The 144,179-nt window shown below is 38.6% G+C and overlaps 1 protein-coding gene and 1 non-coding gene across 7 annotated transcripts; one reads left to right on the top strand and one right to left on the bottom strand.

The window, feature by feature from the left end:
- Positions 1-43,223: 43,223 nt before the first annotated feature.
- On the bottom strand, positions 43,224-115,709 carry GPBP1 (GC-rich promoter binding protein 1). 6 transcript variants are annotated; one of them, XM_059916401.1, is made up of 15 exons: positions 115,379-115,709; positions 113,174-114,140; positions 92,063-92,182; positions 84,488-84,551; positions 81,921-82,040; positions 69,657-69,780; positions 69,297-69,520; positions 67,713-67,779; positions 66,584-66,643; positions 58,929-59,113; positions 58,171-58,311; positions 56,616-56,783; positions 55,949-56,136; positions 51,273-51,375; positions 43,224-44,205 (listed from the first exon to the last, which is right to left on the bottom strand). In XM_059916401.1, the coding sequence occupies exons 5-15, from the start codon at positions 81,981-81,983 to the stop codon at positions 44,047-44,049; spliced, it is 1,482 nt and encodes a 493-aa protein (XP_059772384.1). In that variant the 5' UTR covers positions 81,984-82,040; positions 84,488-84,551; positions 92,063-92,182; positions 113,174-114,140; positions 115,379-115,709; the 3' UTR covers positions 43,224-44,046. The 6 variants fall into 6 exon arrangements, with proteins under 6 accessions (XP_059772384.1, XP_059772385.1, XP_059772388.1 ...); XM_059916402.1 differs by lacking the exons at positions 84,488-84,551; positions 92,063-92,182 and adding an exon at positions 114,700-114,743; XM_059916405.1 differs by lacking the exon at positions 84,488-84,551.
- On the top strand, positions 105,153-105,225 carry TRNAV-CAC (transfer RNA valine (anticodon CAC)). The gene has a single exon. It is a non-coding gene; the product is annotated as a tRNA-Val (tRNA).
- Positions 115,710-144,179: the final 28,470 nt, after the last annotated feature.

The following is a 144,179-nucleotide window of genomic DNA, read 5'->3' as shown; positions in this document are numbered from 1 at the left end:
CAGCAAGGGAAGAGACCATTTGGGGACCATTCAGGAATTCTCACAGCATCTTCAGCCTGGTCCCCTCCTTCACCACCATCCATGTCCACGAGGAATTCTAACTGGTCCTGCTTATTGGAACTTGGAAACACAAATACTTCAGAGACTTTAGGAAACGTTACCAGAAAAATAGGAATCATCCAATGAGTATTGAGTGCCCTCTATGTGCCCAGCTAATGTGGTCTGCTCTCTAGAATCTTTAAAAAATGTCTGTCCCATCAGCAGCAAAAAGGAAATTCTGACACATGTCACAACATGGGTGACCCTTGAAAACACTATGCCAAGTGAGGTAAGCCAGACACAAAAGGACAAATACTGTAGGCTTCCACTCATATGACTATCCAGTGTAGTCAAATTCAGAGACAGAAAATAGAATGGGAGTTACCAGGGATCTAAGGGCAAGGGAAATGGGGAGTTGTTGTTTAATGTATACAGAGTTTCAGTTTCGCAAGATGGAAAGATTTCTGAAGATTGGTTGCACAATGATGTGAAGGCACTTAACTCTACTGAACCGTACATTTAGAAATGGTTAAAATGGAAAATCTTATGTGGTTTTTACCACAATAAATAAATAACAATAATACTGAAGTAAAATAGCAATAAATGGGGGTGGGGAGAAACGTTTGTCACTAACTATCCTCCTTATCCTCTAAGAGGGCCAGAACAGATGCTCCAGAATCCCGTAGATACTCGGGCGCAGCATGCTTCACACACTTCTAAGCCCCAATCTGAATCCTGATAATCACGTGAAGTCAGCCAACATCCTAACATACAGTTGATGAAAACTTCTCTTCATCAATTGTAACTTGCTTCTCCAATAAATCTTTTTAAGAGTAGTCAAATTCAGAGACAGAAAATAGATATGTACATTTAAAACCATGTCCTTTCCCTCTTTGGGCCAAATTTCTGCAGGAAGTTCTAATGAAGCTTGTAACACCTGAAAGCCTGAGGGTTGAGGGAATGGGAATTGATACTTTTCCAAATTGTTAATCAGGCCGCAAAGAAGCTGTGATTGAAGAAAGTGTGGTGCTATATTGAGAAACCCCCCTGCCCCTGGCAAGGCAGATTCCACACAGGAACAGAGCAGCAAGGGCACCTTGGGTTGAGAGGGATGGGGCCAGGGAAAGAGGGAGAGAGGCCACTGATTGGACTGGGTGCCACGAGAATCTGGCCCCTCCCAAAAGTTGCCCCAATGGCCAGGAAAGGGCTCCCAAATCTCAAAATTTGTGTGACCAATGGCCACCTGCAGCTTCCCGTTCTCAGATAAGCAGAAACAAACATGGTAAACAACACAAGATTCAGATACTCTTTTGTGGTGTTCAAAACAATTGCCCAAATTTTACACTAATTTCCTTTCGTAGGAACATTCCATAGGAGCAGAGTGGGCTATGCTTTCATACTGCTTACAGGGCCTTGAATATTTCAAACCTGCCTTCCTCGCCAACTTGGGTTCTTTGGCCAGTACCACTTTTATGAGGGTTATTTTGTTTGTTCCCTTTTAACTTACAGTGGTGTTTCTGAACTATGTTCCAAATAAATAAACAATAAATAAAATGTGTATAGATAAATAGGTAGATAGATAGACATAGAGATATATAAAGGCAATATTTTTCTTTTAGATATATAAAAATTAGAAAATGCTAAATACATGTGTATATATAGCTTTATCTTAGTTGTCTAAGATGAAGAATTTTTTTTGCATTTTAATGCTTCTGAAATCAGCCTGTACTTAGTAATTGACACGTGGCACTTAATTTTTTTCCTGAAAAGCTATTATTAAATCAATGGTGTGGCCACAGGAGTCTCAAAGCAATGAAATACTGTATCATGTAACCATATGAGAGGTCACATGAGCTGACCTCCAGGCAGCTAGGACTCTAGGCACCAGGCATTCATGAAAACTGTGAGCCCACAGGGCACTTCTTGGTGATCCTGGGCAGGGCAAATCATATCTCCAAGGCAGGTTGTCCCACCAACACTTGTCTCTTAAATTATGGCTGGTCTGGAATATTGATTTGATCTTAAAATACCAACAGATATTTTTCATTTTATTGGATACTGAACATGTATACCTTACACACTCATTTCCCACGGTGCTTTTTCTGAAAGAAAGATATTTTGCATAAAATGTAGAGGTTTGTGGCTCTCAAACTGTGTCTAAATCAAACACGTAAAAGTTCGAAATTCTCCAAAGTAAAAATGAAAATTTTCTGTCTTTGATTTGTAAGAAACAGAGATAGGTTGTCCAAGACAAAATAATTCATGAATTTTAAAGTAGTCTAGTTCATATTGACCTGAATATTATAAAACATACAAATGAAGTTCATCTTCCTTTTGCTACAACATTCCTAATGCAAATGGAATTTCCAAATTAGACTGTAATTTTAAAATATGTAAGAATGGACTCTATACTGCTTTTGATATGAGAATCTGACTCAGCAACATCAGTATAAAATTTGGCAGACATGGAAAAATGGTCATAAACACTGCTCTCATACAGACTTAAAATTCTAATGCATTTGTTTACAAAGATAGAACAAACAATCCTAAAATTTGTGTGGAACCACAAAAGTCCAAATACCCAAAGCAATCTTGGGAAAGAAAAACAAAGCAAGAGGCATCATGATTTCTGATTTCAAACTATATTACAAAGCTATAGTAATCAAAACAGTATGGTGTTGGCATAAAAACAGACACACAGATCAATGGAACAGGATAGAGAGAACAGAAATAAACCCATGCACATATGGTCACTAAATTTACAATAAAGAATCCAAGAATACACAATGGGGAAAGGACAGTCTCTTCAACAAATGGTGTTGAGAAAACTGGACAGCCACATGCAAATGGATAAAACTGGACCACTGCCTTACATCATATACAAAAATTAACTCAAAATGGATTAAAGACTTGCATGTAAGACTTAAAACCAAAAACTCCTAGAAAAGAACATAGACATAAGCTCCTTGACATGTGTGTTGGCAATGGTCTTTGGATTTGACAAAAGCAAAAATAAACAAGTGGTACTACAAGAAAGTAAAAAGCTTCTGCACAGCAAAGGAAACCATCAACAAAATGAACAGGCAACCTATTGAATGGGAGAAAATACTTGCAAATAATATATTTGATAAATATACAAAGAACTCATAAACTCAATAGCAAAAATTCAAGCAATCCAATTAAAAAAATAGACAAAAGATATAAATAGACATTTTTCCAAAGACGACATACAAATAGACAACAAGTACACGAAAACATGCTCAGTATCACTAATTATCAGGGAAATGCAAATCAAAACCACAATGAGATATCACCTCATACCTATTAGAATGGCTATCATTAAAAAGACAAGAAATAACAAGTGTTGGCAAGAAAATGGAACCCTTGTGCACTGTTGGTGGGAATGTAATTTGGTGCGGCTACCATGGAAAACAGTATGGAGGTTTCTCAAAAAATTAAAAATATAACTACCATATCATCCAGCAATTCCACCTCTGGGTATTTATCTGAAAACACTAATTCAAAAAGATCTATGCATCCCCATGTTCATAGCAGCATGATTCACAATAATCAAGACATGGAAATAACCTAAATGTCCATCGATGGATAAACAGATAAAGAAGATATTTTATATATATGTATGTATGTGTATATATATATATATATATATATATATATATATATATATAGGAATATTATTCCATCATAAAAAAGAATGAAATCCTGACATTTGTGACAACATGGATGGACCTTGAAGGCATTATGCTAAGTTAAATAAGTCAGGTAGAAAAAGACAAATATCATATGATCTCTAATATGTGTAACCTTAAAAAAAGATGGAGCCCATGGAAATAGAGAACAGATTGTCAGTTGCCTGAGGTGAGAGGTTGGGGGTGAACAAAATGGGTGAAGGATGTCAAAAGGTACAAGTTTCCAGTTATAAAATGAATAAATCATGAGGATGTAATATATAGCATGGTGACTATAGTTAATAATACTGTATTACAGATTTGAAAGTAGCTAGGAGAGTGGATCTTGAAAATTCACATCACAAGAAAAAAAAATTGTAACTATGTATGACAATGGATGTTAACTGGACTTCTGTGGTGATCATTTTGCAAATATACAAATATTGAATCATTACATTGTACACCTGAAATTAATATAATATTATGTTGGGACTTCCCTGGTGGTCCAGTGGTAAAGAATCTGCCTTCCAATGCAGGGTTTTATCCCTGGATGGGGAACTAAGATCCCACGTGCTGCAGGGCAACTAAGCCCACACGCCACAACTAGAGAGAAGCCTGAGCACTGCAACGAAAGGTCCCGTGTGCCGCAACTAAGACCCAACGCAGCTAAGCAAATAAATAAAATAAATAAATGAAATATTTTAAAATTCTTAAAATATATATAATGTCAATTATACTTCAAAAAAATACTTCTCTCAGTAAAAAATGCGAAATAAAATTTTGCTTAATCTTAATATAGTTCATTTTTTATTCTTAAAATTTTCATTTATCTAATTTTGTCCCATTATAAAAACTTTTTAAATTTGATTATTTCTTGCAGGAATTTATTCATATTGATTCCATATTTGCTGTCTACTATAATTCACATGCAAATTTTATTTAATAAGTTCTTTAGGTGCTTTTACAGTTCACTATAATTTGAAAAGTATCCTTTAGTCAAATGAGTTCAGAAACCCCACCTCAATATGAACTGTACAGTCTCTTGTTGATAGAACAGGCAGCCTCAGTATTTACAGTTATTTGTTAACATCAGGCATTGTAAAGGGTCATCCTGGTGGCAAGATGTTGGGAGTACCCACGTCTATTTGAGGACTTTTCTGTTGAAAGCAACTAGTAGCTATGTGACACCAGATACCAAGAATCCTAAAAATGGAAGGTAAGTTGAAACCCTAACAAAAACTTTTTTTAATGGAGGAGGAAGATCATATTACCATGTTGGTTTTCAATATTTCATGACAGGTCAGTGGTTTACAATAGGATATGAAGTGTTCTGATGATGTTGGGTGGTAGGTTGGAGAGTACACTTGAGAAGGGTTTGGAAAAGTGTTATAATTTGGAAAGGAGATTCTCCCATATAAACTTTAGTCAAATTTGAATGCTTTGAGCTGGTCCTATTTCCAGAAGGCCAGTAGCTCTTGTGAACCCCATAGATCATCCTATGAGATCTTGAGCTGTACAAATCACCCTCTTCGGTATTTTTAGAGAGGGGTATACATGGGCGTGTGTGTACATGATGCTCACGTATGAGGGAAGTAGTTGTAGTACAGTAGCATCAACTTATGATTTCTGACATCCACTTTGTAAGGAAGGGGAGCCAGATGGGGAAACTGGAACTCCATGAGTCTAAGAAAGATGGTTACCGAACGGTGATCACCAAATCCCAGAAGGTCCACAGAGGCCACCTGGATGGGGTGAGGGGGATCAGAGGAAAGGATGAGGGGGCAGCATTCCTAGGAGGAAGCCAACCCCACTTCCACCAGAGCAGCACCATGCCCCCATGCTTTACATACAGGCCTCCACCTAAAATTTCACTTTGAGGAAAGGTTTCAGCTTCTAGAATTTGAAAACCACTAGACTAACTCTAGGTCCCTTTCCCGCTTAAACATCCTGAGATCCCATTAGAGCTGGTTCATTATTCATTTGATGATTTAGCTGGCTAATCCCCCCCAAATTGGGGTCCCAGATATAATCCAGGCACAGCACTAAGAAATAAAAACCAATAAGACACAGCCTCTGTTCTCAAGAAATTTATGGTCCAACGGGATCCAACAACATATAAACCAAAAAAAACTTCTGTCCAGTACTCTAATAAAAGGACTTATAAGTTGAAATGGAAGCAAAAGGAAGGAAGTCTTTCTCTGTGAGGAGGAAAAGGAGGAGATTCAGGAAAGGTCTTCAGGTGGGGCTAGGTTGTTATAAACAACAAGAAGGAATTCTAGCTAGCTCAAGCAGAAATGGGATGTAGTGCATCTTGGAGCTAGGAAGAGGTCGAGAGTAGCTCACCAGATGGAGATCAGAACTGCAGGAGGCGGAGCCTGGGGATGAGACCCAGGGACTCAGAAACACGGCTTCCAGGGTTCACTCACTGAAAAGCAGGCCCTCTGTACTACAGAAAAAATATACAGTCATCCCTCTGTTACCCGCGGGGGATTGGTTCCAGGACTCCGGCGGGTATCAAAATGCTCAGATGCTCAAGTCCCTGACAGTCAGCCCTCCCTCTGTCTCTGCGGATGCAGAACCTCAGATACAGAGGGTTTACTGTATATGGGTGCCTGCAGTCCCAGCTTAGCGGCCAGAGGGGAGAAAGCACCACCCCCCTCTGCTTAGTGCTTCTCTATCAATTACAAGGAAGGATCCTTTTTGCCTCTAAGTTATGTGCCGCTGTGCTGGGGGATGCAGTACAATGACTGGCCATGTCAGGGTCATGAGTACCTTGCCCATCCCCCCACCCATCATCAAAGGGAGATGGGAAAGCCTCTGAGCAGAACAGTCAGCACTGCAGGAGGCTTAAAACAATCCAGGCAAAGGAATCCACTGTGTGAAGGATGGCTGTCTCACCCTCCTACCAGCCCTCTTTCTATCACACCTATTATACCATCCAGGTCACCTAGAGCCATTTCTGTGAGTGACGCTTCCAAAGGAGGGAACCGCAGGCCCAGACATCATTAGCCATCAGTTTTCTAAGGCTACCATAACAAAGTTCCACAAACTGGGTGGCTTTATTATTTTTTTAAGGTTGTTTTTATTTTTATGTTTTATTTATTTTTAAATTTTTATTTATTTATTTTTTGGCTGGGTTGGGCCTTTGTTGCTGTGTGCGGGCTTTCTCCAGTCGTGGTGAGCAGGGGCTACTCTTTGTTGCAGTGAACGGGCTTCTCATTGCAGTGGATTCTCTTGTTGTGGAGCACGGGTTCTAGGTGTGTGGGCTCAGTAGTTGCGGCTCGCGGGCTCTAGAGCTCAGGCTCTGTAGTTGTGGCACATGGGCTTAGTTGCTCCATGGCATGTGGGATCTTCCCGGACCAGGGCTGGAACCCGTGTCCCCTGCATTGGCAGGCGGATTCTTAATCATTGCGCCACCAGGGAAACCCTGGGTGGCTTTAAACAACAGAAATTTGTGGTCTCGCAGTTCTGGAGGCTCGAAGTCCAAGGTGTCAGAAGGGCCATGCTCCCTCTGAAACCTCTGGGGGAATCCTAGCTTCTGGTGGTTTGCCAGCAATCTTTGGCACTCCTTGGCTTGTAGATGCATCACTCCAACCCTCCGTCTTCACAGGGCATCCTCCCTGTGTGTCTGTGTCTTCACATGGCCGTCTTCTTGTAAGGACACCAGTCATATTGGATTAGGAGCCCAGCCTACTCCAGTATGACCTCATCTGAACTAATTCCATCTGCAAGGACCCTATAATCAGATAAGGTCACATTCTGAGTTATTGGGGGTCAAGACTTCAACATATCTTTTGCGGGGGACACAATTCAAACCATAACCACCATCTACCTAACCAGACACTGGACTTTAGGGCAAAAACTCTGAAAGGAAAACCTTAAGCCTTTCCTATTTTGGGTGCACCCAAAAACATCTCTTGCCATAAGGTCCAAGACAGTAGACTGAGGTATAATCCAACCAGGGAAACAGAGTTCAGTCCTTACAAGAGTGAAAAAATGTTAAAAATACATAATGCAAAAAGCTCATATTAACATGAAACTCCAAGTTAGAATTCATGGTCTGTGCCTGCAAAGTCCACAGATTTGACTGCCACATAAAATCAGTATTCTGCAATTTTCCTCATTATACAAGACCATACAGTAATTTATGGAAATATAAAATTGGAAACTCAGTCCTTAAACCATATGTTTTAATAAGTAGCAGCTAATCAGCCATCGTGTTTGCATGTCTGCTATTTTGGGACTGTTTCAACCTCTCCCAGGGACTGTAAATGTCCTTATTTGCAGCAAACTGCACCCAAAGTAGTAGCAAAATATAAGCCACAGCTCTGCAATTATGTTACTGTGAGAATGTGCTCTCAGCGGGTGAGAAAGTGAACCCAGGCAAGGCTTAGGAAAGATACCTAGAAATGAAGTTAGCACTTGGGAGAGACCAGGTGAGGGACTGCAGCCTCTGTGTAGACATCACTTAGCTCTAATGCAAAGAATTTAGCTTTGTCTAAACATTGAGCTACATGATGAGATCAGCTGTCTCCTAGCCTGGGACTGCCCTTGTTACAACCTTGGCTGAAAGGTCAGCTTTACTTACTTCTTACTAAGAGAGAGAAAGAAGCATGGAAAGGATGAGGAAAGCGGGGGAGGGCAAGGTGCCTCTCCTTGTTTGTAAGAGCTCTGAGTGAATCAACTGACCTTTTATTTTTCTGAAATGAGGAACAGTGAACTATCAAGTGACTTTTGCTGCCCTGACAAATGATAATGCTTATTAAGCAAAGAAGGTCTAGTCACCCAAAGTAGTATAATTTGGAAGCTTTCACCCTATGCACTCACAGGGGTCATAGCACCCTAAATTCCACAAGTTAGCATTTGGGGGAAAGAGCTGCACCTTTTCCTGGGGTCCTGCTTTAAAATGCAAAAGTTCAGGACTTCCCTGGTGGTGCAGTGGTTAAGAATACGCCTGCCAATGCAGGGGACACGGGTTCAAGCCCTGGTCTGGGAAGATCCCACATGCCGCGGAGCAACTAAGCCCGGGCGCCACAACTACTGAGCCTGCGCTCTAGAGCCCACGAGCCACAACTACTGAGCCCTCATGCCACAACTACTGAAGCCCGCACTCCTAGAGCCCATACTCCACAACAAAGAGAAGCCACCGCAATGAGAAGCCCGCGTACCGCAACGAAGAGTAGCCCCCGCTCGCCACAACTAGAGAAAGCCCGTGCGCAGCAACGAAGACCCAATGCAGCCACAATTAAATAAATAAATAAATGTACTTAAAGAAAAAAATGCAAAAGTTCAGGCTTCAAGACACAACTCAAGCACAATCTCTTCGAAGTAACTATTTGGAATTCCACTCCAAGCCCCCACCCCTCAACCCACTGGCTAAGTTGGGCTAAACAGCCCCTTCTTGTTCCCATAGCCCCTGGTAAGAGAGGGTGACACACATCCTCTTTACACTTTTCCACTGTGACTTTTTACTGTCCCCTTTCACTGTCACAATTTGGATGAAGAAATACACAGTCAACTTACTCATTCTTGTCCCCTGCCTGCCCTGCCACAGTGCCCTGGCATCTCCCATTAGAATGAAAAGACAGAGTGTGTTGCATTTCCTTCTTTACTGCCAGTGGCTAGAGATACCTGGCACTTTAAGAAATGCCAAAACACAAAAACAACAACAATAACTCTGAATTTATTCAGTCTGTGAGTATTATATACACAGGCTCCACATGGGTCATAGCACTGAGCTAGTTGGGGAGAGAGACTAAGGAGGATAAGTTATAGTCTCCACCTTCAAGCGATGTATTGATATAATCTAGTTAAAGAATGAAGTAAACTAAGGGATTCTCAACGGGTGGTCCCCAAACCAGCAGCATCTGATGGAACCTCTGAGATATGCAAATTCTCAGGCTCCAGCCCAGACCCACTAAACCAAAAACTTTGGGGGAGGAGGGCAGGGGTGTGTCATAACAAGCTCTCCTTGTTAGCACCTCTGATGGCTCAGAGGATAGCTGGGCAAAAGGTGGAATGTAGACCCTGCCAAAAGGTGGCTCCACTGAACTGTCCAGTGCTTGGTGTAGGTATCTATCCTGCAAGCTGCAATCTAGAAATAAGTGCAAACTGCATATAAACCTGCTCGCATTTGCAGTGGAACTGCAAGTCATTTGGGTGCGCACAGAGTCTCAAGTCCTGCGATTAAATCAACAGGATCCTGGGTTGCACCTCCAGGCACCTAGCAGAAGCAAAAGAAAACTGGAGAAAGATATCATTCTGGGCCTCAAATTGTTTTTACGAATAATGTTTTCAAATACAGTGTCCAGCATACAATCAAATATAACCAGGCCTCAAGAATGCAGGACCAAGAGACAACTAATGAGAACATACTGTACAGCTCAGGGAACTCTACTCCATGCTCTGCGGTGACCTAAATGGGAAGGAAATCCAAAGAAAGTGGGGATATATGTATATGTATAGCTGATTCATTTTGCTGTACACTAGAAACTAACACAGCATTGTAAAGCAACTATACTCCAATAACAACTAATTTTTACAAATGCAGGACAATATGAACAACCAGCACAAAATGACAACAGAAATGAACACACGGGCAGTCCAGATGATGAAACTGCCAGACACAGACTCTAAAACTACTATGATTACCGTGCTCAGAGAGAGAAACACATAACTAAACAGTTTCAGCAAGGAATTGGAAAAGAGAAAAAGTGACATTGCAGATTTAAAAAGGAAACAAGTTGAAATTCAGGAACTTAAAAACACAGTAACCAAAATTAAAAACAATATACTGGTTTACCAGCAGATTAGAGGAAGCTGAATAAAGAATGAGTGGACTGGACGATATGTCAGAAGAAAACAGAATTAAACAAAAATAGTAAAAGGAATGGGATACAGAAAGGAGTGCGGAAGAGACAAAAAATCACAGTGAGAAGATCAAGCCTGTGTTTAGCTGGGGACCCAGAAAAAGGGGAGCGAGAAAGGGCCAGAAGCAGATAGGATGTCCTATTCTGTCAGGTGGAGTGAATCTCTCTCATGGGCTCCTGGAACAGACCCTATGATCAACCACTAAGTGACAGACACTGTGCCCGGGGAAGGGGAGGGGGTGGGATAGAGAGCAACCAATCGCATTTATCCATTTCAAATAAATACTTTTTCAACCATTACAATTTAAATATTTCAATTATTTAAATAATTCCCTCATGCTTACTTTAAATAACAAATTCAACACCAGTGGTTGGTTATCACATTATCCAAAAAGGAAACACTCTAGTTTGGAAGACAGGTTCTGAAGGGGTTGATTTGAACGTGGGTTAGCAGCTGAATGAGTACATCTAAGGCTGTGCCCGAGGGAAAAGACAGAAGAGGGGCCGTCAGCGCAGTCTGACACCCAGGACTCAGGGCTGGACCCCAGTCAGGGCCTCTGGGCAGAAGCTGAAGGAAGTGCTTTCAGGAAAGGCACAACAGACTGCTCTGTACACATGGATGGCGGATAGCTCAGAGTTGGCGATGGAGCAGGCCCCAGTTCATCAAGGAACACAACTTGACATCTCCTCAGGCAGGACTTCAAAGAAGTCAGTAGTCAGTCAGCAACTCGGAAACAGCAAACAAAGAGCTCAGGGTACAGCCCTCTGCAGCAGGGGCAGTGGCCATTGTGAAGCAAGTGCCCTCCTGCATTTGCAGCGGACACTCAACCCTGGGAATTGTGAATTGGTACCATTCACGTGGCTCCTTTATAACTCGAGAGCAGGTGAGGCGAGCAATGCACAGGTGAGGTCCTCAGGAATCACCACGGAAAAAGGAGATCCCCGAGAATTAGCTTGCTGTGGTTTATCTACTCTGGTGTATTGACTCTGTTAGGTGTACAGAGAGCCAGAGACCAATTGTTCATCTGACCAACTTTCCTTCCAAGGACTGAATGGAACATTTCAATACAGAAATACTGTACAGCCTTTATTTTGTGCTCACGTCAAAACACTTCCTGTGAGAAGGCAACTGGTAAACAGAACAGAAGCCAGTGGAGAAAGAGTATTCACAATGTAAACAGAAATTTCTCACCCAGTTTTTTGGTTGTATTTTAGGGAAAATCCAATGCAAACCTGAGGCCAAGTTCTGATGGAATACAGTAAGATGGTCATGTTAGAGTGTTTCGGTTATAGATTTCAGCTTCAGGCTGATGACTTGATAAGAATGACTCAGTTGTTTGAAACATCTCACTAATATGTTCCACCTTCAGAACATGTCAAAACCTCAAATGTCACCAGAAATAAGATGATCTATGCTAATTAAAAGAAATAGTGTTCTTAGTCTAAGGGAAAATTTGGGATCGCTAGGGAAAAGGTACACGGATTAAATGAGTGTTTGCTGTTTTTTAGTTTTGACAAAACAGTTTATTTTAGATCTAAACATCCCCCTGCTGTACTGTGAGCCTAAAAATTGATGTATATTTTAACTGGAAAGAGAAACTAACCAGAAATAAAGAAGATAAACACATTGGCTCAACAGATTCTCAGTTTCCAAGCAAAGCTCCAGGCAAACTGTAAAAAAAGGCAGGAAAAGCAAAGGCCTGAAATGTTGCGGTTCCAGTGCACCTAAATGAGTCTGTGTGAGAAAAGGAATGTCTTGCTGTCTAGTGAGGACAACACGAGGCACGTGTCTCTGCCCTTACTCCCAGCTCGGCTCCCTTCCCAGGGACACGAACAGCCTCCAGCGTAAGGAGGTGGCTGCCAGTTGAAACTGATCACACGGGGCTCGTACGTTAATAGGAAGAGCGATGTTCCAGTCTGAGAACCCACTTCATCATCACAGCAGCTCCACGAGGCACCACCGTCTTACCCGTATTCTATCTAGAGGTGAGGGCACCGAGGCACAGAGTGGGCTCCCTGTCACGCTCACTCGGTGGTCAGCCCAGGACGGCAGGCTGCCAGCCAAGCCCTCCAACAGTGCTTCCCAAAGCGTGGTCCACACACCTGTCCCAGGTGGAGGACTGTTTGTTATGGTTCCATTTCAGATAGCAACTGAATGTAAGTCTTCTGAGAATTTTATAGAAATGTGCCACAGAGTAATATTATTATTGTTAAAATCGAATCATTTTTTAAATGGGGCTTGTACTGGGGGTTTTTTATTTATTTATTTATTTATTTATTTATTTATTTATTTATTTATTTATTTATTTATTTATTTATGGCTGCGTTGGGTCTTTGTTGCTGCGCACGGGCTTTCTCTAGTTGCAGCGAGCGGGGGCTACTCTTCGTTGCGGTGCGCAGGCTTCTCATTGCGGTGGCTTCTCTTGTTGCAGAGCACAGGCTCTAGGCTTGCAGGCTCAGTAGTTGCGGCACATGGGCTTAGTTGCTCCTCAGCATGTAGGATCTTCCCAGACCAGGGCTCGCACCTGTGTCCCCCTGCATTGGCAGGCGGATTCTTAACCACTGTGCCACCAGGGAAGCCCAGTACTGGGTTTTTTGTTTTTTTTTTTTTTAATATCACTGGGTTTTTAATATCACTTTTCGCAAAGGTAAAAATTCCTTGTTACACAAGTATCAGTCTGTGGTAGACTGGGAAAGATAAATATCATATGATATCATTTATATGTGGCATCTGAAAAAAGGCTACAGAGGAACTTATCTACAAAACAGAAATAGAGTTACAGATGTAGAAAATGAACTTACGGTTACTGGGGGGTAAGGGGGGGAGGAATAAATTGGAAGATTGGGATTGACACATACACACTATATATAAAATACATAACTAATAAGAACCTACTGTATAGCACAGGGAACTCCACTCAATACTCTGTAATGGCCTATGTATGTGGGAAAAGAATCTAAAAAAGAGTGGATGTATGTATATGTATAACAGATTCACTTTGCTGTACACCTAAAACTAACACAACATTGTAAATCAATTATACCCTGATAAAAATTTTTTAAAAATAAAGATAAATATCTATTTGCTTTAAAAAAAAAAAAAAAAAGCAGGTTCTTCACCACATAGAGTGTGAGGAAGACTGGACCCAAAGCTCAGGGACCCTTCAAGTTCAGTGCTGATGAGCAGGACCTGGCTTCCCATCTGTCTCCAGCAGGGGTCGCTGTTAGTGGCAGAGCTCGTGTCCTGTGAAGAGGCCACCTGCCCACTGAGAATGACCACAGAGAAGACATGGGAGCCAGGGATGTTGGGGGTGCACGGGTTCAAGGCTGGCCATCTCCTAAGTTCTCTTTGGTGATCCCAGAACTCTCCTGCTGCAGTAGGTATGTAATTTTAGGAAGAAATTGTGTTTCAGTGTCCTGCAGAGATCCGTAAAAATGTTAGCGCTGTAAGTGACCCTAAACAAGGTCGTCTAATGCCTCTCCTTTCCCTTGGGGAATGAAACTATGAGGGGACAGGGCACCATGTTCCTCAGGAACAATAGCAGTCGCTGTGGCACCTGCAAGCCCATTTCCTTGGTTCCTCTGATCCCAAAATGCCTCTCCCAATAAATATGTTTGTGTTCCCTCCTCCTTGTAAAACAGGACACAAATGCACCAATCCCTCTCCTCAGTCTAGAAAGAAAGAAAGGAGCGTGGAAAAGGACCCTCAACATCTAAAGAAAGAAAGGAGTAACTGGAAGCCCCAGATGGGTAGATGAAAGCCCCCCTGCCCCACGGGGGAGGGATGAGGAGGACAGTACAGGACACACTGGGGTCAGTGTCCCTCAGATTCACGGGTTTGTTTTCTTGGAAAGCCTATCCCAAATAAACCAGGATGGAGCTTTTGTATCTCCAAAGCCATAAAACCTAACATTTACAGAGAAAGTAAACAACTGAAATGGGGAAGGCTTCAGCTGAGGTACTTTGGACCACAGGGTACATATTTTGGAAGATGAACAACATGCGTGTGAAGGGAGCTTTGGAGAGGAGGCAGCTGAGGCCAAGCATATAAAGACGTGGGTTGTTATGGTTCATGGAAAGTGAAAGAGAAAACCCAGAGAGGTCATTCACCATGGACAAACTAAAATCCAAACTAGTCTGTTGCTACCTTTAAGAGATGCAGCCTGAAAGGAAAAATCCCAACGCTTCTCTGCTCAATAGAATTCGTGATAGCAATAATGGCAATGTTAACATTAAGGTTTTATGGGTTTTTATAATTTACAAAGTCACATTATCTCATTTGATCCTAATCTTCATCCCGAGCAATAACCAGTAGAGTTTTTATAATCCCCTTTGGAAAGTAATAATGAGCAAAGATGAAGAAACTCAAGACACCTTGCCAAGATCACACTGAAGAGTCAGTGGCAGAGTAGCTTCTGGCACTAGAACTTCAGATTCTCTCTCCAGAGCTCTTCATGCATCAGCTACTTGATTCAATGTCACTCATTTCTCGGTTCATGTGTCCTAGGGGGTTTCATTTTGTCAGCTACTTACCAGGTCAGTGAGACTTAGAAAGTAAAATAATGATATTAATGTAACCTAACCAAGTGTCTATTACTATACGAATTGGAACAGTGGTTTGTGTGTGTGTGTGTTTGGCATAGTCGGTATAATCTTCCTAGCCATTTTTTAACTGGATCTGAATTGCAAATGGACTCATAAAGACCTTTACATCAACACATTTTTACTAAGTTTTTGATGAATAAGCGAATGAGTGAATGAATGAATGAATGTCAGTTAGAAGGAATACTTGCTATGTTCTAGCCTGGATGTTCACACCCCGGGGAGCTGACCAGAATCACCTGTAGTGGGTTGAGTTCCCCTTCTCCCTCACCCCCACCACCCAAATACACATGCCAGGGGCCCAGCCCCAGAGACTATCATTCTGTGGGAGAGGACAAGGGCCTGGGGATCTACATGCTTCAAGTCAGAGTCAGAGGTATGCTTCTGATTAAGAGCCACTATCTAGGCCAATGCCTTCATTTTATAAATGAGGAAATAGAGGTTACATGACCTGTCAACATCACACAGCTCATGGGGGTGCAACACCATAGCCCACCCCTCCAGTTTATGCTGGAACCACCATTAGAAGCACTTATGAGAAAACATCACATGGTACCAAGGCCTCTATGAGTCCCAGATGAAGACCTCCACTCTCTTGCCAAAAACAACTACACCTGGCCACTTGAACAATCAGAATGCAGCACACCCCTTTTTTTCCTCCAGTTTGGATGAACTATGGAAAGTTCTAGTTAAGAAGATATCTTGGGTAATAATTCCCAGACTTAGCAGAGAAAACAGACTTAGGTGATTCAGAACAAAATATCTAGCCAAACGCAATTTAGCCTTTGACTAAACAGAATGTCCCTCAGGACAGTGCAGCACCTCCTGCTTGCCGCTGTGAACACACAGTGGACCTGGTCTCCTGGAGTCCCGTCACCTGTGAGGTCTTAGCAGACACTGTACTAACTGAGACACCCACGGGTGGAGACCAGCCCCTCATCCCTCAAGATACAGGAAATGTACTAGTCAAGCTGATTCTTTCCAGAAGAGGTGATGTGCCCTTGAGGATCAACTCTAGGAGTTTTTGGGAAAGGAACCAGGAGTTTCCTGAAAGGAAACAATTGAGTGTAGTGTGTGAATGTACTTCATGGGAAGATATGCGGATACTGAGATGATGTGGTGGGAAATGTTGAAAAGATTGAAACTGTAAGTCAGATGAGAGCAGCTCTGACATCAGGGCTGCCCTTTATAGAAGACAGTTAACAAACACATCACATTTTTCAAGAAAACAATTTTTGTGTTTTTTTTTTTGCCCCACTGAATTTGTGCAGCCCATCCTCTGAACGGTGATTTGCTGCCCCCTAGTGTTCATTTTCTTTTATTAAAAGTTTCACAAATTAGTCTTTTTTCCTTTCCCTCCCAGTCTCTCCAAAGAAAATCATCCCTTGACTGTCAGTGCAATAGCCAAATTAAATGATGACAAAGTTAACTTAAAGACAAGAGCCCTCTTATCACACACATGACAGTTGCTCAGCACAGAAACATGCTCTGTTTGCCTCTCCTCCTGTCGCCACTCACCAACCTGAGTCATCACAGATGGGAAGGAATCCAAGGACCCACACGACAAAGCCAGAACTACAAAGTCACCAGCATGTCACTCTGACTCGGTCTCTTTAAGGAGAGTGTAATTCTCTCCCTGAGGGAAGGCATCAGCCACCCCAGTGGTTCCCAAACCAAGCTGGGCATCTCAGGAACAGTGTTTAAAATACCGAGTCCTGCAAGGGATTAATCTCCAAAATATACAAAGAGCTCATGCAGCTCTATGTCAAAAAAATCAACCCAATCAAACAGTGGACAGATCTAAATAGACATTTCTCCAAAGAAGACATACAGATGGCCAAAAAGCACATGAAAAGATGCTCAACATCACTAATTATCAGAGAAATGCAAATCAAAACTGCAATGAGGTGTCACCTCACACCGGTCAGAATGGCCATCATCAAAAAGTCAATAAACAATAAATGTTAAAGAGGGTGTGGAGAAAAGGGAACTCTCCTACACTGTTGGTGAAAATGTAAATTGGTACAGCCACTACGGAGAACAGTACGGAGGTTCCTTAAAAAACTAAAAATAGAGTTATCATATGATCCAGCAATACCACTCCTGGGCATATGTCCAGAGAAAAACACAATTCGAAAAGATACATGCACCCCAATGTTCACTGCAGCACTATTGACAATAGCCAAGACATGGAAGAAGTCTAAATGTGCATCGACAGATGAATGGATAAAGAAGATGTGGTACATACATATAATGGAATATTGCTCAGCCATAGAGAAGAATGAAATAATGCCATTTGCAGCATCATGGATGGACCTAGAGATTATCATACTAAGTGAAGTAAGTCAGACAGAGAAAGACAAATTATCATATCATATCACTCATATGTGGAATCTAATTTTAAAAAATGATACAAATGAACTTATTTACAAAACAGAAACAGACTTTACAGATAACAACAACAAACTTATGGTTACCAAAGGGGAAATGTTGGGGGGGGAGGATAAATCAGGAGCTTGGGATTAACATACACACACTACTGCATATAAGATAGATAACCAACAAGAACCTACTGTACAGCACAGGGAACTCTACTCAATATTCTGTAATAACCTATGTGAGAAAAGACTCTGAAAAAGAATGAATATATGTATATGTATAACTGAATCACTTTGCCGTATACCTGAAACTAACACAACATTGTATATCAATATACTCCAATAAAATTTTTAAAAATAAAAAATAAAAGGAAAATAAAATAAAATACCGAGTCCTGGGGCTTGGCCACAGGTCTTCTGAGTAAGTAGGGCTGGGACAGCTGTATTTTTTAAAACTCCCCAACTATCAATAACTCCACTACACTTTCTGGTTTGAGAAACACTGAACCACTACATGAGCAAGAACTGATGTGTACAGAACAGGCCTAAGAGAGAGGATATAAAAATCTAAGTCAAGTTTTGATGGCAGAGAAGGGTAAGGAAGCCTACTGGAGTTTGGGACTTTGTCTGGGGCCAAGAAGGGGCCACATAGGGTAACACTTGGATTTGGGAGATGGCACCCAGGTGAAAGGAACGCCCTTATGGGAGGGGTGGAGGGCTCTGAAGAAAGAGGACTCATGCTGCCTGTCTGCCCCAAGCTGGTCCAGGCCCCAAGGCGCACACCCCTCACAGTTTGCTCTTCCGTCTTCTCCTCCACAGCTTGGCATCACCAAGTCCTGTTAGTTCTTCCTCATCCATCTCTCTGAAATGTGACTCTTCTGTGTCTACAGCTGCCACTTTAATTCTGGTATCAAGGCAGGAGCTAGGGTCAAAAGAGGAGCTTATTCTAAAGCTTTTCCCTTACAAAGCCATTTACTTAAAGATATTCTGCTGTTTCTGAGTATTTCAAAAGATACTTCCCACAGACTTACACTGGACTCCTCTTCCAATAAACCTTCACAAAGTGATGACATAAAGACACCTGGTTTACTATGGCCAACCGAGCACCCATATTACCTCCTCAACCCTTCTGCAACTTTGCTAAAGTAATAGGAGAGGCATATGAGAGGTATAAACCAGCAAGGACAAAGTTACAGGGGAGGACATGACAGCAGATGTCCTGCTGGAGGGAAGAAAGTACAGAAACACAAGAAAATTTTCAAGAACTGAAAAGACCGCCTCACTGACCAGCAGAATTAAGTGAAAGAGATCCACACAAAGTAATATCTCAGAAAATTCCACGGACCTAAAGATAAATAAAGCTTCTGGAAAGAATTAAAGCAGGTCGTATACTGAGGATCATAAATCAGAACGCCATCAAACTTCTCAGTTACAACGAGAGAATGGGAGGCAATGGAGAAATTCTGCAGGAAAATGATTACCAACCTGGAAATACATATCCCACCAAAGTATATATCAAGAATTAAGACATGTTCAGACCTGTAAGGAACTCAAAATAGTAACCACGCACGCTGTCTTGAGAAGTTCCTGGAAGATGTGCTCCAGCAAATGAGGGATTAAACCAAGAAAAGGAAAACGTGTGGTAGAAGAGAAACTGAGGCCTATTAACAATTTTAAGTGCTGATTTGAGCAAAAACCTATTCAAATTGGGCAGCGCCAAACCAGAAGTGGTTAGGAGCACTCTGCCAACAAGAGCCAGGAGGAGACTGACACGGAGAAGGTGCAGAAGCAAAGCAAGATTATTGACTGGCTATAGCTGAAAGCCTGGTCAGCTGTTTGTGAGGAGTTGTCCTTAGGTTTCAATTTCTTAACCTTGAGGCATTTACAGGCTTAGGTTTTGGTTTGTTCACGTAGGCTCCAAGGCATTAGAGCCCCTCCGTCTGGTGGACTCCTTGATACTTAAGTTAACACATGGGACCCAGACACAAGGAGATTCCACAGGGTAGGGGGCGAAGGCAAGTTGGAGGGTGAGAGCTCTGTACAGGTTCAGAGCACAGGCAGTTCCGTTTAGAGCAAGAAGACAGAGAGTGGAAAAAGATATGCAGTACATTTGGTAATTTGGAAAATGTCATTGGCATTTGACAAATCTGATGATATGCATGGAAAAATCAGTGACAAGGGCATTAAAAAAAAGCTAAGCCAATGAAAAAGTGAAGCAATGAACTCCAGGAAAACCAAATATTTTATAAAAAAGGAAAAAAAATTACTCCAGTATTTAGCTCAGCAGTAAGAATACTGTCTATCAAAACAATGTGATTATTATGTTTATATCAGGAGGTGGGGGAAGGGAGTAGGATGGGGAGTACAAGAGCAAACTTTCATCTGACATGTTATCAAGCCAGTAGCTAAATTCTCAGGCTGATAAGTGGAGACATAGGACTTAGTATGTGGACTCTGAGAGACACAGATAGGAAGGAGACTTTTCTTTGAATTCCTATTGGAAGCTTTTGAATTTTGAACTATGTGAATGTATTGCCTTTCTGGAATTATTATATTTGTTAAAAGACTCATCACATGGAATCTCTCTGGCAGGATATTCAATGAACTAATTACAGTGGTTGCCACTAGCGAAGGGATTTGTACTTTTTTTTTTTTTGGAGGAGATCTGTACTTTTTAAATCTGTACTTTGTTACTGTATTATTAAAAAGATACATATTTTTCCCCAAGGCAAAAGAAATAAGAGTTGAAAATGATGGCTTCTGGAGAGTAGGATTGGAGAGAATGAAGGGGTTGAAAGGGTAGGGATATTTTATATCATTTTGTGTTTTTATTATATACAAAAAGGTTTTTATATTAATTTTTGGTATTATATTTTAAACAGTGTACATGTTATTCTACATGTAAATTAAAATTAATTTTTTAAAATGAAAACTATGGCATTGTTTCTTGAACACCAAGTTTAAACACTGTATATTCTGCACCTTTAGGCAGGCAAAGGTGATTCTGAGCCTCTCTTCCTATAGCCAGGGTGTTTCTAAATCATGGAAAGCTCTTTGGGCCCCTCTGCTGGTAAGAGATACACTTGTAAAAGAGTATTAAAGTCTTAGCTAAGAACCTCAGGTAAGCTAACAAATTCATTAACTGAATGGTTTCGTTTCCATTAAAAATCCCATTAAGCTTTCTGAGTATGTTCCACATTCACTGGTGATGTCATAGAAGGAAAAGTTTCATACTTTTCTGTGAATTCCAAAAACCTTTTTTCCCCTCAGCCAATATTTTCACATACTCGAATAAAATCTTATTTTCTGATACTCAGAGATGCTTTCCTCTTGTGCTAGAACAGTAAAGAGAACAGCAAATTGTAAACTTATGAATTTTTCAACCTTGTCAGGTAAGTTCCAGATGCCAAGTGGACAGAAACAAGCTGTCTGAAGACTTGTTAGTCTTTGCTTTTTGAGGCAACTTTCTCCACCTCCTGCCTCAGGTGGGATGTCTCCCTGGAGAGAGCCCAGACAGGTGAAAATCTACCTGGTCTCACCCACATATCTGTAGGACATAGACAGTTAAAGAATGCCTTTACAGAATACCTTTACCTCTTTATTTTTGAATACCTAAGTAATACATGCTTGCTTTAAAAGTTAGACAATATTTTTTTCATTGGCAAGATTCTTTTAAAGGAAATTCCAGATCTATTTTAAAACTTTTTTTTAAATTTTATACCCTATGGATCCATCAATTTCACTATTTGGTGACTCTCCTATAGAAACAGGAACACATGTACAAGGCCACAAGAGTGGCCACTGTGACACTGTAATAGCTAAAAAATGGGAACAATCTAACTGCCCATCAGCAGGGGAATAGCTAAACAGATGGTTGATTACTTATGCTATGGCATCTTATTCAGCAATTTAGAAGAATAAGATAGTTTACATGTACTAACATGGATTTTTTTTTTAAACACTGTTGACTTAAATAGTGTATTGTAGAAAGAGCCACACAGCATGGTATCATGTATTTTTAATACTATAAATTCTCTCCCTGTACATATATAACCATGTAAATACACAGAAAATATCAGGAAGGCCACATACGAAACACATAACAAGGGAATGGGAAGGGAGGAGGGCCAGGAGTGTTATTCAAAAGGGGCAACTTAAAAAATATGGATTCATTAATTACTTGAGTAATTAAAAAGTAATGTAAAGATAATCATCTCTCCATCCTCATCCAATCCCACCTCCCCAGAAGTAATCAACCTTAAGAGTCCTTCCATAACTTTCTCTATTTTCATGCAAAGATATACAAATATACATGCACATACAATGTTTTCTTTTTTTAATTTTCTAAAATAGGATCAGACTATACATAATATTCTACAATTTTCTTTTTTCACTTAGTAATATTTCAAAGACACCTTTTCAGGCAATATATAGATATATTTCATTCTTTCTTAATAGTTTCACTATAATCCATAGTATGAATGCATCATAATTTATTCAAAATTCCCTTATTTATGAACATTTCAGTTTTTTCTAGTGATTTCTTGCTACCGTATCGCTTAAGTATATGACATATACACATGTATCATTTAAATATAATATGGCAGTAAAAATACAGATGTATATATAGAAATATAAACTCATATGAAATAGAAAAAGAAAGAACCAGAACTATTTATCTCTGCACCCTGGCACTCACACACCCACCAGCAATACACGAGGGTTCCCATTTCCCCCACACATGCTCACCAGTTTAGATGTTATCAATCTGCTACCAAATATAAGATTTGGAAGAGCATCTAAAGCAAGATCCTCTACTACAACCTCCTTGCTTTACAAGTGCAGAAGCTAAGACCTAAAGACATTACATTATTTACCCAAATCACACAGCACCTAAATAAATGAACTGGAAACTAGATCCCAAGTCACTTGCCTGGCATTCACTCCGCCTTCACCTAGTAACAGCTCCCTGATCTGGCAGAGGGTGGTGGGCAGAATACTACCCACCCCGCCGCCACCAAAGATATTCATGTTCTAATCCCCAAAACCGTAAATGTGTTACCTCACATGGCAAAGGGACTTTTCTGGTGTGATTAAGTTAAGGATTTTGAGATGGGAAGATGATCCTGGATTTATCTGGGCTGGAGTGATACGATTGCTGGCTGTGAAGACAGAAGAGGGCCATAAACCAAGGAATGCATGTGGCCTCTAGAAGCTGGAAAAGGCAAGAAATGGATTCTCCCCTAGAACCTCTGGAAGGAATGCAGCCCTGCTGATACCCTGATTTTAGCTCAGTGAAACCCATTTCATAATTCTGACCTCCAGAACTGTAAGATAATAAATTGGTGTTGTTTTAAGCCACTTCGTTTACGCTAATTTGTTACAGCAGCAAAAGAAACTAGCATGGGGAAAGCACCGGCTTCCTACTCTGTAGTTTGGATGGGGAATACAGAAAAATCAGCCAAGGACATATGACCCAGGCTTGGGTAGTCAGCATATGCCATGCCCCAGGCCTATGTGACTCATGGATCGGCAGGTCAACAATATTGGCCTATGAAAGTCAGACCCAAAATTTGTATTGGAACTGTTTGCTAAACAGAATTTCTATTTTTCACTGGACTTTACCTGAAAGCATAGAAGTTTGGCATTTCCCAGGACTACCATGAGGGGAAAGCCAGCCTGAGAACAAAATAACACAGAGATGGACAGAGCTAAGAGATGGATAGAAACAGCTCCCTCCTCAATGCTGTTTACACGCTTGATCAATCTGAGTCTGAAGACAATTTCAGTCTGTTTTTCATCATTAGTAGCCTAAAACAAATTCTGCCTAATTCACCAAATTCCCAGTCATATTCTTTTGTCATTATGGTTCTTTCTGAAGATAATTTTAAGTTATATTTTTAAGGCAACTGATATACTAGAAAACTATACAAAACCATAGAGCTAACTAAAGGCACAAGATTAATAATTACCTGATAAAGCATTAGCCAAGATCCCAGGCTAGTGGGTTCCTTTCCTTAAGTACAATAAGGAGCATCACGTTTCAGTTAAAAGCAGAATGAATTTAAGTTTGACATGGGAAAAAAAGACCTATGGCCTTCATAGGTTGTAAGATATAAACATATTCTAAGGGACTTCCCTGGTGGTGCAGTGGTTGAGAGTCCCACCTGCCAATGCAGGGGACACTGGTTTGATCCCTGGTCTGGGAATATCCCACATGCCACAGAGCAACTATGCCCATGCACCACAACTACTGAGCCTGTGCTCTAGAGCCCGTGTGCCACAACTACTGAGCCTGCATGCCACAACTACTGAAGCCCACATGCCTACAGCCTGTGCTCTGCAACAAGAGAAGCCACCGCAATGAGAAGCCCACGCACCGCAATGAAGAATAGCCCCCGCTCGCCGCAACTAGAGAAAGCCCACACGCAGCAACAAAGACCCAATGCAGCCAAAAATAAAAAATAAATAAAATAAATAATTTTTTTAAAGAGCCTATTATTAATATTTTTAAAAAACATATTCTAAAATTACAGTGTTTTCCAGAAATCTTTGGGAATATGCAAGCCACTTGGGGACAAATACCAGGAGGAATAGTAAGTACCTCTGGCCTTTTGCTCTGACCCTTGGAAAGAAAATGCATGTTCTGTTGGTTGCAGATATAAGCCTAGTTGTCTAGAGCAGAGGTAGCCACTTGGTTTTGTAAATAAAGTTTTACTGGAAAATATCCACACTCACTTGTTTACATATTGTCTATGGCTGCTTTCCCACTACAAAAGTAGAGTTGAGTAGCTGCCCACAAAGCCAAAAACATTTACATTTCTCTGGACCTTCAGAGAAAACATTTGCCAACCTTTGAACTAGAGAGTTGCCTTATTCTGGGTCAGGCTGGGGAATAATGGCTCCATGAGAAGCATGGTTAAAGGTATGAAAGCAATCTAAATGTCCATCAAAAGATGAATGAATAAAGAAGCTGTGGTATGTATATACAATGGAATACTACTCAGCCAGAAAAAAGAATGGAAGTTTGCTCTTTGCAACAGCATGGATGGACATGGAGGGTATTATGCTAAGTAAAATAAGTCAGAGAAAGACAAATACTGTATGTTATCACTTATATGTGGAACCTAAATTATAAAACAAATTAATGAATATAACAAAATAGAAAAAAGAAGAAGAAGGATTAAACCAGTCTACCAGGAGGGTTAGACTTCACATCAAACCAAACACTCCCTAATGCAGTAGTGCCTGTTACGTGCAGGCATGGGGCTAGGTGCTGGGAGTATAAAGATGAAGAGCATCCAGGCCCTGACCTCTAGGAGCTTTCTGCCTCTGGGGAAACAGATACATAAACAAACAGAGCACAGCACATATGGGATTTGTGCATTTAAACAAAGGTGCATTTAAACAAAACAATAAGCAGAGAATGCTTGGCACAGTGCCTAATACATAGTAAGCAATTAATAGATGTAGCTCTTAACTTTTAACAATTTTTACTGTAATTCCCCAAATGCTTTGAGAGCCACCTAACCCTAGCGGAGGTCAGAGGTATTTCACCAGATTAGGCACTGAAGCAATGGAGCAAGGAGACACAGCATGACTCCGGGCATGCGGGATTAGGCTGTGAGTGTGAAAAATATCTATTTCGTCAGAGTGCAGTGAGTAATTTCGAAGTCTTGGGCTTAGCAGTTGCAGAACGGAAGAATCTCTTAAAGCATCTGAGACTCAATCGTGAAATCGTGAAAGATTCCTCGTGTTGCTAACATACAAAGAGCAAAAGGAAGAAGAGAAAGACAGGTTCAAGGAAGAGTTTGTTTTAGGATAAAAAAGCACTAAAAGGCTTGTAGGCACAGCGGAGGGAAAAGAAGGGAGGGAAAAGGAGACCAAAAGCCCAGGCCTTGGGAAGTAGGTGTCTTCCTTGGAGAAAGCAAAGAAGAAGGGTGTTGCTTTGAAAACTGGCCCCGTACACTGAGGGTAAGGAGAGACGGAAGCAAGAGGCAGGCCCCTCATTCCAGATGGGCAGGTGGCAGGTTTAATAAGCAGGGAACTTACATACCAGGCTTGTCTTGGGCGCCACAAGATGGAGCAGACCTGCGCACAGGCCACCAGAACCTTAAAATGTATATAAAGGCTTTAATGGGGTTCAGTCACGTATACGGACCATCCGGATGGTCTCAGCCACCCGTCGTACTCTCAAGGCTGCGTCCTTGGGGCAGCTCCTAGTGCGAGGAAGGCAAGCGGGATGCATATTCCAAGGACAGAGGAGAAGGGAGGGGCCTCCAGTTGCCCGGGTCCAGCGCAAGGGTCAACCCGCAGTCACGTCCTCTCCATGACCTCCTCCAACACTCCACCCCTCAGACAGGCTTTTACAACCTTACACCCGCCCTCTTCCGTAGCAATCAATCCTTCAGCAGGGGGTCCGTCAGCATGGAGGCAGCTGTCAGGCAGCTGGGCCGGCAGCTCTCGGGCTACACTGGAGGCAGATCCCACAGCAGCAATAGAGGCACAAGCAAGAGAAAACACAGATCAAGATAACGATTTTGAAATAAGTAATTTTTTCCACCAAGAGCTCCATGATCTGAAGCACTGATCACTTAGTCCACAGGGCTGGGGGTCAGATCAACCAGGGCAATCACTTGTGTCCTCATGTGATTGAATAAAGACGATACCTTAGCAGACCCATCAGGTATGAACACATAACACTTCATGTGGATAATGGCACAGGTGTCTCCTTGTGAGGCCGTCATAGTGTCCAAGGCCATTCTGTTTTGAAGGACAGCTTTTCTCATTAGAGGCATTTCAGGGTTCAGTAAAAACAGGCTTTGATAGCTACAATTTAAGACTTGCTGCGAGAGTTTAGTAAGAGCTTCTGTGTGTGCTTTCACGCCCTCCAGGCCAATGGAGCAGCCAAATGATGGAACCAGTGGAAAACAGAACACCACCTGGCCTGAAGGAGAGGGAGGCTGGCGGTGTTAGGGGTCTGAGCCGGTTGTGTCGATCATACGTGCTGTCCGGAGGAAGAGGCGGTGTCTGACGTGAGATATGCTGGGGGTGGGCAGAGTTAGGGTTCAAAGCAAAGCTTTCCCAACTCTAGTGTTAATTACCTTACCATTTCCCATAATGTTCTTCATGTGGTTAGCAATCACCTCCGGCCTCTGACACTTTAACTCAAAACGTAGTCTTCTCTCTTCAGCCACTTGCCAGCATTTGACGCCATCGTCCACCTCCCTCCCCTGCTCCAGCATACCCTTCTAGTCTTCTTGCCTTCCTGCCCTGCCTGTTCACTCGCTTCATGTCCCCTGCACCTGGCCTTCCTCTGCTGGGCTACCCCTCTGCACATGCTCCTCTCCCAGCTCAGTCCTGTCGACACAGATCCTTGTTCATTTCTTGCTGATTTTAAATGAAATACTGACTTAAAGAAAATATATAATTTACATGTCATTATGACAAGAAAAATGACAACAACCTGGTTTATAAGTGTCACCCTTTTAAAGATTAAGGTTAGTCACTGGGACTTCCCTGGCGGTCCAGTGGTTAAGACCCCACACTTCCACTGCAGAGGGCACAGGTTCAATCCCTGGTCAGGGAACTAAGATTCCGCATGCCAAGCAGTGCACCAAAAAAAAAAAAAAAAGATTAGCCACTGAACAAGAAAAATAGAAATGCCTAAAACCTAACAGTTCTCTGTGTGAAATGTGTGAAACACATTTGAGAGGTTTTCTCCAATTAACAATTCTAAAAATGTGCAAGTTATGAAACTAAAAGAAACTTTTCTAAACTATCAATAATGAAAGATAAATTTCAGTTAATGACATTAGGGGGAAGAGTAGATTCTCTTTCTATTCCACTTTAAAAAATAAGAAAATGGTGTCATATGAAAAAGAGATCAGAGAAAATGCAGCCAAAAACTGTACTGGAAAAAAGTATTATAGAGGTATGTCTGTGAACTAATTTTATTTTATTTTATTTTATTTTTTAACGTTTTTATTGGAGTATAATTGCTTTACAATGGTGTGTTAGTTTCTGCTTTATAACGAAGTGAATCAGTTATACATACACATATATCCCCATATCTCTTCCCTCTTGCATCTCCCTCCCTCCCACCCTCCCTATCCCACCCTTCTAGCTGGTCACAAAGCACCGAGCTGATCTCCCTGTGCTATGCGACTGCTTCCCACTAGCTATCTATTTTACATTTGGTAGTGTATATATGTCCATATATACACTACCACTCTCTCACTTTGTCCCAGCTTACCCTTCCCCCTCCCCATGTCCTCAAGTCCATTTTCTAGTAGGTCTGCATCTTTATTCCCGTCTTGCCCCTAGGTTCATCATGACCATTTTTTTCTTTTTTTAGATTCCATATATATGTGTTAGCATATGGTATTTGTTTTTCTCTTTCTAACTTACTTCACTCTGTATGACAGACTCTAGGTCCATCCACCTCACTACAAACAACTCAATTTCGTTCCTTTTTATGGCTGAGTAATATTCCATTGTATATATGTGCCACACCTTCTTTATCCATTCATCTGTCGATGGACACTTAGGTTGCTTCCATGTCCTGGCTATTGTAAATAGAGCTGCAATGAACATCATGGTACATGACTCTTTTTGAATTCTCATTTTCTCAGGGTATATGCCCAGTAGTGGGATTGCTGGGTCGTATGGTAGTTCTATTTTTAGTTTTTTAAGGAACCTCCATACTGTTCTCCATTGTGGCTGTATCAATTTACATTCCCACCAACAGTGTATGAGGGTTCCCTTTTCTCCACACCCTCTCCAGCATTTATTGTTTGTAGATTTTTTGATGATGGTTATTCTGACCAGTGTGAGATGATATCTCATTGTAGTTTTGATTTGCATTTCTCTAATGATTAATGATGTTGAGCATTCTTTCATGTGTTTGTTGGCACAATCTGTATATCTTCTTTGGAGAAATGTCTATTTAGGTCTTCCACCCATTTTTGGATTGGGTTGTTTGTTTTTTTGATATGGAGCTGCATGAGCTGCTTGTAAATTTTGGAGATTAATCCTTTGTCAGTTGCTTCATTTGCAAATATTTTCTCCCATTCTGAGGGTTGTCATTTCGTCTTGTTTATGGTTTCCTTTGCTGTGCAAAAGCTTTTAAGTTTCATTAGGACCCATTTGTCTATTTTTGTTTTTATTTCCATTTCTCTAGGAGGTGGGTCAAAAAGGATCTTGCTATGATTTATTTCATAGAGTGTTCTGCCTATGTTTTCCTCTAAGAGTTCTGTAGTGTCTGGCCTTACATTTAGGTCTCTAATCCATTTTGAGTTTATTTTTGTGTATGGTGTTAGGGAGTGTTCTAATTTCATTCTTTTACATGTAGCTGTCCAGTTTTCCCAGCACCGCTTATTGAAGAGGCTGTCTCTTCTCCATTGTATATTCTTGCCTCCTTTGTCAAAGATTAGGTGACCATATGTGCGTGGGTTTATCTCTGGGCTTTCTATCCTGTTCCATTGATCTATATTTCTGTTTTTGTGCCAGTACCATACTGTCTTGATCACTGTAGCTTTGTAGTATAGTCTGAAGTCAGGGAGCCTGATTCCTCCAGCTCCGTTTTTCTTTCTCAAGATTGCTTTGGCTATTCGGGGTCTTTTGTGTTTCCATACAAATTGTGAAATTTTTTGTTCTAGTTCTATGAAAAATGCCAGTGGTAGTTTGATAGGGATTGCATTGAATCTGTAGATTGCTTTGGGTAGTAAAGTCATTTTGTGAACTAATTTTAAAATGCTATTTTTCTGGATTTTGTGAGTTTGTAGCACTTGTCATCTTTTTAAAATTTATAATTTGTTGTGATTTGTTCTCATTCTAAATAGTCTCTTCTGTAATTTTTAATTTTTCTTAAAGGAAGTCCCCCAAACTGCATAAGATTTAGATTCCACAAAACCTGAATCACCCCAACTAAGCTGGGATGGTATATTAGTTTTGTACAGGCAAATTACCACACACTTAGAGGCTTAAACAACACAAATTTATTACCTTACAATTGTGTAGATCAGAAGTCCGACATGGGTCTCACTGGGCTAAAATCAGTAGCGGGGCTGTATTCTTTCTGAAGGCTCTAGGGGAGAATCTGCTTCCTTGACTTTTCCAGCTTCTGAAGGCTGTCTGCCGTTCTTGGCTTGTGAGCCCTTCCTCCATCTTCAAAGCCAGTAATGACGGTCAAGTCCTTCTCACATCCCATCACTCTGACCTTCAGTATTCACAGCGCCCTGACTTACTCTCCTGCCTCCCTCTTTCACCTTTAAGGACCTCTGTGACTCCATTGGGCCAACCTGGATAATCCAAGATAGTCTCGCTATTTTAAGGTCAGTTGATTAACAATTGTAATTTCATCCGCAGTCTTAATTCCCTGTTACTATGTAAGGTAACAAATTCACAGGTTCCTGGTCTCAGGACGTGGGCATCTTTGGGAGTTATTCTTCTGCCTTCCACAGAGGGTGTAAGCCTGGACCACTGTGCACCGGGCTTCTCCACACCCATACCCACACCCAAAGGCTGAAGCTATCAACAGAAGGGAGAATAAGGGTAAACCTCAGGAGATAGGCAAGGTGTGTACAGAAGAGAGGGAGAAGGAGAGGAGACAGGGGGAGAAAGAGAGAGAGGGAACACTCATAAGCCCTGGTAACATCGAGTTCCTGACTCCACCCCCTGTTCTTCCTTGCCCTTCTGCTTGAGCAAGCTAGAGTTCAGTTTCTGTCACTTGCCACCAGCAGAATCCTGATTAATAGTTCAGTCATTTATTGAGAGTCTACTATATGGCAAGCACTGTGAAACGCTTCACATGTACTTGGGCTTTTTTAATCCTCACAACCACCCGGCAAAATATTAGTTTTTTTTGCATTTAAAAAATGAATAAGCTAAGGTTCTATGAGCTGAAGTTCCTTGCCCCAGGTCACACACCAAAGTTCAAACCTCAGTCTGTCCAAAGATTTAAACAGACTTCATAGATAGAATTTGGAGCTCCTCTTCTGTGGGCCTTTTCCTTCTGGAATTCCCCCCTAACTTTCTGTCCTGTGGTTATTCAGCCAGAAAAACTACAGGTTTTCTATTGGGGTTTTAGCTGTTCCTAACTAGGGCCTGACTCAAGACAGAAGCCATGAAAACAGGAAACTCAGACAGTGCCATTCATTTCTCCAGAGTCAAACTCCCTCCAGATTTTGCTGGCTGGTCTCTCTCCAGTGCCCCTCTTCTGCCTTCCAAATCTGTATGACTAGACATTGCCATTTGAACATCTCAAATCCAGCATCCAGGGCTGAATTCTTATTCCCAAGGTACAATGTTCCTTCTGTATTTCTTATCTTAATGGCTGACACAACCATCTAAGCCAAACACAAGGCAGGTATCTTTGACTTCTTCACTCCCTTACCTACCAAATCCTATTGACTCTCACTCCTTAACACTTCAATTTCATTCCCATTGAATTGAATTGCCTGAGCTCACTTCTTTTCCATTCTTTGCCAGTATTATTGTAACATCCCAAACTCACTCCCCATTCTTCAGTTTACCCCCTTCCCATCTTTTCTTTACACTGTGGCCAAAGTGATCTTTCTGAAATATACATATCTGTTCATATGACTCCTCTGCTTAAAACCCTTTAGCAGTTCATTGCCTCCAGGAAAACATGCCAGACATTTAGTTGGATTGTCAAGATCTCTGCCTGCCACTTTAGCCTTTAGATATTCCTCCACACACAGTCCTCCGATACTGTCCACACACTAACCCCTCTGTTGAAACACCCTTTCCTCCACCATCCAGCTAACACCTAATTATTCCTCAAAAAAGGATCAGAATTTTACCTCTGCAGAGAATTTTCTGACATGCCTTTATGAAGAGCTTCATGAAGGATGAGACTCCCTTTTCAATATCTGTGTTCCCAGAGCCTAGGACAATGGCTGATATGTACTCGATTCTCCATAAATATTTGTTGAACAAAAAATGAAACAAAATGTTTAAATAATAGAAGGTAGTCATATTGTAAATATACTTTGTGGATGCTTCTACCCTAGACTTTTCCCTGTCTAGATAAAGAATTTTAGTTCTTCCAAACTTTCAACACTTTGGTGAACCTCCACCAAAAAAAAAAAAAAGAAAAAAATCTCCAGCTTCATCATACTGCATTCAACCTGAAGTGAACAGCCCTAAAGCAAGTGTATTACTCTTGGTTCTTTCCACTACACTGACCATCAGCGTGATTGAGTGACCTGAAAGTTTTTTTTAATAGTTTGGGTAGGGGCTTCCCTGGTGGCGCAGTGGTTGAGAGTCTGCCTGCCAATGCAGGGGACACGGGTTCGGGCCCTGGTCTGGGAGGATCCCGCATGCCGCGGAGCGGCTGGGCCCATAAGCCACAATTACTGAGCCTGCGCGTCTGGAGCCTGTGCTCCGCAACAAGAGAGGCCACGACAGTGAGAGGCCTGCGCACCGCGATGAGGAGTGGCCCCCGCTTGCCACAGCTAGAGAGGGCCCTCGCACAGAGACGAAGACCCAACACCGCCATAAATAAAAAATAAAATAATTTGGGTAGCAAAAGGAACTCAATACACCTAAGGCATGTCATCAGAATTGCCAAATTTCTTAATAATAACTGGGAAGAGCACCCACATTTTCCATTTACGTAAGAGTTCCCTGTGAATGTGGTCACCCTCGCTCTTTTGGTTAGAAGTATGCTAGTGAGAAACTATTCAGTAATGAATATTATCATTTCAACCTGTATCAACATGAAATGGCACGTAGGAATGGAATACATGCAAAGAATTTGTTTGACATTAGCAAGATAATTTGGAGTGGAAGAAAAGTCTTATTAATACAGAGAAGCAGCAACCCAAACACAAATTGGGCTCAAGATTAAAAAATAATGCATGCAGTATTTTTCCTAAGCTGCTTTGTAGTATTGTGCCACTTGAGGGCACCAAAGATTTTAAAACATTTTCACGTTTTCTGATGAAATAAAAAGTTCTCAAATTTTTTCAATGAACATTTATTGAATTTACTGTTAATATATTTTATGGACAAGGAGCCGTAATAACGATACAAAGATAAACAAAACATGATCACTGGCCTTGGTGAGCAAGCTCAAGGTCTGGTGGGAGTGGCCTTAGCACTACAACGGAGAATGTAATTTTTTGAATTAATTATTGGCATTAGGTATAAGCATATCTAATCTATCCTTGACAGTGGTTCTCTAAGTAGGGTCCAGACTCCTGAGATGCATCTGAGCCCCTTTCGGGGTTTGGGGAGGGCAGAACTACTTTCATTATAATACTAAGATGTTTTTGCTTTTGTAATTTTCATTTCCTGGTGCATGTACAGTGGAGTTTTCTAGAAGCTAAGTGACATGTGATAATGTTATTGCTCTGCTAACTAATGGAATGTGTGTTCGCATATTGTAATTTTTTTTTTTTTTTTTTTTTAGAAATCTCTAAGGTGTAGTTGGTTTAGGGTATGAATTCATGCATTTTCTGAGATTAACTAAGTTTGTTCTCTATTCTCCTACTGGGCTCTTGCTAACTATCTTCAGTTATACTTACTGTGATCTCTGCAAACTCATTATCCAATAACATGGTTTTGAAGCCCACAAGTTTTTCTTGTACCTCTATGGAAACAACACTACTAAGTATACCTTGATATTTTTATATTAATATTGAATATAAAATTCAATATTTTTAAATTCCTGAAACTTTTAGATTTTTTTACCTAAAATATTATTTCATAACAATATTTTTATATGAAAATTAACTATATGTTATGTTTCTTACATTTAAGAATAGATGGCTTAAAATAGGGAGATTGAAAGACTGGTTTTTTTCAGTGCACAGTTGTGCCAGGGAGGCTCAAGAGGGAGGGGATATGCGGATATATGCATGCATAAGGCTGATTCACTTTGTTGTACAACAGAAACTAACACAGTATTGTGAAGCAATTATACTCCAATAAAGATCTATTCAAAAAAAAAAGAAAAGATGTTGAAAGAGCTGAAACCGACACCCAAGTGTTTTCTATCTCACTGAAGGGAGGAATTTACTCCAAAGAAACTGGGTAGGGACTTCCCTGGTGGCACAGTGGTTAAGAATCTGCCTCCCAATGCAAGGGACACAGGTTCAAGCCCTGGGCCAGGAAGATCCCACATGCTGCAGAGCAACTAAGCCCATGTGCCAGAACTACTGAGCCTGTGCTCTAGAGCCCGCGAGCCACAACTACTGAGCCCGTGTGCCACAACTACTGAAGCCTGCGCACCCTAGAGCCTGTGCTCTGCAACAAGAGAAGCCACCGCAGTGAGAAGCCCATGCACCACAACGAAAAGTAGCCCCCGTTCGCCGCAACTAGCGAAAGCCCATGTGCAGCAACGAAGACCCAACGCAGCCAAAAATAAATAAATAAGAAAGTATGAGGCAAATAAATTATACAGAATATCTAAGGGAGAAGCAGTTGAAGTTATTTATGACCTTGTAATAAGTCACAATGAAAAATGACACTTTAAAAAGCATGAGTTAACAAATTTCATCTATGTAAGAGCATACAATCTAAGTCAAAAGGGCCATTTCAGTTATCTAGGTCAAGATTTTCCCAAATACAAAAAGTCCTTTATAACATCTATCAAAATTGGTCACCCAGCTCCTGCTTGACTATTGCCACTGCTCACCCCCCCCTCAAGCAAACCACTTTGTAAGAACTCTAATTGCAAGATTTTTCATTCAGTGAGCTGAAATCTCCATCGTTCCTCCAACATTCTTCGCTTGGCCCTTAAGGTAGCCTGACATAGTGGAAAGCACACTAAATTAGGAAATTAGAAGACCCCATTCATAATTTCCACTGTACCCACATGCTAGCAGGGTGACTTTGGGCAAATTACTAACCTCCTAGGATTTCAGCTTGTAAAAATAAAAAGTACTAATCCTTTCAACTACACTCCAGTCATTGGTGCAAGGATCAGTGAAGAATATATTTAAAACTACTTGGTAAACATAAAAATGTTTATTCATGTGGCACATTTTTTAGAAAAATTCCCTGGTCTGGGGAGATCCCACATGCCACGGAGCAACTAAGCCCATGCGCCACAACTACTGAGCCTGTGCTCCAGAGCCCATGTGCCACACCTACTGAAGCCCGCTAGCCTAGAGCCCGTGCTCCGCAACAAGAGAAGCCACCACAATGAGAAGCCTGCGCACTGCAATGAAGAGCAGCCCCCGCTCGCCGCGACTAGAGAAAACCCACACGCAGCAACAAAGACCCAACGCAGCCAAAAATAAATAAAATTTTAAAAAGACTTATTTTAAATAATCTTTGATAGCAGCACTTCTTGGCCTTAGAGGACACCGCATAGCAAGTTGTGAAATGTTTCCTTCCTCTCAATTGTGAAACAAACCACGGAAAAGTACATACAACATATGAAGAATTTGAACATGCTTTAAATGTAAATTTAATGTATTTTTGGAAATACCTAAAGCACCTATTCAAAGATTTTTTTTTTAAACAAATTTTCAGGTACTAAGAATGTACCTAGGTATCTATACAAAGAATCTAAGACTTATGTACCCTGGACTTAGTTATGTATAGATATAAATACAGATATTTAGGTAAAAAGGTCATGTCTCTTGAGGAAGGGCCACGTCTTTATATGCTGAGCCTCCTCATTCACTAACACTACATTTTGTTTATGGTAATTGCCAAATAATTATGCAATTACTTGCTTTTTAGTACGAGTTACTTTGGACAAGAGAAAAAAAGGTTATTTATTAAAAGAGAAAAATTACTTATTAGAACCTCATTTTTGTGGGGTCATTACCTAACAAGGTATTATTGATGGACTGCCTTGGGGAACTTCTCTTGTACAGGCCAGATCCTTGTTCAACCTAACCCCCAACGTGCCAGTTATAGTTTCCTCTTCTATTGCTAACATGTACCCCTCAACCTAGATGACTCTTTACCTACTCACACCTGCATGAGGCATTTGCAAGTTTTCCCTCCTACCTGTAAGAAATCATACATATGAACCTTGATGTTAAAGGATTTTTAAAGCTCCAGCTTATACTGAACCCCATAAGGTTTCCTGAACTCGATAGTCTACACAGGCCTAAAATTTGCCTAAAATTCCCTTCTGCCTTCTGTGTGCCTTATTATTCGTTAAAACTGAGCTACGACATCCTCTGGAAAGCCTCCCCTGAACCCTCTTACCCTGCCCTTAAGTAACCCTACACACTGCACATACTTGAAAACTCATTTGCAATGTTTATCCTACAGCGCTGTGATCAATTTCAGCACAGGGGTTATCTTTATATTCTTTGTACTTTCAGCACAGGGCCTGGCCTAGCAGGCCCTCATTTTACTGACTTTACTATTTGTTTTAACTTGGGAGGTTGCAGATATAAGAAATATTTACTACTAAAGAAGTCACTGATCAAATGTAAATGTAAACTGGAGGCTTCCCTGGTGGCGCAGTGGTTGAGGGTCTGCCTGCCAATGCGGGGGACACGGGTTCGGGCCCTGGTCTGGGAGGACCCCACATGCCATAGAGCAACTGGGTCCGTGAGCCACAATTACTGAGCCTGCGCGTCTGGAGCCTGTGCTCCGCAACAAGAGAGGCCGCGATAGTGAGAGGCCCGCGCACCGCGATGAAGAGTGGCCCCCGCTTGCCGCAACTGGAGAAAGCCCTCGCACAGAAACGAAGACCCAACACAGCCATAAATAAAAATTAATTAATTTAAAAAAAAAAGAACTCTAGGAGGTGGGACTTCCTTTAAAAAAAAAAATGTAAATGTAAACTAACAGAGTTTGTACCTCCACAGTTTTTCACTCTCCATTCTGGATCAGATCCCCTTATTATCTAGGTTGGATGACAGAGCAGGTTAACTGAACCTGGAGCCAGTTAAGACTCTGTTTAGCCCTGCCTCTAGTGAGGTATGGTAGGGTTTCTCAGTCTTTGCTGCAGCAACTTATTCCTTATTCTTTTCTATGGATTTAGAGCCCATGTGGTACCTGTGGAATGGCTTAACTACATCGTTTTGCAGCTTCACTAGCTGAGGAAGTTTCCTATCTCTAGTTTCCGGGTTCAGATTCAATACACTGATTTTACCTTTTTCCCCCATCACAGACATGAGACCTTTCTCTCACTCCAACCTCAGGAATAATTTTGGTACTGTCCTCTGTGCCAAATTGTTGGCCTGAATATGCACTACTCAGAGATTAACTGAGCTACTATCTGGGCAGTCTTACAAGCATCCATCCACCAGACTCCAAATGCAGGCACCAAAAATCTGATGGGAACCTGATGTCTTGTAATAGTAACTTCCAATACCAAACCTTGGACCCTGACTTGTTTCAAAGCTCTTGTTCCAATTTATTTCCTGTTGCTGGTACAGAGATGCTTCTGATTCTCGACTCATGTCTAACAAAGAGGATAACATACTCTTCACCACAAACTCCCCCATCGCTTCAGAGAAAAGCTCTAATTTCTACCAAAGGCTTTGCCTAAAGGCTCTTCCTTTAAAATAACTGATTCATATTACTGTCGACAAAATCAAGAATGAAAAAGACATTTTTTTATGTTTATAAACACACAAAGTACAGAATGCTGGCAGAGTAACGGAAGTCAAGAAAGAAATTACTGCACTTTTAGGGGATAAAAAAGTTTGTCCTTCTAAAACTCTCCATGTTTTACTAAAGTTTTCCCACTTTCTCAGTAGAAGTCTCTATTTGTATTGCATTGATAAATCTGCATTTCCTTCAGTGTGATTCAGGATTCAGTGTATTTTATCTGGATAAATACTACAATCATCTTTACAAAAACAGGAAAAATATTTTCTTAAAAGTATTTTGCAAGACTGAAAAATCATCCAGGTAATGGTGCAAAGATCAAATACCACAACCCAACTTTTACTTTACTTAAGTTTCCAAAGGTCTGGTCCTTAAGACTTAGAAGAGGGATCAGCAAACTACTGTCCCTAGATAGCTAGTTTTATTCGAACACAGAACACATCCAATCATTTACATACTGCCTATGGTTGCTTTCATGCTATAATGGCAGATTTGACTAGCTGCAACAGATTATATGGCCTAAATATTTACCATATGCCCTTTATAGAAAGTCTGCCAACACGCAATTTTAAAAAAATCTCCCAGAAGGAAATTACAGACATCTTAATAGGTGGCATGAAGCCTCTATGCCTCTCTTTGGGCATAAAGATGGTCCCTATATGCCTTACTTCTCAGTACCCAGGTTTTATCCATTCTGCCAAATGACTCACTCTATAACTCACTTCACCAAAATAATAAATGCTAAACATTGTCAGGACATTAAGTTCAAATTTGAGGGGAAATACTAACTCCAAATAAAATACTTTTTCACCTCACCAAATTAACTTCTTATAAAGCAACTACTACTATTACAGTATCCAGACTAACCGAAGAAAAACATCAGTTAATTGCTAGTTTGCCCATTTCTCCAGTCTTTAAAGAAAACCACATTAAAGATGCATTAAGGCTGAATTTGACAACAAATTCCTTACTGAAAAGGCACTCTCATATCTAAAATGTCATTACAAGGGAACCCTCCTACACTGCTGGTGGGAATGTCAATCGGTACAACCACTACGGAGGACAGTATGGAGGTTCCTTTAAAAACGAGAGTTACCACATGATCCAGGAATCCCACTCCTGGGCATATATCCAAAGAAAAACATAATTCAAAAAGATACATGTACCCCAATGTTCACTGCAGCACTATTTACAATAGCCAGGACATAGAAGCAACCTAAATGTCTATCGACAAAGGAATGGATAAAGATGTGGTAGGGACTTCCCTGGTGGCGCAGTGGATAAGAATCCACCTGCCAACGCAGGGAACACGGGTTCCATACCTGGTGCGGGAAGATCCCACATGCCGCAGAGCAACTAAGCCCGTGCGCCACAACTACTGAGCCCAAGCGCCACAACTACTGAAGCCCACAAGCCTAGAGCCTGTACTCCACAACGAGAAGCCACTGCATGGAGAAGCCCGTGCACCATAATGAAAAGTTGCCCCCGCTCGCCGCAACTAGAGAAAGCCCGCGTGCAGCAACGAAGACCCAACACAGCCAAAAATAAATAAACAATTAAATCTTAAAGAAAAAAAAAGACGTGGTATATATATACAATGGAATTATTACTCAGCCATAAAAAAGGATGAAATAATGCCATCTGCAGCAACATGGATGGACCTAGAGACAGTCATACTGAGTTAAGTCAAAGACAAATATCATATGATACTGCTTATATGTGGAATCTAAAAAAATGGTGCAAATGAACCTATTTGCAAAACAGAAATAAGAGTCACAGATGTAGAAAACAAACTTATGGTTACCAAGGAGGAAGGGCGGGGGGGGGGAGGGGTGTTGGGAGGGATAAACTGGGAGATTGGGATTGACATATACACACTATATATAAAATAGATAATAAAAACCTGCTGTATATGTATAGCACAGGGAACTCTACTCAATACTCTGTAATAACCTATATGGGAATAGAATCTAAAGAACAGTAGATATACGTATAACTGATTCACTTTGCTATACAGCAGAAACACATTGTTTATCAACAATACTCCAATAAAAATTAATTTAAAAAAAGAAAATGTCATTACAGAATCACAAACCTCTTAACACAAAAGTTGATACCTAAATCTAATTTTCTCAAGTCATCAATGTCTCCCAGACCTAATGAGCTTATTCCATGATCTAGTGTCCATTTAAGAAGGGTAAGCAGCTTTTAAAAAGTCATATTCCTCTCATCACCATCTCCAGCCCATTATCTGTTCATCTTTAGCATCCCAGAAAAAGGAAGAAACCTCGACAGAAATGGAGTTAGCAAGTCAAACTCCAGCTTTGAATTGTTATTTCCACAAATCACATGAAATGATGTCATTGTTGGAGGCAAATCTATTTTTAAAAGTTTGAAAGCACTGAAGCCCATCTTTGTAATTAGTTCACAAGAATATGATTTACCACTAAAGTTTGATTACATTTCAGAAAACTGATTTTACTTAATCTTTAAGGTGAGGTTTACCAAATTATCAAGCTTAGTTCATAACTGAGCATAATGTCAAACAAGTGAAGCAGAGATGAAACAGTTCAGTTTTAGTTCACTGTGAGAACTCAACCAGATGTTTCACACCATACACAACCATTTAAAAGTTTCTGCCTGTTTAATCTAACATAATTTTTTAAAATATGTACTACATGCTACTTGGAGTTTCTGTTGAATAACATGGTGTTAACAGTAGTGATTAAACAGCTAAAATTTATGGAACACCTACTATGTACTCAGGATTTACACCAAGTGTTAGTGATTCTCTTCATCCTTACAGTAACTCTATGGAATAAACATCTCAAGAAGCTATCTGGATTAAGATCACAGCTCACATAAAAGGCAAAACCAGAATTCAATCCAGGTGTAACTACTTCCACCATACTGCATGTCAATACATTAGAATCGGGCTTCCCTGCTGGCACAGTGGCTGAGAATCCACCTGCCAATGCAGGAGACACGGGTTCGAGCCCTGGTCCGGGAAGATCCCACATGCCGTGGAGCAACTAAGCCCGTGCGCCACAACTACTGAGCCTGTGCTCTAGAACCCATGAGCCACAACTACTGAGCCTGCGTGCTGCAACTACCTAAGCCCACGCGCCAAGAGCCCGTGCTCCGCAACGAGAAGTCACAGCAAGGAGAAGCCCACACACCACAACGAAGAGTAGCCCCCTCTCTCCACAACTAGATAAAGCCCACGAGCAGCAACGAAGACTCAACACGGCCAAAAATAAATAAAATAAATAAATTTATAAAAAAAAAAAATTAGAATCACCATTTTTTAAAGCTAATGACATCAATGTGCAAATTTGGAAACTACTACAACATGGGGTCTTATGTATACCAAGAGTTAGGACATGGCTGCATTAAACATGCTACAGTAATGTCCTAACACACCTAATGATTTGACACATTACAAATTTCAATCACTGTTTCAGATTAGGTTTCTACAAAACAAATATTACAAATGGATAAGGTAGAGTGAAACGTACAGGATAAGTTAAATGTCAGCAAATGATTAACTGCACAAGTTATGCCTCACAAGTACACAAGAGAACTTCAATTACAAAACCTTTTAAAGTAGGTGATGACTGAATTACACATATTCTCAAGCCCTTAACTACTAACTTTTCAGATCCATGTGTTAGATAGCACCCAGAATTATATATTAAAATAATCAAAGCTCTCTTGGGAGCTCCATCATTTTTCTAAATTCTAGCATTCAGCCCTAAGGCAAGGAAATTAACATTAAATAACAAAGTAGGATTGAAACTTCACTGCAGCACTTGGAGGTTTTAGGGATTTTACTATTGCTTGAAATGCCCTGCTCACTCATTCCTCAACAGCGAAGTAAGGATTATAACCTCCAGAAACACGACTGTGCAAAAGAAAAACTCACAATATCCACCTCTCACAATTGGTGATACTCTACTATTTAAAAGCCTAGCAATATATCTCTAAGTTTATAAGCCAAAATAAAAATCTCACTTTGAAGAAAAATTTCACAAGTGCCTTTTCTAATCCAAGTATCTGAATTCTAATAAAAGCACATTTTAATAAAACATCTTTTACAAACTTTTTGAGTAAAAGATTATGGATCATCCCAGTATAATGTGATGTCAGGTTAAGGTTAATTATGTTTTGGGGGGGGGGGGGTCAATAAGTTATTTAGGACATTATTCTTATTTAAACTTATTCCTAAATAAGTTTAAAATGTTTATATAATCATATTCTAACAACATTACATATAAACATTAGCAAAAGGAACTAAAAATGTTTAGATACCAAGCCCGTCAACATACTGAACTGTAATTAAGGTAAACCTATTATTATCAAATCGATCTGATTATTTTTAGATTAACACTTCTACATTTCAACTTTAATAAAAATATATTTATGGAAATAAAAGTTATTCTAACCCTTAATATAAAACAAGATATAATTTTGGAAATGCTATTTTAAACCCATTACCATAAGAATTTTGCTCATTTCAATTAAAAAAAAAAAAAAAAAGGCTGGGAAGACAGGAGAGTAGTAGTAAAAAGGAAGGATCACAAAGGAGGAAACACTAAAAAGCTTTTCAGCGTGACATGTATTCACTACCTTAACTGCAGCAATGGTTTCACAAGTCAAAGGTTATCAAATTATATGCTTTAAATATGTAGTTTATGCCAATTTATACCACAATAAAGTGGTTGTAAAAAAGAACGTGCTGCAGAGAAACTGAGTTTGAAGCAATCAAAAGTAGTACATTTTTTTTTCAGGCCTCCATGTCCTGGGTTTGGCAATTTCACACTAGATGTACAATTTAACTAGTTTCTATACTACTTGTGGGCTCCCTTTCAAACAATACAGTTCAAACTCTACCAGCTGCCTGTATTTCAACAGCAACTTAAAATTATGCTAAGCTTTAACCATTCTATCAAAATACATTTGTATGGCTCCGCCCACTCAGTAGCCAAACTGGTTAAGCCTATAATGTAACACATAATCACACTGTTGTATCTTGCCACACTAAACACATTCAATATAACAATGTGAATGCACAATAAACAACTGCTGATAAAGAGTTAAGGCAAAAAAAAAAAAAAAATCTGAATAGAAAGCAGAAAATGCCAGAAAATTAAAAATTCCAGAATCTTTTCTGAAAGCTATTTAGAAAACACATTAGATTTCAAATGTAAACCACATTTCTCAGATCCCTTCTAGCTTGTGTTAGCAAATACAATTTGCATCTGATAGATTTTATTAACCCATAAACGAAATAGTGAAATCTAAGAGTCCCAAAAACATTCAATATATGATACTGACAGGCTTTGTGAAAGCATACTTTCAGGTTCTCTTGTGGCTAATGCTACATTTTACTTTAAGTGATTGGACTGACTTGTGGCATATTATATAATAAAAGCTGATTTTAAATGATAACTTTAAGATATATTTAATACTTTGTTACCACTCTAAGCCACCCTCCATAAGTTTTGTGGGGTTGAAATTGTGTTTTGTTTAAATTTCCCCAACATCACCAGTCTCAATGTGAACCAAAAAAATCTGGCTTCTGGTGGAAGCTGGGGAACTTGAGTAGGATTACTGAAATGGAAACAGCAAAAACACTGAAGCCTTCTGAGAAAACACAATTTAAAAATCTTGAGGATTACCTCAATCAGACATAAAACCTAAAACATTTTTGCTCTAAGATTATGCTCTTTACAATCAGAATGTATTTAAACATGGGAGTGGGATGGAGAAAGCTAAAGCAAATGTGGATAAACAAAATCAGAAAAATCAAAAATACAAAAAAAAAAAAAGAGCAAAATTACTCTTCCAGTGAGCAGTAAACAGAAATGATTCTAAAATTAATGTGCAAATGAAAAATAAAGTGGTTAACATTCATTTAATAAACTTGTTAAGCAGTTGATAGTAAAAAAGCTATTTTCCATAGCTTTCTTTCTCTAAACTCAAAAGGTAATCACCATCTTTAATAAAGTTTAACTTTGTTTTAATAAGTGAATAAACCACATTATGTTTACAGACCAATACCTTTAACACTACAGAGAACGACAATATTCTGAAAATCCAGTTTATTTTTCATGTTGTGGACAGATCCAGTCAGTGTGATCAGTTTTTCTGCATGTGTAATAATTTATCAAAATAAGTTTTCCCACAAGATTCTTTTCCATCAACTCTGAAAATCCTGGTCTGACAACATACCCAAATAAAGCTCTTGAAAATCACCTCTTAAAATTTGGAAGAAAATGTGGCAAGTCTTTCCTGTAACATTTACTGAACTACAAATGGCTAAAGAGCAATTTATGTTTTAAAAGGTGACTAGTACAATAGTTGAGTTCAGGAAATTAATGTTTTAGTGCACTTTGCTCCAGTTTTAGCCAACATGCTACATTGTCCTTTTTTGCAGGGGGTGAGGGGTGAGGGTGGGGGGAGCCGCACAAAGTGGACTTGAGGATTTCCACTGTACGAAAAAGATACGACTCTGCAAGCAAAACAGTGTAAGCTGCCTTTTTTCTTAAGACCTGGACATTTTAAGACAGAAGCTTTGCAAAACATTACACAATTTTTTTATTATTAAATGAGAAAATCTCATTTGTTACATCGTCACATTGCTAGTCAGAGAAATGCTGCAGTGATGAAGAAAGTCAATGTTGGATCAACCAAAGTCCTCATTTCTACAACATTCATTTAACAAAGAAATAATGTTCAACACAGCCCAACACAACATTCTTGGTTTTCTTCATATTGAAGTTCCCCAAAAAAATCATCTTCTAATGGGGTATTTTACTACATAAATTATAGTTCTTCATTTTTACAATTCACCCCAAACTGTATGAGAGATGTATCACACTAAAATTTCTAAAGCTGTTAGGAAATCCTTCACACATCGTCGTCATCTGATGTGTCACTGCTACTTGTCTCTGTGTCATCATTCTCAATAGTGGGTTTGAAAGTGCTGTTTTTCCAGGGTCCAAACTTGAAGTCACAGATCAGGCCATTTTTCAAAATACCATTTTTCCTCAGACCGTTCTTCTGTAACTAAAATGTCAACAAAAATAAAGTGAATAAATAAACTATCCTCCAAGAGTTACTACAAATTAAGAATGCTCTAATAATCAAATGTACCCATGAATGCAATAAAGGTAATAAAACTCCATAGATTATGATATCATTTTTGAAAAACTAGTTAGATATAGGTAATTGATCCAACCAATATAACAAAGTATTTCCTATGAATAAATCACTACCTTTGGGAGAACTGCATTTATCACTTACCAAACCACTATTAAAAATATATATATATGGTGTATAGTACTAGTCTAGTGAAAAGATTTTGGATCCAGACAGGGTAGGTGTGAATTCTAAGTCTGTCACTTGTTAAGGAATTAACCTTCCCAAATTTTCATTTCCTTAATGAAAACTGTAATAAATATCTTCAGGTGCTACCTACAAAATAATCAGCAACCATTAAGCTACAGCTGTTATTTTTATTATTCTGACCTAACTGGGCTATTAACATACCCCACAATCTGCTTTATCCATAATCTGCAGAATAACCAGAATACAAAGTACTCCAGTAAGTAAGGAGTATTCAAATAAGGTAAGTACAAGGTAACAAAATCAAACAGAGGCCTTTGCTTAACCACAGAGATTAAGATATTGAAAAAAATAATAAGTTATTTCTGAAAATCAGAACTGATGGGTTAGTATGGTAAGTATGGTATAAGTAAGAAAAATGTCTGAGACTCTGGTAATTTTTATCAAAATGAGAAATACAAATTTCTGTAAGACCAAATCCAGTTATATAATAAGTTAATATTTGGAACTATCTATAGGTGTCATAGTCTAGAGGGCTTTTTTAAGTCATAAGGATTAGGATAAGATCCAAACCCAAGGGGAAACTTAGATCATAGCTAATTTTGCTACAGACCTTGATAACTAGAAATAACAAGTCTAGAGTCTTATTAGCTCTCAGTTTTCCTTTTCCCCTCCCTATTTAGCTACCTCCCTTTACTTTGAACAAATGACCTCACCACCATCTTCACTAAGGAAAACAAAAGCCATGTTCTCAGTGTTCTCAGTCTCTGGCGTTCTCAGCCACTGTGATGGTTACAAATACGCCTCATCTCTCTTTTAAAGGTACACCTTTCTAATCCCTCAAAGTTCTATCCTTGTTTCACATGATTTATCACCCAGTGCCACCTAATCTTTCCACAGCTTAAAATCAACTGTGGACAATTATGATAAAAACCAAATCTGATCTTTATCTCTGATTTCTCTAAATGCCTGCACCCTCCCCCCACCCCGGGGTTGGGGGAAATACACACACACATGTCTATTTTACATATACATGTATATATGTAAAATGCATAGAATTACACATATACATACATGTGTGTGTGTGTGTGTGTATGTGTATATATATATATATATATATATATATATATATATATATATATATACACACACACACAGTCTCCTAAAACCAGCTCCTCCTTCTCCATTCCTGTCTATAATAATGATATAATTATCAGTTCATAGGTTGAAATTTCAAAATCCTGCTGATTCTATTTCAGATCTCAGTCTCATCAAGACCACGTTTTACTGTCATTTCTCTACTTCAGGCCCTCATTTACCCCTTCCCTAATTATTACAATATATCCCCAACTAACCATCCTGATCCTAGTCTTCCCAATTACACTTCCAATATACACCTTACACTATACCTGTACTTCCACATACCTAAAACTACCTCAAAAGGTTTCCTATAATAAAACACAATCTATACTCCTGACATGGCAAACAAAAACCTTAATATGACCACAATGTGTTTTTTCAACCTTATATCACAGTTATAGGCACAGGCTATGAAGTTAGCCAGACTTGGGCTCAAATTCCAACTCCACTAATGATACACTGTACGGACCTAGAGAAAGTTACCCAACCACTATGAGCCTACTTAAGTTTTGTCATCTACACAGCAGGACTAATGGTATTACCTACTTCATACAAATACTACAAAAATGCGCTTAGCACAATTTCCTAGAGGGCATTAAGAGTTCACATGACGTTACTCACAATTACGGAGGCCACGTTAATTTATCAAACTAGGGCACTTTTGAGAATGAGTAAACATGTGCCATTAATAAATACAGTGGGATTAACATGCATAAACTGGGACTCTCCAAGGCAAACTAGGACTTAGACTCACCCTACTTATTACTGATATCAAGATCTTTCATTAAAATCTTTCTACCCCATGCTCCAGCCACTATGAACCCCAGCATACCCTGAACTCTTACTGTTCCCTTTGTTCACTCCCTACACCAGGAATGTCATTCCCTCATCTTACCTGACAAAGGCCAATTCAAACCCAACTCAATTATGCTCTTCCAGATCACTGCAACTAGTGTTGACCTCTAGATTAATTAATGTAAATTCTACGTGGGCAAAAATATTTTTGTTTTCCCAGCACTCTAGAATAGGACCTCAAGAAACATTTCATGAATTTGCATGACACTCTCTCTCCTGTCCTCACCTTAAATATTTTGAAAACTGCTACCACATTCTGCTTTATATGGGAGTCTACCTATCTTCACTGAACTGCAGCACTATGAAGGAGCTCATCTCTATAAACTTTAAAATCTTGGGCATAGTGAACACTTGATAAATGTTTGCAGAATTTGAAGAGAAGGAGTTTAAACTCAGATTCTCAACTGTTACCAGATACAATATGAATACTTTTATAAACAGCATCAGGCCCTAATGGTTTTTTAGGCATCTAAATGTCAAATGACATGTCATCATTAACATAAATATACCCATGTCTTTATCTTTAGTTTTTTAAAAAATGGACATTATACTTACAGGCCATTGCTCTCCAACCCACAGTATGCACAAATTTTTTATATCAGTTAATTATTTTATTATCAATAGGGTTTTATCTACCTGCCCCAGTCATAACAGGGTTTTAAAGCCAATTATCTTGGTCAGGCAATATTATGTTTTCCTTGACTACTACCATATGGCAATGATACGAAGTTGTTTTTCTTGATGCCTTTCTTCAGATTCAAAACAAATCCTTCAAAGAGATACACAAAATGGCAAACCCACACAATGGACCACTACTCACCAAACATGGGTGAGTTTCAAAAGCATGAAAGCAACCAGATCCAGGACTATAACAATATATGGTTCAATTAGTAAAACACTGTGTAACTTGGGAGATTGGGACTGACATATACACACTACTATATATAAAATAGATAACTAATAATGACCTACTGTATAGCACAGGGAACTCTTCTCAATATTCTGTAATGACCTATATGGGAAAAGAATCTAAAAAAGAGTGGATATATGTGTATGTATAGCTGATTCACTTTGCTGTACAGCAGAAACTAACACAACATTGTAAATCAACTATACTCCAATAAAAATTAATGTAAAAAAAAAAGGTATTCAGGAAAAACAAATTGTGGAAAGGCAAAACTATAGGGACAGAAAGCAAATAATCAGTGTCTGCCAGGGGCTGGAGCTGGGAGTGAAAGAACTAAATGCAAAGAGGGACAATGAGGAACTTTTGGGGATCACAGTCATACAGCTATATACATTTGTCAAAACTCACCCAACTGTACACCTAACGTGAATTTTTTGTTTGTAAATTGGACAATATAATAAACATAACAAAAAAAATCCTTCAGAAGTATTACCCATAATCAGCTTGTGAAAAATAACATGGTTCACTAACTTCCAAATAAAAAATTTACATTAACTGGGAAGGAAGAAATATGAAAGTGGAAAAGAAGTAAAATTATCTGTTTACAGACAACATGATCTTATATGTAAAAAGCCTAAAAATTCTATTTAAAAACCTGTGAGAACTAACACACATAGCAAAGTTGCAGGACATAAAACCAATACATAAAAATCAGCTGCATTTCTATAACAATGAACAATCCAAAAAGTAAATTAAGAAAACAATTCTTAAAAAAAGAAAACAAGGGCTTCCCTGGTGGCGCAGTGGTTGAGAATCTGCCTGCCAATGCAGGGGACACGGGTTCAAGCCCTGGTCTGGGAAGATCCCACATGCCGTGGAGCAACTAGGCCCGTGAACCACAACTACTGAGCCTGCGCGTCTGGAGCCTGTGCTCCACAACAAGAGAGGCCGCGATAGTGAGAGGCCCGCACACCGCGATGAAGAGCGGCCCCCACTTGCCACAACTAGAGAAAGCCCTCGCACAGAAACGAGGGCCCAACACAGCCAAAAATAAATTTAAAAAAATAAAAAAAAAGAAAACAATTCTACTTATAAAAGAAAAAATACTTATCCCTAAGTATAAGGAATGAACTTAACAAAGGAGGCAAAAGACTTCTACACTGACAACTACAAAACACTGCTGAAAGAAATTTTAAAAAAACATTAACAAACATCCCATACTCACGGATTAGAAGTCTTAGCATTGTTAAGATGCAAATATTACCACAATCTACAGATTCAATGTAATCCCTATCAAAATCTCACAGGTATTTTTTTGCAGAAACAGAAAAACCCATCCTAAAACTCCTATAAAAGCTCAAGGGATTCCAGAATAGCCAAAACAGTCTTTTGAAAAGAAGAGCAAAGTTGGAAGTTTCATACTTGCTGATTTCAAAACATATTACAGAACTTCCCTGGTGGCACAGAGGTTAAGAATCCACCTGCCAATGCAGGGGGCACGGGTTCGAGCCCTGGTCTGGGAAGATCCCACATGCCGCAGAGCAACTAAGCCCATGCGCCACAACTACTGAGACTGTGCTCTAGAGCCTGCGAGCCACAACTGCTGAACCCACGCACCACAACTACTGAAGCCAGCGCACCTAGAGCCCGTGCTCCACAGCAAAAGAAGCCACCGCAATGAGAAGCCAGCTCACCCCAACAAAGAGTAGCCCCCTCTAGCCACAACTAGAGAAAGCCCACGCACAGCAACAAAGACCCAATGCAGGCAAAAATAAATAAATTTATTTAAAAAAAAAAAAAAGAAAAGAAAAAGGTCCTGGCTTTCCCAGGGTCCTGAATTTAGCTGAACTCAACACTAAACACAGCCTCCTCCATCCTTTTTTAAAAAACAAACAAACAAACAAAAAAACAAAACGTATTACAGAGCTGCAGCAATCCACACAATGTGGCACTGGCATAAAAACAGAACTGAAGGGACTTCCCTGGTGGCGCAGTGGTTGAGAATCTGCCTGCCAATGCAGGGGACACGGGTTCGAGCCCTGGTCAGGGAAGATCCCACATGCCATGGAGCAACTAAACCCATCTGCCACAACTACTGAGCCTGCACTCCACAGCCAGTGAGCCACAACTACTGAGCCCACGTGCTGCAACTACTGAAGCCCGCACACCTAGAACCTTCTCTTGCTCCACAAGAGAAGCCATCGCAATGAGAAGCCCATGCACCACAACGAAGAGCAGCCCTGCTCACTACAACTAGAGAAAGCCTGTGCACAGCAACGAAGACCCAACACAGCCAAAATTAAAAATAAGTAAATAAACTTATAGGGAAAAAAACCCCCACAAAAACAGAACTGAAGACCAATGAATAGCAAGCCCAGAAACAAACCCTTGCATATACAAATGATTTTTAACAAGGGTGCCAAGAGCATTCAATACAGAAAGCACAGTCTTTTTCAACAAATGGTGTTGGGAGAAAAATACAAAAAATGAGAGGGAAGAGAGCACCACTGGTGGGAATGTAAAATGGTGTGGCTACTACAGAAAAACAGTAGGTCAGCTTCTCAAAAAGTTAATAATAGATAACCATATGATGCAGCAATTCTACTTCTGGGTAAATACCTGAAAGAATTAAAAACAGGGACTCTACAGATATCGATAGAGTCTACAGCTATCTATACACTATCTATCTATCTATAGATATAAATGCTGCTGTGAACATGGGTGTACAGGTATCTATCTATAGATAGAAAGATATAGATAGATACAGATACCTATACACCCATGTTCACAGCAGCATTATTTACAACAGCCAAAGGTGGAAGCAATCCAAGTGTCCATCAATGAATGAATGGATAAACAAAATGTGGTACATACACATATAATGGATTATTGTGTCTTAAAAAAAGGATATTCTGATTGACCCGTGCTTCAACATGGATGAATCTCAAAGACATTCTGCTAAGTGAAATAAGCCAGTCACAAAAGGACAAATACTGCGTGATCCCACTTACATGAGGTACCCAGACAAATTCACAGAGACAGAAAGTAGAGTGGTGGTTTCCCAGGGTTGGGGGAGCAGAGAATGAAGTTATGGTTTAATGGGTACAGAGTTTCAGTTTTACAAAATGAAAAGAGCTCTGGTGGTGAGTGGTGGTAATGGCTGCATAACAATGTCAATGTACCTAATGCCACAAAACTGTACACTTAAAAACGGTTGAAATCGTAAATTTTATGTTATGCGTATTTTGCCACAAATTTTTAATTAGGACGATGAAGTCTATTTTACTATGAAGTAAACGTAACTATTTCCTCAAAGATTTCATTCAAAACATTTAAGAAGTGTTTTGAAGATTATAATATAAATTATAATATCTCCATATAGAAAATCACTTCTGCATGACCAGAACTATTTTAAAAAACTATAATGGATTTGAAAAAGAAAAATCTCAACTCCCTGACACTCTATTGTACATTTTCTAAGGAATACTCTTTCAAAACGGCAACTATGAAGACATTAAAAAAAAGATGTTCTAGAATATAAAATATTCCTATGCCAAGAAAAGGATAAAAAAATGAAGCTACATTTGGCAAAGCTACTGTTGTTTTCTACTTCGTATCCCCAAGTCATTTTTTAAATACCTGAAAAGTGACAAATCATATTCTTTACACTAATTCCTAAGCACTGCAGATCCATGGATTTAAACAAGTCAGCATTGCAGACCTATTTAAAACAAAGGCAAATCTGACCTACAGTGTGATGTTTAACAAATTCCTAAATAAAACTGTAAAACTTTCTCCCCACCCCCCAAAAATGCTTAGTTATATGTTGTTCTGATTAAGGAAGGGCAATTTTTAAAGTGAATTTATATGATTCAGCTCTTCTTACCTGTTCACTAATAACCTGGAATTCTCTCATTTCATCCTCAGTTAAGGGAGCACATGTTTCATCATTTTCACTGTCTTCTTGCCAGCCCATCTCCTTTAACAATCTGGAAAGGGGGGAAAGAATAAATTTAATTTAGAACTTAACCCAAGTAAGATAATTCCTTTTACACTGTGAGCAAGAAAACATGATCCATTTTATTGGGTTGGCCAAAAGGTTCGTTCGGTTTTTTCTGTAAGATGGCTCTAGTAGCGCTTAGTTGTCTTTAACTTCATTTGAAACAATTTTGTTAGACTGTATTGTAACAGCTGTCATATTCAGCATGCATTTTTAAAAAAGCTTATCAAAACTGGTGAATTTTTGTGTAGCCATTTTAACAGTGAAGATGGAACAAAGAACATGTTTGGCGTATTATGCTGTATTATTTCAAGGAAGATAAAAATGCAACTGAAAAGCACAAAAAGATTTGTGCAGTGTATGGAGAAGGTGCTGTGACTGATCGAACGTGTCAAAAGAGGTTTGCGAAGTGTCGTGCTGGAGATTTCTCGCTGGACGATGCTCCGTGGTGAGGTAGACCAGTTGAAGTCGATAGCGATCAAATCGAGACATTAATTGAGAACAATCAACGTTATACCATGCGGGAGATAGCCAACATACTCAAAATATCTAAATCAAGCGCTGGAAGTCATTTGCACCAGCATGGTTATGTTACTCACTTTGATGTTTGGGTTCCACATAAGTTAAACGGAAGAAAAAAAACCCTCTTGACCATATTTCCACATGCGATTCTCTACTTAACTAACATAACGAAAACATTCCGTTTTTAAAACAAGTTGTGACGGGCGATGAAAAGTAGATACTGTACAGCAATGTGTAACGGAAGAGATCGGACAAGCAAAATGAACCACCACCAACCACACCAAACGCCAGTCTTCATCCAAAGAAGGTGATGTTGTGTATATGGTGGGATTGGAAGGGCATCCTCTATTATGAGCTCCTTCCGAAAAACCAAACGATTAATTCCAACAAGTACTGCACCCAATTAGACCAACTGAAAGCAGCACTCGACGAAAAGCATCCAGAATTAGTCAACAGAAAATGCATAATCTTCCATCAGGATAACGTAAGACCACGTGTTTCTTTGCTGACCAGGCAAAATCTGTTACAGCTTGGCTGGGAAGTTCTGATTCATCAGCCGTATTCACCAGACACTGCAGCTTCAGATTTCCATTTATTTTGGTCTTTACAAAATTCTCTTAACAGAAAAAATTTCAACTCCCTGGAAGACTGTAAAAGGTACCTGGAACAGTTCTTTGCTCAAAATATTAAAAGTTTTGTGAAGACGGACTTCCCTGGTGGCGCAGTGGTTAAGAATCCGCCTGCCAATTGCAGGGGACACGGGTTCGAGCCCTGGTCTGGGGAGATCCCACACGGCGCAGAGCAACTAAGCCGGTGCACCACAACTACTGAGCCCACGTGCCACAACTACTGAAGACCATGCGCCTAGAGCCCGTGCTCCGCAACAAGAGAAGCCACCACAATGAGAAGCCCACGCACTGCAATGAAGAGCAGCCCCCACTCGCCGCAACTAGAGAAAAGCCTGCATGCAGCAACAAAGACCCAATGTAGGCAAAAATTAATTAAAAAAAAAAAATACATAAACAATAAGGTCCTACTGTATAGCACAGGGAACTATATTCAGTATCCTGTAATAAACTGTAATGAAAAAGAATCTGCATCAGTTTGCTGTACACCAAAAACTAACACATTGCAAATCAACTATACTTCAACTGAAAAAAAAAAAGGATTAACAGGGAATCAACCACTTTCTCTAGTTGGGCAAACAAGAATACTGTAGCCATGACTGCTGCATCTGACTTAGAGCCTTTAAAGCTTCTGTTTCTTATATGGCCACATATCTTGTACTAGTCTGATTATACTGTGTTTTTTTTTTAAAACATCTTTATTGGAGTATAATTGCTTTACATTGTTGTGTTAGCTTCTGCTGTATAACAAAGTGAATCAGCTGTATGTATACATATATCACCAAATCCCCTCCCTCTTGCGTCTCCCTCCCACCCACCCTATCCCACCCCTCTAGGTGGTCACAAAGCACGAAGCTGGTCTCCCTGTGCTATGCGGTTGCTTCCCACTAGCTATCTATTTTACATTTGGTAGTGTATATATGTCCGTGCCACTCTCTCACTTCATCCCAGCTTACCCTTCTCCCTCCCCGTATCCTCAAATCCATCCTCTATGTCTGCGTCTTTATTCCTGTCCTGCCCCTAGGTTCTTCAGAACCATTTTTATTTTAAGATTCCATAATAACATCCCTTAAGCATACTCCTTTTTTTTTTTTTTAAACTTTGGTTGATTGGTTGGTTGGTTTTTGTGTGTGTATGTATGTATATATGTACGTATGGCTGTGTTGGGTCTTCGTTTCTGGGCAAGGGCTTTCTCTAGTTGCGGCAAGTGGGGGCCACTCTTCATCGCGGTGCATGGGCCTCTCATTATCGCAGCCTCTCTTGTTGCCGAGCACAGGCTCCAGATGCGCAGGCTCAGTAATTGCGGCTCACAGGCCTAGTTGCTCCGCGGCATGTGGGATCATCCCAGACCAGGGCTCAAACCTGTGTCCCCATTGGCAGGCAGATTCTCAACCACTGCGCCACGAGGGAAGCCCCAAGCATACTCCTTTTTACACCTAACTCATCTTTCAAATTGAACCTGTCACATATTGGCTACTTTGTAGCCTTTACACATTTTCAAACAATCTCATAAAATAACAGTGCTCAGAGACTGGAAATAAAATGTAACACTATACCCATATTTTACAGATGAAGAACCAGGATCACTTAAGTAAAAACAATTTGCCTACTTGACAGCAAAGAAAGGAGGAGAATTCTGGTTTTTTGCCTCCTAAGTTAGTATACATTGCACCAAACTCTGCTGCCTCTGGACTAAAATGTCACAGTCACCATCACTGTTAATTACTATTTCTCACATTTCTTTTCATCATTTAATGCTTTGTCTTCACTGTAACCTAGATGGCCTCCCTGTGGAATGGCACTTCCATTCTCAATGCCACCCAGTCCAGAGTCTACAGATCTAGGCTGGTAAAAACAATCTCACACCTTTCACTAGATCCTTACTTTTACTTGTTTCACTTTTAAAAACTGAATCATAACTAAATAATAATACAGATGGAACAAATTATTTCAAATGTTATGAAAAACAAGTACTCCTAACTGTCCATTCTCTCCTCTTTCCACTTCCCTCCAAGGGCTGTAACTGTTAACTGTTTCTAGAATAGCTTTCAAAACAAATACTCTGTATTTCTCTATTCCCCACAATTAGGAATACACCACAACAGTGATCTGCACTTTGCCTTTTCATTAGCATTTCTTCCCATTCTCTTTCAAATTATTACCAAATCACCCTGGTACCATTTTCACAATTACCACCCTCCACTAAATATTTTCAATGGCTTCCCACTTCCTAAAGAACAAACTCCTTAACCTTAACACCATGACCACAAATTCAAATTCCTTACACTAGAAAAAGCACAGGACTAGAAGTAGAAGACCTGGGTCACAAATCCTACTCTCCACAAACCAGGTATAAGACACAGGCTAATTTGTTCACTTCCCTATTTCTTCATCTGAAGCATTGAAAGAGCTTGAATAGATCTCTAAGGCCCTGCCTTTTCAATTTATCTCTAATTCCATTAAGGACTCCACACTCCTGTCAAGATATTCTATTCACTAACCCTAAAACAAACTAGGTATGTATTCAACTCTAAATATCCTTTCATGCCCCTTTGTATTCCAAAATGACTACCCAGTACCCTTGCCCGTACTGTCTCACCCTTTAAGATTTAATTTAGGTCCCAATTAAAACTCTGACTGGTACTCAAGCCATACGCTATCTACCCCCAAACTCCATTGAATTTCTCTGGCACTCATTTCTATTAATTCATATGGTGCTTAGACAAGGTTAACAACTACCCCTCTGATGTTGAAGCTATCCTCAATACCTTGATGACATACTGAAACTTGATAATAATAGTAATATATGTGCCTATTTCATATTTTATATTTTTTAACAAAAAAATTGTCATCCTTGAGAACTGTATCACTGATGCCTAAGTTGTTAAATCAAGCAATATGAGTACTTAAATATGTATGTAACTTAAGAATCAGAAAGTTTACAGGGAGTTCCCTGGTGGCCTAATGGTTAGGATTCAGGCTTTCACTACCGTGGCCCAGGTTTGATCCCTGGTTTGGGAACTGAGATCCCGCAACCAAAAAAAAAAAAAAAAAATTACATAAAATTTGAAGCCATGGAAAAGAAATATCACTCAATTTTCAGAGAAACACATGCTACAACATGGATGAACCTTGATAAAGTATTACTGAAAGCAGACTGGTGGTTACCTAAGGACAATGAGTAACAATGAGGAGTAACTGTAAATGAACACGGGGTTTCTTTCTGGAGTGAAAGAAATGTTCCAAAATTAGACTGTGGTGACAATTACACAACTTCAGATACACCAAAAATTAGTGAATTGAGTAAAAAATTTATAGTATATAAATTATATCTCAATGAAGGTGTTAAAAAATAAATCAATTTTCTATAATAAAATCAAAATTCTGGGCAGAGACAAAAGTAAAAATACTAACCTGTGTTCTGCTTCCAGTGAACTAGAAAGAACATCAGTTTGTGGGAAGGTTGAAGACCGAATGATCTGTTGGGAAATTACCGAGGCATTGCCATTCTCTTGTGGAATTTCATTTTCATCAAAGTTTCGGTTTATATCCCTTTCTTGGTGAGTACTGTTGCTGTTATGCAAATTAAATGAGTCGTCATCCTGATTTTTGAAGAGTTAAAAAAAATGAGTTAGACAATAGAATTGTTTAAAAAAAAAACTTTAATAGATCCTGGTTAGATTTTCATTGATAAAACAACTGTAATGCTTATATAATCATTTAGGAGACAGTTTCATAAGATGTAAAACTAAGTTGTGAACGGTACCAACAGCTTTCTGACTCTATGTATTCACATCTATTCAATAAAGACAAAACTAAAAGGATAAATAAAGGTAGGCAAGATGGGGAAAACCAAAAACACAAACATCAACAGGAATTTTTATAAATTTCATTTTTGCACAGGAACTACAGAGTAAGAAAAATCTATTTTAGAAATGAATTCATTATTTATGCAAATAGCTAGCTAGCCTTGCTTTCAGAAATATGAAAATATTCAAAGGTCCTAAATAAATAATATTGGCCCACCTATTCCAATGACATGCTAATGTCAAACCAAGAATTACACTGCAAGTTCAACTACCTTTTCTGAGCCCGCATGGCTTTCATCTTCATGTTCCTCTTCTACTCTGTCCCTTTTCAATGCTTTCAAAAATTCACTCTTCTTATCAGTGCGCATACGTGTCAGTTTGGTTAGACGAGGCTGCTGATTAAGTTTGTCAACAGGTGAAGAGGAATTTGAGCGATTACACTAAGAAAAGAAATCAAAAATGTTGATAAATGTAGACAGAGAACTAACATCAATATAAAGTTCACAACTACCATGACTGTCTATTTCACCTTCTTCCCAATACAAAATTGATTTTAAATTCTATTTTAAACCTGTTTTCCACTATGACTGCCATTTTTATCTATCCCACTGAATGAGTAAACATAAAAATTTTATCCCAGAAACAATTAAGGTCTGATAATACCAAGAACTATGATTCTAAATTAGGACTTTAAATACTATTTTATAAAATGAATCCTGAAATTGCTTAAACATTTCTATAATTCAAAAAAAAAGCAGTTTTTAAAATTGTGTTCCACAGAGTTCTAAGGTTCTAGTAACAGCTTCCCATACGAACTATTATAATTCTTTACACACAGGTACACAGATAGGGTTTTACGAGGGAAAATTTTTGTGGAAGAGCAGGAGGGGACAGTAACAGAACACGTAATGGAGTCCTTTTTGTTTTTGATATTTTGACAGTGGAGTACAAAAGAAAAGAGAACGTTAGAATTCTGTCACAGGTATTTTAAGCCATGGGAATAAACCAAAATGCTTAACTGTTGGCAATAAAGTCTGCAGACTATAATGAATTTAAGCCACAACCAACCAGCTGAGAATGCTGGTCCTTCCATCACAGCTCTAAAATTCTATGATTGAGAACTAGCATATGAGGGGTTATAATGTTCCACTATAGTACCCAGACCAATCTCAGTTATAACAATACAGTCACAATCTCAGTCACAAGTGTCTTTTGACCCTGAACTGGTCAGGGAAGTCCCTGATCTAGAAGTTTCAGTCACAAGTGTCTTTTGACCCTGAACTGTTCAGGGAAGTCCCTGATCTAGGAGTTTCAGAAAGCTGGCCAAATGAGAAAGAAATACATAAGCTACTTCAAGGTCAGTAAAATAATAATATGCACCTTTCCCTCTTCTTCCTCCTCTCTGCCCTCTCTTAGTGTCCATCATCCCCAAAAGAAGATTATATAATAAAAATCCTTATTTTTAGTCAAGGTTCAATCAGACAGCATAGCATAACTCTGTGGCAAAAGTCAAAATACCCATTTTCACAATTCTTCTCTTAAAAATTACTCTTTCTGGTTGATAAGTATATGGGTGTTTCACTCTATGATTTTCTCTACATTTTAGGATATTTGGAATTTTGTTAGAAATTTTAAAAATTATCCCTACTTAAACTGCAAAAAAAGCCAGCAAACGGAGGGAAGTATCTGAATCAAGTTTTCTGAAAGAACTAAAATATCTCATTTTAATGCATTCATTTAATGCATCTATGCCTTTTGTTCACTGTTAATTAAATTACCATGATTAAGACACATTTCGCTCCTCAGGAGTAATTTTAAGTGCCATACCTCTTTCACTGAAGTTGTTGATGGACTAAAATTCTTGGCAGTTGATTTAAAAGTATTAAAGTTTCCGACACCATATGTAGACTCATGAGGGAAAGAAGTCCCAACTTTATTTTCTTTAGTTTGGCTTTTCCACTGTGTAGGCTAAAGAAAAACACACAAACGTTAATTTGTATCTAAAACAGTATATAGAAGAGAGAGAAAACAAACTGAACACATAAAGATGACTAAATGTGGCTCATAAAAACAATTATTTTTGTATTATACCTTAATCATTTCTACATGGTTCTCGTCCATCTTTTTTTACAAATAAAATCAAAACCTGGTATTCAGCTAAAACATCTAACTACATTGATGTTTTTTCAAAGTTTTATAAACCTTAAGTTAGGTTTCTTTTGCCTAATACCAAGAAAACACAAGTGACCGAGTTTCAAAAACCTAAAACTGAACACGAAGGACAGAGTATTTTATACATTATTATTAAGCAAATATATCACAGATACATCTTGCAAAACAAGTATTTATAGATTTCATTTACTACTGACTACTAAAATAAGAAAACATACATGGACAAACACACAAGCCGCTTACAAGACAATTAAAATCAATGACACACAGTGGGCCAACAACACTTTCCACTTAGAAATCAGCAGTCCACCAATACCCCCACACTTCGATGTGAAATTTTTAACATTTTTTCTGTCAAAGTAATTCAGTTGATATCAACTTAAAACTTGCGTGTTTAACAACTTAGAACTTACTTTTGTAGGTGGAGCGGCAGGCTTAGGGACTAAGCCTTTATAAACACTTGGACCAGTCCCATTCTTAACTGGCTGTGACTGAAGATTTCCTACTACTGGGAATCCAGATAGCTGTAAGTCTTTTGTATTACCTTTCTTAATGACCAGCATCCTTTGAGTTCTAGATTTAGGATTCGGGGGATATTCTGCATAAATAAAGCACGAGCAATAGTTACACAGTTTAAATTTTAGCATAAAATTAAACCACCAAAGAATCGTATATTCCAAACTTGATTATATTTTAAAACAACAGCTGCTTCCTGAGTAAAATAATTAAGCTAAGTATGAACTATATTCCTGCTTGAGAAATGAAGCTAAAACAATCAAACAAGTGATAGCAAGAATTGAGCAATGTCAAGTAACAAAGACGAATTAAGCTACTAGATAGGTTCCTAGAATGGTTAACTATGACCCAGTCAAAATTAACTACATTCTAGCATACTTTTCATTAATTTTTTTAAATTACAAATTTCATCCTAATGGCTCTTAAAACTTAAAATATAAAATATATATTTTCCTCTTCTCCATTTTGAAAAGAGAATTTTCCTAATTCCTTCATTCTTTTTATCTCACTCATAAAGTTATTACTAATTAGAAAGAAACTACAGTCCCTCTATTTCTAAATTCCTACTTAAGTTATGACTAATGAAGAGGGGAATTGTTTTCATAATACCAATTCATTCAAATATTTACTGGCCATCAAAACTACACTGAAGGCATTGTGCAAGTCGCAGGGGATCCAACTCAGTCCTGGCTTCTGAAGATAGTACTAGAAATAATAGTTGCTAACTGAAAGCTTTTCTCAGTACACCCACAGTTGCTAAAATATGAAAAATTACTCCTAGAGTTTAATCAGTCAATGTGTAATCAAACAGATGTTACAGTGAGCATATTCACAATTATGGCAGTGACGTATGTCTTTCTTCCCTTAGAAAAACTCTGAAAGCATCAGTTTCACAGTTGGAGAGTTTAGAAGAAAAGAATTAACTCAAAGAAAGAAATCGCAGAAAAACTAAATTAAAATTAGCTTAAGATATGACTCTGTGAGATGGTGAGTAGCACAGATGTATATGATGATGCCCTGCATCAAACAAACCAAACTTCCTACAGGATTATCTCAAAAACTAAACTAAACAAGGACTCCTAGGGACATGGAGGGACTCTCGAAGTCCATCTGAAACCGAACTCTTCAAACTATAGACCTGATATGGTATGTCATTTACTGTAATGCTAAAGGATTAAAGAACAAGGACCTGGCAATTCCTTGGCAGTCCAGTGGTTAGGACTCTGCGCTTTCACTGCCAGGGCCCAGCTTCAATCCCTGGTCAGGGAACTAAGATACCGCAAGCCATGTGGTGCGGCCAAAAAAAAAACACAAACACAACAAGAACCTAAAGCAAAGTGAGAAAAGATTCATCTTTCTGAAAGTTAAACACTGAAAGTTTATCTACTAGGGCAAACATTCCAACTGCTCAGCTGCCTACAAAGGCCCAAGATATTAAGGCTAAGAAAGATATTTTCAGGCACATAAGGACACAAATTATATCACCAATATATAGTTTTTCTGAAAAACTAACAAAATAAAGTCAAAACGAAAATGAAGAATAATGATCTCAAACAGAGGCCAATGAAGAACACTAGAAATAGTGCTGAACAATTTAAGTTACAATTACTTCTGGTAAACAGATGGTTACAGCATAACTAAAATTCTTGAAATTAGCAATTCTTTAAATTAAAATATAAGAGAAAATCTTAACAGTTTGGTACTCAAAATCTAAATTAAATGAAGCTCAGGAATCTGAAGAATGATTGACTGATGCTGGGAAATGCAAAAGGTAGTAAGTGTTTGCAAGGTCTGATCTCAGAGGAATTCAAGTGTTAAAGCAAGGGGTGTTTCTATCAGTACAGCACAATTAAGTAAGTTCAAACATGACTGATGAAGACTTCTATTCCAATATTACGAACTAAGCACACAAGTTTATCTTCCTTCTCTTCTAGATCCTTATGTTAAAATTACTATAAGGGAGGAAAACAAATACAACAGTAAAAAAGAGGAGAAGGGGACTTTCCTGGTGGCGCAGTGGTTAAGAATCCACCTGCCAATGCAGGGGACACGGGTTTGATCCCTGTTCCGGGAAGATCCACATGCCTCGGAGCAACTAATCCCATGTGCCGCAACTACTGAAGCCCACACGCCTAGAGCTCCTGCTCTGCAACGAGAAGCCACCACAATGAGAAGCCCGTGCACCGCAACGAAGAGTAGCCCCCGCTCGCCGCAACTAGAGAAAGCCCGTGCGCAGCAACGAAGACCCAACGCAACCAAAAATGAATAAATAAATTTATTTAAAAAAAAAAAAAAAAAGAACAGGAGAAGGTTCATCAGCAATGGATGACCTCAACACATATTTCTAGAGAGTGAAGTAAAGGAAAAAACTTCAGCTTAGAGTGTGTGCACAAAGGAACCCAACAGCTGAGGAGGGGGCTAATCTGCCCTGTAGAATCCTAGATTGTAGAACTGGGACTTGGAAGTGCCATATAAGGCAGAAGACAGAAATGAAATCTTTTCAGACAAAAATCAATCACCAAGAAAAGATCTTTACTAAAGTAAATCCTAAACAACGTATTGATACTTTAGGCAGAAGTAAAATGATCCCACATTGAAGGCTGAAGGTACAAGAAGAAAAAGAAAATATTTTTATACGTAAATCATCATTCATCAAAACTAGAAGACAGAAGAAGAGAACAGATAAGCAAGCAGGCATTGTTTAAGCCTCAATATAATTCCTGACTACAAAGTTCACCTTTCCTAAAACAGGATTTCTAGACACCTAAAGGTACCTAAAAGATGATGATAGGGATTGGGAGGAAAGAGAAGCAGACATAGTGCTTGCTGATGTGCTTAGGAAGTATTCACAGTCAAGCAGTACAGAGGTTAAGACCATGTGTTTTTGTGCCAGATTTACAGAATTTTAATACTTGCTCCAACCTCACTAGTTTATCTCTCATCTGTAAAATGAAAAACAGTTCCTGTCTCAGAGTTGCAGTGAAATGTTTTCTTTAAACCAAATACTAGAAAAAATGTCCAGAAGTCATACACAATCTCCACTATACTAGGCTTCCAATTGTATTTCAAATTAAAGGTGTCCTTTTTCAAGAATTTTAAACCTAAAATTTAAACCTAAAATCCAAGAGAGTATGGAAGATGAGAAAAACTATAAAAGAAATAAACACCTTTAATAAAGACTAACCTATATCCTATATAACTATGCTGAACATACTACATAAACCTGCCTGTTTAAGAACAAGAAAAGTGCTCTTAGTCTAATGGGCCAGAATGGCGGCCACCAGCAGTGGTGTTCACGTTGTAGAGTGTTCCCAAGTGTGTGTGCCCCCAGGGTGAGCTGCAGCCTCTCCAGAGAGACTCTCCAAGACCAGCAGCTGCTGGTTATTGAACTGCTGGTATCATGAGACTGACTGACCAAAATCGAGGACTTGGACTCCAGAGACCCTGCTTTTGATCGGGAGACACCCTATCTGAGAGCTTGAATTAATAAGAATGTGTTAAATATCAATACATGAACAAACAAGCCAAAAAGAACGAATGGGGGCAGGGGGAGTATTGGAGGGACAGGGAGGGGTGAGGGAGGGGGAGGAGGGGAGGAAGGGAAAGTTAGTTCTTGATGGTAATAATCACATATAAGTAATGGAAAAGGTGATGGCAGCACTAGTAACTTAAATTTGCCTCATTTATATTACTTATAAACTGGCTCATCTATTCATAGATTATCTCTACAAATTCTCCTCACACAAACCTTCTGAGTTAAAAGTGTTGAATCTGTTGGATTCAAACAGTATCCAATGATGACACCTATACTTTCTCCATTTACTTTATCAACTGGTAAACTACAGGAAAAAGACCCAAATCGTTCATTTTTTTAAAGAGAAAATTTATATATTGATGAAAGACTTTAACACTTATAAACAAGAATTAGAAAGTAAGTGACTTTGGTGACTTGCTTCTGTTAAGTCATATGTGCTTATTATCAAGCTCATATAAACAGTTACTCTTATTCAAACTGCCTTCAAAATACCTCAAGGCAAATGTTTTGGATTTTCATATCATTATTTCCCTCTATCCTCACAGACAACTGTGACCTGATAATAACTGACTTTAAATATCCTTTTATTATCTTGTTACTTCATGCTCTCCCAGTATCTTTGAATGTTACAATTAGTTTTGTTCCTTTAAATCCAAAGCCAATGGTGGAGGGGAAAGGCTCAAGCCTCTGAAGAAAGATTAGAATTAAAATACTGCCACATATAATATTGATACAAAGTAAGCTGGCCAGACATAAGTCAGAGCTGACATCTCAATTCCTCATCTTCTTTTCTGTCTTTAACTATACTCTCCATATAGTTGCCTTATACATACATATATACATTCTGATTCAATCAGTTTTTACTTTTATTTTTCAATCTATCACTTAGGACATTCTTTTTTGCCTTTTATTAAATAAATCTACCAGAATCTCCCTCACTTATTGGATTTGAACATAATTAGCTAACATGTATTAAAAACCTGTGACATGACCAAGGATATGACACAGTAGACAATTTAATATTAACAGTGCTTTTTCCGTTAGTGTTAGTATAGTGATCCTCCTCATTTCAGACAAGAAAATTCACTCAGACATTAAGTAATCTTCCCAAAGTCTAAATAATTAATAAGTAAAAGACCTAACATTAGGGCCCAGACCTATCTGATTCCAAAACCAATGCACTTAACCACTATATTATACTACTGGAGAAAATGGAAATTAAAGTACTGCTAGGTCAGATACTTCAAAATGTATACTATCTCCAACTAAAAATACTAATAACAAGCCTGTACTGAATGGTCAAAATTAAGAGGCTTGTAAGTATACACTACTAAGTCAGGGGTCTGCCCTTTCCCTCACCATCACAGTGATGCCAGTTAATATATTTTTCTTTTTAATCAGCCAGTTAATAATTTAATTTGCTCATCTTGACATAAGAGGCAACTTTAATGTGTGAATAAAAGCATACAGCCAAGGGAAGGATAAACAGTATTTTAATTAAGTTTTCACACTAATTTGAAGAGGAAACTTAACCACATAAGATACAAAAACATACAAATATCAAAAGCAAACAATCAGTACCACAGCAATTAAATCCAGTTGAACACTAATTTTAAAACAGAAAAATATTTTTAAGATTATTTTCATACGGATTGATGTTGTTTGAATTTTGCTGGTTTTGAATTTTTTATTTAATGTACAAATCTTTTGTTTTACAGTAGTATGAGAGTTTTAATCAAATGAGTTTCACTAACATAATTTATGTCAAAGCAGGAGTATGCTATTCTTTCCTTTAACAAGGTCCCCATGTTACTCATATGAAAAAAGAGTAGGCTTAAGTAAATATATTTCTAAAACAAAAACAACTTAAATGAACGCTACATGTAACTCTGACCAAATAAAACTTACTTGTGTCAAGTTGTCTAATCAAACTATTAACTTTTCCTTCTCAACCTTGAACACGTGTTGCATTACCTTTTCTTCTTGTTATAATGTTAGCAATTGTTTTCATATAAGAAAGACATTGAAGGAAAGTGTAGTCATATCAATATATAAACAATCTACCAACAGAATGCTTTTATACAAAGAAATTTGATAAAGATTATTCCCTTCTCTTAATCCTTTTACAAAGTCACTTTAAAAACTTCACTTGTTTCATGACCTAAACGCATTTAGTGCAATCATGTCACTCAACCTGTATGTTAGTGGTTAATACCATTAGAATTCTCTCTAGAAAACAACCCACCTTTAAGAACTGGTCACCAGGGACTTCCCTGGTAGCACAGCGGTTAAGAATCCACCTGCTAATGCAGGGGACATGAGTTCGATCCCTGGTCAGGGAAGATCCCACATGCCACGGAGCAACTAAGCCCGTGCACTACAACTACTGAGCCTGCGCTTTAGACCCCACGAGCCACAACTACTGAGCCCGTGCACCACAACTACTGGAGCCAGTGCGCCTAGAGCCCGTAATGAGCCCCTAGAGAAGCCCGCACACCACAATGAAGAATTGCTCCCGCTTGACGCAACTAGAGAAAGCTAGTGCGCAGCAACGAAGACCCAACACAGCCAAAAAAAAAAGAGCTGGTCACCAATTTGCTTTGATTTAGAAGGCTAAAAAAATGAATAAAGTTCTTAAAGATGAGCCTTGATGCTCTTAAGTACTGTATCAAATATGAGAAAAACTCAGGAATAAATTCATCAAATTCTCAAGGAATAAACACAAATATATATGCTGAGCTGAAACAAGACTATGCTTAAGTTAATTACTAGTGACTGAAGTTTTTCATTATTTAGTATCTTAAGCACAAAACGTTAGGCTCTGCTAGTGATATGTTCCTGACATATTACGCCAACACAAATAGACAGCAGGACTTCTAAAAACACACAAATCAATTTGATAGTCACTAATGTCTCAAATTGCATACAAACACACAAACACATCATTTTCTCTCTCTCTTTCTCACTACCCAAATCAGTCACCCAGGTAAATTATTTTAAAATTCTCACAGGCACACTGAAGTGCCCTAAATTTTTGTTTACTTTTAAATCATTAGGTATATGAGATAAATTAATTAGTAAATATTAATCTTATGCATCAAGCAACAGTGATCCTGGTTAAGATCAAAACACTACAGAAGTTACAGATATAAACTGTAGGGTGTTTCCAATAAAGCTAATTAAGATCTAAGTAGAATTAAACTTATATTTAACTATAGTTTAAATAGCTTGACTACTTTCACTCAAAGTATTTTTTATTTGGGATATTATGTTTAGACTCTTGCAATTTTTGATCTACAAAAGGACAGTTTCAGGGACAAACTGGTGGTGTTTGCTTTTTAATACATATTACATTTCCGTTATTAAATTTTGACTTACCTGGAAGGAAGTAGCACTAGAAAAGTTCTACTGAAGTCCTTCCTAAAATTCTCTCATGTCTTCCTCAGGAACATAGCTATTTTAAATGTTGCAATGGGAAAAACAATATTTGGGAACCCAGGGGGTAAAGTAAGAAAGGACTAGTGAAGTGTGATACAATGAAAGTTTCATTGTATTCCTATGGGAAGTACTGGGAATTTAACAATTAATCAAGCCACAATTAACCATTTTCTTTTTTCTAATGCAGACACACTTTTTAGTTTACCTAAGACACAGTAAAGAGTACATCTTCCTTTTAAACATCTTTTCAACTAGTGCCCAAAATCCTTAGACCAACCCTGAAACAGGAGAACCAAAATCTTTATATTAATACATTTTATTCTCAATATTTTCAAAGATGTATTTGCCTTTAAATCATTTCTAAAATTATTATATTAACCAAGGATCAGTACCAATAGTATCTATAGGTAGTTTTATATGACAAATGCTCACTAACATTCTTGATTTTTTATTTACTTTCATTTTAATCAAATCCAAATTATTCCTAATTTCTTAGATTTTATTTAACACCTTCCAGGTGGTTCTATATTCTTATGCAATCAGCTGTTCCCAGAAAAACTGAATAATAAGGAAACATACCTAAGAGAGGAGCTTGGGAGATTTTTTTGGTTGGGTATGTGTGTGTCTGGGCGTGTAGGCCTGGGGAGAGTGGCAGAAATACTAATTTGCAATACAGAAAAAACAATGCCATTCACATGGTTCTAACAAAAGTGTCTGACCACCCCCACCCCCACCCACAAGAAGCCCTTAAATTGGGAGATCAAAAGAAACAAAATAATTCCTCCAGCGTATCACCCCATAAATACAATAAAGAACAGCACAGGAAGTGGCAAAGTTTAAAATAATGCCTTTACTGTTAGGACTAGTATGCTGTCATAAGCCACAATCCTTTTGTTTTGGTAAGTTGTTGATTTTCAATAGAAAACACAAATGAACATGTGTACAAGTTCCAAAGTGGATACATCACCCCTGAATTTGGTATCAAATAATTAAATTTATTTTTCAGATATCAAATCTTCATATTTTAAGTTTTTTCCATTATTTTAAACTTCACTTGAATCTCTAAAAAGCTAACTAAGTTGTACTATATGAGTGCAGTTTAATCTTCTGTAAGATGCTATCAAATTAAACTCTCAGCAGTTTTAAAGAAAAGGGAGTTATTACCAGAAAAACTCATTAAGATCTGACAATCAAAAAGGCAAATAATTTCAAACAGACTAGTTCCGTAGGCAAAATTTATACAATTATTTTTTAATACTGTCTATGTGTAACCATTTTCATAAGTAAAAAAAATTAATTTTTTTATATCACACTATGATTGATTAAAAGTACTTATCTTTCCAGTTAAGTTTTCAACTCTGAAAAACTACAGATTAAGTTAAACTAAATTTTTTGTTTCGTTAGATTATCAGGCTGCTCTCAAAATGACTTTAATTCATTACATTAACTTACAACCATTTTTTTCAAAATGCGTATTTGAGTGTACTTAATGGTACTAACATGTAAATCAACTATCCAAATCAAGATCTTCTCCTATCTGCAATATCTTGGTTTTTAAAAGGTAAGTGCTACCTTTTTTGTAGCTCAGCACATCAAAAACAGGTATTTAAAAGAGAAAGTTTAATTCTAGCCTATTTATTTTAAACAACACAAATGTGAAACCTAAAAATAACATATATCCCTCAAAGATAGATCAAGAATTACTTACCCCATACACCTGCAGCTAAAGATTTATTCTGATTTGGTTCTCTCTCATACTCAGGATTTAAAGATGGCTGAAAAAAAGTTGGAATAAAAAGAATACAATAAATGTTTAAACTGCTCACATTTAAGAAAAAAATCCTTTTAAAAGTAATCTCAGGGACTTCCCTGGTGGTCCAGTGGCTAAGACTCCATGCTCCCAATGCAGGGGCCCAGGGTTCGATCCCTGGTCAGGGAACTAGATCCCACATGCCACAACTAAAGATCCCGTGTGCCGCAACTAAGACACGGCACAGCCAAATAAATAAATATTTTCAAAATAAAAAATAAATAAAGGTAATCTCAAAACTATATGGAAAAATCTGACATAATATAATGAACTCTTTACTACTAAACACTAATTATTCATAAATCTTACTTTCTGCTTATTCTGCTAACAATTAAAATGGTTACTATCTACACTCACTCCAAGTTGTAGAAAACAAAGGAAGGGTCCTTAAATATTCTCCTCATCCCCAACTACGTGAGGAAAAAGTATGAATTTTTAAAAAAAGCAAATGTTAATAGAATGTCTTTGCATCAATATGAGAAATCATCCTTTCTTAGCATAAGGTCAAGAGCAGGGAAGAGGAAAACCAGACCATTCCTCAACTCTTCTGTTAGGTTTGCATCACTGAATGCATGTTTAGTTAAACATGCTCATTTTCAAAGCAAAGTACAAATTTATATTTCAAAAAGTGATGCTCAGGGTATTAAAAAGAAAACTGAGCTGAGCACTGAATGTGTACTCTAAAGCTAATCTTATTAGATGTTTACTCTCTAGAAAAGGGAAATTGTTTAAATTGCTATGAAGAATAAAACGACATAAATTTATCCAAAGTTTTAAAAAACCACACGGTGAGATACAGGAATATAAGTAGGAGGGAAGGAGGAAGAAGACTGGGGAAGGGAAGAGTTATGTACAAAAAGCCTCACAAAATGTAAGGATTAAAAATAATTGAGAGGGGGCTTCCCTGGTGGCACAGTGGTTGAGAATCTGCCTGCCAATGCAGGGGACACGGGTTCGAGCCCTGGTCTGGGAAGATCCCACATGCCACGGAGCAACTGGGCCCGTGAGCCACAATTACTGAGCCTGCGCGTCTGGAGCCTGTGCTCCGCAACAAGAGAGGCCGCGATAGTGGTGAAGAGTGGCCCCCGCTTGCCACAACTAGAGAAAGCCCTCGCACAGAAACGAAGACCCAACACAGCCATAAATAAAATAAATAAATAAAATTAAAAAAAAAAAAAATTGAGGGACTTCCCCAGCGGTCCAGTGATTGGGACTCCGAGCTCCCAATGCAGGGGGCCTGGGTTCGATCCCTGGTCAGGGAACTAGAGCCTGCATGCCGCAACTAAAGATCCCACGTGCTGCAACTTAGACCCGGTGCAGCCAAATAGATAAATAACTATTTTAAAAATAAATAAATAAATAATTGAACCTGTCAAGTGTGATCTCTGTAGAAAATGAGCTGTACTGATAAAATCTGAGAGACTTGATGCTTACATAGCACTTACAGAAACCTCATTTGTATTAAAATTATAAGAAACTTACAAAATCCTCAGCCTCAAACTGTTTGCGTTCTCTCTTGTCTTCTTTCCTCCCCGTTTCACTGTCAGGTATGCTGTTTTCATGTAGGCCTTGGCTTTTTCCAGAATGGAAAATACTGCTACGAGAACGGGAACTTCCACCATGGTATCCCCCTCGATGATTTATGTTTTCAGTACCATTTCTTCCATGTGTACGCCATCCATTTTTTTCTTTCCTTCCAAAGTTACCTTTATTTAATAATGGTAAAGTATTATAAATTCAAAGAAGACGGTTATGCTTAAAGATTTAATCACAATCAAAACATTCTTATAAGAATGCGAAGAAAATTATTCTTAAACTCTACTGTTCCTTAGCAAATTTTACCTCCATTAGGACGTCCAATTCCAGAATCAAAGCCATCTGAAGAGTTGTGTCGTCGACGATTCACATCATAACGATTTTCTGTCCATGAAAAGTTTTCAGAATGCTTTTCAAAATTCAGTGACGACTGAAACAGATTATAAGCATACAGGTAAACATACATATAAAACTTGACTATAACTTGAAAAACTAGTAATACTCTGGCTTAATTTATTTCCAAGAATTTTAAATCGTTAAGAAGAACATTTTATAGTTATTTTCAATGTGTTTGGTAACTGGTAACTTGTGAGTTCCATTGTTCATCTATTTTTTTCTACCTAAGAGAAACAAGAGCACCATTCTGAGCTCAACAACTATATTCATCCAAAAACTTTAAAGGTAAAAGACCGCTGTAAGGAAATCAAAGCAAATATAGTACCCTTCTTTTATAACAAAATGTAATATTGTGTATCACACACTATTTGATTTAAATAGCTCAAGGTTTTCTTCAACATCAGAAAATTATGGCAAATGAAGCTAGTTCTATTTTAAGTTCTGTAGATGTATTTCCAAACTCCTCTTCTCCAAAGCAAATGTTTTAAGAAGAATTTATCAAAGGAAGAATGTGTAAAAATGATTTTAAAGAATTAGAAATGTATAAAAACATAAAAACTCACAACGATTCATAAAGGTTGCTGTTTTTCCCCAATATTAACCCATTAATCTGATAAACTCACAATCAGAACTCCAGAACTTTTTTGTTTTAATGCCCTGACCATTCCTCTGGGTTGTACGAATATTACGATTCTCTCCAGGACAAAGAGTAGAGTTCCTCAGTTACAATACAAACCCACTGCACATACCCACTTCATCCAACTGGGCCCCTCCACATGGCTGCTGTGGGACTTAACTGGTGCAAGTTCCCCTACTGCCCCTGGCTTCATCCTCATGCTGCTTCTGTGCATGAAAGGTAAAGCCTTTGATTATCTGTCTTCTGCCAGCATCCATGAAACAGTAACAGGCTAGGCTTTTAAGTAGGGTAAAAACCCAAGCCCTTCACAGACCCTAACAGTTTTGGTGATGAGGATGTCACGCTCTCAGAGTTAAAACCTTCTGGACAAAGAAAAACAAGGGTATGGTCTCTTGGGCCAGACTGGGGCATAGGAGAAGACTCTCCAGAACCTGGCAGCAATTGCTCTCACCCAAGTGATGGGTGGAAGTAAGGGTCCCTCACTGTTTAGCGACCAAGTGGCAAGGGGCAGGACTGAAACAAGGTGTCCATACAGTGCTCTGATTGTTGCAAATCTACTCTGAGTAGAAGGAAGGGATGTACTGTCATGAGATGGGGTCCCACCTGAAAGGCAATATGGCTGTGGCTGCCGAAGTCAAGAGGTCTCCAAAGCGGAACAGCAATGAATATAGAGAGTTTTGGAAAGACTGAAAACGTTAGAAGTAAGTTTGTTAAGGCTGAACTGCTGCTACTACTGGAAACAAAGAAAAGGCAGAGTGGAAGTATTCTGTGCTCTTCGTACTCCCTGATCCCTTCCTTCCCCACATCAAACTCAGCTGCTTTAACAAGAAAGTCAACTGTGCGAGAACTTAAGGAAAGAAAGAGACAAACTCTTTTAGTTCTGTTGCACACACGTACCCAAGATACCATCCTAACCACTCCCATGGAGGGGAGACAGTACTAAGCACAAGAGTGGCTGAAAGTTTTCAGTATGGGGCAAAGCCATGGCAGTATGGTACATGGGGGCATGAAAGGCCCCAGCCTGAGTGTCTGCTGGGGCCAGGAGGCACACAAGAGAGAAGGCAACACCAATCTTGGCTTCAGAAGCCAAAACAGCAAAAGCCTCCAAGCCACCCATGCAATCCCCAAAGGGGTAGTCTTTCTCTCCACCCTGTACTTTCCCACATTCCAAGCTAAAGAAATCATGTAATCTCCTGAAAGCTTAGACTGTAACTCTGATATGCATGTACTAAACTCCTTAGTCTGTGTCCCCATAGTGGGAAAAGGGACCTCAGTGCCCCAACGTGGCCGATAGTTTGCAAAAAACTCAGCAGTAGGAGAGAGAAATTAAAAGCAATCTTGCAGGTGGGGCTATTAGGCCAACTCAATGTACTGTTGTGTTTTACAGTTAGTGCTAATGTTACATGCTTGTACTGAAAATGCTCAAGATTCTCCCATTCAGGAAATGTCACAGGTTGACAGGTGATTCCCATCCCCTTCCAAGTGGTCTAATAAAAAGCACAGCTCCCAGAAGGAAAGAAAAGAAAATCAGATTATGTGGCTGAAGACTTGACGGCTCTGGAGTATTCAGAGAGGCTATTTCCCAGTACGGCAGTGCCATCTGCCTGACACACGCACCAAGTACACTCCTTTTTAAAATGGAATGCGGGGAGTTCCCTGGTGGCCTAGTGGTTAGGATTCTGGGCTTTCACTGCCGTGGCCCAGGTTCAATGTTCAATCCCTGGTCAGAGAACTAAGATCCCAGAAGCTGCACAGCCAAAAGAAAAAAAAGAAGAAAAAGTGGCTCTTGCCCTAATGCTGAGCTCTTATTGAAAGCAAACAACTCAAACTAAGGACTCACCAATAAAGTGGTACACCAATAAAGAGCCCAAGAGGGCTCTTGACCAAATGGAAATCGTGTGTTCAACAGCACAGCTGGCCTAGCCCTAGAAGTGGCAACTACGCTTTGGAGTAAACTTTATTCCCCCGCCTGTCACCTGTAACAAGCCACTATTTCGATAAGGCTCTCAAATCAGAAAAGTTCCCTTAAATGCCTGAGCCTGGTTCACTGATGCTTCAATTAAGTTAAAAGATGATGGTGCACACAGCAGCCATCCAGCCCCAACAACTCTGGAAAACCAAATGGGTAAGTGCTAATCAGCTAAACAGAATAAAATAAAAGCTGCGACCCTCACCTTAGATAATATTCTTAAGCACAAGACACTTTATATTTTTCTAACTCTTGGTCTGTTGCCTATGGCCTAGTCATCTTGTCTGTCACCTGAAAAACTACAGACTAGCAGATTAAAAACATCTCTTTAGGGTCACACACTGTGGGAAATTGCAGCTGTTGCTGAGGCAATCTGAGTCACTCATGTTGATTCAGTAAGGCTTGTTGTCTGATGAGAGTGAATGGCACTGAGAATGACTGAAATTACAATGCTGATCAAGTCTTTGGCATACCACCTAGATCCATCATCACACCAGACATCGAACACATCCACTATCATAGACTGACTACGAAATAAAGGACTTTATCTTTCTGATGCAGAAGCCACCACTGCATGCCAACTTGTAACTCCTGCCAAAAGTTGGTCCATTTGTCTCACTGTGAAGAAGACCATATCACACGAGGAGAACTACATCAAACCTTTGACTAGTTCATGGAGCTCTCAACGGAGTCTCACTACCACTGAAACTTTCAGGCTACACTGTTACTGCTGCAGTCTGATGGGCTAACTCTGGTCACACTATTGTGGCTCTTGAAATTAATTCATGTAATGTTTTTGGCATATTCCAGACCACTAACAGTCCACTAACAGTACATCTTTTGTCAAAAAGGTCATCCCTGAAATGAGCCAATATTCAAGGTACTCAATGAACATTCCATATTCCCTATCCACAAGTACTGACAAGCATTTTAACACATCCCTCATCTCTTCTCACATCTTAGTAAGACAGTCTGGTCAATGAATGCAGCATAGCCAAAAAAGGATCATGTCCTCTTAGCCACTTCCTGGGTAATAATCAGGATGAAATAAGTGGAGAGTTATGAGATTATACAGACCTACATTAAAAATTCAAGATTCTGTCCTGATTATCTTGACATGATGTTTCTTTCTTTCCCCTAAGAACAACTGCAGGCCAGGCCACCCCTCAGGCTGATGGCCAACCAAAAAGGAATTCAAACAATCTGGTTTGGCCACCTGGATTCTCTTGTTGAATTGGCATGGTCCTACACATACAGACAATGACCATTTGATTGTGTACACTTCTCACCAAGTCCCCACTACAGTGTCCAATGTGGACCAAGGTGAGGGTGAGACACCTTTATAATGGGTCTCTGAAAATCAATTTAAAATGCCCCTCTCCAGTCACGTCCAGTCCCTCTAGATAAAAAAACCTGGGTGCAAGAAGGGTGTCCGTTTTGTTTTGTTTTAAATGAAGTTGGAGCTATGGGAACGGGACATACTGATTTCATGGCTGTAGAGGGAGAGCAAAAACCCTAGCACTTGGAGAAGAAACATCTTTGACCCCAGAAGGCGCAGGTAGGAAGGAGAACAATTAAGGCTCTCCCTGTCCCCTAGAACCAGCACTACTGCCTGAATCCAACAGCAGCTGGGGATAAGATTCTGACCCACTGGTCGATTTGTCATCCCCATCCATGTGCTTTGAAATCAAAACAATGTGGCCATGGACAGTCCTTAACTATTCTGCTATACCTGATGTCAACATGAGCTCCTGAACATTAATGTGTAAAAAACACCCTTGAATTTAATCCATGTTATGAATTTGGCGTTCCAGACCGCTAACAGTTCAATTAACAGTACCTCTCTTGGGACTTCCCTGGTGGTGCAGTGGTTAAGAATCCACCTGCCAATGCAGGGGACACGGGTTCGAGCCCTGGTCTGGGAAGATCCCACCTGCCACGGAGCAACTAAGCCCATGTGCCACAACTACTGAGCCTGCACTCTAGAGCCCGTGAGCCACAACTACTGAGCCCCATGTGTCATAACTACTGAAGCTTGAGCACCTAGAGCCCGTGCTCTGCAACGAGAAGCCACCACAATGAGAAGCTCAGCACCGCAATGAAAAGTAGCCCCCGCTCGCCTCAACTAGAGAAAGCCTGCGCACAGCAACGAAGACCCAACGCAGCCAAAAATAAATAATTAATTAATTAAAAAGAAAAGAAAAGAAAAAAAAAAAACAGTACCTTTTTTGTCTATAAGATAACCTTGCCATGGGCCAATATTCAAAGTACTCAATGGACATTCCATATTCCCTACCTGTACAACCTGTTTCATTCTGACTAATAAAAATTCATATGATTCTCTTAACACTTAAGTGGTCTTAGGTTATGCCATGTATGGCAACTGAGGTTGCAACTAATGATGACACTGTCCCTGTCTCTTAACCAAACCAGTGTAATAGTAATCCAAATCAAGTTTAACAACAAATTGGAGTGATCTGTGTCCCTTTGGACAAACTGGAGTGATCTGTGTCCCTTTGGGTGGTATGTTTGTAAAAGGAGCGGGGGAGGATAAGCCACAGAATGTCTTCTATTGAGGATAAGTGTTGCTTTTTGGCCCATCTTATTGCCCCTATAACTGTAGGTACTAACACCAAACCTCACGTCAGTTTCCCTTGAGTGGATTTGGGGGGTGGCGGGGTGCACGCTGCGCAGCATGCGGGATCTCAGTTCCCTGACTGGGGATGGAACCTGCACCCCCTGCAGTGGAAGCGTGGAGTCTTACCTTAACCACTGAACTGCCAGGGAAGTCCCTCCCTTGAATGGATTTTAATGGCTATAACAGAGTGGTCTTAGACCATATACTGGTTGGCTGAAATAAATCATTTACTGGCCCCCCCCCAAGTTATTCACAATTAGCTAAATCCTGGTCTCACTCACTGTGCTGCTTGGGACACTGGTAGTAGCCTTCATTAAATGCTGTGTAAAACAAATTAAATGGATTTGGTTCTAGCCTCTGTTTGTCAGATTACTCAGAGTAGTTGAGTGAGTGGTACAACCATGTGAAAGTTCAAGTTTGGCCAAAAACATGTATGGCTGATGGGTGGACTGTTGGGACAGGCAACCCATCATGGGCCCTAAGCATCCCTGCATGTTCTTATCGTATGCCAAGAATGCAAGGCTTTGACAACTCTTTGTATGGCTCATTTCTCAGGGTCATGTTCGCAGAGAACACTGAGGAACAGGTAACGTCCTACTCTGAGACAAAGAGCAGGCTTCTTATAAATGCGGTAGATTTCCCTCGCAGTGCAAGAATAGCATCCACCTGGGCCCCCTCCATGTCAACTCCCAGAGGTTTTAAGGGACATGAAGAACCAGTGCCACAATCATGCTGTGCTGCTTGTTGTGCTAAGAGTAATAAAGCTCTCTGGGACTTCCTTGGTGGCGCAGTGGTTAAGAATACGCCTACCAATGCAGGGGACACGGGTTCGAGCCCTGGTCCAGGAAGACCCCACATGCCGCGGAGCAACTAAGCCTGTGCGCCACAACTACTGAGCCTGCACTCTAGAGCCTGCGAGCCATAACTACTGAGCCCGTGTGCCACAACTACTGAAGTTGTGGCACTATACGCACCTAGAGCCCATACTCCACAAGAGAAGCCACCACAAGAAGCCCGCACACCACAACAAAGAGCAGGCCCCACTCGCCACAACTACAGAAAGCCCACACGCAGCAACGAAGACCCAATGCAACCAAAAATAAATAAATAAAAATAAATAAATAAAAAATAAAGCTCTTTGTCTCTGACCCGGAAGTCTCACGTCTTTTGCCAGCATCCATGAAACAGTAACAGGCTACCTTGTTATAGTTACCTTGAAAGTAGGATAAAATTTCAGACCCTTCACAGACCCTGACATATAGCCAGCACAATAAAATATGAATAAGAAACACAGTAAGAGGACTGAAAATGCAGAGAGAAAACTGATATTATTTGTGAATGAACGTTTTTCCACGTTAAAAAATCCAAGACATTAGAGTAAAAACTACTGAAGGTTGCTAGAAACAATACTAACACAGGAGACAATATATCTGCAACAAAGACTTAATATGAAAGCTTTTTAAAACAGCATTTAAGATAGCAACAAGTACTATAAAGTACTTGAACATATATCTAGTGAAATACATGGGAGACAAAAAAAAGAACTATGTGACTTCACTTAAAACATTAAAGATCTCACACACACACACACACACTTCCTAAACCAATCCCCCCCCACAAAAGGCAACCCAAAAGAAATAACAAAGAATGTGAACAAGCAATTCAAAGAAATATAAGCCAATGTCCAAGAAACAGTGAAAATACATTTCACGACAAAGATTGGCAAAAATGTTAACTGATAATCTGACAAAGTTTTGGCAAGAGTACAAAGTAAAGACAATAGTTATGCACAGCATACAGGGGTATAAATCAGCATACCACATGGAAGAGGAATTTAGCAATATAGAACTAAATTCCAGCAATTTTTCTTTTAACTATAGGTTAGAGCCTTGCTATTCAGAGTGTGGTCCACAGACAAGCAGAATCAACAGCATTTTGAAGACTATTAGGACTAGGACCCCATTAGAGACCTACTGAAATTAGAATCTGCATTTTAACAAAATTCCCAGGTTATTTTCATAGCCATTAATGTTTGAGAAGCAGAGGCCAAAAGAATTCTTATCCAGGACTTCCCTGGTGGCACAGTGGTTAAGAATCCACCTGCCAATGCAGGGGACACGGGTTCAAGCCCTGGTCCAGGAAGATCCCACATGCTGCGGAGCAACTAAGCCCGTGCACCGCAACTACTGAGCCTGCAAGTCACAACTACTGAAGCCCACGTGCCTAGAGCCCATGCTCCGCAACAACAGAAGCCACCGGAGAAGCCCACGCGCTGCAACAGAGTAGCCCCCGCTCGACGCAACTAGGGAAAGCCCGTGTACAGCAATGAAGAGCCAACGCAACAAACAAACAAATATAAGAATTCTCATCCATGTATACAAGGAGATAGTACATGAATAGTCAATACAGTTCTCTCTAGAATAGCCTAAAGACATAAACAATCTCAAATTAATGAGACAAATGAAATGTGATATAGAGGCACAAAACAGAATACTGTACAGAGTTTTAAGATAATTACAGCATATCTACAGATATCAATGGGGGAAAAAAATCTCAAAGATATAATGAATATAAAAACAAGGTGCAGACATAAATGATAATCGTTTATATAAATGTTTTTAAACATACAAAACAATACTATTTATTGATATTCACATACTTAGTAATAATATAAGAACATGCATCGAGAATACCTCTGGGGAAAAAATGAAGACAGAAAAAGGACTGTGATGAAGTATACAGCAGACTTCAATTGTTTATTTCTAGAAGAGATACAGAACTAACATGACAAAATGTTAAGATGTGACTCTTGGATGGTTAAGTGTTTGTTTAATTATTCTTTATGCTTCTTTGTATGTTTAAATATTTCATTAGAACCATCCACATGGTTCTTTTAGAATTATCAAGACAAACACACTGGAGGAAAATATCTGCAGAATATATAGCAAACAAACCCCTCAATATGAAAAGAGCTATTACAAATAAATCACTAAGAAATAAATTACATGAATAAGCAAGTTCTTAAAACAGTTCCTAACACAAAAATATGCTCAACCATAATAAGGCAAATCAAAACAATGAAGTGCCATTTTTCATCCAATTTCACAAAGATGAAAAAAATGGGAAAACATCCAGTGTTGCCAAAACTGAAAAAACTGGTCCCCCCTTATAAAATTTTTATAAGGATTATAAGTTGGTACAACCTTTTTGGAGAGCAATTAGGCACTATCTACCAAAATGTATAAATCTTCCAATTCGCTGATTCTGCTGCTAGGAATTTCCCCTACAAATATATTCAAGAGATGCCCAGGCATTCCTGTGGCTTAATCCACTAATAAGTAACCAATTAATCTCTGTAAATTCACTCAATAGAAGATTACAGTTGACAGTTGAACAATGCAGGGGGTTGGGGTACCGACCCTCTGTGCAGTCAAAAATCCATGTATAACTTTACAGTCGGCCCTCTGTATCCACAGATCACACAGTACTGCAGTACATATTTATTGGAAAAAAATCCGCATACGTGGACACAAATAAGTCAAACCCATATTGTTCAAGGGTCAACTGTACATAGCCACTGAAGAGTTAGATACCCATGTACAAAGTATAGAAATATACTGAAGATGCTATCCTTGGGAAAAAAAAAGCAATTTCATTTGTTTATCCAAACCAGGATAAAAATATATTCTGGTGTATGCATAAAAACATCCTGGTATTTCACTTCTAAAAATTGGTCTACTTAATAATCAAGAAAAGAAAGTTATTAAGCTGATTAATCTTTAAAGTCAGGCACACATGGGCTCCTATCCTAATTCTAGCATTTTGGGTCAGGTTACTTATCTCGCTCAACCTCAGTTTCCTCATGTGAAAGTGGGGGGAAGAAAACCGTACTTTACCTCTTACGATTTTTGTTAGCCTTCTTATAAAGTGTTTTACACAGTGATTGGTATGCAGTAATGACTCAAGAAACACTAGTTATTACATTTTAAATCTTTTTCTGAATTCTTTTTCAAAATATAGCACCATTTTCTGATTCCCAGAATACCTAAATCAAAAGTTAACAGAAACCACGTAGTAAACAAAAGTTTCAATGAACTCAACTACAAGTCTGACTACATTTTCTCATCCTCTCTTAGCCTAAAGCACACATTTTCAATGCAACCCGACACTCCTTACGTTATTGAAGGAAAATAATTACAATGTTACTTTTCAAACTGCAGGTCAGAACCTATTATAAAGGATATGAAATTAGTAGCAATTTGCATTTTTTATTGGAATAAAAAAGAAGACCAAAAGAGAAAGAAGAACACAGGTATATGACTTTTGTTTTAGTTATATCAATGTGCATATAAAAACATTATGTAAAATTTCTTACTGGGTCCCAATCAACAGTTCAAAAGCCAATGCCCCATTTCATAGACATAAACAACCACATGCAGTTTAAAATTTCACCACATGATGGGGCTAAACTTCTGCACACCTCCGAAAACTGCTCAGGTGCAGTGCTGAAAACACTGCTACCCTTAACTCAAGTGCTCCTATCATCCCTTCAAATAACAAAGAAAAGACTTAACACTAAATTGAGGGGGGGTGGTGGTGGGATGAATTGGGAGATTGGGATTGACATATATACACTAATATGTATAAAATAGATAAGTAATAAGAACCTGCTGTATAAAAAAAAAAAATAAAATTCAGAAAAAAACCCCGCTAAGTTGAAATAGAGAACCCAACAGTAATTTAAGTCTATCTTATTTATTCAGGATAAGATTAAAAGGGCTCTGGCAGAAAACAAGAGGTTAATTATAACTGAGAATCCATGAATAGTGATTTTGAGTGATACAAACAGTGTAAGAAGTCATTACTAAAAGTATATACTTGTTTGTGTTCGTCAAAACCACTTTGGGTAAGGTCTAAGGAGATAGTTTCAAATACTGCTAGTTAAGAGTTCAAGAGTTCAAACTGATACTACTTTCTGTAGATAATTTAAAATAAATTAGAATAATTGATAATTTAGAACAGGCAATCCCAAGTCTCAAAATCATCATCTTCATTCATGATCTATATATCCAGATCAAGAGTCTGGTTCTAGAAAGCAGTAAGGATTCAAGAGTCTGGTTCTAGGGCTTCTCTGGTGGCACAGTGGTTAAGAATCCGCCTGCCAACGCAGGGGACACAGGTTCGAGCCCTGGTCCAGAAAGATCCCACATGCCGTGGAGCAACTAAGCCTGTGCACCACAACTACTGAGCCTGCGCTCTAGAGCCCCTGAGCCACAACTACTGAGCCCACGTGCCACAACCACTGAGCCCGTGCGCCTGGAGCCCGTGCTCTGAAACAAGAGAAGCCACCACAATGAGAAGCCCACGTACCACAATGAAGAGTAGCCCCCGCTCACCACAACTAGAGAAAGCCCGCGTGCAGCAACTAAGACCCAATGCAGCCATAAATAAATAAATAAATAAAATAAATAAATAAAACAGGCAAAGTACATAAACAGACATTTTAAAAAAATGAAAACAAGTCTTATACTCATTTCAGAGAAAATGAACTAAAGAGAAAAAGGAAACAAAGGGAGGAGCAAGAAACTCATATGTATCCAGGCTCTGAAGTAGGCCTGGAAAAAAACGAACCCAGGAAAAGCATAACTGAGAGCAGCCTGGGGGGTGGGGGGTGGACACAAACAACAGCAGCAACAGCGAAGCAAATTCCAGAGACCTAAACAGAAGAGGAAAGGGGGCAGAGTCTGTAACTAAGAAGTGATCTCAGTTGCTTCTCAGTAATAGTCTACATTTCCTAACAACTATGATCCCATTTTATGTCTATGAAATGAAATGTTCAATCATTTCACGAAATTCCAAAATGAGTCCTATGGAAATATTACAGAATAGAAAATGCATCCTAGATTCTAGTCTAGGCTCACACTAATTACATGAAAACAGGCCAGTCAATTAACCTTCCAGAGAACCATCTGTATAAAATAAAGTCAGTTCACATGATCATTAAGAGCCATCTTCAAACTTTAAAATTCCCCTGTCTAGGAGAATTTTCTCTCTCCAATGCAGCTTTTTCAATATATTATGATTTGACAAGTCCTTACTGGGGAACAACCTTCCAAATTGTAAAATTGTTCCTATAAGAGCTGTTTTAGTAAACTCTTTTATAAGAACTGCCTGTACCCCCAAAAGGTCCTAGATGAATGCCTAGCATGGCAGAGCTTGATTAACAGGCAAGCAGATGATCAAGACCCCCTCTTGATTCCTTTGCACTATGGAAAAAACAAAGTGGAAGACAGCTATTGAGCCAGACAGATTGATTCGAATCAATTTCAAGGTCCCTCTTAGCATGCCTTGTAAGTGGGTGACAATTTCAATGTCAAGCAAGTCTTATACAAACCATGTTCTGTTTTGGTTATGTAAAATGAACATTTTTAAATTAGTGAGTCACCTGATACGTAACAACACTGCAAAGTTCTCAGAACTCCTAAAATTTGAGTAATATACCATTCACAGTCTCATTTATTTGAAAAAGAAGTCTTCCGGTTATGAGAAAAGACTTCAAAAACTTCTGATTTTTTTTAAAAACATTATCTATAGGAAAGTAAGTAAAGCAAGTTATCAGAAGAATAGTATAGGAAAAGGTAAGATGCAAAAGTAACGTGCAATGTACTTACCTGGTTTGAATTTTAAAATGCAGAGCTTTCAAAAGACAACTTTTGAAAAAAATGGTCTAGTATGTTGATGGTATATTGAAAATTGACTTTTTAAATAATAAAAACCAACAGATTAAATATAAAATAACTTAGAAAATAATATAAAAAGTATTTTACGACAAAAACATTAAGCTTTAGTTTAGCTACATCTGTGTAGAACATGAACTAAACAGAGGCAGACAGAAAGACAAAAAGAAAAGAGAGATGCAAGGAAAAATACCTTTGTTGATGATGGTGGGGTAGGAAAATTAAGCCAGGCTGGAGCAAAGTCATGCTGCGCCATTTAGGTCCAGTCTCTCCAACTCAGCGAAACAAGGCTTCAACACCTCATGGCAAGTCCCTGTCGTATAAAAATAGAAGGCATTAGATCTATACAGCTCCTGGCCCAAATTATCTTATACCTCCTTTTAAATTACAATGATCTGACCACTACAAGATTTCAATTATAATGAAATTCTAGAAAAGGCAAAAATACAGTGACAGAAACTAGATCAGCAGAGTGCAGGTGAAGGGCCTGGGGAGGACGGAAATGACTACAAAGTGAAGGAAAAAATTTTCAAGGGTAATTGAGTATTTATCCTAATTGTGGTGATGATTATACAAACTATACACTTGCTAAAACTCATCAAATTGTGCACTTAAAACTGGATAATTTTATTATAAATAAACTATCTCAATGACGCTTATTTTTAATTACAATAGTCTTATCACAAATAGATGAGTTATCAAGTGTCTCCTGATGTGACACAATAGGATGCATGCAGCACTATCTATGTACACAGCACAAGTTATTCTTGCGGCCAACCTATACAGAATCTGAAATCTGATTTAACTAACAATTTGCAGGAAATTCAACACAGAAAAACAAATTAAAGGACAAATGAAGGAAGTAATCCACCAAATGCAGATCACACGATACTCTTCGAGTCAAATGATCTGGTTTCTTCAACAAATAAATAGCTTTCATAGGCAGAGCAATCAAATACAACATGTGGCCCTTACTTAAATCCTTACTCAACCAAGTTTAAAAAGTGAAAATTATGAAACAGTCAAAAATTTGAACATGAGCTGAATATTAAATGACTTTAAGAAATTACTAATCATTTTAGATGTGATGACTGTTAGTGCAATGCTGGTACAGTGGCCCCTTAAAGAACAAGGTTTAGAACTGTGAGGGTACACTTACACATGGATTTTTTTTTTTTTCCACTAAATACATACTATAGCCCTTCACAACCTGAAGTTGGTTGGATCCAAGGATGTGGAGCATCACGTGTGGAAGGCCAACTGTAAAGATCTGACTTTTCAAGTCAGACTTTTCAACTGCATGGATGGACAGCACCCCAACCCCCACCCTGCTCAAGGGTCATCTGTACATAAAAGGACATACACAGAAGTCTTTGCAATTAAATCAGTACATCTGGAATTTGCTTTAAAAAAACACAACAGGGAATGCTGAATACGGGTGTCACTGAAACAAGGTTGTCCATATGTTTATAAATGTTAGTACAAGTAGGTGTATAGTCTTTCTACTTAACACATATGTTTGAAAATTTCCATAATTAAAAGGTTTTTTTAAATTACAATCATCACAATGGGTATCCACTGCTCTTGCATTCTAAACTTAACTTTTTGGAAGCCTCTCTCAATTGCATCAATAAAAATTTCAAGTTGCCAGCCCAATCTAAACACAGTAAACTCATAGTTTTTTAAAATGAGGGAGAAGCCAACTGGGCAACTGTACTCATTTCAATATAGAGCTTATTACATGTTTACTAATAAATGTTTCATATTTACAACTGCATAATAATCTCAAAAGTGGAACTTTAAAAAGCAAAATGATCAATACCATTGTTAATCTTCCTTTTTCAGAATTCTTTCAAATATAAGTAAGTGCCATGGCAGAATTCGTAATACCAATTTCCTAAAATACTTTAAAAATTGTCAAGACACTACAGAAACATTCTACTTCTATCCCAAACTGTACTGGTTCATTACAAGAAAGGTTAAGGAAAAAAACCCAAAAAACAAAAAAAAAACCCTGATACAATTTACCAATACCAATAAAACACTTATGAAACAAATGCAATATTTTAAGGCTGTACCTAAATCAAAATGAACTACACAAAAATCTGGACATTTTGAGCTCTAATTCTACCACCACCATACATTATATTTTAAAGTCTTCTGAAATAAAAATGAAAACTCAAGTGTTTTAGGATGTATAAAAATTTTTATTATCTATTTTGACATGAAGCTAAATACTGTTTTGAGGTGTCTGTGATAGGATGTTACTTTTCCAACAACTTTTTAGAAACTTTTTGTTGGAAACTCTTAAAATTACAGGTCCAATAACTCAATGAGAATGAAAAATTATTTTTATAGCTTGTTCCAAATAAAAATTCACAAAAACTCCAAAGGACCTAAATAAAATAATCAATAATTTAAAGCTTTTTCATTTTATACAGGGTCTCATCCCAAATGATGGTTAAATGAGAAGTTATATTCTAAAACTTATCCCTAGGAGGCAAACCACTACTACTGTCTCTGTTTCTGCAATGTCCTTATGAATTCTAATTTAAATCGAGTTCTTAAAGAATAAAGCATGGACAGCCAATGGCATAGGTCTTCCTGTTCTGAAAAAAGGTAAAGAGCAATACTAGCTAAGTTAGGACATTTACACAAGTGTGTGAAAGGATCAGGATATGCTATCCCCAAAATATGCCACTTGGACATGAGAAAAATTTTGAGCTGAAGGCATGTGAGTTCCTGAAATCTCTTACCTACCTCAAAGCAGAGCCTCCCAAAAGAATTTATTAATCCAGTCCCCTGGAGCAACTCTAATCTTCTCCTTTTGGGAGACAAAAAATAAAATAAAATAAAATCCAGCACCACCACACCCAGACATTGCCACAAACTCCTAAGGACCCAGTTATCTATCTTTTCTCAAAAGTCATTTGCTTTTTCTATTAAGTATCCTTTTTCCCTGTGAAGTTAGGTATAGAGATCCCAAATTCTACTCATCTCTTTGAGTTACTCATCTCTAAGTACTGCCAGGTGTGAGGACAAGCTAATAAACTTATGTTTGTTTTCTCTTGTTAATCTGTCTTTCCTCAGTCTAATTTACAGGGCCCCAGCCAGAGAACCTAGGAAGGCAGAAAAGAAATTTTACCCCCTACACATATAAAAGCAAATTAAAGTTTAAAAGCTCCACCCTATCCATTTTCTCTTTTTTTCCTTTGAATTTCTGAATTTTATTTATTTTTTATACAGCAGGTTCTTATTAGTTATCTATTTTATACACATTAGTGTTTATATGTCAATCCCAATCTCCCAATTCATCCCACCACCACCACCCCTGCCACTTTCCCCCTCCACTTCCTTTTAACTGTGCTTTATGCCATCTGATTTCATTCCATCTTCCTTTCCCTGTATGTTATAGGCTGAACTGTGTCCATTTCCCAGTCCCCCTGACCAAAATTTCATCATGTTGAAACCTAACATACCTCAGAATGTAGAAAGAAAGAAGGAAAGAGAGAGAAAGAGGGAGAGAGGGAGGGAAAAATGCTGCCAGTATGAAAATCCTAATTTCTCATCTCACCCAATTTACAACTTGTTCACCACTGACAATAAAAATCCACCAGGGGAACACTGGTTCTGAAATAACCCAAATCTAAACTCTATACGTTCTAAGTGTACATGCCTGACTTTAAAAAGAAAGACCACTAACTACTTATAAGTCCCAAATATAGTTCTTTGAATTGAAAACTAATATACTTTGGCAAGAAATACACAAATAGATGGGACTTTCCTATTTCTGGTAATGTTTTACTTCTGAATCCACAAAATTTGTGCCAAAGAATGAGCATCAAACTTACATCTTTATAACGGTTTATATTTCAGATAAATAAGCTTTAAAAGTCACGAAGCCTATCAAAAACACCCAAATCAACCAATAGCTAAAGCATTCTAACTAAAGGCAGAATACAGATCATCGTTTAAAAAAGAACATGGGGGGGACTTCCCTGGTGGTCCAGTGGTTAAGAATCTGCCTTCCAATGCAGGGGACTAGGGTTTGATCCCTGGTCATGGAACTAAGATCCCACATGCTGCGGGGCAACTAAGCCCACACACCACAACTACTGAGCCTGCACCAGAACTAGAGAGCCCGCGTGCCACACCAAAAGATCCCACATGCCACAACTAAGACCTGACGCAGCCAAAAATAAATAAAATATTTTTTAGAAAAAGAAAAATAGAACATGGGCTTCAGAGTCCAACAGGCCTGGATTCAAATCAGCTCAACCAGTTACTAGGCTGAGTCTCAGTTTCCTCTCTTCATTAAAATTAAGATAACTACTACTTACTTACCTAATAAAATTCATCCTGAAAACTGTTAAAGTTATTTTAAAAAAAAGAAAAAAAACTAGTACCCTTCACCACCATAATAGTTTTATAACAACCCTTAAATAAGGTTAAGTTTTTCCAACATTAAACAGCTAACATTCCTTCATTAGGAAGGCAAGAATCAGAAGACCACTATTCATAGTCATCTTTAGTTCTCTTAATAGTAAACCTGTGGAATACTCCTTTAGTAAGCTTAGTTTAATACATTAACAGATTTCCTTTAAAAAGTAGTCTTCTTCCCAATTCAGGCCTAAAGCCATTATACAGGGCAGAGCAAAGGAGCCAAGGGTCTAAAACTAAGTGTTAGAGCCAGAGTAGGGATGAGAGGGTATCAACACATGAAACTGGCCCAGCACAGGATGTCAGCATCAAAGCAGAGCAACAAAGGACATCCATGAAGAAGGGACAACCAGAGATGGGGCAGTGAGCCCAAAAAGAGGAAGGCATCCATGCAGTAGAAAGGAAGCAGCTAGAATAAGGAGTTATAAGACTAAGCAGAGAGAGAAGGGTATCCACATGGAAGTGGCAGCTGGGGCTACAATAAAAAATTGGTTATATACAAGGAGAACGATCAAATAAATATATTTAGAATGATGAAAGCTAATAAGTTTCATACTGTTAAAGAAGACGGGAACTAATAATGGAAAGGATGAAAACTAGAGTGAATGATGTGTTGTATGATTAACACAAGTCACATATTAATAAAATACTAATATTCATATATATCATAAATATTTTCTGGGTGTGTGTGTGTGTGTGTGTGTGTGTATATGTATATATATCCCTCCTCTTCCCCAGCTCTGAGCACTGAACGGGCCAGGCCTGAGCATAGTGACACTCCAATAGCAACAAGCATACTTAACATCCAGGTCTTGTCTTCCAAAAACCATTTTCCAGTGAAAGAAACCAGGGCTTTTTTGAGAAATGAACAGCTGATTCCAGGGCTAGGAAAAGATGACAAAGTCAGTCTGGAATATTTTGTTGTGGCAAAAACCAAAGAAGTGTCCAAATAACGACTGGGAAATATCGAAAGGACACAGAAACCAGCTTGAGTGAGCTCCCATTGGTCAAATCAGGGACAATTTGAGCATTAAAAATGAGAAAATATATGGGAAGGACATCAACACAAATGGTGAAATACAGAACTCCAAGAGCCTACCCCTCCACACAAACACCAAAAAATCAAGCAAAATCTGTCAGAACCAACTTTATCAGAACTCTGAAAAAGTCAAAGGTTTACAACAATTAGGGTAGCACTGAATCAAGAAAATGGAAACTTTAAAATAATAGTAAAGCTTTATGGCATTTTCACTTGCCCTTGACCCACATCTTCTCCGGGGCACAATGGAGGTTTTGAAGACCCAGTGTAGGGCTCTGGTCTCTGGTTCCAGAGTGAGCAGAGTAGACCTTATTCTCACAGAATTATGTTTGTCTGTGTAAACCTGTCTGGGGGCTACGTGAGGACCAAGGAGAGGCACTTGCCTTCGTTTTGCCTAACAGGGAAGGAAAATGTGTCAAGCGGAGAGCAATCCTCCAAAACATTCTAAGGCAAATGCAGAGCCCCCTGCCAAGGACAGAGGTTTACAATTCAGTGAACAATAGCACACCCAAAGCCTGGGAGAAAAGACTGAGAGGGAATTGGGTGGAGGGTGGGGGAGAGTTATGGCATTGCCAACAAACTCCCTCATGCCCTATAAGGGAAATTAGAAAACCACACCAACGCTCCGGGCAAGATGCATGCTCAGGAAAAAAAAAAACCTGAGAAGGTCCTAAGCTTTCACCCCTGGCTGATCATTAGGTTCAGCAAAACCAGTACATGAAGGCTAAGACAGTTATAAACAGTGTGTAAAGAAATGCCCTAACACAGATATAATAAGAAAAAAGTGGGAGAGTTCTTATTTTTTTCCTTTCCCTTTATTTTTATTCCCTTTTGGCTCCAGGCATGCATCTGCAACAAAACACTAGCTGACAAGGTAAAGATGGCTCTTGTTTGAAGAGCTCGGAGAACAGCAGTATCCATGGACAGCTGAAATAAAACTGCTATTGTATTGCACTGAAACTACTTTTTGTAACCACTGAACCTTTAGTAAAGTCTTACTAAAGGCTGCAACCTGTCTCACCTGTGCTGTGAGCACCAAGATGGTTTCTGGCTTGGCCCATGTGTGAAGGATTTGCAACCTTTAGACAAGATAATATATTGACCCTGATAACTTTTATATTTTGTTCATCATGGATTTTTTTGCATTAATTTAAATTTCATTAAAATGTTATTTATCTCAAACAACAACAACAAAACACTAGGTGATCGCAATCTAAGGGACAGAGACTTCAGAAACTAACCAACACAAAGAATACAGACTTTCAGAAATAGTTTAGAAAAGTCACTAAATGAACACAAAACCACAACCCACAGCAAGCAACCTCCAAGGATGGGGGAAAAAAACATTTGATCCCTAGAGTCTCCAAATTACAATATTCAAAATGTTCGATTTTCTAACAAAAATTACAAAGCGTGCAAAGAAACAATGAAGTATGGCCCACTGTGGGGGAGCAACGTGGAGGGGAGGTTGTTATATTAGCAGACACTGTCCCTGATGATGAACAGACATCAATTGTCTTAAATACAAAGAGCTAAAGGAAACCAGGAGAACAATGTCTCAACAAATAGAATATCAATAAAGAGACAGGAATTACAGCAAAGAACCAAACAAATTCTGGAGCCAAAAAGTACAATAACTGAAATGAAAATTTCACTAGACAGTTTCAACAGCAGATTTAACCAGCAAAAAGAAGAATCAGAGAACTTGAAGAGGTCAATTAAAATTATCAGTCTAAGGAGCTGGAAGAAAAAAAAAAAGAAAAAGAAAACTGAACAAAGCCGAAAAGACCTGTGGGACACCATCAAGCATACCAACATACAGATAATGAAAGTTTCAGAAGCAGAGAAAAGGAGGGGGGCAGAAAGAGTCTCTGAAGAAATAATGCCTAAACACTTATCAAATTAACTAAAGACACAGAATATACTTATCCAAGAAGCTAACCAAACTCCAAGAAAGATAAACACAAAAAGATTCACACCAAGACACATAACCAAACTGTCAAAAGCAGAGAATATGCAAAGCAGGGAGCCAAAGGCCAAAGGCAACTGGTGGCATAAAAGGGATCCTCAATCAATAATAGGCCACACTGTAATGAACAAGGACCTACTATATACAGCACAGGGAACTATACTCAATATTTTGTAATAACCTATAAGGGAAAGAATCTGAAAAGGGATATTTATATGTATGTATACTTAATCACTATGCTGTACATCTGAAACTAACATGACACTGTATATCAACTGTACTTCAATTTTTAAAAATTTTTCAATAATAATAATATGCCACATTAACAAAATGAAGGAAAAATACCATATGATCATCTCAGCTGCTGCAGACAGGCACTGGACAGAATCTAACACCCTTTCATGATAAAAACACTCAACCTGATAAAGAACATCTATGAAAAAAACCACAGCTAACATCATACTCAACACAACTTGTGTATGTATTCAGTGGAAAAAGACACATTCTATTAGGATTAACCATGAAAACATGCTAAGAAGAAGAAGCCAGACACATCCAGAAGCCAGATCACATGTTGCAAAATCCCAGTTTTTATGAAATATCCAAGATAGACAAATCCATAGAGACAAGAAGCAGAGACAACCAGGGACTGCTGGGAGGGAGGAACGAATGGGTACTGGTTGCTAAATGGATACAGATTTTTCTTTTGGGGTGATGAAAATGTTCTGGAACTTGGTAAAGCTGGTGATTTCACATCATTGTGAATGTACTAAATGTCAGTGAATTATACGTTTTAAAATGGTCAATTTCATGTAATGTGACTTTTGCCTCAATAAAAATAAATAAAAGTGCTGTATTACAACACCTTGAATAAAGCATATGAATCCAGAGAGGTGAATACATACACTGAAAAATTTTAGGAGGAAGAGGTTATTTATTCAATTTCTAAGAACCTCAAAAAAAGAAAAGTTACTACAGTTTTGCAGTGAAATGGCCTGGCAAATAGCCTGGGAAATCCTTAATCAACAGATCAAAGTGAATCATCAATAACAGAACAAACTGAAATTGTGTGCCAATGAGCAAAACAGAGCACCACTTCACTTTTATAATACCCTAACCAAAGATAAAGAAGCACAGCCTGTCTAAACAGGAGAAAAGCTAACTTGAGAGACATTACATGTACTAAAACAACTGGCCCATAATCTTCAAGAATCAGGTTATGCAAGTCAAGAAAAATCATTTTTTTAAAATGATGACGCTGTGACACATTCTATATTTTTATGAGTCATGTTTTTAACTTTTGAAAGTATACTTTGACATTTTATTCCATTCAGTTTTGTTTGCTTCACTACTGCAACACCATTAATAAAGTTTTATTAATATTTAGTAAGCACTAGGTGATTTCCAGACTTCCCTAACAAAAAGTAAGAGGCCCCTCCCCTATGGAGTCTGATTCAACAGGTCTTAAGCAAGGCCTAGAATTCTGTTCTTAAACAAGCACTTAAAGTAATGATAATCAGGAAAAGATGGTAAATACTGTAATAAATATTTACCAAGAAGAAAAAAAATCCTTGCCTATGGAACATGACCTCTAAAGGAAGCAAAATAATCTATTACTTTACTATTTTTTGCAGTTTTGGTCATGACACAGTGTCCAGTATCTTCTGTTATCAAACTCAAAATTACAGATTAGACTCTCTCAAATATAAAACAACATTAGCAAAATTCACAAGAAATCTAGACTATTAGAAATTTCCATCCTTTAAGAAGCTTCATATTATTAATGCTTGCTTTAACCTGGAATTTTGTTAGACCCCCCTATCCCCCTCAGCTTACCTCATTAAGCTGTTCAGAACCTTCCTATGCTTTACTTATGTGAAAAAAAAAATCATAAAAAAAAAAAACAGAAGAGGAATGTTATGAGAATTGTTATTATTTGTTAAATTGCTACATATGGAAAATTGCTACTTTCACCCCTACAAAAAAGAATTTTATTTAAGGAGAAAAACACATTACTGGAAACAGCATGCTTTCAATTCTCAAGTTTTTAGATTTAACACACAAAACGTAACTGAAGTACTCCAAAACTTATAATGAGCTGACTTAATTTTCATATAAAATGCACCACTACAAAAAAATAAGTCTTACTCTATAAACAAATTTTTACTCATTGAGCTTCTCTTTCCCTCACAAAACTAAACAGTTTAAGTCATCCCTGAATGAGATTTTTTTTTTAAAGGTTGGTAAAGGTAAACTTTAATTCAGAATTATACTGCAAACAATATGGACTAAATGGCATAAAATTTAATTCAAATCAACTCATTTACTAAATAGCCAATGTAAGCAAAAACAGGTACTAAACACTGAATATACAAGGGCAGTTTTCCTTCTAACAGCTAACAAGCTAACAACTGGAAAACAAGGTTGCTGCCTCAAATCCTTTATCAGAAAATGTATAAGCAAATTATTTATCTGAAGCACTTAACCATAAGAAAAGTGCCAACGTTATCAGGGTTCAAATAGAGTAAACATATACACGTAAAAAAATATATATGCTGGGATCAGCTTAGATATGTTCTCTGAAAAGTGGGCAGAATCAGAAGAGATAAATAATTTACTGCTAAGCTACACAGCCAGTAATATGAACTCAGATTCTTCTACCTCAAAAGCCATGTTCTTTGTTCACTACCAGTATATTTCTCAAACTTTCCCACAGAAATTACTTAAAGCTAATAACAAATCCATTCTCCTGCCCCACCAAAATGAATTTTCAGAAAGTAATCAAAATAACTCATCCTCAAGTCCTATTTTTTTACAAACTTATGAAATTTCTGCATTATACTATAATATATCCATGTATGTTTTAATATAAAAAATTTTAACTTACCATCAAGTAAAATAACCTTGCAGCAAGAGATGACTGGTTTACCCTATGTGTTTTCTTAAACCATGTGTGTGAGAAAACACTGCTATAACAATGTAAAATCCCAGCGATGACTCAGTTCAGCTGGAATATCAACATGAACAAAAAAGAACGTAAGTATATATGACTATGGTTAAGAAAAAATATCTTGGATACAACTGACAATGTCTCATATAATGTAGAATTGGATTTTTTAAAAAACCAGGATATTATATACTACAAGAAACTTCTAAATTACCGTCCCTTAAGATTCAAGGATAGTCTTTCTTATTTAATATGTTCAAACTTATTTTATTTAGCCCAAGACACAAAACCATAATGCTTAATGTTTTATTTCAATTAAGCAGAAAACAAAATTACCCTCTCCGGCACTGATGCAGGAAGGAAATGGAATTTATCACTGTTTCTCCCCGCCTGCCCCCACACCTTGGCCAGTAACATAATTCTAAAAAATAAAAAATCTGAAGAAATCAGTCACTCTGTGTGAAGAATTTAGAGTAAGCATGGAACATCTCTGAACAGGTCTCTTAAAACTATTGGGGGCTTCCTTTCTAAATGGTACTAAACCATTATGTTACAAATATATCTGAACTAAGGAATCTAGTCACTATACTCTCAACACATCAAGCCAGTAATGAACAGGTCAACCAAACACCACTTAATATGCCAGGTATATCTAAAACCGAGTAGAGAAAATACTCTGGGGACAGTAAGCAGCGTGCTTTGAACAGCACACAGGAATAAGAAATCTGAACTACATTCAGCAGGCAAGGGAAGTACTCAGAAGTTTTAAAGTTGCAATTACATGTGTGGAAATGCGTTTTCAGAAAATAAATCTGGTAGCTTGCTGTAAAATAAAGGGGGTGGGGATGATTCAGTAAATCACCTGGAGAGGAAAAGGTATTAAAATCTAGAACTTTAGTTCCCATTACCACCCATTCATAACAAATGTTTTCAAAAGTTTCATTACTTAATATTTTTAAAGGACTATTCATGAGTTCAATTCCAATGGAAAAGAACTTCCCTCAACTTTCTAAAAACTACAATATAAAAGCCAAACTCAACGCTCTCTTATAAAAAATGGAAGTAAAGAGAGCAAGAGTAAGGGAGTAATACAGGCAATTCAATAAAGTTGGAACACTCCCTCACACCATACACAAAAATAAACTCAAAATGGCTAAATATAAGACATAACACCATAAAACTCCTAGAAGAGAACATAGGCAAAACATTCTGACATAAATTGTACCAATATTTTCTTAGATCAGTCTCCCAAGGCAACAGAAATAAAAGCAAAAATAAACAAAGGGGACCTAATTAAACTTATAAGCTTCTGCACAGCAAAGGAAACCATAAAGACAACCTATGGACTGGGAGAAAATACTTGCAAACAATATGACCAACAAGAGCTTAATTTCCAAAATATACAAACAGCTCACACAACTCAATAACAAAAAAAAAAAACAAACAAACAACCCAAACAAAAAATGGGCAGAAGACCTAAATAAGTTTTTCTCCAAAGAAGATATACGGACAGCCAACAGGCACATGAAAAGATGCTCAACATCATTAAGTGTTAGGAGAAATGCAAATGAAAACTACAATGAGGTATCCCCTCACCTGATCAGAATGGCCATCATCAGAGTGTCTACAAATAATAAACGCTGGAGAAGGTATGGAGAAAAGTGAACCCTCCTACACTGATGCTGGGAATGTAAATTGGTGCAGCCACTGTGGAAACAGTGTGGAGGTTCCTTTAAAAACTAAAAAGAGTTACCATATGATCCAGCAATCCCTCTCCTGGGCATATATCCAGAAAACACGAACACTCTAATTCGAAAAGATACATGCACCCCAATGTTCACAGGAGCACTATTTACAATAGCCAGGATATGGAAGCAACCTAAATGTCCATCAACAGATGAAAGGATAAAGGAGATGCGTGCGCACACACACACACACACACACACACACACACACACAATGGAATATTACTCGGCCATAAGAAAGAATGAAATAATGCCATTTGCAGCAACGTGGTTGGACCTGGGATTATCATACTAAGTGATATGTCAGAGAATGACAAATATTATCTTATATCTCTTATATGTAGAATCTAAAAAAACAGTACAAATGAACTTATTATATAACAGAAACAGACTCACATAGAAAACAAACTTAGGGTTACCAAAGGCAGGTGGGGAAGGATAAATTGGGAGTATGGCATTAACAGATGCACAACACCATATATAAAATAGATAAACAACAAGGATGTAAACAACTACACTTCAATTAAAGAAAAAACTTAAAAAAATAAAAATAAAAATAAGGGGGTAGTAACAATGGATATGGAGTGGGGAAAAAATGGCAGAGAGAGGGAGACTGCAGAAACAATCTACAGGTGAGTGATAGTAGATGACTGGATGTGGAGAGCTAAGGAGGCTGAGAAACCAAAGATGAAAAACATTTCAAAGTTAGGAAATGAGGGGGACACAAAGAAGATTTGGGGATGCTAGTAAATGGTGTTAACATCGTGTGTTCATTTTGTGAGAATTTATCAAGCTGTATATTTAAAATCTGTGCACATTAGTGCATGTGTGTTACAATTAATAAAACATTCAAATGCAAACCTTTTTTGAACAGAAAACCAGGAACAAAGTTCCCAGGAACTATTTGGTAACTTGGAGTGAATCACTGAAAGTCAGTGATTTAACCATTCATGCCCAGGTACTAGAACCTCTGTAAAAACCCTAAAGGAAGGGGTACAGAGAGCTTCCAAGTTGTGGTACACCCCAAACTCCACAGGGACCCTTCCAGACCTCACCCTATGTACCTCTTCATTTGGCTGTTCAGTCGTGCCCTCTAGCATATCCTTTAGAATAAACCAGTAACAGTGGTGTTTCCTTGTATTCTGTAAACCATTACAGCAAAATATGGAACCTAAGGATGGAGGAGGGTTTTGCGGGCATGGGAATCTCCAATTTGCAGCCAAATCAGACAGAAGTGTGGGTAACCTGGGAATCTACTACTTGAGGTTGGTATCTGAATTGGGGGCAGAAGGGCAGTCCTATGGGACTGAGCCCTTAACCTGCAGGGTCTATACTAAAGGGTCTATACTAACTCCAGGTAATTGGTGTCAGAAAATCCTAACTGAATTCAACTGTAGAACACCCAGTTAAGTGTGTCCACAAAAAATTGGAGAACTGCTTGCTGTCTGGTATATGAATGCACACAAGAGTATCTAACTATCACGCAAAAAAACAAAAAAAGGAATCGGGGTAGATTCTCCAAATAAAGAGCTAACATGAGCGCTGACACGACAAAGATATTTGGCTTTTCAGAGTCTTTCAACATAACAGTCATTCAATAAACACTGCTCACATACACAAAAGTCCCAAACAGCTTTTTATCACCTCATTCTTGAATATGAAATAATAATCAAACATTTTAAGGAAAAGTGGCAATAGGAGAGAGACCACTAAAAACCACGAACACAAAGGAAACAAATAATTCAAGAAATAACTAGCGAAATGGAATTTTCAGAACCCCAAAGATAAATAGCAACTTCAGGAGAAATTAAAAAGAGAACACTCCTGTAAAGGAAGGAAAAGAATCAGAATGCATCAAACTTCTTAAAGATCTCCTGCTATAACACAACAAAATAGCAATCAAAGTGCTGAGGGAAAAAGTATTTTGAATCATGAAAGCCATACCCAAAATATCAAGTGTGAGGCAGATAAATACATTCTCAAACAGTTCCTAACAGCCAGGAGGAAAGAGAAAGACCAATGAGACTTCCCTGGCGGCACAGCAGTTAAGACTCCGCGCTTCCACTGCAGGGATTGTAGGTTCAACCCCTGGTCAGGGAACTAAGATCCCACATGCTGCATAGTGCAGCCAAAAGAAAAAAGAAAGAAAAAGACCAGTGACCAACATTTTCTAGTCAGTCCATTAAAAAATTAACTATTAAACAGGAAAAGATGCCCTGCTACTCTCATAACAAGAGAAGCACAAATTAAAATACTGGAACTACTCACCTACCAAACTTACAAAAATCTTTGTTAGGGTGGGTCCAGAAAAGCTTGTAGTCTAGAGTTAATTTTTGCCCCACTAATTGGAGCTAATCCTTTTGAAGACTTTGCCTATACCCCATTTACTGCCGGTGCTCCATCTATTAGATGGTCTTTCCACTGAGGCTGATGGAAACAAAGACTTTTCCTAGTCCTATGTAAATCTTTGGAATTGTTTCACCTACTCCTTTCTGGTGGTTCTATTCCCTGGCTTCAGTCGCTTCCAAATGCGCGCGTGCAGGTCAGTCCTAAGTCAAAGCCTTGAGTGGACCCTTTTGAGTTCTCTCTCCTGCCAAGTTTCCTACTATAATACTTTGCCCCACAAATTCTACCTACTTCGACCTTTTCAAATTTTCAGTTGTCTCCTTAACTTTTAGTAAGACCACCAGACTATGCTTGAACTCACCCTCCCTGTGCTGTAACCTATTAATTTTCTTCAAGCAATGAGCTGGGGCATTTATAACATTGACCACCTCCTGTCAACCAGTATCTAAAAGCCTGTTTCATACATTTTGCCTGGCTTTTTAGATTTCTCAGATGAGTGGGTAAATGTGGTTATCTGGTTGCCTGTTAGTCCATCACAGCCAGAAGTAAAAGTCTGCACGTCAATTCAATTTTTTTTTTAATTTTTTACCAGACAGACACGTGTCTATTTTATTTTATTTAAAATATTTATTTATTTATTTGGCTGCACCGGGTCTTCATTGCAGCATGCAGGATCTAGTTCCCTGACCATGGATCAAACCCAGGTCCCCTGCATTAGGAGCAGAGAGTCTTAACCACTGGACCACCAGGGAAGTCCCTGCCAACTCAATTTTAACACTACAGGATTTTCACTAAATTGAAAGTTTTACTTGTGTAAATTTTCCCATGGAATTTTTCTTTAAAGGATCCAACTAATTCCAATTTAACTGTTTCCCAAAGCAAAGTCCAACAACAAAATCTAGCACTCAACAAAATGAAATTCATAATTTTCAGCAATCAAAAATTATCAGTCATGCAAAAAAGGGGGGGGCGCTGCAGGAAAATGCTACCAATAACAAGAAAAAAAAATCTATCTTTGGGCTTCCCTGGTGGCGCAGTGGTTGAGAGTCTGCCTGCCGATGCAGGGGACACGGGTTCGGGCCCTGGTCTGGGAAGATCCCACATGCCACGGAGCGACTGGGCCCGTGAGCCACAACAACTGAGCCTGCGCATCTGGGGCCTGTGCTCCGCAACGAGGGAGGCCGCGACGGTGAGAGGCCCGCGCACAGCGATGAAGAGTGGCCCCCGCTCGCCGCAACTGGAGAAAGCCCTCGCACAGAAACGAAGACCCAACGCAGCCATAAATAAATAAATAAATAAAATTTAAAAAAAAATTAAAAAAAAAAAAAATCTATCTTTATAGAAAGATATCCAGAAATGATGGCTATGATAGAATTAGCAGACAAGGTAATTAAACCAACTATATGTTTAAAGAAAGGGAAAATAGGAACACAAAGGAAAAACAGAAGATACTGCTAAAGATAAAAAAAAGTAATATCTGAAATGAAAAACACTGATAGGATTAACGGCAGATTAGACAATGCAAAAGAAAATGATCAGTAAGTGTACTGCTACGGTAGCGTTCAAACTAAAAAGCATTAAAGGAGACAGACACTTTATAACTGAAATGTACATTTAGCAAGATAATTCTAATATTTATGCACCCAATAACAAAGAGACACTTTTATAAACCAGAAAATACAGTTGATACAAGAAAAACATAGAAGACCTGAACACACCTTGCTCAGTCCAATAAAAATCTAATGGATAAAAAATTAGTAAGAGTATAGAATATTTAAACCATACTCATTTAGGTGTTCACAGATTTTATATATCAAATACTAAACCCCCAAACACAGAAAGTATATCTTCTTCAAGCACCCATCTTAGGCCACCAAAAAATCTTTAATAAATTTCAAACATACCTACAAACAGCATTATCTGACCACAATTCAATGAAACTAAAAATAACAAAATCAAAACAACAAAAAGACTCTTCTACACATAATTTTAAAACAAAGTAAGTGAAAAGAAGCAAATTCACAAAACCAATAGTTAACAAACTGGAAAAGCTGAAGAACTACAAATAAATCCCAAAACTGTTCTGGGGGGGCGGGGGGGAGCAGAGATCAATAGAGAAGCTACTAGAATATAAAATCAAAAATGACAAAAAATCATAAGAAATCATCTGAACAACTCTGTAAATAAAGTTGAAAATATAGAAATGGACAATTTTTATAAAAATACAATTTACTAAAAATATCCCCAGTAAAGAGAAAACCTAAACAAATTACCATGAAAGCATTCCATTACAAAAAACAAACAAACAAAAAAAACAGTCCAAAAGTCTCCTTGAGAACCAAGATTCTAAGCACTGAAGGAAGGAAATGCACATGGTAAGACAGAAGGCAATAAATAAAAACCCTGTGGTCCTAAAATTGAATTGGAAGTATCAGTATGAACTTGTGCAGTACTGTAGGGTAAATACACATTAAGACTGGCTTAGAATTTAAATTCTACTTTAAATATCAAGCATTCAAAATTTAATTCAATGCGATAAAGCAACTATCACTTTTAAAACTCTTCCATCCATGGATGAATGGATAAAGAAGCTGTGGTACACGCTAAAAAACAAACAAGGAAACCCTGCCATTTGCGACAACACGGGTAGACTCTGAAGGCATTATCCTAAGTAAAATAAGTCAAAGAAAGACAAATACTGTATGATCTTACTTATATGTGGAATCAAAAAAAAAAAAAAAAAAACCAAACTCATAGAAAGAGATTAGATTTGTGGTTACAGAGGTGGACTGAGGAGGCCAATGGATAAGGGTGGCCAAAAGGTACAAACTTCCAGTTACAAGATAAGTACTAAGGGTGTAATGTACAGCATGAGATAATGAATAATAACTAAACTTACTGTGGTAATCATTTCACGTTATATGTTAAGTCAAAACATTATGTTGTACACAAACTTACTCAATCATATATGTCAATTACATCTCAATAAAACTGAAAAGATCCAAGGCATAAAAAAATTTTTAAAGAAAAACCTTAACCATTTCACTTCAAATTACTTATCAAAAGATTCAGCATATATATATATATACATATATATATATATACATATATATATACACACATATATATATACACATATATATATATATATATATATGCTATTCCATTCAACACAATTAAGCTTCTCATAAAAAAATATTTGACATATGTTTTCTGAATAACACAATTCATCAAGAAAAATGACATTTATGGAGCAGATACTCCAAAACACCACTTTAAACAACTTTCTCCACAAGAACACATACTAGTATGGAATGAATGAACAGGAGGGAGGGAGGGGGGGAGATCAGCTCATTCTTCCCAGGTATCAGAAATGGCAATTACACGTAAAAAAACAGAGGCACGATACTGGTAATCATTATCCTCAAACTACCAAAACGTGAAATCCACCAGACTAAATTACAATGAATGTGGTATCAATTTAATTCCATAATTGGTTACTTTGTGCTGAAACTCCACGTAAGTAGATTTATTAGCAAAGAACAGTAGAAATCTTTAAGAAGGGAAGTAGAGATAAAAAATTACTGACAAAAGTAAACATTACAGAGAAGGGAAAGAGAATACTTACTGAGCATCTACAATGCAGATACCATGTTAACACTTTACAACTCAATCTTCTTAATAAGAAAAAGTATTTTACAAATTAAAAAAAAAAAAACAAAAAACGTTAGCTTGAAGAGGTTATACCCATGGTGTCACAGCTAGTTCCAAACCAGCTGTTTGGAGTTACAAACACAAAAATCTTACTCAGTCTTTTCATCTAAATTACAGCATAGAATCCGTTTTTTAAAATACAACTGTCCTATTTACAGAATAATGGGCTTGATAATTTGCATTTCAAATCAATTTTCTAGAATTAGGAAACCATAAATTTAAGAAAATAGTTTCTTTAATTCCAGATTAAATAGTTCTTTACCTCCTTTTTATCTAACGTAACTCCACTTTAAAAGCCACAATTTCACCATAACATTAATATGTGAATTGAAAGAAACATCATTGGTAGACAAAATATACCTGACACATACAGAAATTTAGTATGTGAGAAAAGCTGGGACAACTCTACCTCAAAGCTTACTCAATATAATCATCAAATGGATCAAAGACTTAAAGGAGAAAAAAGCAAAGTCATATAAAAAGTAGAGGAAATTTTTATTATCTCAGAAAGGGGAAGGAAGGCCTTTCTAAGTATGACACACAAAAACAGAAGTAATAAAAATATATTTACATATGAACTCAAAAAGCGATCTATATGATAAAATTCACAACCAAGATCAAAGAAAACATCATACTGGGGGAGGGGGGCAGGGAATACTTGTCACATAAAGCACATATAAAGGGACTTTTCCCTTCCTACATAAAATGTTGCTACAAATCAACAGAAAAAGAACTCAATAGAAAAATGAGGAAAGAATATAAAGAGTTCACAGAAAAAGATCTTACATATAAAATTTTCATTCTCGGGAGTTCCCTGGTGGTCTAGTGGTATTAATATGGAATAAACTTCCAAGGTAGTTCCTTAGTAAAACAGGTTACAGAGCAAAGAGGACATCATGCTACTACTTGTATAAGAAAGAAAAATATAATGTGCTTATATATACATAAGGTCTCCCTAGAAAAATTCATAAAAAAGTTTCTTCAGACAAGAACTATTGCTGGACAAAAGGACAGAGAGGGTGACTTTTCCATAAAAACCCTTGTACTATTTGTAATTTGCACGAGGTGCATGTATCCAAAATAATTTTAAATTCTCTTTAGTCTGACTCAGCTTTACCACTTCTTGAATCCTCAAACTCTTTAACATAATCCACCTTTTTCTGAAGCCAAGTTAGGCTGAAGAGCAGGATCCCAAGAGCAGCAAACAAGTTTCAACAAATGAAGTTATAAAGCCTAACCCTATGAATAAATTCACCCAGGGCTAAGAGATACAGGACCCTTGATATGAAATGAAAAGATCTGGGGAATTCCCTGGCGGTCCAGTGGTTAGGACTCCGCACATCCACTGCAGGGGGCATGGGTTCAATCCCTGGTCTCAGGCAACTAAGATCCCACATGCCTCGTGGTGTGGCTAAAAATAAATAAATTTTTAGAAAATGAAAAAGACTGGGAAATTCAGGTACCTTAATTTAACGACATAAATGGCTATAAGACAAAAATATACACTGAATATATATATTCTCTCACACACGCACACACAGACACACACACAATCTGCTAGGCAATTTGCTTTAGGGCTTTACAAGTACTATCTCATTTAGTCCTCACCACATCCCCAGAAGGTTGATATTGTCTTTTCTACAAAACAAGAAAAACAGGTTTTTATATAGATGTGAAGCACATTTTAAAGTTCCCAGGGTCACAGTACAGTCAGTGGCAGCTCAAATTCTTAACTACTCTACACACCCTACACATGCTGTAAATAACCCAGGATACATTAGGTAGAGACCATGCATTATATAAAATATTAGCTTTAAGTTTAACAAGCACCTAGGTCAGTCTTTAAGTTCTGAGTTTAAGTTTTAATCTTACCTGTCAGGCACTGTCTTCAGCTATAGCTTTATATCAAACCATACAAAATACAGATCTCAATCTGCTAGACAAAAAGTCTCTTACGTGGCAAAAAAACAAAAAAAAAGACGAGTAATTTGAACTACCACAGCAGTCACAACTTGCTTTCCACTAACCTAGCCAACTTTGTCTCCAAATAAGACTCTTGCCCTCTCATCAAATTCAGTCTTTGGAAGGCCCTAATTTTAAGGACTAAGGTGACAACATTTTTACTCACTTTTCCCCATTTCCACAATGTGCGTATAAAAGGTACTCATTTTAAATGAAGAAAGACCAGAGACTACAAATCTAAAACTATCAGTTGAGTTAAAAAAAACTTGAGGCAACTAAGCTTGCACAGGAAAAGTCCTTAAGACATCTTGATTATCAGGTAGTTTTCAACCTAGCTAGCGTGCATGAAGCAATGATTTCATTATTCACCTAATGATACTTGCTGCAGTAGCCTCAAGTTTAGCATCCTGCTAGAGCTTTAGTAAATAAGGCCCCCTGCAAGGGATCTGTAAGATCCAAAGCTAGACCAAACTGAGAAAATTTGTAATAATACCAAAAATAATTAAAGCTCTATGGACATAAATCTGCATTTGCATCTTTGAGGAGACAATGTAAAAGGATTATGTTTCCTCAAATAAAGACATTAGTTAATATAAGTGAACTATTATGGCCTTCCTGATTTCCAAAAATGAGGAGTCTCAATTAGCCACCCACATATTTCAAAGTCACTCCTTGAAATCTAAAGTGTGTTTTATCTTTTTAAACCTGAGAGGGCAATTTCACTAGATTTCAATCCCTCTGACTGAACACTTCAAAACTGGGGAAATTTTTTGAAAGGCCAGGGTCATAATAAAGAAGTCTTTATCAGGCAGTCCCCTCAGAAAGGCAAGAGCAAATCCAAAGCCAGCCTTGAATCTAGCAAACAGACTAGAAGCTCACGTAACAATTTAAATCTAGGCAGATAAAACCGCTTCTAAATGATCAGACAGCAAAGAAACTCGGCTGTAAATAATCTCCTAACAAATTTTACCTAGTCCCCAAGCAGTTAAACAGCAGTTCTATAATAAAAATACCAATTATATATACTCAATTTGGGGGGGAAAAGAGTTAAGTTACATTATCTAAGATGTTAACAATTCTTTTGCTGTTAACAATTCTCTTGCTCTGCAAGTAACTGCACTGAGCATATAACAATAAACAAATGAGACAAGGTACCTGCCCTCAGAAGTTTATGCAATAAACATGGGTGAGAGTAAATAAGATAACTAAGAGACTGACCTGAATGAAATAAACAGGATAATATAGAGTAACAAGAGAAATCAAAGGATACAGGAAGGGGGTTGACCACTTTACATAGAATGGTTAGAGAAAGTCACTCAGAATGTAACATGAGTCAAAACTGAGCTAACAAGGGAAAAAAAGAGGCAGAACATAAAGGCCCAAAGACAGGAAGGAAAATGCTTGGTGTAGTCAAGGAAGAGAAAGAAGGCCAAAGGTCAGTGGTCTAGGAAGACAGTAAACAAGGTTGCAGAGAAAGGAAGGGGACAAACAATGAAGACGCTGGTAGGCTATGAAGTCTGCATGTTATTCTTAGGGTCCAATGGAAAGACACTCTGCTCTGCGAATCATGAACTACAGGAGTGTAAGAATAGCACAATAACAAAGTTACAAGGCTATACAGCAAATAGTTCAAATAAGAGACAATGGCGGCTTGTATAAGCCCAGTGACAGAGGAATAGAAATGGACATATTTGGGAGAGCAAATAGATTTGCTAATTGATTAGATGGAAGGAAAAGAACGAATCAAAAGTGAGCCCTGGTTATTTAGCTTGAATAGGTTGATACTGTATCCATTTATTGAGCTAGGGAAGAATGGAGAAAGTATGGGGCTGTGAAACACTCAAAAAAGTTCAGTTTTGGATATGTTAAATTTGTAAACTAAATGGAGAAATCAAGGTTAGTTAAATTACAATAGTAGAATATGGGGAAGATCTTTTGCATAAAGATGCCATTTAAAACTATGGTACCATACTGCAGGTTAAACAATTACCTCAGAAGAGTGTAATGCATTATGCTTCAACAATTTTAAACTGGTCATAATGCAACCTAAATATACCTGGTTTCTGCTCAGTTCTGTCCCTTCAACTTACATTTATCTATTTTCCCTTATCCACAATCTTCCTCCTGGTTGATCATATGATCCTCAAACACTACTATCTATTTGACCCAGCCATAACAATACTACTACTACTACTGTTTGTTACCATCTTACAATTTCAAAGCATTTAGCATTCATTATTTCACTTGATTCTAATGATAACTTTGTGAAGCAGGAAAAGAACCAGTTTTACTACAGCAGGATATAAAAGTCTTACAAAGGCTGGCCTGGCCAACAACAAATAGCTATTATTTAATAGATGGGATGAAATCAGCGTTCAAATTTAAGGACTCTGTTTACTCTGTATTCACAGAACTTCAGAGCAGACAAACTACATGAGTTCAAGAACCTTACAATTTTGCCTTGTTACTAAACAAGAACCAGTGGAAGTACAGGCACATAGACACTCAAATATCTACTAGGCAATGAACATCTCTAGCCTAAACTCGTACTCAAGAAATAAAAATCCCAGATCCACTGTTGAGCCAATGTTTTACAGTAAATAAGATGGTATGTTTGTATCCTACTTTCTCATTTCCAATATAGAAATGTTGTCATTTATTTTCCAAGTATGCTCAAGTATAAATTAGATAATATCTAACATTTCAAGCCACTCAAAAGAAGATTGCTCTATGAATTCAGGATGGCATTATTTTGCAACCAGTCTTACTTCACATATCCATAAAAACGATTTCCCCTTTTAATCCGAATTTCCTGTAAAAGATTTTAGGAAAGAAAAGATGTCAAACAGGCTTTACAATAGAGCAGAAAAAAAGATCAAAAACTACCATTTGTATTTATCGACTACTATTTTGTGGAACTGACATAATACATACATATCAAGGAAGAGGCCACAAATAGTTCCACATGCATAAGGTCAACTGATATTCAACAGAGGTACTCCAACATGATTCAATGGGAAACGAAGTCTTTTCAACAAATTGAACTGGGAGAGTAGAACATCTAAATTAAAAAAATAATAATAATAAAGAAATGAACCTAAACCCTTTCACAGGCCAAAAAATCATTCAAAATGGATCACAGACATAAAAATATAAGCTAAACTACAAAACTTTTAGAAGAAAGCTAAAAAGCAAGAGAAAATCCTGTGACTTGGGGTTAGGCAGAAATTTCTTATGACACAAAAAAGCACAAATCGGGGCCTACCCTGGTGGTTCAGTGGGTAAAACTCTGCACTCACAATGCAGGGGGCCCAGATTCGATCCCTGGTCGGGGAACTAGATCCCTCATGCATGCCGCAACTAAGAAGCCACGTGCCGCAACTAAAGATCCTACATGCCGCAACTAAAGATCCCACATGCTGCAACGAAGATCTCACATGCTGCAACTAAGACCCGGCACAGCATGCATACATGCATGAATAAATAAATAAATAAATATTTTTTTTTTAAAAAAAGCACAAATCATGTAACCAATTGGTTACAAAAGTAACCAATTTCACTACAAATTTTGAACTGCCTGTTCTTCAAAATACACTGTTAAGAAAATGAAGACAAACCATAGATGGGAGAAATGTGCAAAACGTGTATCTAATACACTTGTAGCGAAAATATATAAAGAATTCTTACTATTTAATAAAACAAGCCAATTTTTTTTTAATGGACCAAAGACTTTGACACTTCACCAAAGCACATAAAAAGATGCTCATCATGTCACTACACCATATGATAGCTTTAATGTTGGATAACTACGCGCTCAACTACCCTGGTAGTAAATACTATAAAAATAAAGGAAACGTACTCCAATTAATCACTGTATTATTAATCAACTTGAAGTACTTTTCTTCCTTAAAGGACAAGAGTACTTAAGAACAATAGATCATCTGCTTCTTTTAAGAAGGGCAAATAACCTGTACAGGGTGTTTTGGAAAGTGGGGGGCAGGGAGGTGGGTGTCTGTGCTATGACATATTGAAATACATTATTATAAATGTCCTTTTTTTTATACCTGTATATCATTGTGATATTATATGCATAGGATATTTTATTTCAGGATAGTATACACACTTTAAAAAGTGCACTTTAAAAAGGTCAGGGATCTGACTGGATTCTGTACCACTGCTCTAGAGCTGTGCTTTCCAATATGGCAGCTAATAGCCATACATTGTAATTTAAATTTAAACTAATATTAAATCTTAAAATTCAGATCCACATCTGCACTAGACACATTTCAAAACTCCACAATGACATACAGCTAGTGACTATTATACTGAACAGTATAGACAAAAAAATGCTTCCATCTTTTCACAAAGTTCTACTGGACAGCACTGCTCTTATAATACAACCTACTACTTAGAACACTAAGGAAGGTAACTGTAACAGAAAAATGAAGATAAACAGAATTCAAATTATGGTTCTGTCACTTACTGAGAAGCCTGGGTAAACTATTTAATTTCAGACTGAGTTTCTTAAACCACTGAATGGAAATAGCATTTCTTCTACATGATAATTGGGAAAAGCACTTTCTAAATTAAAATATTATATAACATTAGTTATGAAGTGATCCTAAAGGAGAATATTCCTGAAAAAGAACCCATTAGAACATTTTATTATAAACAAGTCACAACTGTATCATATTAAGGAAAATAAAATTTAGTTGCTCGCTAAGAATAAAATATCTTCTAAGTTCCTGAAACAAAATAGTATTTGACTTTCTTTATATTGTCACCCTACAACTCTAACTATGAGCCATAATGGGTGAGAATCTAGGTTCTGGATACAGAATGTATGGATTCAGAAATACCACTCACTTACTGGCTGTGTAACCTTAGCAAGCAATTTAAAATCTGACTTCATTTTCTCATCTATAAAATTAGGACAATAGAACCTTCCCACACACCGTGTCTATGAAGATTAAATTAGTTAATACAGTTAAAAAGCTTAGAACACTGCCTGGAACATGGTAAGCATTAATAAATATTAGTTATTAAAATCCACTCATTATGGTAAATGCTGATATCAAGAATAAAGAACTATTACTCAACAACAAAAACAATCTGGTTTAAAAATGGGCAGAACACTTGAATAAATATTTCTCCGAAGACATACAAATGGCCAATAAGCACATCAGACATCACTAATCATTAGTGAAATACAAATCAAAACCATAATGATACCACTTCACACCCATTAGAACACAAAACGTGGAAAACAACAAATGTTGGGAAAAAATAAAGAGAAACTGGGACCCCTGTGAACTGCTGATAGGAATAAGAAATGGTGCAGCCACTATGGAAAGCAATATGGTGGTTCCTCAAACAATTAAAAATAGAATTACCATATGATCCAGCAATTCCACTTCTAGGTATCTATCCCAAAGAATTAAAAGCAAATCTTCAAACATATATTTGTATACCCATGTTCACAGCAACATTATTTACAATAGCCAAAAGGTAAAGGCAACCCATGTGTCCATCAATGGATGAATGGATAAGCAAAATGTGGTACACACATATAATGGATTATTGTATCTTAAAAAAAGGATATTCTGACTGACCCATGCTACAACATGGATGAACCTCGAAGACGTTTTGCTAAGTGAAATAAGCCAGTCACAAAAACACAAATACTTCATGATTCCACTTATATGAGGTACCTAGTCAAATTCATAAAGACAAAAAGTAGAGTGGTGGTTTCCAAGGGTTGCGGGGAGCAGGGAATGAAGAGTTATGGTTTAATGGGTACAGAGTTTCACTTTTACAAAATGAAAAGAGCTCTGGAGCTGAGTGGTGGTAATGGCTGCATAACAATGTCAATGTACCTAATGCCACAGAACTGTACACTTAAAAACGGTTGAATTGGTAAATTTTATTGTTTTATTTATGCATAATATGTCATGCGTTATTCTGCCACAAATTTTTAATTAGGACAATGAAGTCTTATTTTATTATGAAGTAAACGTAACTGATTTCCTAAAAGATTTCACTCAGAACATTTAAGAAGCGTTTTGAAGAGTATAATATCAATAGGTATGAGGTACCTAGAATAGTCAAACTCATAGAAAGTCGAATGGTGATTGCCAGGGGCTGGGGAGAAAGGGAAATGGGGAGTTAATGTTTAATAGGTACACAGAGTTTCAATTCGAGAAGATAAAAATGGTTCTGGAGATGGATGGTGATGATAATTGCACAATAATGGAAATGTACTCAAGGTCACTGAACTGCACACTCAAAAATGGCTAAAATGATAAACTTTATGTTTATTTTACCATGATAAAAAAGTTTCCTTATTACACAGATTGGGAGATTAGTGCAAGGGGTGGAAAACCTTACATATCTCACAGTGGTTCATAAGGTAGAAAGACTTAAATCTTCTAAAGTGATACAAATTTAGAATACACTTTCTTCTCTAAACTTATAACAACTCAACCTCCTATTTGTGGGGTGAAGACTTAGCTAGTTATACTGACACAACTACTGGTTGTAAAGAATTACCCCTATTGTAGTTTTCAACTATGTCCACAAATTCTTTTGACAAAAGGTGGAGCCTAACTCCTCACCCCTTGACTGTGGGTTAGACTTAACGACTTGCTTCTCATGAAGAAAGTGTGAGTGAAGTGACTTCTGAGAATACGTCATAAAAGGCATCACGCTTCTACCTACCTCTCTTCTCAGATCACTTCCTCTGGGAGATGGCAGCTGCCATGTCAAGAAACTCAAACAGCTACAGGTCTGCATATGGTAAGGCATATGGTAAGGAAATTTGAGTTCTCCAGACAACAACCAGCATCAACCTGCCAGCCCAATGAGTACACCTTCTTGGAAGGAGATCCTGCAGCCCCAATCAAGCCTTCAAATGAGTGCAACCCTTGAGATTTTCATGAAAAGACATGGAGGGAGCCAGAACCACTCAGGTAAACTGCTACCAAACTTCTGACCCACAGAAAATCCATGTGCGATACTATTTTTCTTTAAACTCACTGGTTAGAAGAATATACAGTTGACCCTTAAACAACAACACAGGTTAGAACTGTGCAGGCCAACTTATATGTGGATTTTTATCAACAGTAAATACTACACTATCCACAACTGGTTGAATTCGTGGATGCAGAACTGCAGATACTGAGAAACCTCAGAAACTGAAGGTCGACTATAAGTTATGTGTGAATTTTCCACTTCAAGGGTAGGTGCCCATAACCCCCACATCATTCAAAAGTCAACTGCGTATTTATGTTCACTGAAAAGCTAACTTGTTTTTACTAGTACACATATGTAAAGACAAAAATGACACTTTTTCAGTTGAAGAATGTTTTCTAACATTATCTGCAAGTTGACTTTCAACAGAAAAAAACCTATGTAAGATTTTTAAAATTCTTATTCTTGCTTAAAAAAATTGTTTTAAGTATGGAAAAAACTTTTAAATATGGTTTTAAAAATATATAACCTGAAAACTGGATTAAAGGGTAGAAAATGAAGATCAAAAACACTGCACTCCTCAAGCTGTGAACAGAAAGATGACTAAAGAACAAGAAACTGAGTAGGATATCTTGTATAAAATGATGCAGAAACCAGCAACTACTTGAAAAGATACAGAGCAAAAGCCTATAACTATTCTGCTAGGTGGGGCAGCTAACAAAAAGGGAAAAAGCAAGCAGGTAAAACTGAAAAAGACAGACCCAACCACAAAGGGTCTTCAACAATTTTAACATTTTGTTTCTCACGATGCTACTGTTGAAAGAAATGAACCTGCTCTCCAAGAAAATACATGGAAGCACCACCAAAATTATCAATTTCGGAGACTTCTCAAACCACATAGCCAAAAAGAATTCATGTTAGGAGCCCCTCACACATACATCATTAAAAGCAGGGAGGGCAGGGAATACATCTCTTTCCAACCTACTCTTCCCTAAATATTCCAAATACATGACCCTAAAGGCTGCTAAAGCAACAATACCAAGAACTATAATTTAGTAGACTTCTCTGGCCACAGGAGACTTTGTGGAGAACTGAATGTAACTAAAGGCTAACACATGAGTTAGGAGGTTATTTCCTTAGTCAAGGGCCAAACTAGCACAATAAATGAAACTGGAAGTGAGTAGGCAGGGCATGACTGGCATGCAGGTAATGCCATTAACAGAAACAAGAGATAGAATAACTTCAGAAACTAAAATACTGGTTTGACATGTAAAATACATTAAGCAGAATTTTAAAATATTACAATTAAAATAAAACTTTACCTCTATATTACACCTCACAATTAACAAAACCATCAATTTTATGAAGACACTAAGGCCAAAAGAGATAAGTAAATATACAAGGTCATACAGGCCCTTTTCTAGATATTCCAAATCCCAGACCAAAAATCTCCTAACTTCCAGAAATTACCCTTTTTCTACATCACTACCCTTACCTGGATCTAAATTGTTATCAAAACATTTTCATCAAAAATTAAGCAAAAAAAGTGGTTGACTCAAAGATAATCTGGCCTGGGTTTAGGTTCTATCCTCACTTGTAATTTTACTTTCAGATTAGAGGTTCTCATCCTTATTCCCTTCTCTTGTTAACTTCAAATTTTATCTTTTCCTCTCTTATGTTCACTCCATAACCTGAAACAACATTTTAATTTTTAGCTAACCAAAGTTATCACTCAAATAGCTACTAACAAATAGCAAAAATAACAGTAGTTTATCTTCTTTCAGCTGGCCCCCAAGCTCCACTAGTAATCAATATTAACCAAAAAGAAGCAGTAAATAAGAAGAAAAACAAAAACATCAGTGATAATGCTCAAACAGAATGAGTTAATAAAGTTAAATCCACATGAAGGCAGTATTAAATATGACTAGTGATTAAGCATTTGGGACTCTGGAGTCAGACTTGGAAATTTGGTCAAGACTCCAACCTAACCTTCGTCATAACCAAGTAACTCTCTCCCAGTCTCAGTCTCCCTAAAATCTTAAATTTCTCACCTATACCACTGTAACAGTAGTACTTTCCTCTAAGATATACTATGTACACAGCAAAATACATGACACAATCATCTATAAACGTTAGTCATTATAATTGTTATTTTAAACCTATATATTGTTCAGGCACATGAGGGGAAAAAAAGGGGAAAAAAAATGGGAGTGGGGGAGACAGAGGTACTTAAGGGGGGAAAAGAAACAACCCAGCAATTGTTCCAGTTACTACTGGTACTGTATATTTCAATGCAAAGAAAATAATGAAATATTTATCAAAAACTCAAGTTGAGTGAATCTGTCCTTGAACAACTGCTGTAAGCAAATTTCACAAATGTCAGACTACCCAAGGATTAAAGTTAATAGAACCTGGTCGGGCTTCCCTGGTCTCACAGTGGTTAAGAATCCATCTGCCAATGCAAGGGACACAGGTTCCATTCCCGGTCTGGGAAGATCCCCCATAACGCGGAGTAGCTAAGCCCGTGCGCCACAACTACTGAGCCTGAGCTCTAGAGCCTGCAAGCCACAACTACTGAGCCCACGTGCCACAACTACTGAAGCCTGCGGGCCTAGAGCCCATGCTCCGCAACAAGAGAAGCCACAATGAGAAGCCCGCACACCGCAACGAGTAGCCGCCCCCGCTCACCCCAACTAGAGAAAGCCCGCGCACAGCAACGAAGACCCAACATAGTCATAAATAAATAGATAAATAAATAAATTTATATTTTTAAAAAAAACCCTGGTCAGGGAATAATCGTTATCCTGATACTACTCCTTGGAGTAACAACATCAATAGGAAAAATTTAAAGAAAAATGATCACAAATAGTAAATGTTATGTGGTTCTTTTCTATAAATAAAGGCCATTCACTTCCAGTTCAACTTCTCAATCACGTTTAAAATGCATGCTCTTAAACAAGTAACTTGAACATCCACTAAGTTAAAGAATACATAAAATACAGCCTCTCCGAAGCATAAAAAATAAGGGGGGGGGGGGGGAAGAGGGGTTGTTCTCACCATAATTTTACATAAATCAAGGTGGAAACTCAATTAGAAGTACTACACACAGCTCTGACCCAGAAAACACAAATATCCTATTCTATTTTAACAGATTTATTGAACTCTAATCTCAATTTTACATCAGAAAATAAATACCATATATGTATATCTAAATACCTACAATCTTTCGGACTCGCCTACCTCTTCTGCTCTAAGTGAGCTAACAAGATACAACAATATAACAACAACAAAAAGTTCTGGGTTCAAAATAAATGAGCAACTGACCAGTTAGACCATCTTGGCAAAGTGTTCAAAAATTACAATTTTTTAATGTCAGAAAAATAATTAAATAAAATAAACTCTAATTTTAGCTACATTGATCTGTTAATATAAATTGCTTTAAAAATAAACTTTAGTTAACTTTTTAAAAACAAACACTTCTACTCAATGCCTATGATTCACTGAAAAACTAAATGCAGTAACAAATCGTAACACCACTCAATACTCAAATATACAAATATTATTAAAACATGATACTCTTATTTGTCAAAAGATTTCTATTATAGCAATTAACATTCACAACTTTTTTAACAAGCTTTGTTTATAAACTTAAGGCAGTATAACCTTCCAAGGGAGAAAACATACTCGTTTTTTTTTTTTTAAGTTATTTGAAAGGTTCTTAGTGCACCTTGCTCACTTCCTCTCAGTTTCTGTTCCTAGTAATGAACTGACTTTTTGGAACTCAGATCTTAAGGAATAATTTGAAATACAAAACCACTTCAAAAATTGTTTCAAGAAATTTCTATAATGGATTAAAAAGTTAGGAACTGTTACCCTTAAAACAATTTACTTCATGAAATACCAGATTAAAAGTCAAGCCCTTTGTTTTAAACAACTACCTAATTCTAATTTGGAACACTAAACTGCACTTAGAACACAATTTACACTCATATTTAGAAAAATAAACTGGCTATTTGTTGTGTTTTTTTCCTACCTTTCTACCAATCCATAAAGCCATACTGACCATATGGATTGTCTTTTACTTTAGAAGCACGAAAACTTCAAATTTGGACTGTTCCATCTGAAATATTCTTAACTTTTAATTCTTTCTGCATTTCAATTTACTTAATAGTTGTTTTCAGACTGCCCAGGAAACTGAAGCCAAGCAATCTTACTGCAAGAAACTGAAAGGCTTCCAAGAATAACACAGGGATAAAGTTGACTCTCATTACAGTTTACAAACGGACATTTGATTTGCTCACCATACGGTACTTACAAATTCCAACAGGACTGCACAGGAAGGTGTTGGGTTTTTCTCTGTAATCTTTATGTTTTCCAGTTTGTTTTTTTATTTTGTATCCTCTGAAATAAAATCCAAGTTCTTTGAAGATACTTAACCTATGGCTACTTGACATAGAGTTACTTCAGTCAGCTACCCATACTTCTGTTTTAAAGTTTTCATATGGTTATCTCCAGAATTAGCCAAGTTCCTTGGATTTAAGATTTTAAAGTCTTCTTTATTATTCCATGTACTTGTCACTGTTGTACTTATCCACTCCAGATGAAATATCCAATTTACGAGCCAAAAAGCAAAAACAAAAAGAAAATTTCACATCTGAAGAGCATTCCTAAACATCAGCATAAACAGAGACACACAGCTATCTCAATACTACCATGCTGCTGGGAAACTGCAACATCTTAAATTTCCATGTAAATAAAAGATAAAAGCAAAAAAACTCTGTATTCGTTCAATGTCTTCATTTAGAAAAGCTGTCCCATTGTGACATGAAAAGGGCTGAGGTCAAAAATTCCTAAAACTTTAAATAAAGGTAAAAATAAACTGCCATGAAACTTCAGCAATATTTAAACAGTAATTTGAAACTGCAGAGAAACTACTCAGTACACAAATCAAACATATCTTACAGTTCTGGCTGAAGAACACCAACAACAGGGGAGGGATTGGGGGGTGGGGGGGAGGCAAAAATACCACCAGCTGAAATACTTTAACCAGTTATATAATCCGTCTGAACCAAAATACTGAAGAAATGCCTGGGTCTCTTTAAAGCTTGTAGAATTGTTCACTACTATCAATTCACTTCAGAGATGATTCTTGCCAATTTTAATAAACTTCTGGGGCAAAATTATCCAGAAACATTGTAATTCCAAAATGGCCACTTGAAATATCCGGGGCCTTTTTACACAAAACCTAGAAGATGATCTTCATATCTGAGTAATTCAATCACCTGTAAAAGTTATAAAAAAAACAATTTAAATTACACAGTGAGCTTTAATTTTGAGCTAAAAATTAATCCCCATCCTAAACAGTCAACCTCTGGAGAGAAATGCACTTCTATACCAAGCAAGCACCCAAAAAAGGTCAACAGTATGAAAAGGACTTCAGGATATGTAGAGACAAGGGAAAAACGATGGGAGATGGTATTATGGAGGGCAAGCGCTGATTTCAACTGGGAAGGGGGTGCGGATGTAAGCTAACAGGATTATATAAGCAAACCTCCTTATACTTTGAGTAAATATTACAAACTGTGAAACAAGCAAACAATCTTACAAAAGACCTTCTGTATTTTCTATTCAATCTACCAAAGGAAAACGAATAGAAAGGTGTGCTGCCACCGAGCATTACTAAATGCAACTTAGAGAATGAGGGATATAAAGAGAAAGACGCTCCCTCCAAATCAGAATGTCCAAAAGAAGAGGCATGTTTTCCCCGCTCAGAGTAGGAAGGTTAGTGCCTGAGAAGTGGGGCGAGAACATTCCTTAAATTCGCCCGAAGGTGAGACTTACCCGGCTTCTAAGGGCAGCAAGGAGATGTGAGGGCTCCCAATTTCCTTGAATTAAGGAAACAGATTTCCTTCTCACAACACTGAGGGGGTGGAAGAACCTAGCCCTTTTCGTAAACCGCGTTCAGAGTTGTTCTCTCCCCCAAACAGACCAGTCCCCTCAGACCCCACGGGAGTCAGAGGGACTAGGCAGCGCTCGCCTCAGTCCACAGCTCGGGCCACGGACCTCGAGAGGCGGGCTGACCGGGCGCGCTGAGAAACCACCGAAGGCCACAACTCGGCCTCGACTCCCTCAGCTCTCCGAGAGCGGCAGCGGTGCGGAAGGAGGCGGGCGCGTGCGAGAGGCCGGAGGGGGGAAGACCAAGCACGGACGGCGCCGGACTCTTTCCCAGCCTCCGCCAAACAACACCCCCCCCACCAGCCGCCCAGGCTAAGCCACCCACCCCCTCCCCACGACTGCCACCTCCGCTCCACCCGGGCCAACACCTAGAGGGGCCTCCCCGCGCTGTCCTTCCCTCTCTCTCCTTGCTCTCCCGCCACCTCCCCCCCCCCGCCGCCGCCCGCGGGCAGCCTCACACCTCGCGCCGCCAACGCCGCTCCCGACCCCTCAAACCTTAACGCCGACACGGGCACCCCCCCTCCCCTCCCCAGACCCCGGCGCCGAGCCCAGAGGACGCTGTTACCTTCTGCGACACCAGAGGTGCCCCTGGCCTGGGGGTGCCGCTGCGCTCGATCCCGGGAGGAGGTTTTCGGTACTTTGAATAATCCCCTTTTGCCGCTTTTCCCTCCCCCACGACCAGTCTCAGTCCCAAAATGGCGCCGACCCGATCCGCAATGTTCTGGGCCCAGTCTCGCGAGATCGTGGAAGGCGGCGAGGCGGGGAAGGAACTAGAGGAGCTGAGGAGAAGGGAGGGGAAAGGCGGGGCGAGGAGAAGGAGGAGGGAGATAGGGTGTGGAAGAATTGGTACGAACAAACCTACTGGGCGGGGCAGCAGGAGGAGCGCCTCCACCAAAGAACCTTCTGGCCCAAGCAACCGTTCACGCCCCGGCCAAAGAAGCTCCGCCCTCTACGTCGGGCGGCTGGGGGGAGGGGAGGAGGGCGTGGTTATGCCTAGGGGCGGGGCTTCGAGGAGGTCCCGGAGGCAGGGGCGCGCAGGGGGCGGTGGCTCCGCGCGGTGACGTCAGGAGCAGCTGGAGTTGGGGATTACCCCCTGCTGCTGACGTGAGGACGGTGAACAATCGGGAAGGTTCGGTGGAAGGGGGAATTCCCCGCTGCTCCCTGAGGAGCCCCTCCTCCCGCCCTTCCCCCAGTCCGGGGCCAGCCCGGAGCCTGGGATGGTGGAGCCGCCGGGGTGGGGGTGGGAGTGCCAGAGGGGAACGATGCTTCGGGAGGCGGCCGCGCGGGCTCGAGTGGCGCGCGCCGCGGCGTCTTCCACTGCTCGATGTTCGGAGGTGCCGCGGCGCGCGCGATGCGCCGAGTACCGCGCTGGGGCCTGGGCGGCTGCGAGATCACATGCTCGCCTGTACACGGCCGCTCCGCGGGCGGAGCGCCGGCAGGGTTGGCGCAGGGCTAATCGGGCGCCCTGAAGCAGTGGATCCACTACCGTGTGCAGATATTAGAGGGTGTCGGACATAAATAATATAGGTATGGAAGGCTGGTGACTGAAGAGGCGAGACTCGCTCGTTGGAAACGAAGCCCAGATTCTCAAGGGATAAAAATGGCTACTGGATATAATCATGCTAATTATCGTTTCTCTCTTTATTAAATCTACAGCAGGGGAGAATTATTTCAAGTGTCTCGGTCCCACACAGCTCAGACGATTTTGTGTAGAATTCTGTGGGCGTCACCATTTTCTAGTTGCGATACCTTTTCGCGTTGTAACTGAAGGCTCACTTTGAAACCTGTGAAATTAGCCTTCCAAGAGGAAGAAAAGTAACCATGTTTGTTTACGGATTACGTGGGGGGAAGGTGTCTTAACGAGGGAAAATCCAGAGAATAAAAAGTACTTGGCTCTTCGCCCTCCTCTAAGCCACGAAGACTTCATACACGGAAACTTTATGGTTCTTTTATATGCATTATGGGGTTTGTAGTTTAATGGACTGCTTCTAAAAGCTCCTTGAAAGAATATTTGAATGTAAACTCACCTCAAAAATTACACCTCCCAATCTTTTAGTCTTCGTAGGGGAGGTGGACACTTGGCAATTAATAATGCCTCGCTGAGTGCAAAGAAATTAACACTTGCTAGATTCCTTGTCTGTGCCAAGCACTTAATCCTTATTCCAGTCTCTGAAGTGGGTGTTACTTTCCTCATTTTGTAGATGAGGAAACTGGTTCGGGTTACACGACATGGAAGTTGGGTGCCACAACTTGCCTGTACCAGACTTTATCGCAAGTCCGTTTGGGTCTTAATTCACCTTCTTTCCACCACACCACATTGCTTCCGTAGAAGTAACTTATGTATTGGGACAAGACCTGCTTCTCCTTCTGTTTCTAAGCATGATGTCAATTCAATAAACAAAGGAAAATTATTGATTTAATTTAAAAACACGAATTGTGCCTTTCCTATGGCGAAAGACATTGTGAAGTTGAAAACCAAATAATGAAGTAGAGAAACAGTTGTAACATGGATGACAAAAAGGTTAATACTTAATTATAGACACTTGGCTGCTATCCTTAATATCTAATAATGTTTAATTTACATAATAAATACATCAAGAGCTCTTAGAAATTAAGGAACAGATAACCATACTGACTCTTTTAAAAAGTCAAAGGACATGAACAAGCTAATCATGTATGTGTCAGTAATTAATGGAAAGATGCTCTACCTCACTAAAATCAGAAAAAAACGAAAATAAAACTAATAGTGACCTACTACTTTCTCCTAGCAGATCGGCAAATATTTAAGAGTAAAACCTAGATGAAGGTATAAGGAATAGGCATTTGCATTAACCCGTATCAGCTGATCTTCTACATCTTAGTCTTTTTATTTGTAAAAAATAGGAAAGGTGTCCAATAATTTATAAAGATACTCATTGATAAGTTGCTTAAAATTACAAAAAAAAAAGGAAACAACCCAAATGCATATAAATACAGTGAGTAAATAATGGTACATCATAGATGGAATATGAAGCCATTAAAAATGAGGATATACTTCTTTGTAAAAAAAAAAGGTCACATGAAAAGATGTTCACAGCATACCGTTAAGAAAAATAAGAGGTAGATTACAGGACCGTCCATTTTTTGTCATCTAAAAAAAGTGTATATCAAAGGATAAAGTCTGACTGAATAGATACCAAAATGTTACCAATGCTTATTTCCAGGTAGCAGAATAATAGAGGATCTTTATTCTTCATACCTGTTAAGGGCCTATGTTACTTTTCTAATCGTTAGGAAAAAGCTAACTAAAAAATTAAATACGAGAACTTGTCTCCAACCAGTAACATGTTCTCCATTATTTTATTCATTTAGTGAAATCTAAACAAAGGATTTATCACATAATAGAGTATTTTAATTTATTAATGAACATACATTATAGTAGTTTGAAAGAACACTTTTTTAACCAAGCCCTATATAAGAAATATTGAATAAGTTTGGTAATTCTTTCAATGGTTTTATAAATATTAGTCACAAAGAGATTAAGTAGCTTGCTCCAAAATAATGTTAGCCCAAGTATATATGATGTGTAAATGAAGGTATTCATTTCCAACTTATTTGTAATAGTGAAAACCAGAGAACCTAAACGTCTACCAACCGAGTACTGGTTAAAAAACTAAGGTACATCCATATAGTAGAATACAGTACAGCTGTTAAAGAATAAGGTAGGCCAACATATGCAAAGATGTTCAATATGTTAAGAGATAAAAGTATGTGGCAAAACAGTATATATAGCATCAGAATCTATTATTTTTTCAAAGTAGGTATATTTATATAGAAGTAACTAAAGAATAACTTTAATATCATCAAATCAGGATTTTTTTTGTTTTCTTCACTGCTGTACTATTTGAATATACTATTTTATAATAACAATGTTTAAAACTTTATTGCCCCAAAATCTGCAGCAATTGGGGAGCAAAATAAAATATTTCTGTAGGAAACCATGTAACTATATCCAGTGTTCCTTTTCTGTGTTCCCATTGTACAACCCTGTGCTTACCTCTATGATTATCTACCCATTTTTACCTCTACCTTGATCCTGGAAAGTGTCCAGGAGCTTCCTTATCATCCCCCTACACTTATTATACTAGATTATAGTTGCTGATTTTCTTACTTGTCTCTACCATGGAACTCAAAGATCCCTGAAAGCAACAACTATGTCTTTTTTTTTTTTTTTTTTTAGAAATACAACACAATAGAGACATTAGAGGTAAATAAGCAAGGCATCTTTTTTTTTTAAATTTATTTATTTATTTATGGCTGTGTTGGGTCTTTGTTTCTGTGCGAGGGCTTTCTCTAGTTGCGGCAAGTGGGAGCCACTCTTCATCGCGGTACGCGGGCCTCTCACTATCGCGGCACGCGGGCCTCTCACTATCGCGGCCTCTCTTGTTGCGGAGCACAGGCTCCAGACGCGCAGGCTCAGTAATTGTGGCTCACGGGCCCAGTTGCTCCGTGGCATGTGGGATCTTCCCAGACCACGGCTCGAACCCGTGTCCCCTGCATTGGCAGGCAGATTCTCAACCACTGCGCCACCAGGGAAGCCCCAACAACTATGTCTTATTCATACTTATTCATAGCAACTAGTATAGTTTCAGCCACAGCATAAATATTTGTTAAGTGCATGCCTTCCCCACCTTTAGTCTTTGTTTTAACCACACAGTACTCACAGTTCTCAGAATTTCCCTTGTTCTTGAACATTCTGTGCAGATATTATTCCCTTTTACTAGATTACGTTTCTCCTCTCCACTCTCTACTTTGCAAATTCTTTTTTTTTTTCTACTTTGCGAATTCTTATTTCTTATCCCCAGAGACCCTGTTCAAATGGTAGTGAGGTAAACAACAATCAGATAAAGGTTGGAACGTCCTTCTCTGGACTCTCACATGGATTTACACTCACTTTTATCACTTTGTGCCCCCCCTTTCTAGACGGTGAGACTGTGGTCAGGGACAGTGTTCTATTCATCCTCTGCCCCTAAATCAATGCTCAGCCCATAGAACATCCTCAGTGAATATGACTGGCTGGGTGGTTGAATGAAGGGTCCAGAACCCACTCAGCTCCGTTCCTATGCACCAGCACAGCCTGACCAGTCTCTGAGGTCACTGCCGAGGTACAGAGGTCCTCTCATATTCTCTGTTTACTGCCGATTGTGGTCCTACTATTGCACTCTGGTGGTTCACAGACAATCCAAGTTGAGGCTCAAATATCTCGCTTGAAGAAAATCAGAGACTCACACAGGTTTTCTCCTTGCTATCATCAAAAATATTTGCATGCTTCTCTTTTTTCTTGGCAAGTTTCAAAACTTTGTGCTGATCTGATTAATGGGTCCCTCTCCTCAATGAGTTTGATAAGTGGAGAGCCCATTCCCATTTTGTTCATTGCTGTGTCCCCAGCAACTGGCATGACGCTGGGCACAGAGTAGGCATGCCATAAATATTTCCTGGATGAATGAAGGATTGGTTAATGAAAATAAAAACATTTTGAAGAGAAATGTTTCAGGAACAACCCTGCTCTACAAGAAATAAAAAGTTCTTTTTTTCAAGTTATGTAACAAATGAAAAAATGATAGAGTATAATTCTAACTTTGAAAAGATCTGTTTTGTCCTTAATCTTGATGACATTTAAAGATAAATTTGATTGATAAATTTGGGGTTCATTAATAAAAATTTTTAAGTACAGAAGTTGTACATGTAGAAAGTTTGACAGACACAGAAGAGTATAAACAAATGAAAATTACCTATAATCCACCACCCAGAAATAACGGCTTTTAAATATTAATGTACTCCTTTTAAGTATTTGTTCTTTGTATATCTTTGTATCATAGCGTATACAAAGCTTTATATCCAGGACTTTCCCGGTGATCCAGTGGTAAAGAATCCGCCTCCCAATGCAGGGGACGTGGGTTAGATCCCTGGTCAAGGAACTGAGCCCTGTGCACCACAACTACTGAGCTCGCGCACCTCAACTAGAGAGCCTGCGTGCCGCAAACGACAGAGCCCCCGCGCCCCGGAGCCTGCATGCCACAACTAGAGAAGAGATAACCCGCACGCCACAACTAGAGAGAAGCCCGTGCGCCGCAACAAAGAGCCCGCGCACTGCAACAAAGATCCCCGGTGCCGCAACTAAGACCCAGTGCAACCAAAAATAAAACAAAATAAATAAGTAATAAATAAATAAATCTTAAAAAAAAGAAAACACATTTATTAAAAAAAATTTTTTTAATAAACCTTTATATCCATTTTTTAATCCATGTGTTCAAAATTTCCCATATTAAAAAAATTCTTCCTTTTGTCTATGTTCCATTTTAAGGATTAACATAACATTTGATTTGTAAATTTAAAAATTTTGTACTAGTCTTTATGCTCTCTTGATTTTAACACAGTAAGGATGGTTACTATTTTTGAGCCACTTTTCTAACCTGCCTTCCACTAGAAAAGGTTCCTGATCCTATTAAGTTTTACTCAATTTAATTCATGATTCTAAATTTAAGTTTACCAAGCATTTTCTCCTTTTGATGAGTTTTTCAATTGTACATAGAATTAATTACTGGAGAATTGACCACTTACTCCTTAATCAAAGCCGATACGTGGGTTGACAAGTATTCCTCCCGGGTCCAGTTATGGGTGGCCCAGTTTTCCTAATTGGCACTTCCATGTCTGTATTCCTCCCTTTGTCCTAGAAGGTATGCAGGAACACTATTAGCATGAACACAATTATCAACAAAATTTTTAAATGTTCTCTCCAATATGTGACTTCCAAAACTTCTTGCATGGCATCTATAATTTTAAAGCTACAGCAGGAATAAATGCATGTAAATCGTTGTAGATAAAGTGAAGAAAACGTTTTGTAGAGTTTTTAAAAGATTTGTGATCTATTTCAATATGTTGTTTCCTCTGTCATCTCTGGAGATGGAATACGAGGAACCCTGGAGGTGTAATTGCCACCACCCCCTGCACCTTGTTACTGACCAAGTGACATGAGAGAAATTCAGTCAAGAGCTGGGCTACTCTGCTACCTCTTGATTCTAGGTACAATAAATATGTGGGGCACTGCTTAGGAATATTCTCTGTGATGGAATTTCCCTGATATTTATCCTCTTAGCTTTCCAAATTCATTTTGGGGTATCACCCTCCAACACTTTTGGCTCAGAATACCCATTTTGTGAAAGGAAATCCATCATGTACTTTAGAAAGTTTATTGAATCAATAGCTTCCCAGTGCAATTCAGTGGAAAACCCTGCCCCTCCAAATAATACTACTTAAATGCATTAATGCCTCTTGTAACACTGAGTCTAATTGCCTAAAGAGCCTATAGGGATACAGACTGGAGGCTAAATGGCATGATCAAAAGCCAGTCAAAGGATATCAGATATGGAAGTAAAACTAAAGATTTCTCATTTTGATACCTAGTATTAAGCCTTTAAGTTTCAGAATTAAACAATCATAGATCACTTCAACTTTACTAAGACCAGAAGCTGTGTTCACACTAACTGGCTTTTAAAAAATTCATAGGAATTAATATGGTAATAGTTTTTGTTATCAGAGCATCTTTTAAATTTTAACCTTTTTCTTCCTTTTTAATTATGAAAATGATACAAGTTTATTATAAAATCAAATAATACAAAAGTGTATAAATTAAACAACAAGGTCCTACTGTATAGCACAGGGAACTATTTTCGATATCTTGTAATAAACTATAATGAAAAAGAATCTGAAAAATAATACATATATATTCTTTTTCAGTTGTATACAAATATACAACTGAATCACTTTGCTGTATACCAGAAACTAACACAGCATTGTAAATCAACTATACTTCAATAAAACATTTGAACATTAAAAAAAAAAAAAAACCTATTGGAGATAAATAACATTCATGGAGGACATCCTAAGCATCAGTACTCTACATAGATGGCTCAATTTATTTTAGGTCAAGGATCATTGTGAGAATCTAATGGTAATAATGTACACCGTCCCCAGGGGGGAAAAAGTACATTTCTACATACATACAAAAGGTACATGCTCTGTCAGAGGGTGCACAGCCCCCTGTAGCCTATCTGACAATGATCTAGGAGAGTCAGGGGTGTCTCTAAATTAAGAATCACTGTCCGACTCACAGACATAGAAAACAGACTTATGGTTACCAAAAGGGAAAGGAGGGAGGAGGGATAAATTAGGAGTTTGGAATTAACATATACACACTACTATATATAAAATAGATAAGCAATAAGGGCCTACTGTATGGCACAGGGAACTATAGTCAATATCTTGTAATAACCTATAATGGAAAAGAATCTGAAAGAGAACAGATATATAAATATGTATAACGGAATCACTTTGCTGTACACCAGAAACTAAGACAACATTGTAAATCAGCTATACTTTAATAAAAAGTTGTTTGTTTTGAAAAAAAAGACTATATAAATTAGAAGTGGGCTTCCCTGGTGGCACAGTGGTTAAGAATCTGCCTGCCAATGCAGGGGACATAGGTTCGAGCCCTGCTCCAGGAAGATCCCACATGCTGCGGAGCAACTAAGCCCATGCACCACAACTACTGAGCCTGCGCTCTAGAGCCCACAAGCCACAACTACTGAGCCCACGTGCCGCATCTACTGAAGCCGGCGTGCTGTAGAGTCTGTGCTCCGCAACAAGAGAAGCCTGCGCACCGCGATGAAGAGCAGCCCCCACTCACTGCAACTAGAGAAAGCCTGCGCGCAGCAACGAAGACCCAACACAGCCAAAAATAATAAATAAATAAAAATAAATAAATAAAAAATAAAAGCATTCCTTTACGAGTGGACATCTGGTTTAAAAAAAATAAATTAAAAAAATAAATTAGAAGTAAAATCCTACTATACCTCCAGAGTTAAGCTTTTGTGAAGTTTGTTGTGATCCTTGTAGATTTTTTCCTATGCATACGTGTTGTACACATATATATTTTAACAAATTGGACTATACATACTATTCTGCAATTTGTTTTTTCAACTTAGTAATATATGGACATCTTTCTATGTCAGTACACTTAGTGCTAACTTACTTTTAAGAATTGTGGGGGCTTCCCTGGTGGCGCAGTGGTTGAGAATCTACTTGCCAATGCAGGTGACACGGGTTCGAGCCCTGGTCTGGGAAGATCCCACATGCCGCGGAGCAACTAGGCCCGTGAGCCACAACTACTGAGCCTGCGCGTCTGGAGCCTGTGCTCCGCAACAAGAGAGGCCGCGATAATGAGAGGCCTGCGCACCGCGATGAAGAGTGGCCCCCGCTTGCCACAACTAGAGAAAGCCCTCGCACAGAACCGAAGACCCAACACAGCCATAAATAAATAAATAAATAAACAAACAAACAAACCCCCCCCAAAAAAAAACCCTACAGAAGTTGAGTTTATTGAACTAATTAAAAAAAAAAAAAAGAATTGTGTAATAATCCATTGGAAGAATTCACCTTATTTAACCAGTGTCTTATGGAAGAGCATTTAGATTGTATCTAATTTTTTCTTCTATAAACTGTAGAGTAATAAATGTTTCTGAATTTAGAGAGTGTGTTTGGAGAGGAAGGAGAGGGAAGTGGTGGAAAAATTATGGTAATATGCCAGAGGGTGACCCATTGAGCCAAGGATGGTAGTTTAAAAGGAAGATTTGGCAAAATAACATTATTTATTGAACATTTATGATGAACCAGGTCCTAGACAGATGCAATCCATGCTGCCATTGTTCATTAATAGTGTTACTACTTTTACTTTAATAGACTCAGGTTCATCTGGATTCCACATAGTAATGGAAAGATCATGGGCTTTGGAATTAGGCAGACCTTGGCTTGAATACTAGCTCAATTCAATTCAGATTTAATTATATTAGGCACTGCTGTGCTGTTGAGGATACAGAAATGATTAAAACACAATCTGTCCTCCAGGCTCTTACAACCTGAGGGATGAAGCTGACATAATATCTGTTTTCTTCACTGCTGTATCCTCCAGCGCCTAGAACAGTGCTAGCAATAGTAACCACTCAACATTTGTCAAGTGTATGGATCTCAAGACTTTATCCCAAGTGCTATGTTAGAGGTATGCAGACTGCTGTGAGGTGGCTTTCAAAGAAGCCTTTGAAAAACTGAGTCTGATGAGTTGAACAGAATTCCAGGAGGCAAGGGCCTTCCAGTTAAAATCTGTTGCAGAGCCAGAGGTGCAAAGATGAAAATAAACCAGAGCAAGGCATTTCCAAAGATGCAAAAGAAGTGACTGCCACCACACAGACTGCTAGGAGCCATGAGGGAGGACCAGAGAACAACACAGAGAACACATCCCAAGAGCCTTGACCCTGTGCTAGGGAGATTAGGTATTTATCCTGAAGGCTTCGGAGAATCTTTATTTTAAGTAAGAAAGAGACATGTTGGATTCATGTTTTACAAAGAGCCTCCTTGTGATCCTCTGAAGAAGAGATTAGGAAAATGAAACTCCATGAAGGGAAAAGCTAAAATGCTATGGCAGTGATCCAGGTGAAAGATGATGATGTCTTGAGACTGCCGTGGCCATCTTTCAGTTGCTCCTACACACCATAATTCTCCTCCATGATTCTTCTAACACACCACGATTGTGTAAAGGGTCATCACACAAACTGTTCCTTTTGGCTGGAACATACGTGATCTCCCACTCTCTGCCACCAGTTCTTACGAGCTCTCAAGTTTCAGCCTAAATGTCACTTCCTTAGGTAGTCGTCCCTGACCCCCTAGTTCCCCTTGTACTTACTTATAGCACTGATCGTAACTATAAGTTAAACAGTTACTTTTATGGTTATTTGTTTGATATATGCCTCACGCACTGGACTCTGGATTTCATGAGGAATTGAGTGAGTGTATAGGTGAATGGACAGAGAAAGATATGAACAGATTCAAGAGTGGATACAGAAAATGTTATGTTTAAATGTTTGTGAAGGTAAGGCAAGAAAAAACTAGTTTCTAATTTGGTCACCTGTGTTGATGCTGGTGGCATTTTCTGAGCTATGAAATTAAAGAAGAGAAACAAATTAGGTGGAAGATGGAAATCACAATTCAGATTGGGACATGTAGTGAGTATGAATCTCAGATCACAAACTCAAGTGGGCAAGAAATAGAACTCAGCTAGGTTTCCATAATAAGCCCTATATCTCAGTGTTAATTTCAGTCACCTCCAGCGCCGACTCCAATGATAACTAAGGCTACTGATTGTCTCAGTCATAACTATCCAGCTTCACTCTTGGAGTTATTTTGCATCTATTTTATTTGTGTCTTTTCCTCCTTTTTTTTCTTTTTCTTCCTAATTTTCTCTCTTTCTAAGCCATTAAGTCATTAAAGCAAAGTTATCACAGTTGTTTGACATCTCTGTCAAGATTCCAACAAATGTGTGCTTATAAATTAGAGCATGAGTGATCTTGATTGGAAATAAAGAGATGATTTCTGGCAGAAATTTACTAAATATTAGAATGGCTAACAGAGTAGTTTGAAGAATTGCCATCTTTTAAGTTTCAGACTTGAAAGAAGTTTAAAGTGGAGACTTTAAAAAAAAAATGGCGGGGGAGGACTTCCCTGGTGGTGCAGTGGTTAAGAATCTGCCTGCCAATGCAGGGGACATGGGTTCGAGCCCTGGTCTGGGAAGATCCCACATGCTGCAGAGCAACTAAGTCCGTGAGCCACAACTACTGAGCCTGAGCTCTACAGCCCGCGAGCCACAACTACTGAGCCCACGTGCCACAACTACTGAAGCCCATGGGCCAAGAGCCCATACTCCGCACCAAGAGAAGCCACCGCAATGAGAGGCCCACGCACCGCAACAAAGAGTAGCCCCTGCTCACTCCAACTAGGGAAAGCCTGCGTGCAGCAACTAAGACCCAGCCAAAAATAAATAAATAAATAAATTTTAAAAAAATGGTGATGGGGCACCTAGCCAGCACTTCTCCCATTTGAAAATAGAATGCCGGTTTCTTTTTTTTTTTTTTTTTTTTTAATAGCTACTTTATTATTTATTTATTTATTTTTGTTTGTGTTTGGGTCTTCGGTTCGTGCGAGGGCTTTCTCTAGTTGCGGCAAGCGGGGGCCACTCTTCATCGCGGTGCGGGGACCGCTCTTCATTGCGGTGCGCGGGCCTTTTCACTATCGCGGCCCCTCTCGTTGCGGGGCACAGGCTCCAGACTCGCAGGCTCAGTAGTTGTGGCTCACGGGTCCAGCTGCTCCGTGGCATGTGGGATCTTCCCAGACCAGGGCTCGAACCCGTGTCCCCTGCATTAGCAGGCAGATTCTCAACCACTGCGCCACCAGGGAAGCCCGTAGAATGCCGGTTTCTTAAGAGAACCCATTCTGTGTAGTATGAGTGGGACTGATCCCACCCCATTAGCCATTTCCCTCCCTATTCCTCAGTTCCAAGTGTGGATCTGTGTCCTATTCCTGCCTGATTGGAATACTATCTCCACGGCTACAGTGTTGATTTGGAGCACCTGACTCAAGATAGATCCATCAGAACCTTCTCTGAGACTTTTCTACAGAGTCTATCAGGAAAGCCTTCTCTTTCTACTGGGGTTACTAAAAACTGAGGGGGTGTAAATCTGGGATTTCCAGTGGAGGAACTCTGGAATTTCCATCCTGCCTACCATGTAGCTCTCAGAGGCAAACATAATCAGAATCCTAACATCATTTTAGTCCTTGGATCTAGTCCTTCCTGAAGTAATGACCATCTCTGGACTTCATAGTAATGCAAGCAAATAAATTTCCTTTATTGCTATACTAGTTTGTGTTACATTTCTGTCACTTTCAGTCTAGGAGTATCTGTGAATTCAGGGTCTTTGTCCTTTAGGCTGGCTGATACTATGCAATGTTTTCTTTCATCCATGATATCCAGAGTCCATTTGTGAAAGACCTTTGGTTTCTGGTAAAGGAACTGGCCATCGGAAACAACCAATGGGGTAAATGAAACAATTCTGGTGTTTTTCTCCCTTCTTGTGTCAACACTGTGGCTAGCCCAAAGAAAAATCAACTTCACTTATTCTATCTATAAATAAGTTTCCCTTTAAAGCAGGATTTCTTTTGTGGAAAATAAATTGAAAAGGAAGCAATTTATCCTATCCAATTGTCCTCCATCATCCAGGGCAGAAGCTTTTTTCACTTCAACAGAATGAAAAGGGAATCTGAGAAAGACTCTGGGAAGTCTCCCTACAGTTAACATTCTTTTCTACTGCAAAGGATGAATTCAACCAGACTTCTAGAAGTGTAAAATGAACAGGTGAAGGAAGGCAGTCACTTTGAGGGGAAAAAGTTGGTGACTCAAAGAGTGAGAGAAAAGCAGAATTGGAATGAGAAAATAAATTGGATAAGAGAGAAAGAAAACTGAAACAGAAAAATAACCTGATTTAGAATTTTCTTTGTTGTTCTTTGCTTTAACTTACATGCAAAAAATGTATTTATCGATGCCATAATCATTCATCCATTAAAAAAAACCAAAGTCATATAAAGCCTACTCTGACCTAGGCACAGGCTAAATGCTGAGGATGCAACAGGAATAAGATACACATGACCCCATCTATATTTATGAAAAACAAAGTTTGATTGTAGGCAGGATTGAGAAGAGAGAAATAGTTGAGGGAGATTAAGAGGTACAAATTTCCAGTTACAAAATAAGTCATGGGTATGAAATATACAGTCATGGGTATGAAATACAGTTGATAAGTATGTAATATCTGTGTATTGTAACAGATAGTTAACTAAATTTAACATGGTGATCATTTTTTAGCATATTATATGTAATATATATGTAACATATTACATAAAACATGCATTGTATAATAATGTAATCTAGTATAATGATACATAATTATGTGATCTATTATATATAATAGATTATATGTGTATGAATCTTTATATATAACTTTGTACCAAAAATAAGCAGTATTACACATTCTTGCATATACTGAACATCACTAAAAATCATCAAGTATCATCAAGTAAAAATCATCAAGGAAATTTTCAACAAATTACAAAAAAACTGAAATCTCGGTCTTAAGTTTGTTTGGGTCATTATAACAAAATACCATAAACTGGGTGGCCTATGAACAACAGAAATTTATTTCTCAAATTCTAGAGGCTGAAAAGTCCAAGATCAAGGCACCAGCAGATTCAGTGTCTGGTGAGAGCCTGCTTCCTGGTTCACTGTGTCCTCACATTGTAGAAGGGTCATTGTGATCATTTTGAAATGTATAGAAATATAGAATCACTATGTTGTGTACCAGGGACTAACATAGTGTTGTAGGTCAATTATATTTCAGAAACAAACCAAACAAACAGATCAGATTTGTGGTTGCCAGAGGCCAGAGGTGGGGGAGGTAGGGGGAGGGGCAATTGGATGAAGGTGGTTAAAGGGAACAAACTTCTAGTTATAAGATAAGTAAATCCTAGGGATGTAATGTACAACATGATAACCATAATTAACACTGCTGTACTGTCATCCATACCAGCCCCTGAGAACTAAAGGATCCTTGCCTTAATTTATCCCTGTGTTGGTTTCTAAAGCACCTGGTATTTGACGGAGATGTTTTGCAGCTGTGCTTTAAGAGAAATGCTGTGGTCAACTGCTCTGAACCGGCCAGCTCTGACCTGACCACAGGAACATGTCTGAGCAGATGAGACCTGGAGGTGTCCAAAAGTTACCTTTGCTTCATTACCATGCTAAGGTCTCCGCCCAAGGGGGGATGTGTACTCTGCTAGGCACAATTTGTGCCGTGTGCAAAGAATCGTGGAAGACTGCGCAAGCCCCAGCTGCCTCTGGCTGCTCCAGGAAATCTCTGCCCCTTTCCTAGAGCCCTGATGACAAGTCTGCCTCCTACCCCTTAAAATTCCCTTAGTCCCCTCCCCTGGGGGAGAAGGTGTTTTCAGAGCATGAGCTCTCCCTTCTCCATTCCTTGGTCAATGAATAAAGTTTCTGCTCTGCTATGCCAAACCTTTGATTGGCATTTGCAACTCGGGGCAAAGGACCCATCGACGGGTCATTGATCCATTGGGGGTCAGTAACAGTATGTTATATATGAAAGCTGTTAGAGAGTAAATCCTGACAGTTCTCATCCCAAGGAAAAAAATATATCTATATATCTATACATATCTGTATTTTTTTCTATTTCTTTAATTTTGTATCTATATGAGATGATGGACGTCCACTAAACTTATTGTGATAATCATTTCATGATGTATGTAAGTCAAATCATTATGCTGTACACCTTAAACTTACACAGCACCGTGTATCAATTACATATCAATAAAACTGGAAGAAAAAAGTTTAAATAAAGACAGGATGAGTAAGAAAAAAATTGATTGTAGGAAGAAAAGAGAAATGAATAGCAAGAATCTACTATATTATTGTGGTGATATTCTCCCTCCCCCCAAAATGCTCTGGGTACTGGGCAAAGGGAGGAGGGTGCTTAGGCCATCCTCAAACCAATGAAGAGGGAAGCTTGGAAGACAGGACACCTGACTCAGGCCTGAAAGTCTCAAAGTTGTGGTGACCTGCTTTTCCGACAACAGAGCTAAGCAGAGAACTGTGTAGGGAATGGCCTGCACCTGAAGCTTGGTGGGGTAGGGGTGCATGAGTGACCCACAAGCCAGATGTGGACGCAGGGAAGGGAGCTGGACTTGACCCCAGATGACCACCTGAAAGCGCGTGGTGACTTCAGCGGAGAGGTGGGTCACTGGAAATCCCTGAAAACGATCAAAGTAAAGCAAAGCCGGACGCTAAAGTGGTAAGGACAAATTTTAATCAGTACTATACTACTGCAATAGGAAAAAGAGTCCAGTGTGAACTGAACTCAACTTTGAGTTGAGTTTGTTCAGAGGTGGCTGGGCAGTTTAAAGGGAGAATAGTGGAAGAGGGGAGAGCAGGGGCTCAGTAGAGTCAGGGAAGTGAAAAGTCATAAAAAGCTGGGAGGGCAAGTTGGTGCCTGTGAAACCCATCCGTGTTTGTTAACTGGCCCTTATCAAAGTTAGACGTCTATGCTTCCACAGAGACTAGGAGGCAAGGCTCTATCTGCAGGTGTTGGCTGGAACAGTCAATTCTTTTGGCAGCCTTGAGGTTTCTAGGGAGGCACTTTAAGGGAGTAAGGCTCATCCTAGGGATGCGGCCTTGAGCTGTTAGAAACTATGTTTGCATTTGTTCTAATCTTTATAGGCCAAGGTCGAGGCCTGCTGGAGAGAGGGCTCAGAGGTGCCTGGCTAGAATGCAGTCAAGGAGAGAATCTTTGTCAAAACCAGGGGCCAAGGGAGGATCACACATGGCCAGTAGAGGAGCCAGTAGGAGCCTACGAATATAGTTTTTAAGGTTAGATATTCTCAAAGTGGGAAGTTTACTAAGTTTTTAGAAAAGCACTCTGTGGGAGAGAATCAGCATTTGGAATCTGTCCAACCCAGAAGGCACCAACACCAGATTACAACTGTGTAACACCTTTCAGCCCCTTGTTCCAGTTTCCTCTTCCCAATCCCCTCTCAATAAAACAAGAGGCAATGCAACCTTGACACTGGGGGTAGGGGAGTAGAAAACAGGGAAGAAACTGACCACACCCCTCCCCCTACTAAATGTTTAAAATCTGAAAAGATTAGAGCCTGAGGAAGGAGGGAGCTTGACTTGGTGGGAGCTTGAAATATAGATTATTGGACCGAATTGGCCTATTTATTATCTGAAAGTGACAGTGAAAATACTATGGAACATGTCCAAGATTTTGTGCTGAGACAGATAAGAACCATTCTAGAGAGTTTAAACACAGGCTGCAAAAGAATAAGGGCTGTTTTCTGTTTACACCCTAGCAAGTCTACCTTACTTATTAAACTATTCACACACCTTCCTCCAGTACCTCATCTTCCAAATATCCCTTAAAAATGACTCTATTTGCATATACAAAGCATAGGGTGCTTATGCAAATGTTTATGCTTATATGTAGAAATTAAAAGAAGTCTCCTGGTTTTCATGATGTTCTGAAAGGGTCTATTGATCCCAAAGTAAAAAGGTTTTACACTAGGCCAGTGGGTCTTAGCTCTACGTATCTACTCCCTCCTCCCTCCGTTTTTTAAATAATAAATGTTTTCTGTTGCCCCCTTTACTCTAATAAACTGGAAGTCGTTTATAATAAAACACAGTTCAATGTGTAAATGCTTAGTCACAGCTTTACTAAAAGGAATGCATAATGGGATACTCATATGTCTGTAGTGTTAAAAAATAAGATAACAGGCCCCAAATGGAATCACTTATGCTAAGGCCCATGTTGCCAAACCAAGACTTAGTTACAGTTTCTGTTCTCCTTACAGTTTCTGTTCTCCCAGAAATGGAATCTTAAACCAGTTAATCAGGCATCATCTGATCAGCACTAGTTAGGTACTCTGCCTGATAGATTCCTGCCACCCCCTGAAGGAAAGTAACTTTGCAATAACAAAAGGCTTTTTTGCCTCCTGTAACTTCCTTGTTCCTACACCCTTCTGTTCCTGTTTCATATTGTACAGCTCCTCAGAGCTCCTTTCTACCTGCTAGATTGGATGCTGCCCAATTCTAATCAATTTTTGCCTAAACTCTTAAAATTTTTAATATGCCTCAGTTTATCTCCTAACAGTTCCCATATGTGGAATTATTGACTGCAAAAGCTACAAGTGCAGACTAAAACAAGTGTATTATATTGATTTAAATAACATTAGCTGACATGTTACTAGTGGTATTATTTGGAAAGTTCTGAATGCTTCTTGGTAAAGTTCTCCATAAAAGGAGGTACAATTTTCCTTCAGTTTATTCAGTAGTTGCATTCCTAGAAAATTCAGCTTACCTTAAAGCCAAGCAAGAGAAGTGAGGTTGATTAGATTTTAGCTTTACTAAATGCTATCTTTGTAACAATCAAGAAAACACCCTCACAAATTCCCAGCTCACCCTCAGGGGCTATCCTGCCCTTGGCTGTTGTGGTACTGGGAGGGTCTGTGGTGAAGGGCATCTACTCCCACTTCTCCCTCAGGCCTTCTCAGTTCCTGCCTACCTCTCCCTCCTGCTTTTCTAGTTTAAGGAGAATTTCTGGATTAAAGAGAAACCTCTTTGTAGTATTTTTCTTTTAGAAAAATTGAGATCTGCTAGATTTCATTATCTAATAAAGCTAAATCTTGATTGTATTTTGGATGCTCTAAAACCCCCCAAATCACTCATGTTCTCAACCCTTCCTCTGTAGTGATTTTGTTTTCAGAGGGTTCTCTGTCTGTATTTGGGGACTCTCCTGCCGAAAATCCCAGAACCATGCTGACTGACCCTATTACAAATTTACAAGTCTCCATTTCAGGTCTCCTGGAGCTGCGTGATCAGCTTCTCCCATTTCCCTCAGCACTGATCCCCACCCCTACCCCTTTCTTCAAGCCTTCTAACCAATCCATCACTCCAGCTGAACCTCAGTTCCTGCCTCACTGAGATAAAGTTATATAACCCTTCCATTTCCTTGCTTTTCTCACAACAACTTTCCAAAGTTGCCAAAACAACAACTTTCTACAGCAGCATGCATCCTGGCACCCTGTTATGGAGGAAAAGGTGGAGTGCTGAAGAAAGTTTTTACTGCCAACAGGAGGGTCCCAATCCAGTTGAGTCTGGTCTCTAGGGGATGAGGTTTAGGGAGAGAGAAATAGTGTAGTATTTTAAAGCCAAAACCCACAAACTGTCTCTATCCTGTATTAGGACAGTTTTGCTGTGAGCAAGCACTGGGTGGGGCTGGAGGACATCCTCTGCATTTGTGGGGTTCCTGCCTCAGGAGCAGAACTTTCATCTGCCTCTGTTTCAAGCTTGGTGGCCAAATCACGATTTGAAACCACCTTCCTTTTGGTGCAATCTCCATGCCATTGCTTCCATCTAGAAAGAACCAGGAGTATAATTTTAATCACCCAAGAGGTCCACTTGGGTCAGAGGAAACCAACTGGCAGAAATTCCTATAGAGATAACTTTATCATTCAGAAATTGGGTGAAGAAATAAATTTGCAAAAAGCATTTTGCTACTTACAGAACAAAAGGAAAATTGTTTTATGAGAGTGTTTTTTTAATATATATAATTTTTAATTTTTAGAGAGAGAATTTTTTTTTTTAATTGAAGTATAGTTGGTTTACAATGTTGTGTTAGTTTCAGGTATATAGCAAAGTGATTCAGCCATATATATATTCTTTTTCAGGTTCTTTTCCCTTATAGCTTATTACAAAATATTGAGTATAGTTCCCTGTGCTATACAGTAGGTCCTTGATGGTTATTAGAGAGTGGATATTTTTTGAAGTAAATGGTTTTGTGAATTAGATGGCAAAGTTCTGAAATGTGTTCATATGGAATTAAAAGCGTTGCATAAATTATTACCATTGTGTTGTAATGTTCTGATTGTCTTAAAATTTTACTGTTCTCCATCTGTGTCAAGTACGCCATTATGGCCCCTGACTTATTTTTAAGGATCTGCTATCACTTGTTTTCAAGTGCAGTACTTTCCTCTGCTTTCAGATGCCACCTCCCTAACCTTCATAAAACTCTTAGATGGTTGGTCCATTCTCCCTTCACTAAGAAATGGGTAGTGACATTTAAGAGTAACCTCCAGGTGGTTAAATGATGAGTAATTATTTTACTATTTTGTATTTTCCAGATTTTGAATAATAAACATGTATTGTGTTTTTTCTTTTTTAACTTTGAGAGATGTTAAAATACAGAAAAGTGCAGAGAAAAACATAACTAATACCTGTGTTCGCATAATCCAGAGCTCATCTATAACGTTTATAATCAAGAAAGTAATACAAAATTAGTAGAGGTTACAGAATGGAGGCATGAGACGATGTGCTTACCTGAAAGCCTGAAATACACCAGGTGGGCTTTCAGCATGAACTCCATCCCTATCACCTTTGTGCTGCTGATTTTTTTTTCTAAATATAAATAAAACATTATCTTGTAAAACGTAAAAAGGCAGACTGAAAGGGACTTCCCTGGTGGTCCAGTGGTAAAGAATCCACCTTCCAATGCAGGGGACACAGGTTCGATCCCTGGTCGGGGAACTAAGATCCCACATGCCGCAGGGCAACTAAGCCGCAACTACGGGACCTGTGCACCTCAACTAGAGAGCCCACGTGCTGCAAACTACAGAGCCCACACTTTCTGGAACCCTCACACCACAATTACAGAGCCTGTGCACCACAACTACAGAGCCTGCATGCCACAACTAGAGAGAAGGCCGCACACTGCAACAAAGATCCAGCGTGCAGCAACTAAGACACAATGCAGCCAAAAAGAAAAATAAATAGAAGAAATGTGTATACTTAAAAAAAAAAAAAAGCAGACTGACAGTGGAATCTGAATAAAGAGGTCATTACTAAATGTGTAAAAAGTTAAATTGTATTTTCTCAAGCCCAGCTACTCTAGAGAGTAAAATCACAGGTAAGGAATAATTTTAAAAGATTATGAAGCTGCCTTTGCTCTGAAAATAATGATATAAAACTTACTATGTACCAGATACTGTTTAAGTGCTCATTTAACCTTGACAACAATGTGGTAGGTTTATCATTGTTATCATTATTGTCCTATTTTATGGGTGAGGAAACTGAGGTATAGAGAGTATAAGAGACTTGCCTACAGTCACACGACTGGTAAATGGCGGAACTGGGAATTTTAACCAAGAAGTTCTAACTCCAGGGTCTACATGATTAACCTCTATACTCTGCAGACTTCTCATAGGTGGAAATGTTAGAACTTCAGAACTAAACCAAGAAGTCCACCTTTCTCCCAGTAGAACCCAAGTTGTATACCAGTTATCCATTGCCTCACAAAAAGCCATGCCAAAACTCAGTAGTTTTAAGCAACAACAGTCTTATTTAGCTCACAAGTCTGCAATTTGAGTAGGGTTTAACGAAGAAGGCTTGTCTCTGCTCCATGCAGTGTCAACTGGAGCAGGTCATTTGGAAGCTGGAAGATTCACTTCCAAGATGGCTCACCCTCATGGCTGGTTAGTTGGTGCCGACGATGCTGAGAATCCGCCAGTGATGACAGCTGGGGGACATGATTCCTTCCCGTGTAAACCTCTCCACAAGCTGCTTCAACTTCCTCATGGCATAATGAATGGTTTCCTAGGGCCAGAATCCCAAAGAGATGGGAAGTGGAGTCTGCCTGGAGCTGGAAACTATCATAGCATCAATTCTGCCATATTCCATTGGTCAAGCAAACGCAGAGCTACCTCTCAATGGGAGGAGAGCCAAAGCATTTGGGACCATGTTTTAAAACCTCCACAGTCTCTATTAGAGTTCATCTCCAAGTTTGCATAGCTGGGATTCCTCAGCTTTTATTGACCCTGTGGCTCCCAATGAACCGAACTGACTTCAGGCTCTGTTGTAGCCTCCCTACCAAAGTTACTCCTCTCATCCACACCCCGGAAGACCTAATAAGTAACACCCCACTCTAGGAAGGAGAAAGATCCACCAGCCCCCATGCTCCACCAGTGTTGACAGTGGTATTAGACCTCAAACCTTAAACCAAGCTTCTTGCCACTTACAACAGTTCTCTTGTTGTAGGACTTTTCTGAAGTGTTCTGTTAGTTTCTCACAATATCCCACCTGGAGCCGTCATCTTGTAAGCCTGGGTCAGAAGACAATGGAAGACAAGGACCTACTGTAGAGCACAGGGAACTCTGCTCAATGTTATGTGGCAGCCTGGATGGGAAGGGAGTTTGGGGGAGAATGGATACATGTATATGTACGGCTGAGTCCCTTTGCTGTGCACCTGACAGTATCACAGCATTGATCGGCTGTACTCCAATATAAAATAAAAAGTTAAAAAAAAAAAAAGACACTGGAAGAAACAGCACACAGTACTACTCTCGAAATCAAACTGCTTTCTATTACCAGTCTTCCCTGCCTCTGCCTGTGTTCTCTGACTGTCCTACTTCAGAATGATTCCTTCTGCAGCCCAGATACTGAGTCTATGAGGTTAAGAGGGGCCCCTAGGTGTCCGTCCCACTCATCTCCCTATTATTCTCACTCTTCCCATCTTTACCCAATACACATCTTGTTTGAGAGCTTCAGCTTCAGGCAACACAGGCTGCATAATTTTCTTTTTTTGTTGTTGGGTTGTTTTTTTTTTTTAACATTTTTATTGGAGTATAATTGCTTTACAATGGTGTGTCAATTTCTGCTTTATAACAAAGTGAATCAGTTATACATATACATATATCCCCATATCTCTTCCCTCTTGTGTCTCCCTCCCTCCTACCCTCCCTATCCCACCCTTCTAGCTGGTCACAAAGCACCAAGCTGATCTCCCTGTGCTAAGGCTGCATACTTTTCGAGGCCCAGTGCAAAATGAAAAGGTGGGACATCTTGATCAAAAAGCAAAAACAAAAATGCCCTTAAAGTCACCAAAATATAAAGATTTTTCTTTTCTTCTTCCGTCTCTCCTGACTTGTAATGGTGTTTTATTGTTCTAAGTAAAGAAAAATTAAAACAAAAAATTATTGGCACGAATTTTACCATTCATGTATGCAATGCAATGTTAGTTTTAAATGCAAATATCAGAGCATTTACTTTCATGCAGTCACCAAAATTACACAATTCATATTTCATAGTTTGTATTTGCATTTTGTATTTTGCTCTTACCAGAACAGCGAGAACAGCGAGATAGTGAAACCCTGAACAAAACTAACTCAACTGTTTTTATTTTACTTTTTTTTATGCTATAATTAAAACCCAGATTCTTTTATTCACTTCCAAAGAGAAATTAGAAGGTAAATGTGAAAAGAGTTTCAAATGACTACTACTCTGGGTACAGGGGTTATTTTGGAGTGATAGAAATGTCTTGGAACTAGATAGAGGTGATGGCTGAACAGTTATTTCACTTCTTGATATGCATACATTCTACTAACACATTCTACCTTCAGCTTTCTGATGAATAAGGAATGACGAAAAAGGAAAGAAAAAAGAAAAAATGAGTTGCTTTATATTATATTTCCCTTTCCTTTTATGTCATCATTTTCACTTGGTTAGTACAAGGGATTAACATAGGTAAGAAAGGATATGATAAAGTTCCTTGGTGATTGTTGTTTCTTAGGACACCACTGCCTTTTCCCTCCCCCCTGTTTTGGAAACAAGTTCTGGTTCGATAGCAGATAACATAGCCTCTGGGGGCTGTCAGGGCCTCACTCTTTACTCAGTCATAGATGCAGTATGCTACCTTGCACTTGCTTTGAGTCTTATAGAGCTCCCACACATTGTTAATCCACAGAAATTCTGTGCCCATGGGCCTCACGAATGGTATGTGCAAATAGAACAGCAACAAGTAGTAGACACATATATTGTGCATATCGCCTCTCTTGATGCATGGGCTTCATTGTCCTAACAAACTTCACTTGCAAAACGTAAGTTCAAAGATAAAATTTTTAAGAATTTTAAGACTGCGACAGCAGAGCATTAAACCCTTTCTGAGCTCAGAGTCCTGTGCTACTGCGTAGGTTGTATGTCAGTGAAGCACACTATGGTTCCAGGGCACAAATTCAGCCTTCTCAGGATGTTTACCAGGTCCTTAGCAAAAGGCATAGCCTGGGAAACTACTGCGATATTTGGTGACCTCATTTGGAATCAAAATAGATTTTAAAAAATTATTTTATTTCAAAATGGGATGGAGAATTTAATAACATTATGGGTTGAGAACTCAGACATTCTCTAACTTGCAGCTCTCTTCTCTAGCCCTGTCATGGTTTGATTTTTCTAATTTCCTTTTCTTTTTCTATTCTATCTCTCTAGTTTAAATTGAAATATAATCGACATTTAGTACAAGGCACAGATTTTAAGCATATAGCTCACTGACATTTTACCTATGTATACACCTATGTAACTACTTCCTAGGCATGATGTGGAATATTTCCATCACCCCAGAAAGTCCTCTTGTGCCCATTGCGAGGGAGTAATCACCAATCACTCGCTAAAGTTTGCCACTATTCTGCTTTCTAGTACCCTAGAATAGTTTTGCCTATTTGTCTTTTCTAAAACTTTATAAAAATGGAAGAAACAAAAAATAATTTTAAAAAAAACCAGAATTAAAAAAAAAAAAATGGAGCCCAACAGGGTATATTCTTTTGTGTCTGTTCTGCATAATGTTTTTTGAGTTTCATCTGTGCTGTTGCAGGTAGAATTTGTTTATCCATTCCAGTGTTAATGGACATTTGGGTTGTTTCTAGGTTGGGGCTACTGTAAATTAAGCTGCTATGAACATTTGTGTAAAAATCTTTATGTGGACATTTGTTTTCATTTGTCTTGGGTAAGTATTTAAGAGCGAAAACACTGGATCATAGAGTGGCATACATTTTACTTGAGTAGAAACTGCCACAGAGTTTGCCTACGTAGTTATATAATTTTACACTCTCACCAGCAATATATGAGAATTCTCTTTTCTATTACTTCCTCCTTTTTCTTTTTGTTTTGCCTCCTTGTTTCCCCAACCTCATATTCGTTTCCATATAATTGAGAGGAGAGCTCTTAATTTAGGAGCAAACTATGTTCATGGCTTAAGAAGAGAAGGAATTGAAAGTCTGAGGGTCCTTAGCAATTTAATTCTTAGTAATATCTCAAAGAAAACTTGTGCGTGTACATCGTGTGTGTGTGTGTGTGTGTGTGCGTGTGTGTGTGTGTGTGTGTGTGTGTGTGTGGAGGGAATGTGTGTTCTTCATGTGTTCTTAGATAATCCATGGGCCAGCCAAATTTAGGAACCAATGTTCCTGAAGTTCCCACCCAGCTGGAAGCTTTAGGAACATTGAACATATTCCCCTACTCTTCATATTTCAATTTAATCTTAAAAAATTCGCCATCCAAGAATAATGTAAGAAATTACTTTATTAAAAACTTTCAGATATTTATTAATGGTGATGATGTGCAACCTACATGTGACATTTTTAGAAGAGATAACAGATAGTACCAGGATAATGTTATCTGTTTTTATTGAATTCACTTAATGGTTTATTATTTGAGAGGCCTCAGTATTTCTTCTTTTTTTTTTTTTTTTTCCACAAAATCTTCCTTGTTGGTAAAATAGCTACAACATTTGAGAGATGAAAAAAGAGATATCTATAGGTAAAATAACATTGCTAAGATCCTACGGCAGCAGTAGGGTCCAAATATACATCTGTGATTACCCCGCCTGTCCCAGTTCAAAAAGAAGCTGGGCTTGCTGGTCCACAGCACTGGCTGAGGGACCTGATCCCAGAAGAGGGCAGCCAAGAGCTGAGGAGAGACTCGGCTGAGACTGAGGATGACTATAAACGTGATTCTTGTCCATTGTAAGAATTCCCAAAGAGATACAAGACCAGTTTGGGGCCTGATGAGCTCCAGCTTGACTAGACTAGGAATAAAAGTTAGCAGAGGAAGCTAGGAACCAGCTCGGGTACCCCAGAGTGAGATTAAGAAAAAGCAGAAAGTTGCTGGCATGTGTCAAAGTCAGGGACAAGAGAGAGATGATACAAGATCAAGATCCACAAAAAGAACAGATTGACCTACAAGCTTTTTCTATTTTTTAAAAAATATTTTTCCTTTAAAAACATTCATGATCATTATGATACACTGGAAATTACAACACAGGTTCATTCTAATGATGAGTTTGGGGACCCTTTTAGGGCTAGAAGCCAGAAGAAAATTGTGATATACCATTGTACCAGGCATTCAGCCTCCCTTGGAGTATTTTTTGGGAGTAGGGGCTAATGCTTAATTAAAAGCCATCCAGATGTTAACTGAGGCCTCCTATGTTATGAGACCTAGATAGGATTGTCCTGAATGCCCATTGCTTACTGTGGGAAGCCCAAAGCCCTCTCTGAGATTGCCGGGAATCTCTGGGAAGGAGGAGGCAGGTGTTGGGTATTACATTCTCATGGTCACCCTTATATGTGAAAAGCAAAAGCAAACCCTGGATTACTTTACAAATAATTGTTATTTCCCCCTCTTCATCTTTCTCCTTTTCTGCTTCCTCCTCCTTCCCCTTGTTACTGTGATGGCCTCTGGCTCTGAGTTCCTGTTTCCATTGGACACTGGTCAGTTAACAGATTGTCTATTTCTTACCCAGGTTGTCACATTCTGCACCATGTGAATCCATTTGTGAATCCCATTCCCTTTCTCAGCTGATACATACTCATTAACATCACCACTTCCCTTTCCCCCTCAATACACACAGATGTGTTTATCTGTTAATGTGAGATATTTTTGCTTTTATCAGAATTTAGTGCAAATTTAGGGTGACCAATGGGGTATGAATATTTACAGCTCAACAATGAACTCCTACCACTTGAAAACTAGGCAATTCTTAAAAGTCTTTTTCCCAGGAATTGTTCTGTTGGCTTCCCACCCATATATGGGCTCAGCAACACACTAGCTAGCTTGTTTCTCTTCCTTTTTCCTGGATCCTATTTCCTCAGCACTCTCTCCTTCCTGGATTGCAGCCCCCAATGCAAATTCTTATGCTTTATGCAGAGCACACAGTTCTGGCTGGTGTCTACTTCCAAGCTAAGGTCCAGACCCACTTTTGCATATCCAAACCCATCCAAATATTCAGCAGAACAAAAAGGCTTTTATTTATCATGCTCCATTCTCCTTCTAAGAACATTGTGGTTGTAAATTTCATTTTCTACTTCTCTGCCCTGGGTAAGTAGAGTGAAGGAGATTTAGCAGGAAGCTGCTGGGAAGAAGACACCCTAGTAGAGAAGTGGAGTATCCTATGGAAGATATTAACATTTGGAGAACAAGTATCTGTACTAACGTGGCAGTTTCAGTCTGAAACCCAAAACTTAGAGGAATTCAGTTTGTAGGGAATAATGCATGCTAAGAATTCTACCCAAAACAAATCAAAGGAAAGGAAGAGTAGAGACAAGACCCCCAAAATGGGGCTAACAGGTAAGGTGATCAACAAGTTCCAATGCAATTACAAGGAATCTTCCCTTGGTATCCATGGGGTATTGGCTCCAGGACCCCCTGTGGATACTGAAATCCGGGGATGCTCAAGTCCCTTACATAAAACCGTATAATAGTTGGCCCTCGGTATCCACAGATACAGAAGGCTGATTTTACTAGAAGACTCGATAAAGCTTGCCCATATTCCTGGCACCTGTGTTGTGGGACCTGAAGAAGGGTATGGAAGAAACCCCAAACTTGAAAAATCCATGTGAAAAGGATTTAAGCAAACATCCTAGCTGCTTTATATGGATCTGAAGACTCTCTGACATCCATGATGTAATTAATATTTTTTCCATTTTGGGGGGAAACGTGTCATTACATAAAACTTGTTGGGCTTCCCTGGTGGCGCAGTGGTTGAGAATCTGCCTGCCAATGCAGGGGACACGGGTTCGAGCCCTGGTCTGGGAAGATCCCACAGGCCACGGAGCAACTGGGACCGTGAGCCACAATTACTGAGCCTGTGCGTCTGGAGCCTGTGCTCCGCAACAAGAGAGGCCGCGATGGTGAGAGGCCCGCGCACCGCGATGAAGAGTGGTCCCCGCTTGCCGCAACTAGAGAAAGCCCTCGCACAGAAACAAAGACCCAACACAGCCATAAATAAATAAATAAATAAAAGAACGTGAATTTCTTAAAAAAAAAAAACAACTTGTTGCCGTCTACCACTCTTAAATAAGTCACAGTAATCACTATGCAATTCCCCTTCCTATAAGATAAATTGTACCTATTACAACAAGGGCAAAGAAAATGTATTGATAGTATAATTTCACTGAAAATCTATGATAATGATAGTATAGAGCTCATGTAGGAAGACAAACAGACCACTGGAACAGAATAGAGAGCTCAGAAATATAAACTTGATATTTGATAAAGGTAGCACCAAAAAACAATGTGGAAAGGACAGTTGGCTTCTTAGGTAGCATGAAAAAATTGGATCATTATACAAAGAAGAATTGAGCTTGATCCTGCATTTTTACTACATGCTAAGGAAATTCAAAATGGATTTTACAACCTACTAAGGTAATAAAATATGTGAGGACTATCTTTATGAACCAGGGGAAAAACTTTTTAAGCAAGACCCAAAAATACAAATATGAGATAAAGAAACAATTCTTGTGACTGCATAAAATTTAAGGATTTCTGTTCAATGAAGTACAAACTTGGGAGACAGATGACTAAGAGAAGATATTAGCAATGACTACAATCTACAGGGCATTAAAACTAGAATATACAACAAGGACTTACTGTATAGCACAGGGAAATATACTCAATATTTTGTAATAACCTATAAGGGAAAAGAATCTGAAAAAGAATTTATATATATGGCTGAATCACTTTGCTGTACACCTGAAACTAATACAACATTGTAAATCAACTATACTTCAATTAAAAAACAAAAAACTAGAATATACAAAGAGTTCCTGCAAATCAGTGGGAATAAAATTGGAAACTGAATATAAACATAGATAAAAGATATGATTAGGCAATTTGAAGCAAAGGAAGCCCAAAGGGCTAACAAATAATGAAAAGATACTCAGCCTCACTAGTAAGCAGAAAAATAAAAATTAAGCAAAAATGATACACCCATCAAATCGGCAAAAATTAAAAAGGATGATACATATCAGTTTGGCAAGGATATGGGGAAGTACTGTAAACTGGTACAGGTATTCTGGAAAGCGTTCTGGCAGAATTCGGTGAAAATAAGTTAGTGCATGCCTCAGACTCAATTATCTCAGGGAATATACATACCAGAGAAATTCTTGCATGAATCTGAAGGAGAGTTATACAAGGATATTCGTTGCAGTGTTTACGGTGGTGGTGAGCCAGAGGTATGCTAGGGGACAGGTACATAAAATGTAGTGAATGTGAAATGCTATGCAGGTAGAAGCAAGATGTATATACAGCAATATGGGTAGATCATAAATCTTAGTGCTGAGGAGGAAAGAAATAAGAAACAGAACAGAAAACATAGCATATATCATTTACGTAAATTAAAACCACAGAGGTATGCAATATAAAACTATATATTTTACAAGAACATATGCATATTTTACAACCTGTATCAAACACATTAGAGTGAGGAGAGGAAAATGAGATTTGGATTGAGGTTAAAAGAAGCTAAAATAAACCAGTAATAAGCATTACATAGGTGGTCTTGATATTAAGCAATGAATTGAGATGTAGGATTAACTAAATTTTCCATAACTGAGGTCTAATATAAAAGGTAAAAGATAAATAAATGATGAAAACATATGCTTATTGAACATTAACCACCTTGAAAATATTATAATAAAAGTAACAGATAATTACAATGAACATGGTAAAAATACATTTAGGAACAACTGCATTACTGGATATTTAAAGATGACGTGAACTACAGGACTTT

This window comes from Balaenoptera ricei, chromosome 3 (assembly GCF_028023285.1).
Source record: "Balaenoptera ricei isolate mBalRic1 chromosome 3, mBalRic1.hap2, whole genome shotgun sequence".
Taxonomy (NCBI): domain Eukaryota; kingdom Metazoa; phylum Chordata; class Mammalia; order Artiodactyla; family Balaenopteridae; genus Balaenoptera; species Balaenoptera ricei.
The sequence above is the reverse complement of the archived record's forward strand: the minus strand, read 5'-3'. Positions and strand labels throughout refer to the sequence as shown.

Coding starts and splice junctions, on each gene's coding strand:
- GPBP1 (XM_059916402.1), bottom strand. CDS start 81,983: ATGGCGCAGCATGACTTTGCTCCAGCCTGGCTTAATTTTCCTACCCCA. Junction 66,644..67,712: donor TTTAGCTGCAGGTGTATGGG/GTAAGTAATTCT, acceptor CACTCTCCCCAG/GCCTACACGCCCAGACACAC. Junction 44,206..51,272: donor TCCAGGTTATTAGTGAACAG/GTAAGAAGAGCT, acceptor TTGACATTTTAG/TTACAGAAGAACGGTCTGAG.